Below are 124,759 nucleotides of genomic sequence, written 5' to 3' on the forward strand. Positions count from 1 at the left end.
CGAGCCTGAATCTTCAGGGGGAGTGTAACCCCATCCACCACAGGTTGAATCCCTATTCCCTGACCTGACTTTTGACTGACCAAAAGCACCTCTGTCTTGTCACTTCAAGTTCTTTGTCCTCATCCAATCCTTTACTGACATCAGGCACCAATTTAGAACCAGAACTTGGGTTTTGATGGAAAGGAGAAATAGAGTTGGGTGTCATCAGCATGCTGGTGGCACTGAACCCCAAAACTCTGGACAATCTCTCCCAGTGGTTTCATGCATATGTTATATAGCATGCGGGATAAGTTAGAACTCTGAGGGACACCACAGACCAACAGCCATGGCGACAAACAGGAATCTCCCAGCAGCTCCTTTTGAAATCACCTCTCCAAGGTGGACTGGAGCCACCATATAACAGTGCTTCTCAGTCCCATCTTGGACAAATGCCTCAGAAGGATACCATGGTCGATGGTACTGAAAGCTGCTGAAAGGTCTAGCAGAACTAGGACATGCTCCCCCTGCCCAGTTTCCAGCACAGATTGTCCACCAAGGGGACCAAAGCAGCCTCTGTACCATAACCAGGCCTGAAGCCAGATTGAAATGGATGTAGATAATCTGTCTCATCCAGAAATCTCTGGAGCTGAGAAGCCACTACATGCTTCAGCATCTTGCCCAAGAATGGAATATTGGAGACCAGCTGGAAATTCTTCAATACAGCAGGATTCAGGGAGGGCTTTTTAAACAAAGTTCTTATCACCACCTCCCTTAGGCAAGACGGAATTACACCTTGCCATAAAGAGGTATTCACCACTACCCTTACCCACTCAGCCAGTCCCCCTCCCCAGGCTGCTTTTGTAAGCCAGGAAGGGCAAGTGTCCAGCACACAAGTGGTAGGCCTCACTTCTCCTCGGATTATACAAATTGAAAAGTATCCATTATAACTGGACAAGCAGGAGCGAATATTACATCCACCAGACCTATATCAACTACAGCATCCAAGTCAACACAGATACGATCGATTTTATCTGCAAAGTATCATGCAAATTGGTTACAGTGGGCTATCGGGTGGTCCACCTCTTCTTGTGGGCCAGATCATACCAGGCCCCTGACCACCCAAGAAAGCTCCACTGGGCAGATGCAATGGTGGTGGAGAAGTACAATTCCTTCATCGCCCTCATTGCCACAGAGTAGGCTTTCAAATGAGCTCTAGCCCATGTTCGATTGGATTTGTTTCAAGTTTTCCACTATCGTCACTCTAGTCAACGTCCCCATTGTTTCATCGCCCACAGTGCCGTGGAAAACCAGGGGGCTCATTTGGTTACACTCTGTGGGAAAGATGCTTAGGAGCGATTGTGTCAACCAGCCAGGCCATATCTCCATTCCAGAGAATTGGAATAGTTTCCACTGAGGCACACACTAATGAACATGGCTCAGTATCCATTGTGTTTATAATGCGATTGCATGCCACACAAAATGGCATAGTGATTTAACTGCAGAAGAAGGAGGAGGGGATTGAAAGATCCCATGACTGTAGTTGTGTCACTTTGTAATGCAAGTTTGTGCCACATGTTGCTTTGTGGAGCTTGGATTGCATTAGAAGTGGGAGGGATGAGTTGCTGCCTCTGGTTTCTTTTTTCTTTTTTTGACTCAGCTGACAGAATGCGTACCTGTGATGGAGCAAAGCAATGGAGGTTTAAAAATAACAATTCAGAACTCTGCTCCACCGTTAGTGCGCAGTCAAAAGTAGCCACAGGGGGAAAAAATTACAGAAGAGGAGGACAGGGAGGAAAAGGGGGCAGGGCTCTTGCACAGCAGCGGCCAACAAAACTACCCCTTGCTGCTGCCCCCCTCCCCTATGTCTCTCTCCTCCTCCCCATTTCTTCCCTCGGTTCTTCCCTCGGTGACAGTAGCAACGAGGGGCCATTTTGCTAGACAGCCATGCAAGAGCAAGTGAAAAACGAAGAGGGCATTGGGTGGGTGTTCCTGCCTACAAATCCCATTCTTCGCAGATACGACAGTGCGCAGGAAGAACACAACCCCCCTCCCCAAAAGATAAAAATGGGTGGATTTGATCCACTGCCAAGGATAGCAGCAAATGGCAGACAGACTTCCTCCCCCGCAGAGCCACACAGTACCCGCCCCACCCCCCACCAAGGGATTCTGCGAGTTCTGCAAGTGAGGCTACTCCCACTGGGACAGGTAACAAAACTGCAACGACAGCACACACCGTAGCATGCAGTCGGCAAGTAAACTGCAAGATGGCCAAAAATCAGTATAAAAGCAGTCTCGTAAATTCTGGGATATATGGGCTGAAATAGCATGAGAAAAACAGATTAGGGAGCGTGTCATGTGCCCTGCCAGTGAGCCAGGCATCACAGTGGTGAAAATCCCTCTCATGAAGATCAGCCCCAGCACATGGCCTGTGCACCAGTCTGATGCTCAGGTGCCTCTGATGGGGAACAGTTTTGTGGTTCTTTACCTTCCAACTGGACAAAACAGCCCTTCAAAGAGAAGATGCCTTCAAATAGAGGATGGTCTTCTTGCAGCCCTTCAAATAAAGGACTGAGGACACATGGACACCCTAACTGGGCAATGATTAAAACAAGGCCGGATCAGTCTCCAGATTATGGTTGCTCAATGCTGGGAGCAAATGGGCAGCCAGTGCTTTTCGCTGGGGATAAAAGGAATGGTGCGGTGGTGGGAAATGTTGTTCGGAGTGCTCTGTTCTCAGCTGTTTAATATTCAGGCCCTCTTTAGCAGCAAAGAATCGTCTGCTGCTCCACACCATCTGGCAGCTGTGAAGAAAAATAGAACTGCATATACAAGCACTGTCAATTTACAATTTAAATAGGACTCTTATGTACAGTGAAAAATTGGGTAACAAGAGATCTGTTTAGACGTGTTGTATATTAGGTTAATTATGTCTACTATGTATCAGGGGAGGCCACACGGCTCTTTTGCCCCAGATAGATTCCCTGTGAGGAGCGGCTCAAATGATTTGGGCTTTTTAGTTAAGAACAGCCTTCTTCACCCTGATGTCCTCCATTGATGCTGGACTGAGTGGAGGCTGCTGGCTCCGATGTCAGTGGGGCAGTGAATCCGCTCCAGGTTTCAGCTAGAACTGTAAAGGAGCTATCCAAGATGCTGGATAGCTCCTTTAGAGTTCTGACTGGTTCTGACTGAAACCCGGAGAGGATTCACTGCCCCACTGACATCGGAGCTGCCAGCCTCCTCTGGTTGGACTGCAACTCCCATTATCCCCAGCTCACATGACCTTTGCAGATTTATAGTGAACACTTTTCTGCTCCCATCCTAGGGGAAATAAAATCTTACCCATCCTATGAAACATAGATCTTGCTGCTTATTGAGACTAATGTGGCAGATATGAGAAAGCAGAGGCCTATACATACTGCACCCCTGGCAATTTGGATATATGGGTAGTGGAGGAGGATAGAAGCTGAGAAATCTTCTTCCAGAGCTTCCGTAGAACTCCTCCACAAAACAATGTTGCGGCATGGCCTCTTGCTGGTTTAGTGCAGCTGTCACCAACCTGGTGCCCTCCAGATGTTTAGGACTACAACTCCCAACATTCCTGACCATTGGCCATGTTAGCTAGGGCTGATGGGAGTTGAAGTCCAAAAAATCTGGAGGACACTAGGTTGAAGAAGGCCACTCTGTAGGGATATAAGAGGAGAGAGAGAGAGAGAGAGTGAGTGCAGGAGGGCAAGCCATGCCCATTGAGGCTTTTGAAGGTAAGGATGAGGAGCTTGTGTAGGACCTGGGAGTAAAAAGGTGAGGGCAACCTAAAGAAAGTACTCCTTGACACAGCACAGCAGAACATGCTTAGATGGCTTTAAAAAAAAGATGAGACAAATTTATGGAGCAGAGATGATCAACAGCTGTTAGGTCATGATAGTTACATGGAATCCACAAGTACTAGATGATGGGGAGAAGCAACAGGAGATTACTTTCATGCCCTCCTTGAGCTTTTCTACACAAGGCATTTATTGTACACTTGTGATTCCTTACTCGCAGTTGTTTATGAGTTCTTTAGATGTTGTGATTCTCCACTTTCATTTTTGGTTTTTCAGAGCACTTTCCTGGATTCTTTTAGAATGGGGAAAATGGGGTATTATTTCTGAAAGCATTGTTTGTACTTGAGTATTTGCACTATTCCACTATAACATAGCTCCACCTAGAAGTTATGTAGCAGAAAAGCAAAAAAGAAAAAGTTCTTTGTGTAGAGCTCAGATCTCAATTCTGTGATGAAAACGAAAGTAGATACAGCAATTAACAGCTCCGCGTAGAAAAGCTCTTTGTGAGCTTCTAGAGCAGCATTCCCCAGTGTGGAGCCCTCTGAATATTTTGACCTACTACTCCCATCAGCCCCAGCCAGCATGGCCGATGGTCAGGGATGATAGAACTGTGGTCTCAAACATCTGGCAGGAACCACATTGGTCAAGGCTATTCCAGGAGCATCTGGTGGACCATTTTTGGAAACAGAATGCTGGGCTAGATAGATCTTGGTCTGTTCCAGCAAGGCAATTTTGAATGTTCATATCACAGCCATAATATACATAATGGTGCCTGACTGAATGTGCTTGCGTATGCACATTTTTTCACACCACAGTCATGCAAGATCATGAAATAGCACCTTTTCTTTTCATAGCCCCCTCAATATGTGCATAATTTAAAAGGTGAGCAGAAAAGGCTTTAAGGGGAAAGATAAAAGTAGCTGTGAGCTTGGAAAACAGCTCAGAAATATGGCTTTGGTACAGCAAAGCACATGTGTAGTTCTGTTCAAGTCCAAGGTTCCATCAACGGCAGCAGGCTGTAGATCAGACTGAAAATCAGACACATATATATATATATATATATATATAAAGATAAGAATGTGCTTAACTTGTTTGGCAAGATGAAAAGTAGCTAGCTTTAAATGGAAAGATATAGGTCCTGAGACAAATGTAGGTACAACCTCATTTATTCAGATACCTAAAAAGAAGAAGAAAATTAAGATGAGCAGATATTTGGATAAAAGGCAGTGTTCTCTAGATGGATGTTGTGCTGAGCATGTATTACAAGATGAAAGAGAGAGAATATGGATACCAAGAAATGTGGCATGACCAAGGTTTGGATAATAGAGTTCTGACTGGTTCTGTCTGAAACCGGGAGAGGATTCACCGCCCCACTGACATCGGAGCCACCAGCCTCCACTGGTTGGACTGCAACTCCCATTACCCCCAGCCAGCATGGTCATTGCAGATTTATACATTTTAGAAGGGGAAGGCAAAGAGAATTCTGTGTGCAGAGCTCAAAATGGGATCGGGGCAGGTGTGTAGGAAACCCCACATTCAACCTCAGGAATACGTTGGGACTCATCAGTTGGTTGCGACCCACACTTAGCACTGCAATAGACTGATTGATTAACTGAGTGGGGGTGCAATCCTATGCATGTTTAGACAGAAATAAGTCCTTCAACTCCCAGCATTCCCCAGCTACTATCACTGGCTGGGGAATGGAGTTGTAGGACTTTTTTCTGTCTAAACACGCATAGGATTGCACTATATATTCATTCATTAGAACGCATATGATTAATCAGCTACACTTCTTTAACTGGGTGGCAGCCTAGTATTAAGTTGTGGGGGGGGATCTGTGGCCCTCCAGATGTTGTTCGACTTCAGCTCCCATCACTCCTAGTCAACATAGCCAATGGTGAGACATGATGGGAGTTGCAGTACAAGAACATCTGGGAATCCACACATTCCCCATCCCTGAATTAAACTATCATCCAATTCTAATAAAGAATTCAGAAATGGTACAGCCAATGCTAAGGAATATCTGCAAAATGCACCTTCATAGGTATACACACACACGATCTATGAGTAAAAATGATCTTTCAAAGGGGAAAAAACCTATCTCCCCACTAGAGACATCTTTCCACATAACATGCATAAGTAATGGCCTCTTCAAAGCCTCAGTCAGGCATTCAGGTGAATGCTTGTGGGCTTACAGTGAGGTGTGGACACACACAAAGCCCTGCCCCAATGCCTCCTTGCGTTCCAGCTCCACTCTGGATCCTTGCGCTTTCAGTGGCATGCAAATGTTTGAAGGGAGATTCTAAGTGCATTCATCTGAGCATCCCTATAATTCTTCCCTGGGTTGGGGAACCTGATAATGCAGGGTTCCTGGTCATGGGGAGGCTAAGCGCGTTCAGCTGAATTCCTCCTTCAGACCTTCACACTCAATGGGCAATGGTTGGAAGTGGAGCCAGAATGCCTGGGAACATGGGGGGGCGGAGTCAGTATGTGTATCCCTACTCCTCCCCACTTTAGGCCCACACGTGTTCACCTGGATGCATGAATGAGGCTCAAAATATTACACATTGCCTATGGAAAGCATTTATGTGCAGGAAATAATGTCAAACCCTTGGGTTGCATCCACATTCACACTGAATCAACTGTGCTGGTAGAAGTGGACTTCCCCGCCCGCTCTTTCCCACAGCAGCCCCTCCAGCCCCCTGAAAATGCTACATGGAGAGCCAGGAGACCCTGCTGAATGGGGTGAGTCGTGGTGTGTAGGGGGCAGGGGGACCCCCCAAAATTGGTTGGAGGGACCTTCCATGAGCAGAGCTCTTCCTCTGTGGATTGTCTGTTTTATGTACATATTCTAGAGTGGCTATGTGTCCTCTTTTACAGAGGGTAGTCCTCTATTTGCCACAGGACCATCCTCTATTTGAAGGTGTCCTCTCTTTGAAGGGCTGTCCTGTGAAATTCTAGTTTAAAGATAAAGAACCATAAAAATGGTTGCCCATCAAAGTGAGCACTTGGAAAGCAAGCTGAACAGGCTTGCACACAGGTCGCCTGGTCACAGTCTTCCACATTATGCTGAGATGTACTGTATTATAGCACTTAAATTATAATAATTATTTCTAAATTTGTATGCATACATATAAGTTAGCATCAGGGGCGGTGCTAGGTACCAAAAAGATCCAGGGCTCAAGCCCATAGGACAAAAAACGCACAAATTTGCATATGCTAGTTTGCAGGTGCAGTTATATGTGCATGATTAGAAATAATTACTATAATTTAAATTTTATAGAAGGCAAGCTAATTAACCTCTTGCTTGCTTTCAGGACAGAACTGTGTAATGTCACAAATCGTGCTTGCTTAAAACCTATCCTCTATGCGCCCACACTTGGTCTTTCAGGCCCAAATCCAGACAGGGAGGATGGAGTACCTAGGACCAGCAAAGAACCGTATGGCACCTTAAACATTTACTGATTAATTGCAAACTTAATTGCAATTAGTTAAGCATGGCACACTGGCAAGGGAGAGTGTGGGAATGTACTGGAGACTATCATAACCCATGCTTTTAGGCTGCAAACTTACACAATTACTAGGGAGTAACTCCCATTAAACATAGTGGGATTTATTTCTGAATAAACCTTCACTTGCTCTTCACCCCCACCCCACCCCATCACCAACAAGCCCATCAGCACAGACCTCAGGACTGGAAGACACTGCTTTGCTGCTCCTGCTCCTTGGTCCAGGAGGAGGCAGAGAGAGCCACCACCAAAGGTGCCTCCTCATTTTATTTCAAATATTTTGTTTTGGTAGTTTCTGGGATTCTAGAACACTTTTCTTTTTTAGAGTGCTTTGGTTCTAATTTCTGAAAATCCTTAAAACTACACCAAATGTTGCAATATTGTTTCTAGCAACCTCATCATCATACAACTTTTAAAGAATCAAAATGCATAGTTGGATGCTTGTATTAGGACCAACCAAAATTCCTAATAAAGGTATTATGGATTTGGATTTTTTTTATTTCTCATGGACCAGCATAGCCACCTTTGTTTTTGTTTTGTTTTAATTACCAAAGTTATCAATCCCCAGATTTCTCTCTAGATCCAGATATTGGAACTATCTTCAGGGTAGATAAGGCAAGTTGCAGCTCTGAGCACATTTACTAAGGAGTAAGACTCCAATCCTATATACACTTACCTGGGAGTAAATCCCATGGAACACAGTACAACTTACTTCTGAGTAAACATGTTTAGGATTACACAGTAAATTTGAGGCTCTCTTCACACCCTGGCCTTTTAGCAGGATCGTTCTTCTTTAAGCACTGGTTTTCAAGGGAACTTTAAATGACACTCCTGCTCTCCTGCTGCTATCTCACAACTTTCTTTCCCTCTTCCCATGTTATCTGAGAACAGGAAAAACCTGGCATTTTCTGTGCTTGCGACTGAAATTGCCACTTCCCCCCATGTATTACCCCTTTAGCACTTTGTCCCGCTTTGTGTGGGCACGTGCTAGGGGGTGTTGCTGGGCGGTGTTGAATAACACTGTCATGACAACAAATTGGTGGGAGGGTGGAGGTTTCTGCCTCTTTCCTATTCCACTATGGATGCTTGAACTGTAAAGCAGTTAAACATCCCAAAGAGATCCTTCTGAACACAGCAATACTTACTTCTGAGTAAACTCATTAGCTGTAAGGCTTTCCTTTCCTGGGAGTAAGTGCCATTGAAATCTGTGTGGCTTGCCTCTCAGTAGGTGGTGCATAGGAGTGCATTGTAAGTCTACTTAGAGTAGCAGTCTTAAGGTCTCCCATACCCATCAATGCATTTACTTTGAACCTCCCCCTCCCATTGACTTCACTGACTGCTTCTTCTCCCTTTTGCTCACCAGATTGATGGGGGGTTTTCCTCCCAGAGTGGATGGGGGAGTCTCCCTTCTCAGCCATGCAGGAGAAAGGCTTGACAGGATTTCAATGGGTATTAAAAGTGTCTTTTCTCCTCCCCTGAATAAATTCATCATGCAGAGCTTGGAATTGTCATTTTTAATGGTTTCCTTTTGGGGTGTGGAATTGTTTTAGATAAGGCAGTAATGTGGAGGTGGTTTTCCATAGTACACTCTCCCGCCTAGCCAGCCACTATCTCTTCTCCTAGCCCACCTTGCAGAGTTGTTGGGAAGCCAGAATAAGGGGGAAAAGCAACAGCAGCATGGGGGAGAGGAAGCAAGCTGGGTCTAATGAACCCGTGAAGCGGTCACCTGGTGGGGGGGGGGGCTGCTAGGGATGGCTGGGTGCATGGACTGTATACAAGTCCATTTGTGGATTTCTTACTTCTGTAGTCGGGAATCTGGAAATCGGTATACCCTTCAAACTCAGTAGTACAAGCAATATACTGCATTTAATTCCATCACACACTGACATATTTAGTAGAGAAGGACTAGCAGTGCCAGAAACCTCAGGGTAAGCCACCAAGACGACTCTCTCTCTCCCATGGAGGAAGGAGGGGACCAGCTCCCATAGCTCACTATCCAGTGCCACTAGAAGGCTTCCAACTTCCCTCCTGCTGTGGAGGAGTGGAGGGATTGATGGAGCCATCAATCACGTTACAGGAACCAATAATCAGGGGAGGGGAGGGGGTATGGAGCCAGCAGCCCCCTTCTGTTCTGATTGTTCCATGCAGCTCTGGCCAGCCTTGACAAGGTACATGGTGGAGGGATCCACTATGAGAGTTGCGTGTATACAGGGCCAGTGTAAATCCTGGAAAGGATCTGGAATCAAAAGGACTGGTTTGTAGCGGGATAAAATGCCAGGTGTGAAGAGAGCCTGAGGTAATCCTGAATATGTTTTCCCATCCACAGATCTCTCTATACCCCAGTTTTTTTCCCTACTTCGCATAATTTCCTGTACCATCTCAGCTACCCTTTCCCACCCCACAGGTCTCTATAGCCAGGTCCAGGGCTGGCCCCAAGGCATTTCGCTGTCTGAGGCAAAGCAGCAAATGGTACCCCCCGCCCCAGTCAAGGTACATAGTAGTGGCTTATTATGGGCTGCAGAGAGAGACTGGGGGAGGGGGAATCAGGGTGGTGGTGAACGCCTCCCTTGAGGAGGGAGTGATGCCATCAGCCCTCAAGGAGGCAGTGATAAGACCGCTCTTAAAGAAGCCCTCCTTGGATCCTCAAGTTTTGAACAACTTTCGCCCAGTCTCAAATCGGCCATTTTGGGGCAAGGTGATTGAGCGGGTGGTGGCGATGCAGTTGAAGGCACACTTGGAAGAAACTGATTATCTAGACCCATTTCAGTCAGGCTTCAGGCTTGGGCATGGGACAGAAACGACCTTGGTTGCCTTGGTAGATGATATGAGGAGGGCTCTGGATAGGGGTGAATGCTCCTGTCTTGTTCTCCTCGACCTCTCAGCGGCTTTTGATACCGTTGACCACGGTATCCTCCTGGACCGCCTGGAGGGGTTGGGCATTGGAGACACCGTATTGCGGTGGTTCCGGTCCTTCCTCTCCGGCAGGTACCAGAGGGTAGTACTGGGAGAGGAGGTTTCGGACCCGTGGCCACTCACTTGTGGGGTGCCACAGGGTTCCATCCTCTCCCCGGTGCTATTTAATATCTATGTGAAGCCGCTGGGGGCACGCAGCTCTACCTCTCGTTCAAATCTTCACCAAGGTTGGCCGTAGAATCCCTGTCCAAATGTCTGGAGACGGTGAGTGGCTGGATGGGGAGGAATAAGCTGAAGCTGAACCCTGACAAGACCGAGGTACTTTTGGTGGGAGACAAGAGGAGGCTGGGGGATGTTGACCTGGTGTTGAATGGGGTACGGCTACCCTTGAAAGACCGGTCCGCAGCCTGGGGGTCATTTTGGACTCCCAGCTGTCCATGGAGGCTCAGGTGTCGGCTGTGAGCCGGACAGCGCTGTATCAACTACATCTGATACGGCGGCTGCGCCCCTTCCTTCCCAACCATCTGCTCCCATCGGTAGTACATGCCCTGGCCTCCTCTCGTTTAGACTACTGTAATGCGCTCTACGTGGGGTTACCCTTGAAGACGGTTCGGAAGCTGCAGCTGGTACAGAACGCAGCGGCTCGCCTGATTAAAGGCAGCCGCCGGCGAGATCACATCACTCCAGTGCTGAAGGAGTTGCACTGGTTACCAGTTGTTTTCCGGGCCAAATTCAAGGTGTTGGTTTTGATCTTTAAAACTCTATATGGTTCCGGCCCAGCCTATCTTAAGGAGCGCCTCCAGCAGCACCAGACAGGCCGCTTAACAAGATCAGCCTCGGATGGCCTTCTCTCTGTCCCATCAGCCAGGACAGCTAGACTGGTGGGGACGAGGGAGAGGGCCTTTTCTGTGGTGGCCCCTACTCTGTGGAACTCTCTCCCTAGGGAACTCCGCCATGCCCCCTCTTTAATGAGCTTCCGTTGTGCATTAAAAACGTGGTTGTTCAGGAAGGCATTTGGGGTGGGTTAGGGTATTTTAGAAAATGTTTTTACTGTAGAATTTTATTGTTTTGAACTGTTTTGTTGTGTGTTGTACATCGCCCAGAGTGGCTGGGTGACCAGCCAGATGGGCAATTAATAAATTTAATAATAATAATAATAATAATAATAATAATGAAGCCAGTCAAGTTGTTTTGGCCCCTAAGGCAGAAAAATCTACAAGCAGCTCTCCCCTTCCTGGGCAGTAAAGATGCAATAATAATTAATTAATTAAATAACAAATTATTTTCTGCTTTTTCATGATGTCCCAGATCAGCTGTCTGGGGCAGCTGCCTGAGGCTCTAAAATGTGTGTGTGTGTGTGTGTCTCTCTCTAAAGGACCCTGTCTCCTAAGGACACCCCTATTTGTAAAAAGGGGTATATGGGCAGGGGGGAGGAGGGCATTTGATTTCAGGAAAAAAAACTCATGCAGAAAGATTCAAGGGATACAGCAGGAGGGGAAGCACATGTGGGCAAAAAGCCAGCTTATCCAGGGAGATCAGATGCAATAAATCATTGGGGGCCCTTTAGCTTTATTTCAGCAAGTACCATTTTTCTTCAGTTACATGAAAAGCAACATCTTTCAAAATAACTTTCTGTACAGTGGATTCCTGTCCATGAATGCTTATTAAGGCGCAGTAAATTTGTTACTATTTAAAGTGGCACTGTGGCTTTTGAACACAAAAGAGCAAGAGGCCCCTATCCTCCTCCCACATCTATTCACCTTTCTGTAGCCTAATGCGAACCCCTGATGCCAAGGAGGACCATGAACCCACCAGGATCTGGCCACATGGATCATGTAAAAAGCAGATGCACTCCAGAAAGATGATTGCAGAGTTAAGGACCTCCAGACACACTTCAACAAGCCGGCAAGCCATACACTCATTTGGCCTTGGCCCAAATTCAGACATCATTGCTCATTCAAACCCTTTTTGCAAGCAAACCCACTTCTATTTTCCCCCAAGGTAAGGAGCCTGGGCCAGCTTGGAGGAAGCAGCAGATGAGAAAGACCTCTGACACTCCATTTGATATGCGAGCAGCCAATGCACTTGCTCTCCCTCTTGTCAGGGCCTTGCTGCCTGCAGTGGCCCAGGGCACAAGCGTACTTGCCCAGTAGCAATTGGCTGGGCAGGTCTCTTCCGGGTCAGGCACACTCTAAGAAAGCTGGATGACAGTGGTGCTGTTAGGCAATTTTAGACTCTGGGCTTAATGAAAATAATGAGCAGACTGTGGAAGGAAAGGTGGCAGTCTCACCTCTAGTTTAGAAACCTACTTTGAATTCCTTCTGGTGCCAGGTGAAGACCTTTTTATCCTCCTAGGCATTTTAGCTTCTTAGTCTTTTAGCTTTGGTGCTTTAAATCTGTCTTCTAAATCTCTGCACTGCTGCTAGGTTTTATTCTGGTTGTATTGTTATATTGTGATTTTAATGCTTTTATATTTTATAGTGTTTTCTCCTGTGCTTTTTGGTTTTAATTTTTGTGAACCGCACAGAGAACTTGGGCTATGGGGCGGTAGAGATATGAAAAACAAACAAACAAACAAACCTTTAGAAAGATGGCAGTTTCACCTCTACTTCTAGCATGAAGTAGCCTTCATGCTGCTACATGCTCCTGTTAGTCCGGTAAGGGAGTGAATCCTAAGGTCTCCTAGTAACTGCAAGACTACTGAATTCAGAGGGAAGAAGCAGGTTTTTTTTAAGGCAGATGATGGCAATTAGGGCAGCTCTAAAGATCTGGAGCACTGCTAAAATAAAAATAAAAAACTGGGGCCCATGCCTAGCTGGTCCTCTTCACATTGCCCATGGCTAGCATATGCAAAGTATATGTAAATCACTGCCCACATTTGTCCTCTTTTTTGGTGATTCATGAGCGGCCATGCTGAGAAACCACAGCCAATTGACAAGTGAGTGATTTGTGATATGATCTTTTAAGCATGTATCCTCATTTGATTCTGGGTACTCATGCCAGAGAAAGAGCTTCCTGAATAGTCACTGCACATTTTAACAAATGCAGTCAGGTCGCATAAGTGGTGGATTTCATATTATCTCAGAGAACCCACAGATTGCCTTAAACTGATTAATTTATTAAAATGTAAAAAGATATCTTGCGAACATCTACCGCAAAGCCATAGAAGCCAAGTGTTTACAAAAACAGAAAAGATAATTGGGCCTTTATTTTCCAGGGGGTAGATTTATGGGAACTACATTTACATAAAAAATATACATTCAGGGCATCCAAGAATAATTCAGAGTAACTTAAAACATGGAGGGGAAAATCCTTCATACTATTTGCACAGCTGGGATCAGCGTTTTAAGTTTTTAATGATGCCTTTCTGCCCCAGCGCTCATATTGCTGCTGCTTCTGACTTTAAAAACCCACTCTCCCTTTTCAATACGCTGTTTAGTTTTCCTTTGTGGTTAGTGTCATGCACAATCTCATCAAGCAGAATCTCATCAAAAGCCACTTCAAAGGCAATTTCCCTCTTTTATAATTGTAACATCATCTCTCATGCTTCGGCAGCACTCGCATGTACTGGAAAACATCTCGGGGGGGGGGGGCGGAGGAGGGAAAACAATGCATTGCAGAGGGAGTCCTTAAGCCAGGCATCAAACCCAAACCAAATATCCATGATTGCAAATGCTTTCAAGGCCTGGTGGGAGTGTTAGATAAAAAGTCCTTGCTTTCGGTTTAAAAGAAAAGAATGCCAGGCAGGCAGCAGTGGATCCAACACTATTTTATTGAACGTTTTGCAAAACGGGTGCAGAGCAGTCTGGACCCCGAGACACGTGTGCAAAAGCCCTTTATATCATATCGCTTCTATTGTTCTTACCAGTAACCAATGAAACAGTACATCGGCTCACTAAGTTAATATCCAATAAACAGTCACTATCAGCTTACCAAGCCGTTAGTCATGAGCGCGTCAGTATGATTCCCTTTTTGCTCCGCCTATATTTTCCCGCCACTCGGGCTCTTACGTAACTTGAGACGCCAATGGTTATGGAGTCTCCTTTTTCTAACAGGAGTGGTGGACAGGATTCCATGGGAGCAGCCAAATCCAAGTGTTGCTGCACCTCTCGATACTGCAGCTCATAGCTCCGTCGTTTAAAATACCTAGATGGAGGTAGTCTGCATTTCAGCAGGTTCCCAATTCCCAGTTTAAAAATGAATAAATAAATGAAATAAATCATGATTTAAGCCACAAAAATCATGTGCTTGACACAGCCAAAGTTAAATCCCATGTTTAAATCCCATAGATCTCAACTAGAGTTTGTTTGTTTGTTTGTTACCTTTCTATAGTATACCATCCAATAGCCAAAGCTTTCTGGGTGGTTCACAACAATTAAAACCACAAAATGCATAATAAAATACAATATAAAATGTAAAAGCTTAAAACCAGAGGACAAAAGTACAAACCAAAATAAAACCTAGCAGCAATGCAGAGATTTAAAATAAAATAACAGGTTTAAAACAACAGAACTAAAAGAGTAAAATGCCTGCGAAAATAAAAGTATGTTCACTTGGCACCAGAAAGAGCACGACGTAGGTGCCAGGCGAGCCTATCTGGGAAGCTCATTCCACAGCTGGGGTGCCACAGCAGAAAAGGCGCTCTTCTTGGTAGCCATCCGCCTCATTTCTTTTGCCAGGGGCTCCTGGAGAAGGACTGCTAAAGATGATCTTACTCATATGTATTACTCAAATATTACTCAAATTTATATACAGCTTTCCACAGATGTATCAAAGCAGTGAACATGAAATCTAATATCAAAACACTAAAAGGCAGCAATAAACCAACACAATAATAACATTTTTAATCAGCAGTAAAACTGCACACACCACTGTGAGCTACATAAGTGCCTAGGTCACACTTCAGGAAAAGCCTGTATGAAGAGATGGGTCTTGAGAAGATGTCTGAATGTCAGAATTGGCGGGGCCTGCTTGTCTAATGGCTTTCCAGAGGGTGGCTGCTGCAACACTCAACACTCTACTGCAAGTGCTCTGCAGGCAAACCTCAGGAGCATGTGGCACCCTCAAAACTGCTCCCTCTGATGATTGCAGAGATCGCGCAGGGTCGTAAGGGGTAAGGCGATCCCTATGGTAACCTGGTCCCTAGTTGTTTAGGGCTTTATATATTAGCAACAACATTATAAACTTGGCCCAGTAGCTTATTGGCAGTTAAGCATGGAGCTAACTCTTCCTTTGACATTAGTGGGACATATTGCCTGCTCCTACTCAGAAGTATATCCTACTGCATCAACGGGCTTACTTTCAAGTTAGTGTGGATAAGGTTGAAAAGATGGCACCCAGCTTTGTTGCTTTTGTTTCAACATGCTAACATGGCTATCCCTCTGGAAGTCTTCAAGTACTTTTGTTCAATAGTGCCTCACGGAATTCACATCCTATGAGTTACTTTGATAGCACTGTGACTTGGGTATTCCTGGGGAGCAGCGGTGGAGCAATGGACTGATTGCAGCTCCCATGTTCTCAAATTGATGGATCGACTGCACTTTTAGACCGCTCGATAACAGGAGTTCTGGCAGGTAAATTAAAATAATAACATACAGACAATGTGCAATGATAAAAAGAGGACACAATAAAACCAAGATAAATCAGCAGCAAGAGGCAAAAATAATGCATCACATAAAACCATAGTAAAACCAGCAGCAAAATAAAAAAATGCAGACAGCCCTGATGCCAGCTCTCCCACTGCCAGAGGTGAGAGAGCACATACGCTAGTGTGTCAGCCCCCCTTACTTTTACCACAGGGGTGGGCAACATGCCACTCCTGGGCCACATGCACCCCCCCAAGCTATCTCTCTCTCTCTCTCTCTCTCTCTCTATATATATATATATATATATATATATATATATATGTGTGTGTGTGTGTGTGTAATATTGGTAAACAGAATGGCTGTCGGGAGCGCCCTAGCTGCCTCTTACAGTCTACTCCAATAGCCAACTCAAGACACAGACAAAAGGATTCTTTCCAAGGCTTTATTCCTTTTACAACTTAATGACTCTTTCAGATGCTAATCACCAGTGACTAAGCAAGGAACTGCACTGGGGTAGTTAGCAGAGTAGCCTAAGCTCCAGGTAAGGCAGTTGGTCCCCGTTTGAAGGAGGAGAGCGGGAAGATCTGAACGTATGGGCTATGAGAAGTCCTCCCTCTTACCCTTGGGTCCTCGGGACGCGGCTGTCAGGAGCGCCCTAGCTGCCTCTTACAGTCCCCTCCAATAGCCAACTCAAGACACAGACGATGAGGATTCTTTCCAAGGCTTTATTCCATTATTACTTAATGACTCTTTCAGATGCTAATCACCAGCGACTAAGCAAGGAACTGCACTGGGGTAGTTAGCTGAGTAGCCTAAACTCCAGGTAAGGCAGTTGGTCCCTGTTTGAAGGGGAAGAGCAGGAAGATTCTGAACTTAAGGGCTATGGAGAGGTCCTCCCTCTTTCCCTTGGGTCCTCGGGACGCGACCGTTGTTTTAGCGCCAAGCGGGCAGAGCACCTCCTCTCAGCGCCCTCCATCTGGCGCCGCTCCCTGCGTCTGCACCGAGCGTCCAGCAAGGCCCCCTCCCCCGCTCTCTCGCTGCCAGGGCCACTATCTCTCTCAGGAATGCTGGCAGGAGGAATTTCTGCCAGCTGCTGTGCCTGTGAGCGATGAGCGAGCTCCTCTCCCACGGGTTGTTGCTCTTCCTCAGAATCAGAACTGCTCTGGGGCTCTATGGGCTCAGTTTCCACCCTGACAATGGCATCCTGATGCCAGCTCTCCCACTGCCAGAGGTGAGAGAGCACATGCACTAGCGTGTCAGCCCCCCTTACCTTTACCACAGGGGTGGGCAACATGCCATCCCTGGGCCACATGCAGCCCCCCCCCCAGCTAGTGGGATGCAAATATGTATATATATGTATGTATAATATTGGTAAACAAAATGGCATCCAGAACTACCATGGAGCAACAAAAGGGTCAGATTAGCTTGTTAAAAGCTCTGGATGCCATTTTGTTTTTATTTTTCCCATTTTTGGCACCCACAAGATGGTGCAGCCCACAGGAGGGTGCAGGAGGTGGAAATGGCCCACCCCTTCTTTATCGTGTAGCACTCCACTTCCCTTTACCGTGACATGCCCTGCACACCCTACTCCTTCCCTTTACTGTATCGCTCACCCCACCCCTTCCCTTTACCAGGACAGGTCCCCCTCTTGACCTTACCTTTACCACCGGCGCTGCATCGGCTCTTTGGAGAGATGCAGGCCAGAGGAAGCTCTGACATGGCTTTCCAGAGAGCCTGCCCAACTGGCTCATGCTCATAGTGAAACAGAGAGTAGCAGTTGTTCCGGAGAGCCCTGTTGGTCCCTCATTTGCTGTGGCATTTGCCACACCAGGAAAGTAGGACTGGCCGGGCCTTCCAGATCACCTACTACCATCACCAAGAGGGCAGCTGCTCTGGAGAACCCCGCCAGCCCGCTCTTTCTATGCAGCAAATGCCAATGCTGGAGAATGGCTGCTGGGACTCTTCAGAGCACCTGCTGGAGCCAGTGGGTCCTCCTAGCGGGGGCGGGGGAGTGGCGTAATTTACTGTTCCTCCTGCTCTGCTGCCTGAGGCAGGGGTTTCACCCTGCCTCATGGGAGGGCCAGCCCTGAGTGCAAAGAACTGAAATCATTAAAAAAAACAAAGAACAGCTCTTAAGATGCCTGAGAGAATAAAAAGTCTTATCCTGGCAAGGAAAAGGCCATAAAGTGGGTGCCAGGCAACCCTCTCTGGGAAGGGCATTTCATGAACAGGTCTTCTCTTTTTTAGCCACCCACCTCACCTCCTTTAGTGGGGACACCTCTGAAGCAGGGCCTCTGATGAGGACCTCAAGTCCAGGAAGATAGATACTAGGGGAGGAGATGCTCCTTCAAGTAATGGCCTTAAGTGATTTAGGGCTTTAAAGGTTACAACCAGCACTTTGAACTGGGCCCAGGAACAGACTGGCAGCCAGTGCAGAAGGCAAAGTACGGGCGTAATATGGCTATATTGGTTAGCCCAGTTAACAGTTTAGCTCAGACTAGGCAACCTTTTTGGACCATGGGCACATTTGACAACTTGAGAAACTGTCCTGGGAACCACCACAAAACAGCTGCCATGGGAGGCATGGCAAAGGACAAGCCCGAAAGGCTGAGTACAAGGCAGAGGCTGAGCCCCAACGTACTAAACAACTCCTTTGAACCCACAGTTTTCAGCACCAACAGAAACCTATTTCACAGCAATCCCAGCTGCTGGCAAGAAAGTGTGATAATTTTTTTTTTAAGTGGGAGGGGTAGGGTACCTTGGTGACACCAAGAAAGGTATTGGGGGTGAATTGATGACCATGGACGCTGTGTTGCCTACCCCTGATCTAGTTGCAGTGTTTTGGACTAACTGTAGAGACAGTTCTCAAGGCAGGCAAAGACATCAGGCAGAGATGCGAAAGAAGGGTGTACTCAGTGGAGGCCGGGGGCTCCGATGTCAGTGGGGTGGTGAATCCGCTCCGAGTTTCAGTCAGAACCAGTCAGAACTCTAAAAGAGCTATCCAAGGTGCAAAGCCCCTGACATAGGAGCCACCAGCTTCCACTGGGTGTACTTTCACTGTGAAAACACTGGGACACCTGCAGAAAGACTGCTTGATCTGCAAAGCTGAGCAATGAAAACAGGCATCTGGAGCAGACAAAGAAAGGGCCAAGGGAGCTAAAAACAGAGGGGGAGTGGGTTGACTTCTTCAAAGTTACTCAGGGAAGCAGATCATCAGGCTGGCCCATTGGCAATTCAGGACAAGGCTTTTATTGTGTGCTTGTCATCCCTCACTCACTATAGTTTATGGGTCCTTGAGACATCGTTGTCATCTTCCAGCTCCCAACCACTTTCCCAGCGTTTGGGGGAGTGGGGAAAATGCAATATCTTTCTGAATTACGAAAGAAAGCGCAACACTGCCCACCAGTGTCGTTACATCATTGCATCATTCCACTTTGTTCCACTATACCTCAGCGCCACATAGAGGTTATATAGCTGAAGGTACCAACAGGCAGGAAAGAAAAAAAACAACAACCCTGTGTAGAGATCCAATCTTAATCCTGCAAAGAATCTGGAAGCAAAAATAGTGTGTTAGAAAGCCTCATCTAGAAAGGCCCATTGACTCAGGGGCAACACCCCACATGACCAGTGACAAAGATTTCTTCACAAAAATAGACTGCATCACAAAAGAGCCAGCCTTCCCTGCTAACAGGAGAGCATCACCATGACGGGGCTTAGGCAGGTATTTCTAAGCTGTGCTGTGCCATCCAAAGGCAGAAACAAATTCCTTGTGAAAGATGCCTTGCACATGCGCAGCCTAGAGGTAGGGTGGCTAGGTGTCCAACTTTATAGAGCTAAGTTCTCTGTTCCAGAGAACCAGCAGAATACAGTCCTTTATTTGAAGGTATCTTCTTGAGAAGAGGTGCCCAGTCCAAGTCAAAGAACCATAAGGAGAGAGCACAGGGGCCTTGAAGTCAATAGTTAAACTCAGACAGCAGACCGAGCAGGCACACAGGTCACCTTGTCGGTCTTCTCCACTATGGTGAGATGTATTGTATTTTTTAATTGTAGTTATTATTTCATAATCTGAACCTATATGTATAGGTTTGCATATGCAAATTGGTGTCCGCCTTTTTTGATGATGCATAAGTGGCAACTATACCTAGAGGGAGGCCTTCTCTCAGTTAAATGGCTAACCAGCAGCAGCCTCTCAGTGCACCTACACAGAAAGGAGCACACCATTCAGAAGGGGGAAGACTTCCTAGCAGGGCCAGCCCAAGACATTTTGCTGCCTGAGGCAAAGGACAGGATGGTACCCTTTTCCACTCCATGCACAAAAGATGACTGGGCTTACTTCAATACTAGTAATGGGTCAACATCTTCCACTGCACCTGAAGGCAGCAGGCTACCTTAGGGGGTGCAGAGCAGGCTGCATGGCACACAGCTCTCTCCTCCAACATCTTGATGCCGCCTCCCAGCATCTGCCACCTGAAGTGTCCACCTCACTTTGCCTAATGGTAAGGCCGGCCCTGTGTCCTAGCCAAGGGAATTGTGGATGGGGTACAGGGCAGAAATGTGGACTACTGCCCCAGTCTATTTCGTTTGGCCCTCATCAGTCAAACTTTCAAACGTTCAACAAAAATTACAATACACAAGATTGTCCTCCAGCTAAATTTTGCGGAAAATTTACACTTTCCGCAAATGAATAAGGAAAAGTCCAATGCACAATTGATCTTTTAGAAGGATTCTTACATGGCAAGCTCACCTTGTGTGTCTTCTGGCAAGACTAGGATGAATAGCTGTCCCTTTTCCAGAGGGCATTGTTCACTGCTGTTACGGAAAAAAATACTGGCTTTAATAACTATACTTTATATATACTTCATACTTTAATAGTGACTTTATAACCCATGATAATCAAATAAGAAATTCTTGAGCTCACCAAGCTGCGCCTGTTTTATAGAATAGAAACTATTGCACTGCATTTATATAGATTCATCATGTATTTCTCTGTGCAGCTCGGAATTATTATTATTTTTTAAATCCAACCCAACCATTCTCAATCAACTAGAAAGTGAAGTTGCCTTCTTCCTACCCCCCAATGCATATGCAGTGGGATTACAGTCCTTCAAAAAAACAATTCTTGTAAGAGTAAATTACAAAGCAAAAGAAAGCCCCACAGGCTTGGAATTTGGGTGGATTCCATTTATTCCATATGTGTGAAAACTGGACATGGAACAAGATGATCCAGAACAATCATTCTCAAGCCTTCTCCATGTGCTACACCCATAAGCCTCTCTGATTCAAATCCCCATAAATCTTTTCCATCTATAATCAACTTCTTGTCTGGTACAGCTTGATTTCAATTTAGGATGCTCTTTCTTAAAAAAAAGAAAAGAAATATTATTCTTTCCATCATGTTTATATCCATAGTAAACGCCAATCTCTAAATACTGTATATCAAACGACCTTTAATACACACTTTAAAAAGTTATTTTCAAAGGAAAGATCAGTTCCTGATGACTAAACAAGTTGAAAAAGGGGCACAGCCATAAAGAACGGAACAAACCATTGACCTTTTAGCTTTCAAATTGCTATAATATGGCGAAAACATAATAAATATGATAAGGAATGTTCTGTAGATGCTTAACACGGAATCAAATTCATGACAAAAAAAGTTTTTACCTCCCCTGAAGGAAAGCAAATCTTGCATGGCATCTCTGCAAATCATATTTTATATACTGATTGTTTTCAAAAAGGCTTTGGCAACATTTTTAACAGAAAACGTGTGTGTCAGTGTGCTTACTGTGTGTGTGTGCAGATATGTGCATGTGTGTGTCTGAAGTAAGCAAAGTACTGAATATACCCATATTCAAATCATGTATATCTTTTCTTCTCATTGGCTGTTCAGAAAGAACTCGATGTCATAGGGGACCATATAAGATTCTGAAGGAATGTGATAAGGAAGGGTTTTCGGGGGTGGAAGTGATCAGAGGTGTTGCTAGGATCGTAAAAGATTTGGGGCCCAATCTTTCCATTGGCATCAATGGAAGGTGGGTTTTTTAAAGTTTAATTGCAAGTGGATAAGGGAGGGGGATTTGGGGGTGGGGGGCACAGAGTACCGGGAGGGGAGGGTTAACCTTCCTCTCCCCAACTGTGATTCCCCTGGAATCCTCCCCTGTGTGGCATCTAAGCTTAGGGAAAAAGTCCCTCTGGCCCCAATGGAAATATTTTTTCTAGGCTTAATATGGTTGCAGGGCTGGGGGGCACTGCAGCATACGGGGAGGGGATTAACCCTTAACTCCCCAGCTGAAATCCCCTTTGCAGATTGCTCATGGCAATTTCGCTGACAAAAGCCCTTCCATTGGCACCGATGGACACTGAGGGCTCTGGAGAAGAGATCCAGGGCTGTGGGAAATTGGGTTGGGGCCAGGCCTAGCAATGCCCCTGGTGGTGATGGTATGATAAAACCTTGGCAGTGGTTGGTTGAACTGTGACAGAGCAGGACCTCGCTGGGGGTAAAGGAAACTGAGGTCAGTGGTGCAGCTAGCGTCCAGGGCCCTGCGACCCATGGGGGCTCTGAAGTGACTACCCAGAGAACAGCAAACAGGCTCAGCATCGGCCCCTGGACTGGCATGGCAATGCTAGGGCCCACTGGGGGCCAGACTACACGTAATTGCATAGTGTGCCATGGAAAGCTAGCTTTTTTCTTTACTCTAGTGTAAGCATATATGGCCCTGATTTGGACTGGGGCCACTGCGCACCAGGAAGGGAGGATTAAACCTCCCCCCACCATTTCCCCCCCTAAAATCCCCCCCTCCATGTGTGTGGGGTTAAAAAAACTATCCACTGGTACCAATGGAGGCTTTTTTCCTCCCCCCACAACTGGGAAGGGGTTTGGGGGGAGGTTTAATACTAACCTCCCAGCGCATGGTGGTCTCAGTCTGAGTCAGGTTCCTGCGCACTTACACTAGAGTAAAAAAAAAGCTAGCTGTCCGCTACATGCTAAGCAATTAGTGTAACCTACTTTGGCCCTGGGGCTGATGCTGGTTATCTCAACATCCTTTTTTCTTTATAGTCAGGAGGCAACTGGCTTGGCAGTACATGTTTACAGGTGCTCATTTTATTATTTTTACTTAAAAAATATATTATCCTTTTCTAGCACAAGATGGTACTTATTCCAAAGTAAATTTGTTTAACACGAGGGCAGCAGAAGCAAGTTCCATTTTATTCCTGCAGTCATGATGGTGCTATGATTTAAATGAGTGCAAAATGTAACACTGCACATGCTCAGAGTCCCCCCCCCCATGTCTAGCAAAAAGGTTTGTTTGTTTTCCTCTAACATATTAGGAATGTAGAAGCAGTTGTAAAGGATAGAATGGGGTGAGGTGGTGGTGGTGGAGCGAAATGTTAGTTGTGTGCTTCACAACTGAAGTAATAGGCATCGCCAGCTAAAGCCTCCCCCCGCCCCGCAAGACCATTAAGTCCAGGGTCTAAAATTACCTAGCTAGACAACTGACTGGGTCTTAAGAAATGAACAGGTTTCAAGCAGATCAAGGAAAACAGCCTAGGAAAGAGAGAAGAAAGGATGGCCCACAGGTATAAGGGGAAGAGAAGGTAGCCAGAGAGATGGCTAAAAGGAGATGGAAAACTTGTAGAGAGGATGAATCACAGTTCCCTCAGCTGATCTCCAGCAGGCCTGGTCTAAACTTTTGATTGCAAAGTCCTCAGGGAAGTCACCTGTCTGTTCTTATGTTATATATTAGAGCAGGGATAGGAAACCTAGTGCCCTCCAGATATTTTTGACTGCAGCTCCCATAAACCCTGAGTATTGGCCATGCTGGCTGGGGATTATGGGAGTTATAATCCAAAACATCTGGAGAGCACTAGGTTGCCTGTCCTTGGTGTGGCCAGGGGACTACAGGCTGCTGGGTTTGCGTGTTATTATTATTTATTTTAAGGGGGTTTGAGGATCATTTGACTGGAAGGCAGGATATAAATATTCCAGGTAAAAAAATAAATATTAGTGCAGATGCCGGAGAGCATTTCAAAGATGGTGCAGTACAATTGAGAACACCTTCTCCCCAACTGCTACCTGCCTCACTTCAGAAGGGTTTCCACTTCCTAAGAATTTAGGTATTTACCTACATATTTAGGTGCAACCAAATTTAATAGTCGAGGGTCAACATTCTTATATAGCAATGATTTTGTGTTGTGAGAATTGTTTTGATCCTATTTTCTGGTATTTGTGCTCTACTTGCCCCTCCTAAAGCTAGTGGCTGTCTAAATAATCATTTGAATCACTGGCATAAAATGGAACTTCCCAGGGGTGGCTGGACATTTTCCTGTAAAAACTCAATGAGTTTTGCTCAGGGTTTTCTTTATTTTTACGCTAGGCAACAGCCTAGTATACCTTATCTTATTGATCTGGCTCCTTCCCCACTCTGTGTTATTATTTTCCTATTAAAGAAGGTAAAAAAAAAATACAATACAATACAAGGAAACAGGTGATTCACCACCCCCCTGTGCAGGGAATGGAAGTTGACAATTATTAAGAATGGAATGGCTTATGGTTATGGTTGTTGCTTTGAGATTGCTTGTTTGAAGTTGTTTTTGTCTGTTTGTATATTGTCTGTTCGAGTGTTTTTTTATGGAATTGGCTTTTAAAATCTGTATATTGTATTTTTAAATGTTTTTAATCTTTGCAAACCGCCCAGAAAACGTTGGCTATTGGGCAGTATAGAAACGTAATAAAATAAATAAATATTAAGGAGCAATTCATCATTAATTCCCCAACCACTCTGAAAAGCAGGCCAAAAAAAAAAAAAAAAGCCCAAAGCCTGCAAACAATATCTTTTCAATTAAAGCACAAAAGACCTGAAAAGCCTCAATATTGCTTTGCTTATTCTCACTGGCCAGGCTGGCGCTGTGATTGATTTTTTTACATTGCTCCAAATCAGGCCTGAAGAAACATGCACGAACAACATAGAAACACTGATATGCAATTATTTGACTTTCTTTGTAAAAAGTAAATGAACCGATTATGGCAATTCCAGAGAAAATAGCTAGTGTGGAAGCAACCTTGGCTATTAAAGTATGACAAAAACAAACAAACTGCAAAGCTGCAAAAGGGCTTTTATAGTAAACACACAATGGCATGGTTCTGACATATCAGCAATCCATGGTTTGGTGTTACATTAAGGAGCCTTGGGCTGGCATGCTCCCTCCTGCCTTCCTTTGCAATTTTCATGCTTCCTATTTCACGGCAAACTACAGTTTACTGTTACATGAGAACCAGGTAAACTATGGTTTGTACAAACCATCGTTTGTCTGCAAAACAGAATTAGAAACCCCAGACAGACTGTTCAGATGTAATGACAAGCTATGGCTAGCCACAAAAGAAGAAATGCAAGAATAAACTGGAGTGTGTGAGCAGAGGAGGGAGCATGTGAACTGGAACTTCATTCAAATAATGCTGAACTATGGTTTGGTGTTTGTCTAAACGGAGCTACTATCATGTCACAGGTTTACAGGAATTTTTATAAGGGTTGCCATTTTCAAATTTAGTTTTAGACTATGTTTAAATGCACTCCATCTGGCCTAACTGCTAGAGCAGCGCTATGAAGCAATGGGCAGAATGGGGCGCTTACACCTCTGCTGATTGTCTTATGCCCTGCCAAGTCTGTTGCGAAGCAACCCCATTACATGCACAATGATGATTTAATGCTGCCAGAGCAACCTGAAATGAGTGAAAATGCTTGTTTTTGGAAGGAAGCAACTTGGCAGAGCTCACCTAAGGGAATTCTTTCGACCCGCTCCTTCTAAAAATGAGCATTTCCACACATTTCAAGGCTTCCTCTAGGAAGCGCTAAATCTCCCTGGAGTAAGCAGGGGTCCTGCTTGTGCAATGGAAGGCATTTCTGCATGAGACTTTTTTTATCCTGCACCTTTAGCGAGGCTTCTGCTTCTGGATTCTTTGCAGGATTATGCTTGGCTCCTTTACACGTGCTTTTTTCTGGAGGTTTTCTTTCTCTGCCTTTCTACAGTCAGGGCCAGAAATTTCGGAACAAGGATAACTGTTTTGGCTGTTGGCCTCTGTGCACCACCACAATGAAGTTGAAAGGAAACACACCTAGATGGGAGCGAAGTCAGGACTTTCAGCTGTAATTCAAGGGGTGTGACAAAAGTGGGGCACTAACCATTCAGGAAGGACAGCCAGTGGCATACACACACACCCATCGTTGGTGGCTCATAAGTAATGGAACGAATGGCTGACAAGCAGCTGCATGGCCAGGTGTGGCCTGTTTCCTGGGTACCCCATGACTAATCAAGCAGATAAAAGGCCCGGAGGTGGTTCTGAATGTTACATTTGCATTTGGTAGCTGTTCACTGGAACTCCCAACATGAGGTCCAAAGAGGTGTCCATGCGAGTGAAGGAGGCCATCATTAGGCTGAGGAAACAAAATAAACCCATCAGAGAGATAGCAAAAACAGTGGGAGTGGCCAACACAACAGTTTGGAACATCCTGAAAAAGAAGGAATTAACTGGCAAGCTCAGCAACAGCAAAAGGCCTGGAAGACCACGGAAGACAACTAAAGTGGATGACCGCAGAATTCTGCTCAGGGTGAAGAGGAACCCTTTCACAATATCTAGCCAGGTCAAGAACGCTCTTGAGGAGGTAGGCATGTCATTGTCAACATCTACAGTCAAGAGACGGCTTTATGAATGTAAATACAGAGGCTTCACAACAAGATGCAAACCACTGGTAACACTCAAGAACAGACAGGCCAGATTAGCCTTTGCCAGCAAACACCTACAAAAGCCTGGCCAGTTCTGGAATAAGATTATTTGGACTGATGAAACCAAGATTAACTTGTACCAGAATGATGGGAAGAGAAAAGTATGGAGAAGGAAAGGAACAGCTCATGATCCAAAGCGTACCACATCATTTGTCAAACATGATGGAGGCAGTGTTATGGCATGGGCATGTATGGCTGCCAATGGAACCGGGTCACTGGTGTTTATTGATGACCTGACTGCTGATAAAAGCAGCAGGATGAATTCTGAAGTGTATAGGGTGATATTTTCTGCTCAGATTCAGCCGAATGCTGCCAGACTGATAGAACACTGCTTCATATTGCAGATGGATAACGACCCAAAACATACAGCAAAAGCTACCCAAGAGTTCCTCAAGGCAAAGAAGTGGGATGTTCTTCAATGGCCAAGCCAGTCACCTGATCTCAACCCAATAGAGCATGCTTTTCACTTACTGGAGACAAGACTGAAGGCAGAAAGACCCACAAACAAGCAGCAGCTGAAGGCAGCTGCAGTAAAGGCCTGGCAAAGCATCTCGAGGAAGGAAACTCAGCATTTGGTCATGTCCATGGGTTCCAGACTTCAGGCAGTCATTGACTGCAAAGGATTTTCATCCAGGTATTAAAGGCAATCCTTAAGTTTGAAAGGATGTTGGTTTGTTCCATTACTTATGAGCCCCCAACGATGGCTGTGTGTGTACACCACTGGCTGTCCTTCCTGAATGGTTAGTGCCCCACTTTTGTCAGCTGAAAGTCCTGACTTGGCTCCCATCTGGGTGTGTTTCCTTTCAACTTCAATGTGGTGGTGTACAGAGGCCAACTGCCAAAACAGTTATCCTTGTTCCAATATTTCTGGCCCTGACTGTATGTTTCATTATACAACCACTATACAGTGCTGTGGTATAGTGGAGTTGCACAGTTATACAAGACTCTCATTCTGCCATTTCTGAATAATTCCAGACTTTCCTCGTTAGGGGAAAAAACTGTGATAATGGTTGCAAGGCACAGGACAAGTCCTGGAGGAGGATGACATCATGGACCCGCAAACTACCGTGACTGAGCAATCATGAACACACAATAAAAGCCTCATGTAGAAAGGCTCAGAATTGGCAGGACCCACTGCTTGCAGAAGGGAATTGGCAGGGGCGTAGGTGGCCTGTTGGATTCTGCCCTATGAATTGCTGAAGAACTGTGTGCTCTTGGGACACATTAAGTATTTTGGGTTGGTTTTCACTGAGATATATGATCTAGAGTGAATAAGTAGGCGGTACTTCCTATCTCTCATAGCAGCCAAACTCTCTTGCTACCTTGGTTTTGGGGCTCCATTGCTGGGGGGTCATTCATTAGCAACTCCTTGAAAGGCAGAGTACACTTATCTACCACTACCCAATCTTCCTTTGCAATCGCACATCCATGGACGAGTGTTGGACAAGTTCAAGGGTACAGTTGTGATCTGTGCAGGTCAAGAGCTGGATGCAACATGCCTGCTCTTTGTGCAAATAAAGAGTTCCTTCTAGAACATATCAGAGAATCCCCGATGACACACAGGAATTCCCTCCAACACGCAGGAATTCAGTGGCAAATGTGCAGGGGTTCCTTAGTAGACAAATCAATGTAGAAAAGGCTCCCTGAGGGTAGGTTGTTTGAAAACTACCAGGGTAGACAATATGGCTTGCATTTGTATGCCTGCCATCTGGCTCTGCGAGTGCATTCTCAGTCCATCTGCACAGCGATGCTAATTTTATCATCCCAATATCCTACAGTGCTGGAATTCTACTTCTGAAGACATTTTTGCAGATTGCAGCTTGGTGGAAAAAGATGTGGGGATTAGGTGGAAAACCTTAGGAGAAGAGAGTATCATTTTGATATCTAAGTGATCATTTTGTGGGGACATACGCAGGCTAGGGAGTGTGTGGCACTTGAGATCTGGGACCAAGGCAAACCTTTTGTCTTGTGGGGCAGTTCAAAAGCAATGCGGAAAGGAACTGGTTGCCATCAGCCGCTTCCAATGGCTTGTCCATGAAGAGGGACCCGCTCGCATGCATAACTAAGAACCTGCCTTTATATTCAGGTCTTGTTGTCAAAAGTCTTATGTGCTGCTTGTTTTCAGTCATGTAGTGTATGCTGACATCTGGTGGCACTGGCATTGGGGAACCTGAACTTCGGTGAAGAAAAACTTCCAGGCTTTTTGAGGCTCCTGTTCTTCGACTCAGGATTTATTATTCAGCAGTTTTTAATTGATTCAAAACTTGAAATGACATGCCAGGATGTTGATCATATTGTGCTTAGACATAGCACATAATCATTTTTGTATAATTCTCAAGTCTTTTTTTGAATCTACCTCAGGGGTTTTTAAACTATGTTCCAGGATTTCTTGATGAGAAGATCACTAATAGTGAAAGTCAGAGGAACATAGGAAGTTGCCTTAATCTCGCCCTGAATGTTTCATAGATAAAATAAACCAACAAAAGACTTCAAGTAGAATACTATGATCTGTCCAGTTTATATAGAATCAGTGGCAAACACCCCCCCCCCCCCGCAACAACACATTATCAGACATGGAGCAGTGCTAGCTCAAGAGCTGTATTTATAATATTATCACAACTGACATTTTAAAGACACTGTTTGAATAAGAAGAGAGTTAGCCATTGAACAAAAGGGCTTGTTTGACAGTCGGTTGTCAAGCTTTAAGAGAGATCCATTATATAGCTCTTTCTTGCATTAAATTTTGGATTAAAATTACATTTAAATTTCACTTCCTTTACTCTTACCCTGCTTTTGATTAGCTTAAGAGTAGTTGATGGTCTCGTGACTTGGCATTTTATTATTTTAATATTTTGTGTACATGGACTGGAATTTTATATGAAATTGTGGGATTGATCTTTGACCTCTGTTTACTATAATACTGATTTCCCACTAATTTGATAGCATAGGTCCCTACTAGTATAGTGGTCTACTGTAAACAAGCTGCTCACTTTACATAGCTATGTTTGGCTCCTAAGTGAAGAAGTATGCATGGTGTATACTTTAAATACTGTAGTCTACTATAGGAATAATAAAAACCACATAATAACTGTTCAGCTTCACAGGTAACATACACATTTGAAGAAATATGTTTCATGCCTGTTAGGAAGAGAAAGAGCATTTTCTTACAGCCAGATCCTATCCACGTTTACTCAGAAGTAAGCCCCATTATACTTAATTCAGTGGGGTTTACTGTCATGCAACTGTGCATGGAATTGCAGCCTTGCAGTGAATATACTCAGAAGCAAATCCCATTGAATTAGATGGGCCTATAGAATTGCAGCTGTAATATGGAGTGTCTAAGAACTATAATCTGCTTCACATATTGGTCAGTGTTGGCATTAGCAGCAATAGGACACTAATATCAGAATGCCAATTGTGAGTTATAGCAGCTGGGTACTCTGCTCAGCACCTACTCTTCAGGATAGGCCAGAATCACACACTTTAGAGCAAGGATGAGGAACCCCCAGTCTGCAGGCCAAATTTGGCCTGCCAAGCCAGCCCATCCAACATGTGGGGTCTCAGGTGAGGCCTCTCCCTGAAACCCCTCTCCCTGAGACGAGCAAAGCTGTCTCGGTCGCTTCGATCTTCTGTTGCCTTCCCTGAGCAACTAGGAAACACCACACAGAGCAAAGTAGGCTCCCAACTGAGGGGCCAGCTGGAGGAGCGACAGTTGATACTTTGACCTGGGAGCCAAGGATGTCAGGGGCTGTGGCCCAGCCTCTGACATCATGTATTGGCCCTGCCACCTGACATAATCTGGCCCCTGGGGTGATCCCAGGTGGGAGGGAAATGCAGCCTTCCCCCCAAATGGGTTGACGATCCTGATTTAGAGGTATATAAGAAAGAGAACAGTTCTGGGAATTAAATAATGTCCCCCCCCCTTCCCTATCATCCACTTCCTGTCAGGTGTTTGACATTGATCTTGAGCATCAGGCTAATTCTCCAGCCATCTTGGTTAGATATCCTTGATATCACCAACCCTTTGTCAAACTAAACTTTTGAACCGAATTCTACCAGTATGACAATGAGGAACTGCACAGTCAGGATCATGTCTTTTCAAGTAATGACTACATTTCAAGTTAGAAAGCTGCATCCAAGAAATAGTAATTCATGGACCCTAGCAGTATGGGAGGAAGTAACATTATTTAATAGGAGCCTACCCTGTATTCATTGCTGCTCAGTACAAGTGTTAATGATTTAATAAAGCTCGCCTGATCTGTGGATGATTAGTAAAAACTGGAAGAACCTGCAAAACACTAAAGGGTACTGATTTGAAAGTCATTATAGCCCGTGAGTATATGGAAGCCTACCACTGGAATTTCCAGTTCATCTATATGAAGGGAGGCTTTCTGGACATTTCTGAGCAGATATTCTGTTTTCCTTACTGCCAGTCTCTGAAGGAGAAGAATTGTGGTCTTTTATGGTTTCAGCAAAAGGAGTGCAAAAGAGGTTTTCAGGGAAGAACCTATATAGCTCAGTGACAGAGGACTGCTTTGCATGCATGCCGCTCCAGTTTCAGATCCTGGCATCTCCAGTTAAAAAGGATCAGGTATCAAGTGATATTAAGGACCTCGGCCTGTGACCCTGGAGAGCTACCTAGAGTCAGAATATTTATTTACAACATTTATATACCACTCCACATCTAAACAATTTCCAAAGCAGTGAAGAATAAAATATAGAAAGATAAAAGAATAAAACACAATATTAAAAAATGTGGTTTTTTTTAAACCAGACCACCAGTAAAAACCATGGCTGGTCAGTCAAGGAAGCTTCCTGAAATAAACATATTTACTTATAGAAAGGGGGACACCATATTGAAGGCTCTTCTATGGGTGGACTCCAATCAGGCCATAGGTCCATGCAGAACCACCGGGAGCATGCCCTCTGATGACCTCAGTGACCGGGCAGGTTGGTAAGGGGGAAGGCGCTCTCTCAGGTATCCTGGTCCCAAGTTGTTTAGGGCTTTATACACTAGTACCCAAACCTTAAACCTGGCCCAGCAGCAAAAAAGGAGCTACATGCTGGAAAGGGGCAGCTCCTGACAACAGCTGAGCTGCTGCATTCTGCACTAGCTCCAGCTTCCGGAGCAGCCTCAAGGGCAGCCCCACATAGAGTGCATGGCAGTAATCCAGTCTTGAGGTTACTAATGCCTGTACCACTGTGGCCAGGCTATCCCTGTCCAGGAGAGACCGTAGTTGGTGAACCAGCCGAAGCTGGTAAACGGCACTCTGAGCCACCATGGGGCCTCCAGCGATAGTGATGGATCTAGGAGTACCCCCAAACTACAGACCTGATCTTTCAAAGGGAGTGCAACCCCATCCAGGACAGGCAATGAGCCTATTGCCCAGACCACTCACCCACAGGGCTTCTGGCTTGCCAGGATTCAGCTTCAGTTTATTGGCTCCCATCCAGCCCATTACTACGTCTAGGCACTGATCCAGGACGTACACATCTTCACCCGATTCAGATGTCACAGGTAGATTGAACTGTGTGTCATCAGCATACTGATGGCACTTGGCTCCAAATCCCCTAATGACTGCTCCCAACAGCTTCATATAGATGTTAAATAACACTGGGGACAAGATGGCATCCTGCAGAACCCCACAGCTCAATTGCCAAGAGGCCAAGGAATGATCAGCCAATGTTACTCACTGAAATCGGCCCTGCAGGCAAGACCAGAACACGGTGCCTCCAATGCCCAGCCCATGGAGTCGATCCAGGAGGATACCGTGGTTGATGGTATCAAAAGCCAATGAGAGATTGAGCTGAATTAATAGGGTTGCACTCCCACTGTCCCTCTTCCAATAAAGGTCATCCATCAGGGTGACTCAGGCTGATACGGTTTCATAACCAGGTCGAAACCCAGACTGGAATGGGTCTAGATAATCACCATCCTCCAAGAGTGCTTGCAGTTGCTCCACCATGACCCTTTCAAGTACCTTCCCTAACAAAGGGGTATTTGCAACTCAGTGGTAGTTGTCTAGTACCATTGGGTCCAGTATAGGTTTCTTTAGGAGCAGTCACACTACTGCCTCCTTAAGGACAGCAGGAACCACCTTTTCACACAGTGATACATTTACCACTCCCTGGACACACCCAGTCATACCCTCTCAGCTAGCTTTTATTAGCCAGGAGGGGCAGGGATCGAGAGGGCACGTGGTTGGTCGCATTGCTGCAAGCACCTCGTCCATGTCATCAGATTGCAGCAACTGAAACTGATCCCACAAAATCGGGCAGATGCCTTGACTGGAACTGCACTAACAACAGCATCAAGTTATCTGTGCAGACAAGCGATTTTGTCCTTGAAATGAGATGCAAAAAGGTCACAGCGGGTCCTTGAGAACAGACAACTCTGGGCTGGATGAAAGCTGGTATAAGGCAGCAGGGGTGTTGCTCGGCACTCACCCCCCTCCCCAGATTTCAGCTAACTTATCCGCAAGCTGGCCTGACTTGGTCTGCATTGAATCGGACCAGCTTGCGGATTTTCTGAGATTTCTTTCATCAGTAGAAAGTTGCACAAATTGCGGGTACAAATTATGTAAATTCCAGCCAGAATGTATACAAATGAGCCAACAATGTGATGTGGCTGCAAAAAAGGCAAATGCTATTTTGGGCTGCATTAATAGAAGCATAGCTTCCAAATCCCAGGAAGTACTAGTTCCCCTCTACTCGGCACTGGTTAGGCCTCATCTGGAGTACTGTCTCCAGTTCTGGGTGCCACACTTTAAGAAGGATGCAGACAAACTGGAGAGGGTTCAGAGGAGGGCAATGAAGATGATCAGGGGACTGGAAACAAAGCCCTATGAGGAGAGACTGAAAGAACTGGGCATGTTTAGCCTTGAGAAGAGAAGACTGAGGGGAGATAGGATAGTGCTCTTCAAGTACTTGAAAGGTTGTCACAGAGAGGAAGGCCAGGATCTCTTCTTGATCATCCCAGAGTGCAGGACACGGACTAATGGGCTCAAGTGACAGGAATCCAGATTCCAGCTGAATGTCAGGAAAATTTTCCTGACTGTTAGAACAATACGACAATGGAACGGATTACCTAGGGAGGTGGTGGGCTCTCCCACACTGGAGGCGTTCAAGACGAGGCTGGACAGCCATCTGTCAGGGATGCTCTGACTTGGATTCCTGCATTGAGGAGGGGGTTGGACTCGATGGTCTTATAGGCCCCTTCCAACCCTACTATTCTACGATTCTATGAAATTAAGCAAATTACAGTCGGGATTTGTACAAATTATGCAAATTGCACCTGCAATTTGCACAACTTTCTATTGACGAGAAAAAGCCCCCGCAAAACGTTCCTGGATTTTAGGAGAAGCCTGCTGGCTCGGCTCACGAACACAAGCCAAGCCAGGAGGGCAGCGGGGATCCATTGGGCCCCCAAAGCACTGGATTTTCAAAGGACAGATATCCCTACTAGGCAATCAAAGGTTTGGGCCCCAGAACCATTGGACACAAATCTGCATAGAATTTGCATATGCTAATTTATATCTGTGTATGCAAATTTAGAAATAGTTACTAGGATTTATTTCAATTTCACAGAAGGCAAACCCAGCCAATTAATTCCCCATCCAAATCACCCCAAATAAAAGCTTCCTTTGGCCCCCAGTGGAATTTTTTTCTTAATTGCCACATGGAGGGCAGCTTTGGGGTTATAGTGTACAGGAAGGGGAGGATTAACCCTTTCCTCCCAAACTGCAACTTGCCTGGAAATTCCCCTCCTGCATGGAAATTAAGTTTAGAACAAACCTTCCAATTGCACAAACTGACATATTTTTCCTAATCTTCATTGTGATGTTGTTGGGGTTGATCTGGGTTTTTTTGGCAACACATGGGGAGGAGGAGATTATCCCTTTCCTCCTCAACTGTGACCTGCCCACCCCAAAATCCCCCCTCCTGGCAATTAAGTTTAGAAAAATCCTTCTCTGCCACCAGTGGACACTCAGTGCTCATGGAAATAGATCCAGGGCCCTGGAAAATAGATTCAGTGCCATATTCACCTCCTTTGGATGCTGAAGAGCCAGGAAGGTACAACATTGGCATTTCCAGACAGAGGTTCTCAGGTAGCCAGGGTAGGAAAGGCCTGTTCTTGACACTTTTCCATTCCTACCCAGCCTTCTCTTTACTTCTGATATGGACTGCCTCCCTGTCAGTGATTTCAGCTTCCGCTTTTGTGACACAGAAAATGCCCACTTTAAAGAAGAGACCCACAAAACCAGAGCTGCAAGGCTCTGGTTCACAGATAGTTGGGACTCCTGTTAGCCAGATTCATGATGCTTGATATTTACAGATTAACCAGAGAAGAGTTGTAGTCCTCACCAGTGGAGGCTGGTGGCTCCGATGTCAGTGGGGTGGTGAATCCGCTCCAGGTTTCAGTCAGAATCAGTCAGAACTGCTTTGCACCTTAGATAGCTCCTTTAGAGTTCTGACTCTGGAAAGCAATAGGAAATGGTAAATGTTTAAAATCTCATGGCTAGGGCAGGGATTGCTCCAAGCACAAAGGCTGTTCCAAAATCTGTCAGGGATGCTTTGACTTGGATTCCTGCATTGAGCAGGGGGTTGGACTTGATGGTCTTATAAGCCCCTTCCAACCCTACTATTCTATGATTCTATTAAAATAATCATATACCGTGCTTGCATGGAATTTTGCACCTGGGAATTCAGTTGAAAACCCTTTCATCCTTTCCTTACATTTTTTATCCTTTCCTCATATTCTGCATATTTTTTACCTCAAGGGTTGGCATAACTTTGTAAAGAGAAGAGAAGAAAAAAAATGTTATATAAAATGATGTTTAGCTGCAGTGAAACAGGTTCATAGGGGACGACAGGGCTGGTCCATCCATAGGCGTCCAACTTTGAAGGCCTCCACCTGAGGTGCCAAATTTCAAGGCTTCCTCCATTAGGTATGCAAATGTCTTGGAGAAAGAGTTACTAAAGAAGACATGCACTAAGGCAAGTGTTAGGGCAGCCATGTGTCCTACTTTCCTTTCTTTAGAGGGCTGTTAGAAGACAATCCTTTATGCGAAGGGGTCTCCTAAATCAAGGGCTGTCTGGTCCAAGTTCAGTTTAAAGATAAAGAACCATGAGAAGAGAGAACAGAACAGGGGGCTTGAAGTTGCCCTTCAGCAGTGAGTGCCTGGACAACAGACTGAGCTGGTACACAGGTCACAGTCTTCCCCACTATGATGAGATGTGCTGTATTTCTATTCCAATTATAGGAATTCTTTCTAGATGTGTGTGTGTACATATAAATTAACACATGCAAACACAGTCCTCCTTTTTGATGATGCCTTTCTTTTTTTTAGCGATGCGTAAGTGGCTACTCTGTCGGCAACTTAGCAGTGTATGGGATGGTTGTAAACATTTAGGAGAAACAGCATAACTGCATGTGACATTAATCACATTGTAGGTTGCTTTTAATTAAATACCAGACACCAGGGTGTGTGAGTGTGTGTGTGTGGGGGGGGAGTCATCAAAACTACAGCAAGTAGGTAGGGAACGATTAAGTCTTCCTTTCATAGCCATGATCTAAATAAATTTGCCCTCCCTGTGGCAATTAGCATTGGGTGTGTGTTTGGGGGGGACAGGACCCTCCATTGACAACATTGGGAGGTTTCTCTCTAATGCTAAATAGTGCATATGTGTGTGAGATTTTTATTCACAGCTGGGGAAAAGCCTAAACCTGTGCGCTTTGGTGGCAATGACTACCCCTCACCCCCATGCCTAATATTTAATTAAAAAGAACGACATGATTGCTAATTATGTTGTTAGAATCATGTGTAGTTAGGCCCAGAGTGGAGTTGCATTGGCTGCCCTGGGCTTAGAAACAATCATAAAGGTAAGAAAGTAAACACTTTCAAAATGAAAATAAGAAAATAATATCACAGTCAGATCTTGATCATTTCCATGTGCTATTATTATGCTGCTCAGCATAAGATAAAACACAAGGGGGCAAAATTTTAATTTGCCTAGCCAGCAGAAGACCTTGGAGCAGCCATGACTGGATTCAAATCTCCTGTAGTTTATTAACATTAATTTGACCCTCCCATGGAGTCAGAAGCTGGTTGTATTAAGAATACAGTAACAGTTACGCCAGGTTCAGTTTAAAAGACACAGAGAACTTCAAGGCTCCAACAGTGATGAGGCTGAAATTCAAATACCTGAACCTAGATCACATTAATGGTGAATACGCAGCTAGACTTAACTGATGATATCTCACTGAAGTAAAATTATACCTCACAAATCTGGGAACTTGTAACACACTGGGCATGGTGGCATTTTAGATAGTTGTCACCACTCCGAGCCTCATCAACTTTGGCCATCGCTACCAGAATAGAAATCGCCACAGCTCACACTTTGCCATTGATAGCTTTTGGGAAATTGTACCTAGGTAGTATTCTGGTATGCACATGTCCAACTCCCTTAATGTTCACTGCACATGAAATACTCCTTGCCCATCAAGCTCCTTTACATTTGTTATATACTGCAACCATCCACACATCGAGATTAATGGACAATTCATATGTGTGACTTTTAGAAAGGGTATTCATGTCCTTTTAGAAAGGGTATCCATGTATGAATCATCAAAAAAGAGTACAAAAGAGGACAGCGATTTGTATATACTTAGCTTATCCTAATTTACATGTATAGACACAAATTTAGAAATAATTATTATAATATAAGTGGAAATACAGTACATCTATCCATAGTGTGGAAAACTGTGACCAGATTACCTGTGTGCCTGTCTCTTCAGTCTGTTGTTCAGGTGCTAGTTGTTGATGGGCGACAGTTCTTATTATGGTTCTTTTTATTTATTATTATTATTTTACTGTAAAATTTCAACAAGACAAAACAAATAGAGGAAAATAAAAAAATGTAGCTACATAGATTTGAATATATCAACTTCAATGTATGCATATGAAGTGTGTGTATGTGTGTGTGTGTGTGTGTGTGTGTGTGTAAATATGGCTTTCTAAGAATTATACATAACCTCCAACAAAAGCTGACCAAATATCCATATAAGTATCCATTCTCAAGTGGAGTCCATATACCACCTGTTCAAATGTTGAAAGTATTGTTAGGTCCTCAATCCATCACATTATAAGAGGTGAATATTTATCCATCCAATGTTGTAATATCAGACTTTTGGCTGTCAAAACAGTGCAGAGAATCCATTTGCGCTGACCATGCGTTAACTTCCAGGAAGCAGGTGAGTAATTATGGTTCTTTATCTTTAAACAGGAATTGGACAGGACAGGCCTTCAAACAGAAGACAGTCCTCTGGCAGGCCTTCAAGAGGACTGTCCTCTGTAAAAGAGGACACATAGCCACCCTGGATATAAGTGGTATAGTCATCACATGAGGATGATACCACTTCAGATTTCATGTTTAGAGTTTGTTTGAAAGTGTCCCCATTGAAACTGTCAGAGCAGAGACTACCTCGCCTTGTGTGAAAAACTACAGCAGGATTGTTGTTGTTGTTCAGTCGTTCAGTCGTGTCCGACTCTTCGTGACCCCATGGACCATAGCACGCCAGACCTTCCTGTCCTGCGCTCTCTCCCGGAGCATGCTCAAGTTCATATTCATTGCATTGGTGATGCTATCTAGCCATCTCATCCTCTGCCGTCCCCTTCTCCTTTTGCCTTCAGTCTTTCCCAGCATCAGGGTCTTTTCCAGAGAGTTTTCTCTTCGCATCAGGTGGCCAAAATATTTGAGCTTCAGCTTCAGTATCTGTCCTTCCAATGAGCACTCAGGGTTGATTTCCTTTAGGATTGAGTGATTTGACCTCCTTGCAGTCCAGGGGACTCGTAAGAGTCTTCTCCAGCACCACAGTTTGAAAGCATCAATTCTTCGGCGCTCAGCCTTCCTTATAGTCCAGCTCTCACAGCCATACATTACTACTGGGAAAACCATAGCTTTGATTAGATGGACCTTTGTCGGCAAGGTGATGTCTCTGCTTCTTACTATGCTGTCTAGGTTTGCCATAGCTTTCCTCCCAAGGAGCAAGCGTCTTTTAATTTCATGGCTACAGTCACCGTCTGCGGTGATCTTGGAGCCCAAGAAAGTAAAATCTGTCACTGCTTCCATTTCTTCCCCTTCTATATGCCAGGAAGTGATAGGGCCAGATGCCATGATCTTCGTTTTTTTAATGTTGAGTTTCAAACCAGCTTTTGCACTCTTTCACCCTCAACAAGAGGCTCTTGAGATCCTCTTCGCTTTCTGCCATTAGGGTGGTATCGTCTGCATATCGGAGGCTGTTGATAATTCTCCCAGCAATCTTAATTCCGACCTCTGATTCATCCAACCCAGCATTTCTCATGATGTACGCTGCATATAAGTTAAATAAACAGGGTGACAATAAGCAGCCTTGTCCTACTCCTTTCCCAGTTTTGAACCACTCGGTTGTTCCATGTCTGGTTCTGACTGTTGCTTCTTGACCCTCGTACAGGTTTCTCAGAAGACAGGTAAAGTGGTCTGGTACTCCCATCACTTTAAGAATTTGCCACAGTTTGTTGTGATCCACACAATCAAAGGCTTTAGCGTAGTCAATGAAGCAGAAATAGACATTTTTCTGGAATTCTCTTGCTTTCTCCATGATGCAGCGAATGTTGGCGATTTGATCTCTAGTTCCTCTGCCTCTTCAAAACCCAGCTTGTACTTCCAGTAGTTCTCGGTTCGCATACTGCTGAAGCCTAGCTTGTAGGATTTTGAGCATCACCTTGCTGGCATGTGAAATGAGCGCAATTGTGCGGTAGTTTGAACACTCTTTGGCGTTGCCCTTCTTTGGAATTGGAATGTAGACTGACCTTTTCCAGTCTTGCGGCCATTGTTGAGTGTTCCAAATTTGTTGGCATATTGAATGCAGCACTTTAACAGCATCATCTTTTAGGATTTTAAATAGCTCAGCTGGAATACTGTCATCTCCGCTAGCTTTGTTGTTACTAATGCTTCCTAAGGCCCACTTGACTTCACTCTCGAGGATGTCCGGCTCAAGTTCAGTGACCGCACTATCATGGCTATCAGGGACATTCAGATCTTTCCTGTATAGTTCTTCTGTGTATTCTTTCCACCTCTTCTTAATCTCATCAGCTTCTGTTAGGTCCCTGCCTTCTTTGTCCTTTATCATGCCCGTCTTTGCACAAAAAATTCCCTTGAGATCTCCAATTTTCTTGAAGAGATCTCTAGTCTTTCCCATTCTGTTGTTTTCCTCGATTTCTTTGCATTGTTCATTTAAGAAGGCCTTCTTGTCTCTCCTTGCTATTCTCTGGAACTCTGCATTCACTTGGATATATCTTCCCCTTTCTCCCTTGCTTTTCACTTCCCTTCTTTCCTCAGCTACTTGTAAAGCCTGATCAGACAGCCACTTGGCTTTCTTGCATTTCTTTTTCTTTGGGATGGAATTCGTTGCTGCCTCCTGAACAATGTTATGGACCTCCGTCCATAGTTCCTCAGGCACTGTCTATCAGGTCTAATCCCTGAAATCTATTCCTCACCTCCACTGTATATTCATAAGGGATATGATTTAGGTCATACCTGAATGGTTTAGTGGTTTTCCCTACGTTCTTCAGTTTAAGCCGAAATTTTGCAAGAAGAAGCTCATGATCTGAGCCACAGTCAGCTCCAGGTCTTGTTTTTACTGACTGTATAGCGCTTCTCCATCTTTGGCTGCAAAGGACATAATCAATCTGATTTCGATATTGACCATCTGGTGATGTCCATGTGTAGAGTCGTCTCTTGTGCTGTTGGAAAAGAGTGTTTGTTATGATCAGCGTGTTCTCTTGGCAAAACTCTATTAGCTTTTGTCCTGCTTCATTTTGTACACCAAGGCCATGCTTGCCTGTTATCCCAGTGATTTCTTGACTTCCTACTTTAGCATTCCAATCCCCTATGATGAAGAGGACATCTTTTTTTGGTGTTAGTTCTAGAAGGTGTTGTAGGTCTTCATAGAACCGATCAACCTCAGCTTCTTTGGCCTCAGTGGTTGGGGCATAGACCTGAATTACTGTGATGTTGAAGGTTTGCCTTGGATTCGTACTGAGATCATTCTATCGTTTTAAGATTGTACCCCAGTACTGCTTTTCCCACCCTTTTGTTGACTATGAGTGCTACTCCATTTCTTCTAAGGGATTCTTGCCCACAATAGTAGATATGACGGTCACCTGAATTAAATTCGCCCATGCCTGTCCATTTTAGTTCGCTGATTCCCAAGATGTCAATGTTCAATCTTGCCATCTCATGTTTGACTACCTCCAGCTTACCTTGATTCATTGATCTGACATTCCAGGTTCCTAAACAATATTGTTCTTTACAGCATCGGATTTTCTTTTCACCACCAGACACATCCACAGCTAGGTGTCCTTTCGGCTTTGGCCCAGCCGCTTCACTCTTTCTGGCGCTACTTGGAAATACCCTCTGCTCTTCCCCAGTAGTATATTGGACACCTTCCGACCTGAGGGGCTCATCTTCCGGTGTCATATCTTTTAGCCTTGTGATACGTTCCATGGGGTTTTCTTGGCAAGAATACTGGAGTGGGTTGCCATTTCCTTCTCCAGTGGACCACATTTTGTCAGAACTCTCTGCCATGTCCTGTCCGTCTTGGGTGGCCCTGCACGGCATAGCTTATGGCTTCACTGAGTTACGCAAGCCCCTTCGCCACAACAAGGCAGTGATCCATGAAGGGGATCACTACAGCAGGATACAAGTAGCCTTTTCTCTAGTTTCTCATATCTTAACTGCCTGATGGGAGTAAATAGTTTCCTTCAGGAAAACTAAGGTGGTCCAGAGCTCCAATGGACTGTATCACTTCAGGGAAGCCCATTTGTATCAGCTCCCAATGAAATCAGGATAATTTATTCATCAGAAGAATGTGTATCCAATCATAACTGACAAACCCAGTAATGTGAACATGGAGGCAGTTCACACGGGGTACAGTTGTTGTTTTTAGTGTCCCTTCTTATTTAGTGTTTATTACAAACAGAAATGCTTTTTTGGGGTCGGGGGTAAGATCATGCAGAAGGATGTTCAGTTTAGAAGCACAATTATTTGCTTTTGGCTGCAGGTTTACACAGCTTTACAAAATTTTAGGGTGCAATCCTTTACATGTTTAGACAGGAAAAAGTGCTACATCTCCCAGCATTCACCCAGCCAGCCATGCTGGGAGTTGTAGGATTTTTTTTCCTGTTTATACATGCATAGGATTGAGCTCTTAGACAGAAAAACAGCTGCAGCATATGTGTGTATCAGAGTGTTCGCCTTTACAACCTCTCCACTGTTTTCACAGTACGACTCACAGAAAATCCAACCTAACTGGTATTTCAAGTTGGTCAGTGTTAACATAACTGAAGTAACTCACTGTTGTTTTTGGTTTTGAATTGTCACTCACAGAAGGGTTTTTTTTTTAATCACTGATCTATTTTTTTTAATTAAACAATGCTATCTACTCCCCAGCCACCCACATTCCTTTGCATTGCTTATGTGCATTCAGGTTTTTTAGTGAAGAAATAGGATGCAATTCTATGTAGGGATGGCTTTTTCAGGGACTCGACAAATTCATGCTGGATAAGGCTATGAATAGCTACTCATGATGGCTACTTCCTCCAGTATCAGAGGCAGTATGCCTCTCAATACCAGTTACTGGGGAACATGAGAGGGAGGTTTCTATTGCACTCATGTCCTGCTTGTGGGCTTCCTATAGGCACCTGGTTTGCCACTGTGGCAACAGAATGCTGGACTAAATGGGCCTTTGATCTGATTCAGCAGGGCTCTTCTTATGTGTGCTGTAATGTATATAAGGATCTTTTACAGATGTGAACATTCCTTTGCACACCTGGAACTGCTGAAGTAGCTGGGAAATCCTTTGCAGGTATAGAAGTTCCATATGTACACTGGAATTCCCGCCCCTGCAAAACACTGTCGGATCAGGATTATATTCTTTGTCCTTCATATACAAGAGAGGCACTCACATTATAGCCAAAAAACAAAAAGACCCAAAACAAAACATGTGAGATGGCCTTTGGTGAATCCATGCAACAAGTGAGTAAAACAGAAAATATTTTGACTGTACTGCTTTATTTGTTACTAGCAAATGATTCATCAGTATGATTTATTGATTTGTACCCTGCCTTTCTACCAAGACAATGGCACTCAAGGTAGCTTGCAATCATAGATACATAAAAATAGTAAAACGATAGTAAAACAAATTCATTAAAACACACTTAAAAACGTAACAATAACAGAATAGAAACAGAACCCAACCGAATGGACCCGCTTACATGCCAAAGGCCTGCTTGAATAAAAATGTATTTGCCTGCTGGTGGAAGGACAGCAAAGAAGAAACCAACCCAGCCTCCCTCAGCAGGGAGTTCCACAGCCTGGGAGCAGCCACAGCAAATGCTCTCTCTCACATCACCACAAACGCACCTTTGAAGGTGGTGGTACCATAAGAAAGACGCCTCGAGAAGATCTGAAAACCTGGGCAGGCTCATATGGGAGGAGGTGTTGGTGTTCTTTCAGATAGCCTGGTCCCAAACTGTACGGGATTTATAAGTCATGACTGGCACTTTGAATTGTGCGCAGAAACAGATCAGTAGCCGGTGAAGCTGTTGTATCAAGGGAGTCACGTGCTCCCTGTAACCAGTGCTGGTCAACACCCTGGCTGCACCATTCTGAAGTTCCTGAACAGTTTTCAAAGGCAGCCCCATGTACGGTGTGCTAGACTAGTCTAAACAGGATGCAACAAGGCGTGCATGACCATGGCCAGCTCAGACAGATCAAGGAATGGGTGCAGTTGGCGCACTAGCCTCAGCCGCGCAAACGCACTCTTGGCTGCTGCTGAAACCTGGGCATCCAGGTTCAGGCTGAGTCCAGGAATATGCCCAAACTGCAAGCCTGAGCCTTCAGGGCGAGTATAACCCCATCCAGCACAGGCTCAGTCCCTGCCACCTGATCTGCCTTCCGACTAACCAGGATCATCTCTGTCTTGTCCGGATTAAGCTTCAGCTTGTTTGCCCTCATTTATTTATTTATTTCATTTCTATACCGCCCAATAGCCAAAGCTCTCTGGGCGGTTCACAAAAATTAAAACCAAACAACACACAATAAAACAATTTAAAATATATAGAACATTAAAACCACAATATAACAATACAACCACAATAAAACCTAGCAGCAGTACAGGAGTTTAAAATACAGATTTAAAACAGCAAAGATAAAAATTTAGAAAGCTAAAATGCTAAAATGCCTGGGAAAATAAAAAGGTCTTCACCTGGCGCCGAAAGGAGTACAATGTAGGCGCCAGGCGAACCTCACTAGGGAGCTCATTCCAGAGCCGGGGTGCCACAACAGAAAAAGCCCTCCTCCTAGTAGCCACCCGCCTCACTTCCTTTGGCAGGGGCTCATGGAGAAGGGCCGCTGATGATGATCTTAAGGTCCGGGCAGGCACATATGGGAGGAGGCGATCCTTCAGGTAACCTGGCCCCAAGCCGTTAAGGGCTTTAAATGTTAACACCAGCACTCTGAATCGGGCCCAGAAATGGACTGGCAGCCAGTGCAGCTGGAAAAGTACTGGCGTAATATGAGCTCGCAGGCCAGTCCCTGTTAACAATCTTGCTGCCCTATTTTGGACCAGCTGAAGTTTCCAGACTGTTTTCAAAGGCAGCCCCACGTATAAATCATTGCAGTAATCCAGACGAGAAGTTATCAGAGCGTGGATAACTGTAGCTAGGCTATCTTTGTCCAGATAAGGGCGTAGTTGGTATACCAGCCTAAGCTGATAAAAAGTGCTCCGTGCCACTGAGTTCACCTGTGCCTCAAGTGACAGTTCTGGATCCAAGAGCACCCCCAAACTATGAACCTGATCCTTTAGGGGGAGTGCAACCCCCTCCAGAACAGGTTGAAAATCACCTAGCCGGGCAGACGAACCACCCACTAACAGTACCTCCGTCTTGTCTGGATTGAGTTTCAGTTTATTAGCCCTCATCCAGTCCATTACCGTGCCCAGACACTGGTTCAGAACAGCCACTGCCTCACCTGGTTTTGATGAGAAAGAGAGGTAGAGCTGGGTGTCATCTGCATATTGATGGCACCTCAGCCCACACCTCCGGATAACCTCCCCCAGCGGTTTCATGTAGATGTTAAACAGCATGGGGGATAAAATAGAGCCCTGTGGAACCCCATGGCACAATTGCCATGGCACAGAGCAATAATCCCCCAGTACCACCTTCTGGAATCGGCCATCCAAGTAGGAGCGGAACCACTGTAGTGTAGTGCCTCCAACTCCCAACCCAGACAACCTATCCAGAAGGATACCATGGTCGATGGTATTGAAAGCCGCTGAGAGGTCCAGGAGAATCAACAGGGTCGCACTCACCCTGTCCCTCTCCCTTGCCATGAAGGGCAAGGGTCAAGCACACAAGTGGTCGATCGGACTTGGCCAAGCACCTTGTCCGCATCCTCAGTCCTCAGTAACTGAAACTCATCCAATAAAACTGGACCAGACGGTGCTCTGAACGCCTCTACCAATGGAACTGCATTAATGGTGGTGTCCAATTCATGACGAATCTGAGCGACTTTATCCTCAAAGTGCCGCGCAAACTTGTCACAGCGTGCTACCGAGGGTTCCACCGTCTCTCTCCCTGGCCCAGAATGTAACAGGCCACGAACCACTCGGAAAAGCTCCACTGGACGACACTGAGAAGATGCAATGCTGGTGGAAAAGAACTGCCTCTTTGCCACCCTCACTGCCACAGAGTAGGCTTGATAGTGGGCTCTTACCTGTGTTCGGTCAGACTCAGCACAAGTTTTCCTCCACCTGCGTTCTAGCCGTCTCCCCTCTTGCTTCATTGCCCTCAGCTCAGGTGTATACCAAGGAGCTGGCTGGGCTCTGCTCAGAGGGAGAGGGCGCTTGGGCGTGATCGTGTCAACCGCCCGAGTCATCTCTGCATTCCACAGAGCGACCTGGGCTTCGACAGGAGCACCAGCCATACCAGCAGGAAAATCCCCCAGAGCCCTCTGGAATCCATCGGAATCCATTAATCTCCGGGGGCGGACCATTTTAATAGGTCCCCCACCCTTGCAGAGGGGAAAGGCCACCAGGAGTCTAAACCTCAGCAGGAAGTGATCTGCCCATGACAAAGGGACAGATGTTAATTCCTCCACTTTCAGATCACCATCCACCTGCCCAGTTGAGAAAACCAGATCAAGCAAGTGTCCTTTTATATGCGTTGGGCCAATGACATGTTGGGACAGCCCCATGGTTGTCATGGCGGCCATGAAGTCCTGAGCCACCCCGGATACAGCGGCCTCGGCATGGAAGTTGAGATCCCCCAGGACCATCATCCTGGGGGTCCTCAACACCAAGTCCGAGACCACCTCCGTCAGCTCAGGCAGGGAGTCTGATGGGCAGTGGGGTGGGCGGTACACCAACAGAATCCCTAATCTGTCCCGGGTACCCAACATTCATCCGGTCCTTTACTAACATCAGACACCAATTTAGAACTAGAACACCTTCTTTGGATTTAGATGGAAAGGAGGGATAGAGTTGGGTGTCAACAGCATGCTGGTGACACTGAACCTCCAAACTCTGGACAATCTCTCCCAGCGGTTTCATGTATATGTTAAATAGCATGGGGGATAAGATGGAACCGAGAGGGACATCGCAGGCCAAGAGCCATGGCACCAAACAGGAATCCCCTGAAATTGCCCCTCCAAGAAGGGCTGGCGCCACCATATAACAGTGCCTCTCAGTCCCATCTCGGACAAAAGCCTCAGAAGGATACCATGGTTGATGGTATCAAAAGCTGCTGAGAGGTCCAGCAGAACCAAGGGGGCCACATCCCCCCTGTCCAGTTCCTGACATAGATCGTCCACTAAAGAGATCACAGCAGGGTCTCATAACCAGGTCTAAAGCCAGATTGAAATGGATCTAGGTAATCTGCCTCATCCAGAAATCCCTGGAGCTGAGAAGCTGCCACCACCTTGCTCAAGAATGGAATATTGTAGACCGGTCAGAAATTATTTAGTGCAGTGAGGTTCCGGGAGGTGTTTTTTAAGAATGGTCTTACCACTGCCTCTTTTAGGCAAGACAGAATCACACCTTGCAGTAAAGAGTTTTTCACCATTCCCTTGCCCACTCAGCCAGTGCCCCCACCCCCCCACCCCTGGCTGCTTTTATAAATCAGCACACAAGTGGTAGGCCTCACCTCTCCAAAGATCCTGTCCACATCCTTGGGCTGTACAAATTGAAAAGCATCCATTATAACTAGAGAAGTACAATTTCTTTGCTGTTCTTACTATTACAGAGTAAGCTTTGAAATGAGCTCCAGCCCGTGTTCAATCTGACTCATTCTGAGTTTTCTGCAAATTATACTCTAGTTGACGTCCCACTTGTTTCATTGCCCACATCCCTGGTTTTCCAGGGAGCTCATTCCATGAGAGAGGACACTCAGGAGCAATTGTGTCATCTGTCAGGGCCATTTCTCCATTCCAGAGATCAACCAGGGCTTCAACAAAATCATCTGCTAAGGTGACAGGAAAATCCCTAAGAGCCATCAGAAAACCATTTGGACCCATCAGTCTCCTGGGGTGGACCAACTTAATCAGCCCCTCACCCTAGCAGAGTCCCACAAGTCTAAACCCCACAAGGCAGTGATCTGTCCACAATGACAGAACTGTAGAAAGCGCCTCCACCCTCAGATCACCATCATTGGACCCTATGCAGAAAACCAGGGGGCAGTATTTACAGCCTTCCATAAAATGAATGGCTCCCATTGGTTCCTGGAGAAAGTAAAGAGACTGCAAGCTATGGCACCCTTGAGGTGGAGTCAAACCCTATTTCCTGTCCATTGGAGTCACAAGTGTTTGGTGTGAGGGCTAGCTCAATGCAAATAACAACCCAAATAGCAGGTCTCAATTAATTCCCACAGAAGTGGATGAATTCCAGGTAGAAAGTAAAGGAGATGCAATGGAGTACACTGTTGAGGGAAGAGCTGCCTGTGTAAGTCTGTTCCAGTTGATGTCCACCAGACCCCATCATAACAGGTTCTCCAGCAGGTCCTGAAGATGTATTTATTTGCCTTGATCTGTAATTGGGCTTGGACTCTTTACTGGGTGTCATTGTGTAGATGGTTATCTAATTTTAATTGTTAATTTTGATTGTTTTGTTATTTTTATTATCCTTTTGTGGTTTTAAATTTTCTACACTGCCTTGGGAGGGTTTTCCTTGGAAGGCGACTTATAAATCTTTGGAATAATGAATAAAATAAGAGTAAACCTCCTCCTTTCTGCAGACATTGGTGATTCCACAGTCAGATGTGTTTTTTCTCCCACCAGAACAGATTTCCTGACTGCTGTCCTGTAAATGTCTCTTGTAAAAATCAATAGGACCCATTAGATCTATTGGGAAAGAAATAGGGTTCCTCTTTCCATAAGATTTACCCTCCTGGATGAGACCAATTAGACTAGTGTACTGTCTCCAACAGTGGTTAGCCAGATGACTTTAGGAAGCTCGGAAAGTATACATAATGGAGGTAGCTATTCCCTATAGTTTGTCCCCTATATCTGGCCATCAGATATTGACAGATGTTTCTCCATGAATTTGTCTGTTCTGTTAATAAGCCATCTAAGATAGCTGGCGGCAAGTTAACACCTGAAGAAACACTTCCTTGTATTTGTTCTCTTCTGTTCTCCTTTCTCTGTTTCCCATCCTAATTACTCTTATAAATATTCCTCAGTACTAAGATGCGCATTCATTGCCAATGGAGCCATGAGTCTTTTCTCACAGTAAATGAACAGAGATGTATTAGAAGGGCATGCTGCTATTATTATGGCTGTATGGCTTTTTGTTTCTGGGAGTGTTGCCCAGTAGTAATAGTAAGCAAACCTGGAGGAGAGTAGGGAACGAGTGCAGGCTGCCAACCTAATTATTCAATCAAAGAGGTTTGCCTGACAATATGGTCTCCTCCTGAGCCAGTTTAAGGGAAAAGCAGCTGCATTCAGCCACAGGAGGCATACAGGTGGACAGCGCTAAGCATTAAAGGCCAAAGAAAATGGGCACTTTGAATGTTTCATATCCCTTTCAGACAAAACTCTACCCACAAAGTTTAGGGATTCTCATGTAGCATTATGACTACTTACCTATATATAAAGCTTCGCAACTGTTAAGGGCTTTCAATAACCACTTTTGCTGTCCATCTGTTAATCCCCACATCAGCACATGGACAGGTTATTATTACAACTTTTTCAAGAACAAAATTTATACAAGCCATGACTTCCAGCCAAAAAGAAGCCACTGCAGGACATGCCCACACCACACTTCATTGAGTGGACTGGAAATTTATACAAGCCATGACTTCCAACCAAAAAGAAGCCACTGCAGGACATGCCCACACCACACTTCATTCAGTGGACTGGAAATTTATACAAGCCATGACTTCCAACCAAAAAGAAGCCACTGCAGGACATGCCCACACCACACTTCATTCAGTGGACTGGAAATTTATACAAGCCATGACTTCCAACCAAAAAGAAGCCACTGCAGGACATGCCCACACCACACTTCATTCAGTGGACTGGAAATTTATACAAGCCATGACTTCCAACCAAAAAGAAGCCACTGCAGGACATGCCCACACCACACTTCATTCAGTGGACTGGAAATTTTACCGCTCTTGCTGCATCTGAATGTAACTCCTACAGATGTGAATTTCATATGGATGCTTATTTAGATATATGGTCTGCTAATATTAATGTATATATTTGAAATGGAAGTGTTAAATCCTTTCTCCCCTCTTTTTCTTTTCTCCCCTTTTTTGTTGCTGTTATTGTTGTGTTTGCATTTTTTAAAAAAATATATATACAGGCGCTAGACTGCTTTCATTAAACTAGTGACGGGGAAACTGGGGCCCTCCAGATGTTGCTGGACTACAACTCCTTCCAACTCCAGCATGGCCAATGGTCAGCAGACCATTGGCCATGCTGGTTGGAATTCAACAACTTCTGGAGAGCAACAGGTTCCTCACCCCTGCATTAAGTTGCAACTGCTCCTCCTGGTGTTTCCTCCAGAGGCTTCCATTTCTAGAACACTTTGGGCTTTGGACAAGAGTGACGTGTTGGGGGCAGGGGTACAACGAGCAAAAATGCACCATGTTTCCTAATTTCACACTTCTCTGCCACAAAGTGGAACTTTCACATCTCTCTCAGCAGAGAGATGTACAAGCTTCTGATTTAGGGACAACTTGCAAATCCAGCCCTGGAGAGTTGTGAAAATCCATTTCTGGCATGATAGAGAAGTAAAGAAACATTAAGGAAGCATGAGGTACTGGTGCTTCCTGTCCCCTTCTTGTATCTCTGCCACCTCCATTGCTACCCTTTGTGAATGTAAAAGAGTAGAAATGTATTAATATATCTTCTCCTTGAAGTTGAGGGATGTTTTCCTAGTAGGATCTGAGGCATGCAGCCAGGGCTTATTCTGCCTGGAAAGTACTGTTCCAGTTCATATGATCAGTTGGCTTCTGGTTGTGGAATTGTGTTTCTGACCACAGTAAGCAATGCCCATTAAGGAAATACGTTGTTGGAACCATTCGCCTAGAACACAAGCTGCAATTTAAATTGCTGCAGCTCTATCCACATTTGTAAGGACTGCAGTGTTGTGTAAAATCTGCCTACCAGAAGCGTGGGCTAATCTAGGCAAGGAAAACAGGCATGAGCAGAACAGCTGTACCAATCTATGGTATGATATATGAAGCTGGATGAGGTGCAACATTTCAACTGTGGCTTCCCTTTTACCAATGTCATTACAGCTTGCACTGATCCTGTGCCCATTCATACAGCACATAGTGCTATTGTGGGCTTTCTGGTGTCAACTCAGGGGTGTCTCGGAAAGAAAGTGCTACTAGTGCTTCCAGTGTGGTGTTGAAGCCTTGAATCCAGAGTATGAGGAGCTGCCTTGCACACACCCCAATAACTGCAGTGGAATCAATGAGACTAACCTTTAGTCTAGTTAAATATGTTTGGAATAGGTGTAAAAGTCGTGCTGAATGTCCTATATGTTTTCCTGCTGGTGGTCTAAGAGCCACTTCACATGTTACAGAATTCTTTATATAGATGTTACTTCCATGTAGCATGAATTCCCCACATTCTTCATCACCTAGGAAACCCTACATGTGCATAAACTGCTGCATGTGTGTGTGTGCGTGCTGGCTTAAAAGAGGCAATTTATCGGTGGGTGTTCATGAAAGAACTAAGGTGCCTGTGGGATTCTGGCACATGTGGCAACCTACATGTGGGATTTTCATGCTGACCTGCAGAGGCTGCAGCATTATGCATGGTTTTTTAGCAGTTATCACAGAATGGGCTGCATGTGCAATTCTGTTTGTCTGAAGAAATTCCATATGCAACAACTGAATGTCCACTGCATCTTAGTAATTCCTAGGATGTGAAGCACTTCTAAGCGCAACAGTGAAGTTTGCGATACTGTGCTGAATTCTGCATTTCTATCAGTTCACCTTTCCATGCCTTGCACAAACACATAGTTGCAGCTGCTTTCTGGAACTAGTCCTCATCATTTATCTTCTTTCCTGCTCCCTCCCAGCAGCATCCCCCCTCCCCCTTTAAAGAGCTTTTACTGGGGACATACAGACAACCATTCACCCCTGGCTCAGTGCATTCTGAATGGCCATTCAGAAGGAACCTGTATTTCATTGACCATTCATTTGAGTATGCCCACAACCCAATGGCCATTTGGAGATTCTTTTCAGTTCTTCTTTTATTGTATCCAGTGGTGCAGCTAGGGTTGGTCTTTGGGTCCAAAGTCCAGGGGCCGGCAGACCCCCCCCCCCCCGATCGGCCAGAGAGTGGCAGGTGATCAGAAGCAAACTCCGTTTTAATCCCTGTGGTCAGGAAGGTGCTATGATTTGAGTTTAAAATGCAAATCTGCACATGCTCAGTTGATCTGTCTATCTCCGGGTTGGCAGTTTTGTTGTTGTTCTAATATATCAGAAATGTATACGGCGTTGTAAGGGATGGAATGGCTGTTTAAGGGGGGTGGGGGTGGGGGTAGAAATGTTAGCTGTGTGCTTCACAACGGAAGTAATACACGTGGCCGTTTACGGGGGTGGTGGGAGGCATAAGATCATTAAGTCCAGGGTCTAAAATGACCTAGCTCCATCACCGATTGCACCTTCTCGTCGTATGGGGAGAATGAAATCGCAGGCTCTTGCTGCCCAAACAAATAAACAAAAGCAGCTATTTAAGCTGCTGCTGCTGCAAAATTCCTCGTGTTTCTTTGCAATTCTGTTTCCTCGCTCCCCTCGCTCATCCTTGCCGTGGCTTTCTCTCTCTTTTGCACCTGCTCCGTGAACTTCCGGCCGAAGGAAACAGCGAGTCGGGCACCAGAAAGAAAAAGCCCTCCCTTCCTTCCTCCTCCCGAGCCACCCCAGACCAGGAAGCGGGCGACCAGTTTGAGAAATCCGGTTTCCTTTGCCCCGATTGCTCATGGCCCCGAGGGTGAGCCGGGGCCCCGAGGCGCGCTGCAGCTGAAGGCAGCGGAGACAAGGCGGCGTCCAGGGGGTCTCTTGCTTGACTATGGTGAAGCCGCAGGTAGCCCAAAACGCCACCTCCGGGCCGAAGGAGATCGGCGGCGGTGGGTTTCTTTCCAGTGGGTGGTACTACGCAAATCAGGTGAGCGCATCACAGGCGAGTTTAGAAGTCTTCACCAGAGTCCTCATCGTGGACGCCTCTCCTTTTTTGGACACGGGGAGACCCTACCTCGAAGTGAATTTTGCAGTCCAGGAAAGAGGCAGCTGTGAAGTTCTGCTGTTAGGGTCCCTTTCGCCTAGTGAAATTTACCTCCGATAGCCAGTGCAGCATCAGAAACGTACACCTGTCAGGTTTGTACATAGGTAATTTATTGATTTGTTACATGTGTATCCTGCCCTCTCTTCCAAGGATCCCACGGTGGTGTATCTGATCTTCCTCCCTTCCATGCGAGGTAGGTTAGGTTGAGAATTAGTGACTGGCCCAAAGTCACCCAGTGAGTTTCATGGCTGAATGGGGACTTGAACCTAGATCTCCCCAGTTCAACACTCTAACCACTGCGCCACATTGATTCTCCTTTGGTAACACCACTGCAGGCCCAGTAAGCCTGATCTTTGAGCCTTCCTCCTGAGCACGATGAGGTGGTAAAGTAACTGCTTGTGTAGGATTGGCTTGGGGGAGCTTATATACAAGAATGCATTTGATACAGGCCACCACCACATCATCATCCCCTTGTGGAGAAAAAACAATAACTTATAGCAGCCTTCCCCAACCTGATGCCCTATGGCTGTTTTAGACTACAACTCCCAGCATGTGTAGTCCAACACATCTCGGGACACACACACACCCTGTTTGGTGGGGGGACCCAGTTGGGAAAGGCTAATCTACAGGATAATTCAGAGGCCACCTCCACAACACTGTACTCTCTACAACACTATACACTATGCTATTCTGTGGGATTTATGTGCAACTCTTGCTGGAAAATGTTTCTTATCTAATCACCTATGCATTTTTAACCAGACATAAGTCCCGCTGTCTGCAGTGGGGCTTGCTCCCTAGTAGGTGTGTTTAGGATTGCAGCTTCAGAAGCCCACATGCTTTCAGTGTGATGAAACCAATGAAAAAGAAATCTCCCTCTCTTGCTCCCCAAGGCAGAAATGGTTTTGACACTAGATATGGGGAGGAGACCCCTTCATGGATCACTGCCTTGTTGTGGCGAAGGGGCTTGCGTAACTCAGTGAAGCCATAAGCTATGCCGTGCAGGGCCACCCAAGACGGACAGGTCATGGCAGAGAGTTCTGACAAAATGTGGTCCACTGGAGAAGGAAATGGCAACCCACTCCAGTATTCTTGCCAAGAAAACCCCATGGAACGTATCACAAGGCTAAAAGATATGACACCGGAAGATGAGCCCCTCAGGTCGGAAGGTGTCCAATATACTACTGGGGAAGAGCAGAGGGTATTTCCAAGTAGCGCCAGAAAGAGTGAAGCGGCTGGGCCAAAGCCGAAAGGACACCTAGCTGTGGATGTGTCTGGTGGTGAAAAGAAAATCCGATGCTGTAAAGAACAATATTGTTTAGGAACCTGGAATGTCAGATCAATGAATCAAGGTAAGTTGGAGGTGGTCAAACATGAGATGGCAAGATTGAACATCGACATCTTGGGAATCGGCGAACTAAAATGGACAGGCATGGGCGAATTTAATTCAGGTGACCATCATATCTACTATTGTGGGCAAGAATCCCTTAGAAGAAATGGAGTAGCACTCATAGTCAACAAAAGGGTGGGAAAAGCAGTACTGGGGTACAATCTTAAAAACGATAGAATGATCTCAGTACGAATCCAAGGCAAACCATTCAACACAGTAATTCAAGTCTATGCCCCAACCACTGAGGCCCTTCCATGCTTTATAACTTGTTCTACGTTCCTGATTTTTTTGTTCAGTCATTAAGTCGTGTCCGACTCTTCGTGACCCCATGGACCATAGCACGCCAGGCCTTCCTGTCCTCCGCTCTCTCCCGGAGTGTGCTCAAGTTCATTTTCATTGCATCAGTGATGCTATCTAGCCATCTCATCCTCTGCCGCCCCCTTCTCCTTTTGCCTTCAGTCTTTCCCAGCATCAGGGTCTTTTCCAGAGAGTTTTCTCTTTGCATCAGGTGGCCAAAATATTTGAGCTTCAGCTTCAGTATCTGTCCTTCCAATGAGCACTCAGGGTTGATTTCCTTTAGGATTGCCTGATTTGACCTCCTTGCAGTCCAGGGGACTCGTAAGAGTCTTCTCCAGCACCACAGTTTGAAAGCATCAATTCTTTGGTGCTCAGCCTTCCTTATAGTCCAGCTCTCACAGCCATACATTACTACTGGGAAAACCATAGCTTTGATTATGCAGACCTTTGTCGGCAAGGTGATGTCTCTGCTTCTTACTATGCTATCTAGGTTTGCCATAGCTTTCCTCCCAAAGAGCAAGCGTCTTTTAATTTCATGGCTACAGTCACCATCTGCGGTGATCTTGGAGCCCAAGAAAATAAAATCTGTCACTGCTTCCATTTCTTCCCCTTCTATATGCCAGGAAGTGATAGGGCCAGATGCCATGAGCTTAGTTTTTTTAATGTTGAGTTTCAAACCAGCTTTTGCACTCTCCACTTTCACCCTCAACAAGAGGCTCTTGAGATCCTCTTCACTTCCTGCCATTAGGGTGGTATCGTCTGCATATCAGAGGTTGTTGATAATTCTCCCTGCAATCTTAGTTCCGACCTGTGATTCATCCAACCCAGCGTTTCTCATGATATACTCTGCATATAAGTTAAATAAGCAGGGCGACAATATGCAGCCTTGTCGTACTCCTTTCCCAATTTTGAACCACTCAGTTGTTCCATGTGTGGTTCTGACTGTTGCTTCTTGACCCTCGTACAGGTTTCTCAGGAGACAGGTAAGGTGGTCTGGTACTCCCATCTCTTGAAGAATTTGCCAGAGTTTGTTGTGATCCACACAATCAAAGGCTTTAGCGTAGTCAATGAAGCAGAAATAGACATTTTTCTGGAATTCTCTTGCTTTCTCCATGATCCAGCGAATGTTGGCGATTTGATCTCTAGTTCCTCTGCCTCTTCGAAACTCCGCTTGTACTTCCGGTAGTTCTCGGTTCACTTACTGCTGAAGCCTAGCTTGTAGGATTTTGAGCATCACCTTGCTGGCATGTGAAATGAGTGCAATTGTGCGGTAGTTTGAACACTCTTTGGCATTGCCCTTCTTTGGAATTGGAATGTAGACTGACCTTTTCCAGTCTTGTGGCCACTGTTGAGTGTTCCAAATATGTTGGCATATTGAGTGCAGCACTTTAACAGCATCATCTTTTAGGATTTTAAATAGCTCAGCTGGAATACTGTCATCTCTGCTAGCTTTGTTGTTAGTAATGCTTCCTAAGGCCCACTTGACTTCACTCTTGAGGATGTCCGGCTCCAGTTCAGTGACTGCACTATCATGGCTATCAAGGACATTCAGATCTTTCCTGTATAGTTCTTCTGTTTATTCTTTCCACCTCTTCTTAATCTCATCAGCTTCTGTTAGGTCCCTGCCTTCTTTGTCCTTTATCATGCCCGTCTTTGCACAAAACGTTCCCTTGAGATCTCCGATTTTCTTGAAAAGATCTCTAGTCTTTCCCATTCTATTGTTTTCCTCAATTTCTTTGCATTGTTCATTTAAGAAGGCCTTCTTGTCTCTCCTTGCTATTCTCTGGAACTCTGCATTCAGTTGAATATATCTTCCCCTTTCTCCCTTGCTTTTCGCTTCCCTTCTTTCCTCAGCTACTTGTAAAGCCTCATCAGACAGTCACTTTGCTTTCTTGCATTTCTTTTTCTTTGGGATGGATTTCGTTGCTGCCTCCTGAACAATGTTACGGACCTCCGTCCATAGTTCCTCAGGCACTCTGTCTATCAGGTCTAATCCCTGAAATCTATTCGTCACCTCCACTGTATATTCATAAGGGATATGATTTAGGTCATACCTGAATGGTTTAGTGGTTTTCCCTACATTCTTCAATTTAAGCCAAAATTTTGCAAGAAGAAGCTCATGATCTGAGCCACAGTCAGCTCCAGGTCTTGTTTTGACTGACTGTATGGAGCTTCTCCATCTTTGGCTGCAAAGGACATAATCGATCTGATTTCAATATTGACCATCTGGTGATGTCCATGTGTAGAGTCACCTCTTGTGCTGTTGGAAAAGAGTGTTTGCTATGATCAGCGTGTTCTCTTGGCAAAACTCTCTTAGCCTTTGTCCTGCTTCATTCTGTACACCAAGGCCATGCTTGCCTGTTATCCCGGTTATTTCTTGACTTCCTGCTTTGGCATTCCAATCCCTTATGATGAGAAGGACATCTTTTTTTGGTGTTAGTTCTAGAAGGTGTTGTAGGTCTTCATAGAACCGATCAACCTCAGCTTCTTTGGCCTCAGTGGTTGGGGCATAGACTTGAATTACTGTGATGTTGAATGGTTTGCCTTGGATTCGTACTGAGATCATTCTATCGTACTGAGATCATTCTATCGGTTTTGAGATTGTACCCCCGTACTGCTTTTCCCACCCTTTTATTGACTGTGAGTGCTACTCCATTTCTTCTAAGGGATTCTTGCCCACAGTAGTAGATATAATGGTCACCTGAATTAAATTCACCCATGCTTGTCCATTGTAGTTTGCTGATTCCCAAGATGTCGATGTTCCATCTTGCCATCTCATGTTTGACCACCTCCAGGTTGCCTTGATTCATTAATCTTACATTTCAGTTTCCTAAACAATATTGTTCTTTACAGCATCGGATTTTCTTTTCACACGTTCCTGATACGTTAGAGCAAAAAGACAACAAAACAGTTTGCCAGCCCTGATAATAAATACTTAGAGCATGTTTACTTTTGCATTTTAAACTCACTTAAACCATAGCACCATCATGACTAAAGGAATACAGTGAAGTTTGCTTCTACTGCTCTGATACTAAACATATTTAATTGGAAATAAGCATCATTTTGTTGTAAAAACAACAGTCATGTGGCATTCCAGAATAAATGTATTAGTCTTTAATGGAGCAATCCTATGTCCCCTAGACAGCATCTGGGGGACATAGGATTGTTCGGTTTCTGGGATCCAAACCGAGCTCCCCTCCCCACTGTAGCCAGCGTAGTTCTCTCCATGCCAGCTCTCTCTCCACTCTTGGAAATGGATTGCAGAGACAGGGGGAAAGGGGCAGTCCCGGGGGTGGGGGAGGAGACTGGGGAAGCTGTGTTACACAGCTTCCTATGCATGCCCCAGCCTCCTTCCCTCCCACTTGGAAACCCCACAGCTAGATGGGTGAAATTGGCCATCTAGTGAAAATGCAGGGTGGCTGGAGCATTGGATATTTAGCAGCCTCCGACTTCAGAGGCTGCCAACTATCTCGATAGGATTGCGCCCTAAGATGCCACAGGACTCTTTATTTTCGCTGCAATAGGCCAACATGGCTTCCCTCTGAAAATTGCTCCATTTTGTTGTGGAAGCAGTTAATATATATTTAATGTAAAAATAATAAAATGAGCATCTATAATCAGGCAGATGCCTGGCAGGCTACTCCTTGACTATATATATATATATTTAAATAAGAAGAAAGAAAGGAGGCTGCAGCGAATCGGGTCAGCCCTAATGGTCCCTGACATTTGGCAGCAGGCCTCTTTACCACTGCCCCCATCACCTACTGTCTTCAGGTGGTTATTTGAATTTTCCCTGGGGTGTGGGGGCCTGGATTTTTGCCCCCAAATCCATCCCTAGCAGCACCTAGCAGTTACACTGTGGAATTCGCTGCTGCAAGATGTAATGATGGCCACTGAACTGGATGGCTTAAAAAGAGGATGAGATAAATTCATGGAGGCTAAGGCTATCAATGGCTACTAGTCGTGATGGCTATACATTATCTCCAGTCTTAGGGCAGTATGCCTCTGTATGTCATTTGCTGGTGGGGCTGGGGGTGCTATCATACTTGTGTCCTGCTTGTGGGTTTCTGATAGGCATCTGATTGGCTACCAAGGCAACAGAATGTTGGATTATATAGTCTTTGGTCTGGTCCAACACAGCTCTTCTTATGGACTGAGGAGTTAAGGACATGCTTAGTCTCTCTCATTGAAATCAGTGGGATGTAAATGTACTTAGATTTGCCTGGATCATGTTGATAGTATTTTTTTTTAATTCTAATTGGGCATGTTTTATCTTCTTAGTTTTATCCTATTTTTATTGTTCTATTGTAATTATTGTGTCATGTGTTTTCATGTGTTGTTATTTCCATCCTCACTCTATTGGGATGGGGTTGTAGTATATATTGAAATAATGTTTGTGATTGTCTAGAAGCTGTTAAATGTACAGTTGGTGACTAGTGCATTACCAGAGGAATTAGGGAAGTCATGAAGGTAGTACATTATCCTGTTGGCGTGTCTGCTTTGCCTTAACAGAAATAAGAAACAATCCACCCCCTTTTTTTTAAGTTCTCAGATGATTTGTTTAAAAGTCTTGTAAGAGCTGGATTGCAACATTTATTATGCCAGTCCTTATTATACTAATTATCTTGTTCCCATGCTTCTCAAAGCTGCTGCTGTAAGCTTTTCAAGCGCCTCACTCTTTTTTGTTGACAAAAACAATGTTGTGCACTTCACCAAACTACGCCTGATGAGGTGTTCCCCTTTTTACGCATATGCAGCACTGCCATCAAGCTTCATTTGCTATTGCTGTGTACGTAGAACCTGTGGATTGGGAAGCGCGAGAACATACTATTCCAGCCTTCCCCAACCTGGCTGGAGGGTTATGGGAGTTGTAGTCCAACACATCTGGAAGGCAACAAATTGGAGAAAACTGTACTTCTCTTAACAGTTGGCTTAGCTATCTATTACTCTGGATGTTTCAAAGAGTCTAAGCATTGGTTTAATTCAAGTTAAGCTTTAAACAAAACCATTTTTTAAAACTTTTATTAACATTCTGAATGGTTCTCTCAGAAAAGTCTCACCCTTCACGTTGCTGTATATCTAATCTACAAGCTACCTTGCATTCAGCAGAAGTTGAAGGCCTTTGGCAATATAAAACTCATGTTGGACTTAATCCAGCTTTTTTTCTCTTAGGTGAAACTTGGATTTAAACTGATCTGTTGCTTCTGAAATGTAGTTAGGAACCATGACAGAACACAGGTATTTGGCACAAAATCTTGATACTGTCTCTAGAGATGCACTCATACCCAGTCCTGCTTAAGCCCATTTACATCAGTTGGAATGCATAACAGGATTAAAGTCCGCAGGTCCAACCTGGTAGCAACTCTCTTGTGCCCTGGCTATGGTGCTGTAGCGCACAGCTAGGCCTGTGGGAAGTGCCGCAGTAGAAGGTACATACCGTTTCCACTACTATGGCAAGCCAACCGCTGCTGGACTATATAGCCAGTTGCGGCCCACTGCTAGCTTTATGGTCCAGTCTGAGTTGGATGGGGCCTTGTAGGCCATCTAGTGCAACCTCCTGCTTGAAGCAGGAAATCCTGTCATCCCTAGCCAATGGCTACCCAGCCTCTGTCTGGGTTCACACAACATGCTAACCCACACTCAGTGGTTGAGTGTGGGTTGTTGTTGAAGCATGGGTTATTGTGTTGTCTGAAAGCAGCACGTTTTCTGTTGTTAACCATGCAGTATTGCTTATTTTTCTCGAACAAACCGCCTTGTAAACCCATGGTTTGTTGATGGGTTGTTCAAGGTGGTTAACAAGCCACACTGCATGGTTAATAAGCCACCCTGTGGAAAACGTGCTGCATTCAGATTTATTTATTTATTTATACATTTCATTTCTATACCGCCCAATAGCCGAAGCTCTCTCGGTAAGAGGATAAACCACGCTTCAACAACAACCCACGCTTCAGCAACAATCCACACTGAACCACTGAGTGTGGGTTAGTGTGTTGTGTGAACCCAGTCTCTATTTTAAGACTTCCAGCAAGGGAGAGTCCTTTCCCCTCCAGGTAATCGGTTCCATAGTCAAACTGCTCTTGCATGTCAGCTATGGGTTTTCTCACATCACATTTTCTACTTATATAATGATCTTAGTGGGTTCATTTTGGGAAAAGGGTATTGCCTCTGCTCTATCTGATTGATTTGTTAGGATCTGACAATAATGATGAAATTAACTTATTATATAAGGGCTAGAGAAGAGCAAATGTTTGAGGATAGGATTATTGAAAGATGGAGTGTCTGTGTCATATTTTGTAATGATAAATTTAGAAATAATGTTCGTCTGTATTCGTTGTTTTGCCTGGTCTGATTTTGTTGCTGTTGAAAGATATATATACATGTATTGGGTGATTTTTTATTTTTTTATTTTATTTTATATGATTAAGGGCGCAATCCTATGGCCGCTTGGCAGCAGCTAGATGTCCATAGGATTCTTTGGTTTTCAGGAACTGACCTTGGAGCCTGTGCTCCGAGGTTGGTTCCTGGAAAACCGCCTCCCCGTCACCTCGTAGGTGGCGCAGATCGTTCCTGGACTCCAGGCGCAGAAGAGCAATGCAGAGCGGGGCAAAAGTAGGTGTTCCTGGGGAGGGATGGGGAGCGCGGAAGTGCCTGTACGACACTTCCTATGTGCCGTATAGCCTCCCCTCTCCCGCTCCGAAGTCCTGCGGCTAGACAGCCAAAATCAGCCATCTAGCCGTGAATGCAGGGTGGCCAGAACACAGAGGAGAAGATTCCCTCCGTGCTCTGCTCGCCCTGTATTGGATAGGCAGTCATCTCTGAGTTCAGAGGCAGCTGCCTATCCCCACAGGATTGGTCCCTAAATAAGGATTTTTAAATGTTAAAAATATACTTATATAAGAGTATCCACCAGTTCTTCCTGCATGGGTGCTTCCACATTCGGAAAAATTAGTCGCGTAGCTGATTCCACCTCCACTCTATCACTGTTTGGCAGCTGCTTAGGATTCTCAGTCTTATCTTTGTTTTTTTGTTTTTTTTAAGAATCTCCATCTGGCATGGGGGGGGTGGCTTGGGGAGTTGGTATCCAAGACACAAAATATTAATGAATATTCAGCTTGCCTCAAGTACTTGTACTATTAGGCTCTGCTTTTGAGGACGGAGAATAGTTTCTGAATTGCAAGCAGTATAGGTTGGTTGAATATATTTTCAGAAGAGCAGTGAACACTGCATTATCAATTCAGAGAGCAAGTTGGAGGGCACCTAAAACCTGTAGGTTTTGTTATTTTAGAAATGAATGACCTTTTCTGAGTATTTGCCTTCTGTTCTGCAGATTCCCTAATGGTACATGGATGTTTTGTGTTGTTGTTTTGCAGAGTTTGCTGTTAGGCATCTTGTTGGCAATCGCAGGAAACTTTCTCATTAGCATCTCTTTGAATCTGCAGGTATGAAAATCTCCATTGTATTATGGGCTGCAGTGAGATCATAGATCATAGAATCATAGTGTTGGAAGGGGCCTACAAGACCCCCTGCTCAATGCTTAAAACTGCAGAAATGTGCACAAGCTTGCAGCCATTATATTTAATGTTGGTGAATAGTGCATTGACATAACACAGCATTGACCTGCTTGGTTATATTATGATATGCTTTGAGGGTTTAAAAAAAAATTGATTATTTATTTGTAAAATCAAGACCCACATTTAAAGTTCCTTTTTTGTTTTAAATAATGTTTGATATATTTCTATGACTTTATTTTTATATTTAATGCAGTTACATTTGATGACCACAAAATGTACTGCTAGCTTTTTCTGTCGATCTTATTCTACGTTGTGGCTTATTTATTTTTGGCATGCTAAGCCAGTGCTCCTAAGCATAGGAGCCGTGTACCAGAATTTCTATGTGACTAGGAGACACACGACACCCCATTTTCCCTCTGTCTCTGTGCCTCCTTAACAGTTGCCACATTTCCCTCTCTTCAATCCCTATAGCTTGCAATATTAAGACAGAACGTCTGAAAGTGAGTTGAGAATTGGCATGCCATGCAGAGCGATGATCGGATTACCGCTCTGCCATGAAAATCGATCCTCGCCACACATCCAGTAATCCTCATTCTGCAACAAGGATCTTTTGACTACACATTTGGGAGTTATGGCTCCCATGTGAAGCCTCTTGGAAATTGCTTCTGCATGGGAGTGCTTGACACAATAGCTCTACCATTTGAAAGGGGCTTTCCATTTCATTTCACCCTAATTGCATTTTGATTTTCCGTGCCAGCATGGCCCAGTCCCTGGATGCTATTGGTGCCTGCATGGAGAGATTCTCCACACAGTTAGATTGTACTCAGTGGAAATCAGCTTTCAGTTGTTACACCTACTGTGTGGAATGGCACCTTGCAGAAGTGTTTCTTGGCAGGCCCTGCATGAGGACCATGACATATGAAGTCTTGTCAGACCTTTGCACATCTTCAGACTCTCACACACACAGACTTAACAGGGTTCCGGGAACCAGACAGATAAGACTGCATAGGAGCATAAGATGCAGATAGCACCAGGTTAAGCTATTTGTTCATCTAGTCCAATATTGTCTACTTCAGGGGTTCCCAACCTTTTTGGGTTGATGGGCATATTTGGAATGTTGAGAGAATGTTGTGGGTGCTCTCACAAAATGGCTGCTATTGGGGAACTTGCTTGTTCACAAAATGGCTGCCATGGTAGGCATAGCCGGTCACGAAATGCTCATTTTTCACTAGACGAAGAAAAGTAACCTGCCCAAGAACCTAAGTATAAGACAGAGGTAGGGTCTGAGCTCCAAAACACAAAACCACTCCTTTTTAATCCCAATAAAAATGATGCTGGAGGGCAGCCCTTCACTTTGCAGTATGGCAGCCCTTCACTTTACAGTATGGCAGCCTCCCACTTAAAAACATTTTTAATAAAAAGAAATAATCTTAAGAAATAAAATAAAATTCAGGAGGGGCAGGGAGCCTGGTGGGAACCAAGAAAGATGTCTATGGGCACCACATTGGAGATCCTAGGTCTGCCCTGACTAGCAGCAGCACGTGAGGCTCTCAGGCAGATGTCTCTCCCATCACCAGCTACCTGATCCTTTTCTAAATGGAGACTGAATGGAGAACCTTCTGCAGGTAAAGCATGTGCTGTACCGCTGAGGTATCAGGGATGCTGTAGCTTCATCCTGCATTTCAGAGCCTGCATTGACCGGGGGATGGACAAGGTGCTCTCCAAGGTCTCTTTCAACTCTGTGATTCTATCATCTCTCCTCACATCCCATCTAAAATATGAGGTTGCCTGGAGAATTACTGTGGGCCACCTATGTCCTTGCTATTACCTGCTGGCCACCTATTGTTGGCAGCTTGTGCCATGTGAATGGACAGCTTCATCGTAAGTATGTGTGGACCAGAAATCTGCCCATTTAGCTTTCTAGGCCTCGGGCCAGTATGAAAGGAGGGCGAAACTGAGAACTGCATGAGATCCAATTTGTCAGTCAAAAAGCTGTGCCCCTTCTAGAGTTTTATTTTCGTACAGTAATGGCTTATTTGAAAGTACTATTTCAGTGAATCACAGAAGATTCTATTATCCTACTTACTGGCCCTGAGGGAACCAAGTCTCCTCCTCCGTCTTTCTATGGTTGGTCTGTTTAAACTGCTTTGAAGACCCGTAGATTCACCAAAACTAGCTACAGATTTTAATATAAATACATATGATCTTATTTAGAGCAGGGGGTAGATAAGCTGTGCCCCTCCAGATGTTGTGGGACTACATTTCCTATCATCCCTGACCATTGGACATGGTGGCTGGGGCTGATGGAAATTGGAGTCCAACAATATTTGGAGGGCCACAGATTCCCTACCACTGATTTAGAGTGTTCTGCCAAAAGAACTCAAATCTTTATTTTAATCTTAATTTTTCTCAAGCTGTTCCCTGCTTTCGTTGCTATATGGATAATTTAAACAAGGATATGCTAATGTCTTGCCAGCTCAAGCTAGCGCAAGGCTGTGGCTTCCTTTTTTTTGGTTTCTTAAAATGACATGGGAGAGTTTGTATTGGCATTGACATGGGGCTGCCCTAAGAATTCAAAGTTTCTGAAAAACTCACGTTTTTAAAGTAAGTCCAAACTATCCAAAGCATTACAAACCACCTACACAGAATGCTAACTTCAGCTCATGTTGACATTTTTCTTCCAGAAGCGTTTATTTAAGGATTGAAGATTTATATAATTTCTTCAGCATTGTAAAATGACATTATTTCACCCAGGGTACATAAAGCATCTGTAGTTCCATATTAATGTCAAGTGCAATATCTGTTATATGCATGTAAATCCATGTCTTTCATCCTCATATTTCTAACTTTTAGAAATGCTCTCATCTTCGGCTGATGCACCAAGCCAATTGGAAGCCCTGTTACAGAAGCAAGCTCTGGTGGTGTGGAATTATTCTTATGGGGACTGGAGAAATTGGGAACTTCGCAGCCTATGGATTTGCCTCAGTCATGGTCATTGCTCCGCTAGGAAGCATGGCAGTCATTGGTGAGACTCCCCCTCCCCCCCGTAAATATCTCACACATAATAGTATGTTTGCGATAATTACACAAATGCTGAAAGAGGGTGAAAAGTAAGAGAAAGATAAGAGGGGTCTCTGGAGGGATGAATGAGCTAGAACAGTTTGTATTCCAGTGGAGTTATAAAATTGTGGCCTTATTTAACGTTATACCGTAGGCTTAGAGACAAAGATGCTCTCACATGAACAGAAGTTACTTCTGCTAGCACAATGTAGCTCCACTGATTTCAGCTGATTCTCCCCTCTTGTGCAGCTCTCTGTGCCCCATCCCCACAGAAGTGGCTTTCGAGAGAACACGTGTGACCGCACTGGGGAAGTGGTAGCGGTAAGCCCCACTGCAGAGTTGGCCTCATGCTATAGATCCAAGTCACAGTGTCTCGTCGTCTGACAACCCTTCACCAGGCTTTTATAGTTCCGTGTTTCTAATGTAGATTAGAAGGGCCACCTCTTTGGATCAGTGGGCACATTTGGGATTTTGAGAGAGTGACGTGGGCACTCTCTCAAAAATGGCTGCCATGGTGGAGGCTTGCGTATTCATAAAATGGCTACAATGGTGGTCATGGCCAGTCACAAAACACTTGTTTCCCAGAAGGCAAACTGGTGAGACTAAAAGAAAAGTAGCTTGCTCAAGAAACTTAAGTACAAGGCAGAGGAGGTTCTGAGCTCCAAATCACAAAAACACTCTTTTGGACCCAAATAAAGATTGTGCTGGAGGGCAACACCTCGCTTTGCATCATGCCAGCCTCCCCATTTTAAAAATAATAATACTTCAAAAACATCTTAGGAAATAAAATCAGGAGGGGCAGGGAGCCTGGCACACCAAGAGAGATGTCTGTGCACACTGATGCCCACGGGTGCCATCTTAGACACCCCCTCTCCTTTCTGCATTGCATCTGGACTCAGTAGGTATTCCTGTGAGGCATTAGTGAATCTCTCTGATTTAGGTCTATTTTCATTATTTTTGTTACCATTATTGTGGCCACAAGAAAAAGCGAATAGCTAGCTACACTGCCTCCCATCTGAGTATTGTGCTGAGTATTGTGCTGCTGTAGTCAGGTGGACCATGTGCTTTGATGAATCAGAGCAGAAAGCACGAGTGCAGGGGTCCAGCGATGTTCCAGCTTAGGGGATCTTTTGGGATGTCAGTGTGTTCTGGGAGTGAGTGGCTTGAAAGATGGCCACAGTGCACCAGGATATTCCATGCCATTTCACCTCCCCGCTCACCCCCCCATTCTGTGCATACTGAGCCTGCTCAGCCTTCATTGGGCTGTGTTTGGGATTGGGGGGTGCTGATGTTCCTAGAGATTTTTTGTGCTTCTGCAAATCCTTGGGTTTCCATGAGTCTGAGGATACCTCCCTCCTTTGCATGCATGGTGCTATTCTGGCTACATAAGGATTGGCAATTGGAGAACTGAGTTCGCTTTGATGAGGACCAATTCTCAGGCGTATTTCAGACTATGACAGTCATGGAAAAACTAAATCCATGCAGATGTCTAACTGCTTCAGCCTCTGCCTGCTAAGCTGAATTCTTCTGTCGCTGTAATACAGATAAGAAGCAGAACCAGTGCATGGCAGTAAGTGTACGTAACTGGCTCTGCACAGGCTGAAGTAGGTGCAGGTCAGGATAGGGTACTTTCTGTGACTCTGTCAGGGACAGAAATGCTTGTGAAAATAAATCCAGTGTTTGTTAGGTACAGATTAGTAATACTTGTAGCAAGTGTGCTGGTGCCTTGCAGCTATTTCAAAGAACTACAGGCCTAAGTGTATGTTACTCACATGTAAGGCAGTCGTGTGTAGCTGCAGGAGCCGGGCTGTGCTCTTAGCTCTGCCCCTGATGGCATGTTATTGGGATAGTTCCAGCCCTGGGCTTCCCTGTTGAAAGTGGCGGTCTGCATCAGAAGTTTTACTCCATGCAATGCGGACACCTGTGATATCAGGTGTCTTACTTGCATGAAGCCCCAGTGCACAAGCATCTGCCTGTGAGTAGAAGTTCCTGATCAGGTGTCTGTGCTCAACATGAGAAGACAGGGAACAGAGTTAGCCCAGGAGTGCAGCATTGGGGGCAGGCCCAGGAACACGCCTCCTGCTCCTGCAGCTACACGTGAATGTCCTACACATCAGTAACATGTTCACAGAGTTACCATTTCAGAGAGATTTGGGCCTACTTCTCACTTACTGGGTTCAGACGATCAACGGAGGAAAAGGAGCCACCATGGCTTCTTTTCCTCACCCTGCACATGCCGCTGGCACCCCCGTATTTCCCTAATTATCTGTGCTGTGGCGCGGGTTGCCGTGTCATACGAACCTGGCGAGGTGCGCAACAGGGGTGGCTTCCAAACCACCCCATAACCCCTACAACAAGCCATGGGTTATGGGGTGGTTTGGAAGCCACCCTTGCCGCACACCTCACCAGGTTTGGACAACATGGCAGTCCACTCTGCAGGTAATTAGGGAAATGTCAGGCCCGTGAGCAGCCCACACAGGGTGGGAAAAAGACGCCACGGTGGCTTCTTTTCCCTGATGATCCTGCAAACCTGGCCACTAACGTGGGAAGCCTGTAATATGGAACAGACTGCAGGGGGGCTCATATAATGGAATGCTCTTCCACAAAAGAACATTCCTTCCACACAGAAAGCTAGCATTATGGAGTGGTGGTGGTGGGGAAAGCTAGATTTAGATCCTTTCTCCCTAATATCTAGTTTTCTATAGATAGGCTATTCTGTACTACGGAGCCATGTTGCTCCCCCTGATCATCATGATGAGAAGTAGGCCTTAGAATGAGCAGTAATTTATAGTTTATGTGCGTGTGTCTGTTTTTCAGTCATACAGCTGGAGTTTTATGTTGCTTGGATACCAGTACATTTTGCTCATGAAAACTGTCATCTTAATGTTTCACATGAAATGATGATCTAAGTGGATATGTTTCTTAAGTGCATCTCAAAAAAACCTTTTATTATTTTCATAATAATTTATGTAGCCCTCAGTAGTTCTTTACAGCAGCTATATTTAAACTATTTAAAGGGAGAGAAAAGTTATGTTTCCTCAGGAGGGGGACTCTTGCTGATGAAGCAAGCACGCAGGCTGATGTTTACCTCTCTTTAATCCCTTGACAGCATTTGAAACAGGACACCAAACTTAACACATGTTTTGTAATTCAAGGAACCATCTGTGTGTTTTTTGTTGCACATGCCATTTTCCCCATTGGGTGTTTCTACAGGTCATTGGCAGAATGGAAATATGGTGTTTTTTGTTTGTTTTTAAAATCTAGAATAGATTAAACTCTGGCAGTTTTCTCAAATTCATGCCCCTTCTCACTAGAAATTGTGAATAATCTTTCAAAAACTTGCACCTAGGACAGACTACGGCCTGACCTTTCTAAGCAGCAGAATGAGGTAGGAATTAGGTCAGGGGTGGGAAATGTGTGTCCCACTAGGTGTTGTTGTACTGCATCCCCCATCAGCCCTTGCTAGCATAGCCAGTGGCGAGGGCTGATGGGAGTTGGAGTCCTACAATGTTTGGAGGGCCACTGGTTCCCCATCCCTGAGTTAGGTGGTAGAGTCCAGAGTTGGCAGAATGGACAGTACCACTTGAGGCAGCAAGCAAGACTCAATTTTTTTCATGTTCCCCTATGCAGAATACTCTATGGAGTGGGCTGCACTAGGATCTTTCTCTGTGTGTGCTGTTTACATGCAGGCGGATTTTTTTTGAACACAGCATCCCCCACCTGTCGCTTGAAGTGATACAGTCCACTCTACTGCATGTGTCAACCAGGCAAGCCTCAATGACAAGACACATTGCCACAGAGATACAACAAAAAATGATTTCCCCATGACATTGCATTTGCATTCACATCTTGGTTACAATATGTACAAATACTAGCCATCAAGAGGTCTTGGCCAACATCGTCATGGTAACCACACTGTGTGGCTGAGAGTCCTAAAAAGAATCAAATTTCAGTATCTGAGCAGTTGGAACCTTGGTGCCCTTGGACCTGTCTGGCAAGCAGTGGGGGAGGAATGAAAGAGAAGCGATGGTGGAAACATCACATTTCAAAGCTATAGGGTCAGATGGGTGGTGCTGCTGAGATCCCACAATCATCCGTTGCTAGCTGGGTTGCCAAGGGTGATCTGCTTGTTGTGTATGGGAAAAACGGAGTGGGTGGTGTTTGGGGAAGTTTGAGAGGCCAAGATTTAAAGCAATAAGAAAGGTATGGGGTGTTGTTTTTAGATGTGCTGTGTGAATTACTTGCTTGGCAAGCACAGCCTGTTGGATGGTATCCAGTAGCCCAGCCATGACCCAGCTTGTCATGGAGTTGCAAAGAGTACCAGTGGGAATAAATTAAGAGGCTAGTTCCAGCTCCAATGAGCTGGGCATAACAGATGACTTTCTTTTTACTGTTGTACATTGTCAGTCATAGGTATGTTATTGGGACTAAATTGACTACTGCTTTTGTGGTTACTTGTCTCTGATCAAAAATTGGCCCTGAGTTTTATGCTGTAGAATGTGATCAGCCTTCATTTGTGTGCATTTACTAGGCCATGCAGAATGTTCTCTGTCTTTAATTTTAGCATTGTCAGGATGAATAGCTGATGAGCAAATGGTGAGCCAAACACCTGACCAAAATCCCTCTAACCACAGAGGTGTTCAGTGAACATGCGAGGAAGTAGCACCCCTCTGACCTTGTGTTGACACGCCTGCTGGTCACTGTGCGCCCCTCCCCCAGCAAGCAATTGCATATTTGGCATTAGTGAGAAAGTGGCCTTGCATATGTACAGATGTCCATGTGTAGGGCTCCTCTGCCCATTCTGGAACTGTAGGTAATGATGGTTCTCAACCGGGTAGAGGACTCCTGACTGCATACAGTTGTATACGGAGAAGGCCTTTGTCTCATAACTCTAAACATTGGGCACATCCACAGGCTGGATGGGGTGTCGCCAGTGGATGTCTCCCCATTACCTCCTGAAGGGTTTGAGCATCCCTACAATCTCAGCCCTTTCACTGGGCCAAGCAGGGGATGTTTTGGGTGTGTAAAATTACTCTTCAGGAATTGGTAGCCCTGCCCAATACAACAGTCATTTGGGCATCTTGCACTTGTCCTAAACTGACTTCATCTTCTTTAATATATTATCTTATTACGTGACATTAAACAAACAAATATTTGTTCCCCAGGTAGTGCAGTTATATCTGTCTTATTCTTGAAAGAGAGCATTAGGTCTGAAGGCATATTAGGTAAGTAAATAATTGCTTGCATGCAAACTTGGTGTACTGTTTTTATAACAAAATGATGGTGCTTTTCAGGCACCTTTCCTTCACCAAACCTCAACATCATTTAAAAATGAGCACAAATGGTCACAGGAAGGAAAATCTTTCTTTTATTTTGTTAGTGCCCTCCAACATTTGTCAGCTGACAATAAATATGCTTTGTGTAGGTTGGAGTATAGTTTAACAACAGGTAGAATCATCCAGTTCTACTCCAGAAAAAAGGCTCAGCAAGCTTGGATTTGAAATCCCCAAATCCATTGAATCTTCTGTCCCCTTTCTTCTGGAACAGCTCCTTCCTAATTGCATCAACTAAATGGCCATTTTTCTATTTATGTTCATGTTTTTGCTGCTAGTTTCTAAATTGGGAAATAATCTTTGAATATATTACACATTTTAATATTTTTATGACAACAGTGAAAGCCTTAACAAGAACTAGGCAAGATCTAATGGCTTGCTCAATTTACTCAAAGCTTTCTTTGATGTTGATATTTGCACACCAGATCGTTTTTATTAAAATAAATAAATAAGCAACGATTTGTTCCTTTTATACAAATTTGGTCATCTCCGAAAGCATTTCAGCAATGTTTTGCTGGCAAACATGATCTTCATTGTGCAAAACACTGGACTTCCTGTCTGTCTCAAAAATATTTCTGCAAATCAAAACTGCCGTGCTCTACACTTCATTTATTAGCAAGTGACTAATTCCAGCAAATATTTTGGTTGCTTTACATAACATAACAAGCCCTTTGCTATTTTCGGTATTTGAGACTCTACTCTGGCCAGTTACTCATATGTGTAAATGTTGTTGACATATTTAAGATGACTGTGATTCTCGAACGTTGTCACAATGCTCATTCCCACAGCAGCTGTCCATGCTTCTGGTTGGGCGCTCTTAGCTAGAATACTGGAGACCATTCCTGGCAAAGATATTGTTTTCCCTCCCTATCCTTTAACCAGCAAGAGGCTCCAGAACCAAATTCAGAAAGCCAGCTATGCAGACAAGTCAGGCCCATTTTGGTCCCACAGTTCTCTCCACCATGATAGGACAGGTTCCATCCCATAACTCATGTGAGGCTTGGATATGTGGAAATCTTACACACAAAATAGATAATGCATAGGTATGCTCATGGAAAACCTCCCTAAATCAGGGAAAATATATCCAAAGCCCATCAAATGTACCTCTTATAAAAGCTAGTGGGCTATAATGGCTATATGTAGCCTTCAGTTTCACAGGAACTCACTGAATATCAGTTTGTGGAAAGCAGAAGAGGGCTATTGCCTTCAAGCGCTGTGGGCATCTGCTTGGCCACTGTGGGAGATGGGATGCAAGTCTGGATGGGCCTTTGGTCTGCTTTAGTAGGGCAGCTCCTGGCTATGAGCAAACAAAGAAAGTAGTAGGTTAAAAGTGCAATCATATGTGTGTTTAAACAGAAAAAAAGTTGTACAACTCCTAGCGTTCCCCAGCCAGCATGGCTGGCTGGGTAATTCTGGAAGTTGTAGGAATTGTTTTTGTCTAAACATGCATAGGATTGCACCTTAAGTTGATGTGTCACTTCCAAGAATTCACAATTGACCACTGCTTTCTCCTCTGTCAATGTGGCAAAGCAGATGTGTTTGCTGTTGTCATATGTGACAGTTTGCACATAGCTCATACACTTTTTTTCCTATGCAAAAGTACTTTCTGTGCAGGAACCTTATCTTGTTTGTGCGAAGTGAAAAGAATGACTTTAGGTTACCTGTGGAAATATGCACACAGATGATGCAGCCTGTAGTCTAATGCTTGTAATTGCACAGCTGTTGTGGATGTTCGCAGAAAGAAATTCAGAACTGCTCACCTAACCTATAATGTTTAGTTTTTTTGATCCAAGTGATACATGGAGAATTCATCCCTCAGCTGATCATGTTCCCTTTCAGCCTTGTATGCTGCACATTGTTTTAACTAGAGTTCTGTGCTGATTTATTTTATTTCTGTGAGTTTGTCTTTGCCATGGAGGTTTTTAACAATGTTACTGCATTCCATTGGAGTTAGCTGTATAATGGCAGATATGGTGATTGTTGGGAGGTTTGTGCAAGCACATAAATATAGAACACCGCAGGGCTCTTCTTCTTCTTCTTCTAACTGAGTGTGTGCTATAATGTCCCATTAATGTTCTGTGCAGTATTTTTGTACCACAGAAACTCACGTTCCACATTGATTGTGGGAGTGGGGACCTAAAAGTCATTTTTATTGCCAATTTTAAATTGGCCAGTCTGTGGCAACAAAGAACGTAAGACATACTTATGCAGAAAAGCACATGTCTCTAGATACTTGCACATTCAAGTACAGTCTGTCACAAGCCCACGTCCTATTTTGCATGGATGCCATTGCACATGCAATTACCCCCTTCCTCCATGAGCAATGCAGAAAAATGAAGCTGTTGCTACTGAGAATGGCTGGACGGGGAGCAAAGATTCCTCGATTTCTTATGCTGCATTCATTAATGTTCACACTGCTTTCCCTTCCCCTGGGAAGTGCTCTTGGGCCATCTGACGACCTCCTAAAGCCTCCAGTCATGCTTCCTGGGGGAATGCCCAGAGTCAATAGCCATTAGACTTGATAGGCAGGAGCCAGGAGGGTGTGGAAGCATCCCAATGCATCAGAGCTGGGTTAGTGGCTACTAGATCTGCATTTGGACAACTGTCACATGAGCTGTAGATTCCTTGATTTTAAAGGTATTTACTTTTCCCGCCTTCAAAATTACTCAACCCCTCCCATTAAGAAACAATGTGCTTTTTATATTTGAGCCCTCTGTGGTTTGTCTAGAACAGGGGTGCAGAACCCCAGGGCCGGGAGCCAAATGCGGCCCTCCAGGAATTCTAGTCTGGTCCTCTGGGGTTACCCAGATGGCCACACCCCTTTCCCCTGACCACTGATCATTTGGTGATTTCCTGGCTTTTATGCAGCTTTTTCCCCGTCCTAAAAGGTTGAAATGCCTCTCCTAAGGCTGCGTTACTGGCAATTGGAGCGATAAACTAACATAGGCTGCTGTTTCTTTGATTTTTGGCCCTGCCCCTTTTGCCTTTCTCCCGGCCCACGTAATGCCGCCTCCCAAGAGCTTGGATTCGGCCCCTGATAAGTGTACAAGCATCACATTGGCTGCGGAGTTTCAGGTGGCAGATCTAGATGATCTGTGTTTGAGTTTGTCAGATCAATAGAACAGGGGTGGGGAACATGTGGCCCTTCAGATGGGGTTGGACTGCATCTCCCATCAGCCCTCACCATTTGGTATGTTTGCTAGGGCTGAAACATCTGGAGGGCCACAGATTCCTCACACCTGTAATCGCGCACCATGTTACACATTTGACTTTCAGAAAGGGTACCTGCCTGCCTGTTCCTTCATAGCCCCCTCTCAGATCTGAGTGTCTGATGCTCTCATCCTCCAAGGTGATCTATCTATTATCTGGTGTAAATTGGGTAAGTGCCATCTGGAATTCTAACCCTCTATCAGATATGAAGCATTTTTTTAAAAACCTGATTGTTTCCTTAGGGTTGCTCTGCGTATTTGATTGGAATGAGACTGGAAGCTTGAAGAGCTTCCACACAGGAAATAAATACAAACCATGATGCCCTCACATCTCTTTAAAAAAAAACACCTAGGGTTCCTTGCTTGTTACATTTGTTGAGTAAATTTGTACATAATCGTGGTATCCCAATTTCATCTTTGCACTGTTGTTTCGAAGATTGCTCAGGAGACTTCCAGTTACATATACTGTAGAAATAACCCATTTTTCTAAATGCATTTCATTTTAAAGGTGGAACTGTGACAATTGCAGGAACATTTTTGTTGGTGATGTTTGCTCCACGCATTACCCAGGAACCCACGGCAAGAAAGATACAGAATGATTTAGTAAGCTGGCAGTTCTTGATATATGTGGTGAGTGCAATATCTGTAATTCACAGTATACAAGTGGGACCTGCAAAATGTTGCAGTGTGGTGTGTTCCTGTTCGGGGTTCCAGCCAAACATGCCTCCTTCCAGTGTGTTCCATTCCATTCCTGCTCTCTCTCCAGTTTTTTTCTCTCCAAAAGTCACTCAGCATTCTGTGGCCTCTGTCCTCATTGGGGTGTTTTGGGGTCCTCCCTTAAGTTTTTTCCCTAAAACTTTTGTACTTCTGGAAACTTGGACTTCCCTTAACCCTGCTGATACCCCCACCTGTCCCCTTATGTGTGGATAGTGCCATTTGGGTACATAAAGATCAGCATTTGGAGTACTGAGTTCACTAATAATATAGGATAATTCAAGCACTCTTGTTTACATCTCAAGGCAGAGAATCAAACTTGTTTCCTGTGGGACAGCTTGTTCTTTAGAACAAGGATGTTGCTATTTGCTCGCTTCAGCTGCTATTCCTTCCACATTCCTTGGGTCAAGCGGAGTGTGAATTTAAGACTGCCTCTCCAAGCTGTGTGGAAAGCAGCTCAGAAGGCCAGGTTGTGTCTGTTGTGGCAAAGCATCTGTGGTAACCCGGTAAATTTGTCTAGCTTACCTTTTTATCCACTGCTGTGAAGGTTTTTATGTTGCATTGTGTTTTGTTGTCCTGATGTTTGTTGTATTGTTAATCTCTCTTATTTTTACATTGTAAAGTTGTACAGATAATTTTTTGTTAAGGGGCGGCATAGAAATGTTGTAAATGAGTAAATAAATACACGACGGAATGTGCAAACAGTCTTTCTGTGCTCTCTGATCCCAGGGTTTCAACTTCGACTTCTTTGTACCTCCCCGGGGAGCCAAGAGACAGTCTCTCAATTGTCTCTGGCTGATTGTTTTTAATTCTTGTAGATATATGTTGTTGTTGTTGTTGTGTTATTTGTTCTATATCATTATGTGAATGGTTTTATATTTTATATAATTTTTTAATGGTTTTTAATTTTTGTGAACCGCCCAGAGAGCTTTGGCTATGGGGCGGTATAGAAATAGAATGAATGAACTTCTTGTAACTTTAGCTTTTCTTTCCACAAAAAGCATGTCTGCTTTTATCCCTCAGTTCAATTAAAGGTTTTTACTCAGTCCCACCTGCCCCCTCCTCGGGCCCGTGCTTTTGAGCATGTTACCCATCCTTTAGGTCTTCCATCAGACTGGCTACCTCCAAAGCAGCGTGCCTCGCTCCTGATCTTCCACCCACACGGTCCCAGCTCATCCTAAGCCCCATGTTCACTTTTTCTCTTAGAGCTTTTCTACATGAGGCTGTTAATCTGCTGTATCTACTTTCGGTTTCGGCGCAGAATTGAGACCCGAGCACTCAGCGAGGAGCATTTCCTTTCCTGCTTTTCTGTTACATAACTTATAGGTGGCACCGTGGTATCATGGAATAGAGCAAATACACAAGAGGAAATTGCGATTTCTTTCACTTTCACAATTAAATGCCACATTTTCCCTGCTCTAAAAAAACTTGCTGAAAGTGCTGATTAGACACAGAAGCGAAACTGGAGGGTCACAGCGTTGCCTAAAGAACCCATAAGCAAGCATGTCTAGGGAATGACAAGCACACAACAAATGCTTCTTGTAGAAAGCCCTTAGCCAGATTAGGGAGAGGACTATAATGCAGTAGTAAAACGGTCTGTTTTTCATGCAGAAAGTCACATGTTCAGTTCCTGATGTCTCCAGTTAAAAGCTTCTCTGGTAGCATGTGACTTTCCCCTTCTCTCACAGCACTGCATTGTTTGCCAGCATTACATGGCATAGCCTTCCGCCTCACCTGTTATAACAGCAGCTCACCTAATGGTTAAGGTTTATGGGTATCTGCAGACAGGTGGCAGCCAATTCTTGGCCATAAAGCAACACAAAGTTTGATTTATATAAAATAGTGCAATAATTCCAAGAAATTCCAAGATGTTCTGTTGCTATCTAAGGATTTGCCAGTGTATGTATTCTGCCTCTTTCATTGGACTCCTTTAAAATGTCCTGCAGTTCTGGGCCTAGCGGCTGCTTTGTGATCACAATACAGGAGAGTAGATACTGTGGTTTCAGCATGAGGGAAACCGGGAACAGCCAGAATGAAGAGGAGAACACTGTTACAACTAGGGCTTGAGTCAAACAGGCTTCCAGGGTGGTTCCATGCGAAGCGCTTACTCTGGAGTAGCCACGCTTTGTTCACCCCCTTTGTGTGGGGAATCTCCATGGTATCGTGATCAAATGGTTCTTCTACCATGTTTACCTGTGCTTCTTCCATCTCTTTTGAGACCACAGAAAAACCTGTCATTTTTGTGGTAAAGAATAGAATACTAGTGCAGTCTTCACAGGTGTGGACAAGGAAAAAAATGCAACTGAGGCATCTGGTAGAAGTTGTGGTCTACCGATGACACAGTTAGTAGCGTCCTTCTGTTTCTTGCTTACAGCGTGCAGCTTGGCTATGCCCTTTCCTCCATTACTTTTCATTGTGCTGGCTCTGCTGAGGGAAGGTCCAAATGGGGACCCTCTGAGCAGCAGAAAGAAAAGACTTGATAAAGAATGGAGTTTGGGAGTGGATCCCAGAACTGGACTGTTTTTTTCCCAGGAGGGCTACTGTGAAACTAGTGCTGCCTGCCTGTGTACTTGCTTGCTACTTTCTCAGGCAGTATATTTGCAAATGAGTACGAAGGCGCCGTAAGTGCCCAGTGTCCTCTTCTCTAAAAATAAATTGACTCCATAAAAGGCTGCCCTGGGCTAGAAAGGGCGAGAGCAAATCAATACTTTCAGGAGCATGATGTGATGTGTTAGATGTCAGAGAGGGAGGCTCTGTGTGTGGGCAGCCTCTGAGTGGGAATGCTTGTTGATGGGAATCTTGGCAGAGTGGAAAAACATGATTTATGGATCAGGAAATGTGTAGGATTCAAAACAAAGTCCAGCACGGATCCTTCCTGTCTTGTAATCCAACCCCAACAAAGAGGAGTACGCATGTTTACTTCTAAGAACGTAAGGAGATAAGAACATAAGCCTGCTGGATCGGACCAAAGGCCAGCTAGTCTGGGGTTCTGTTTGCCCAGTGGCTGACCAGATGCTTTTGCGGTGCCCACATCAGGACATGAATGGTACTGGAGGTAATATGTACCCATCATGACTAGTAGCCATTGAAGTTTTAATGGGAGAGATTTTATTATAGGCAGAGGGGTGAATTTTAGTTCAAATCCATTTCTGTACTTATAGCTATATTGTTAAGATGCCACGAAAATCCAAATTGATAATGACAGTGCCAATCCCTTTAAGCTTTCAGGTACCTTTGCCTTTTAAGCGATACCAGAATAAGTTCAGCAGTCAGGCGCTTGCCATGGGCTCATGTCCACCCCTGCTGTCCCGTTTTCTCTTTCTTGAGTGCAAGTTCCTCTCTGCCTCGCTTTTCAGAGCTTACCATGGCACGGTGTTGATGAGACTAGCTGGATGTTAACACTCACTTCGTTTAGCTTCACACTAGGGTTTGCGAGCCTGCTTCGCACTCAAGTTGCATCTTCTGGCTTGAAGCTAGCCTTGATAAGCATTCACATTGGTGAAAACATAACTCTCTACCATGGCTAGCTCTCCAAAGAGAAGGGAGGGGGAATTTGTGCATGGGAGAGAAGGGAAGAAGCCTGTAATCCTACAGCACACTTCTAATTTCTTAACCATGGTCACGGGCACAGTCCTACAGGACAGATGACCAGTAGATGGAGGGCTCCAATCTTGGAGCCTTCCATCCATCCAGAGCCCTGCTGGCCAGAGTCTTGCAGGATGGGAGGAGCAGCAGAGGCTTTTTAAAGGTTTTCTGTCCTCCACTTCTGCATTTTGAACTAGGCTGGCCTCTGAGCCTGCTCCTTGTGGCTCCAGCAAATCCATGTCATCTTCTGTCCCCTCCCTGCCCCCTCATCAGCATCACACCCTTACTTCCCTTCCTGTCATCTTTTGGGGTTACAACACCAACCCTGGGAGAAGAGCCACCACAGAGCTTTCTGTGGCAGCTGGGAGGGGAAATCCCTGCTAGGATCTCTCCCCCACCCCAAGTCATAGCAGCCTGGGGTGGGTGGGAATCCCTGCAGTCCCATGGCCAGTCAGATGCCATCTAGGGACCATAGGATTTCTCTCTTAGGGCTTTTCTACATGAGGCTTTTAACCTGCCACTTCACTGAGGCTTCTGCTTTGGATTCTTTGTGGGATTAAGACTTGCATGTATTTTTTTCAGAGTTTTTTCTTTCTCTGCTTTCTATATATTCCATTAGACAACCACTAGGTGGCAATGTGGTATAGCGGAATTGCACAAATACACCAAGGTTTCATGCTGCCATTCCAACATACCAGACTTTTCCTCATTAGGAAAAAAGACGCTACAGTGGTTGCAGCCCTGGAGAGGCCCTGGAGGAGAATGACATTGTGTAAAGACCCACCAACCACCATGAGTGAGGAATCACAAGCGTACAATAAATGCCTCATGCAGAAAGGCTCGAATAGACTGGCAAGGTTATGACTGGAAGGGGCCAAAACATCCACTGTTCTGCTTTGTTTCCTCAGTATTTTAAGTGAGTGCCTTGCCTTGCCAAGACGTCCAGTGACATTTCATTCTCAATGAATTAAAACTTTCTTAAAACCGTAGGCTTGTTAGGGGGAAAAGGACCTTTCCTCACCTTCTAAGTGTTTAGGCTGCAGTCCAGGAAAGCACTTAAACATACATTTGAATATGTTTTCTGAACATTTACTGGTGACCTAATTTTTCTGTGAGAAATAAAAAGAGGAGTGCTGCATTTAATTTTTTGCTCTTTGTTGATTTGAATGTATTGGCGGGGGCATTTAGAATGATGAATTGAGAGTTTCCCGTTTTGAAGCTGGGATACCAAGGACTGCCCATACTCGACCAGTTCTTTTATTTACGTGTTTTGGTTAGGGTTTTTTTTAATCGTTCGACCATAAGCCATAACAAAACTGAATATACATATACACAGAATACAGCACAGATGTCTAAAATCATAACGGAACAGAGTAATCGTATATAACAGAACACAGATGATTAAAATCAACAAATTTGTTTTAAGCCATCTACCACATGCTTCTCAGTGTAAATTTGTCTCAGTCTATCCACAGAAATGTGGAAGAAGCAACTTTTTCAGTTACCCAGCTCTCCTTACTTGCATGGGGGAAAATACTTTTCTGAAACATGGACCAGCAATTAAACTGAGGAGCATGTAGTAGATTGCTTAAAACAATCAGGCGGGCTGGTGTCTCTCTTGTTTCCTTATACATAGGAACAAATAATGGGGAGGTGCCTTGCACATCTTCTTTACTGCCAATTGAGTGTCTCTCTTGTTTGAGTTTTGGAGGGAGCAGTCCTATGTCCCCTAGACAGTGCCTGGGGAACATAGGATTTGTTCCTGCTTGATGCCCCTCTCCTCCCCCTCATAGCCAGCTGCCCTGCGTTTTTGGCTAGATAGGTGATTTGCCTGTCTATCTGGGGAGCTTTGGAGCAGGGGAGGGGGAGGCCGCATAGTGCATAGGAGGTTGCGTAACACCGCTTCCGTGGTCTCCTCCCTTCCCTTCCCCCAGGACCCCCTCCTTTTCCCCATCTCTGCGCTCTGTTTCCGAGTTCCGAGGTGCAGTTTCTCTCCACACCAGTTACGTCTCAGCATTTGGAAATAGAGTGTGGAGCTGGGGGGGGGACAGTCCTGGGGGAGGGGAGGAGTCCGTAGACACTGCGTTATGCAGCTTCCTATGCACTGCACAGCCTCCCCACCCTCCCACTCCAAAGCTCCCTGGCAGACAGGCAGAATCACCTGTCTAGCCAAAAATGCAGGGCAGCCAGAACACGGAGGTGAGGATTGCCTCCGTACTCTGGCCCCCCTGCATTGGATAGTCATCAGCCTCTGACTTTGGAGACTGATGGCTATCTCCATAGGATTGCGCCCTTATTGAATGCTTCTATAGAACAAACAGCCCCCATTCCACTCCCACCCATTATTCCTTTACATTGTGCATACTTAGACAAAACAAAAGGGCAAGTAAGGTATGTTCCAGTAACCTCTGTCCATAATGGTGGAGAGAAGCCCTGTTCCTGACCTCACACACACACACACACGCGCGCACACACGCACACACACACACACGCGCGCACACACACACAAAATGAACAAGTGATCCTTTATTTTATAAATACTTTGTTACATTTTAAACTAAATAATGTGACTCCTCTTTTGTGTGACTCAGCAAGGAATAGTAGAGTATGGGTTGTATCCAGTGTTAGTCCTACTTAGAGTAGGCCTATTGAAATGAATGGGGCTTAAGTTAGACTAGCATAGACTATCAATTAACAAATACGCATCAATAAAAGAACTCAGAATAATGAGGAATTGTAAAAGGTATAGCAAAATGTGTGCTTGGGTACATATATAAAAGAATTCCATAAAAAAATATATCTCCTGGGCATGTGAGTAGTCTACAGGGAAGTGGCTACCTTACGTGGCTTGATCTCATCAGCCCCTTGTGAGATGCACTTTGATAATAAAAATGGTGTGGAAAATCTTCCTTCTGAGTTACAGGGATCCAGATGTCATCCTCTTCAACTCACAAGCTTCCGGTGTTTTCCCACTGATTCTTCCGTCTTTTGCCACAGATAATCCATTTTTTCTTACTTCATGGAATAGCTGCACAGTGCCTTCTCACTGGTAGCGCAAGAGCCTTCTGTCTGGAAGCATCCCATGCTAGGAATTCCTTCACTTAAAATAAGTGCACTTATTTTATATTACCTATAAAAAGTTGAAGTCTTTGCTCACTAGAGCGGACATCTGTTCCTCTTCAGCACAGCTGCTGCACCCTAGGAAGGAGTGCCTTCCTTCTCCCCCTCCATTGGCCTCTCATCCCCTTATAAGGCTTCTGTCCCTCCTAATATCCTCTTCTGTGGAGGAAGAGTAGGTTACAAATACAACAAATGAGAAATGGGTGTCGGATCTTTCTAAATCTAGGAATCATATCTGGCTTCAGATTAGAGCCAAGAGGAGTATTTTGTGTGTTGTTCAACACACAGCCTCTGCTTACATGGCTAAATCCAGCTCACTGCATTTCTGTTATCTGGCCCAGTGTTCACATAATGCACCAATCTGTGAACCATAGCACAGAGGACAGAAATGAGTCACAGAGTCACAAACGTCCTTCCTTCTCCCATCCACATTCCTCCTCCTCTTCCTTTTTCTGTATTAAGCACAGGTTAGTCTTACATCTGTATCAGTGCTAACCATGGTGAATGTTAACCAGGTAGAGCAGGAAAATTCAGACCACAGGAGAAGAGGCTAAACATCATCCACTTTGTCTCTGTTGGAGCCTTAAGAACTACACCAGAATGAGAAAATAGGAGTTCTGTCTTGGGGAAATTGAAAACACCTGGTTTCTAGAGTGGCTAGGTATATTTCTGCAGCTATCTCAGGCCCTCCAGAAACAGCAGGAACACCCAGACCACAGGGGAAGAGACTAAACATTATCCGCCTCTCTCTGTTGGAGCCTTTAAGAACTGCCTCAGAATGAGAGAGTGGGAAATGGGAGAGCTCAACAAATGCAGGTTGCAAGAAATCTGGCTGCTCTCTCCTGTACTTGTCACTTTGGGGGGTGGGGGGGATGGGTTGTGTTTGTTAATTCCTTGGAAAAAATTGGTGTATTTGATGGGTTTATACATCTTTGATAAATAATATCAATTGATATTGTATTTTAATGGTTGATATTGTCTATTCTGTAATGCAGTTAAATTGTTTCTTTGTTAGGATTAGTGAAATGAATTGTTTGGTTATTATTGTGACGATGTTTTATTGCAGTAGTTGTACTGGTATGTATTCTCATTTCTGTATTGCTGTTCTTCTCCTGTGAGCCACTTTGACCACATTGTGTGGAAAGGCAGCATACAAATTAAAGGGATGATGAGCTTTTTAACTGGAACTTGATTTGCTGGTTAAAGCGAATTCTGGCCAGTGTTAAGTATGGCTGGTGCTTGTGCCGCTACAACAGGAGTGCAGAACCTCAGGTCCACAGGCCAAATCCAGACTGTCTGGATACCTAATCTAGCCCTCCGAGGTCCCCCAAATGACCATGCCCCTTCCTCTGCCCCACTTCCCTTTCCCTAGCCACCAGTCATTTGGTGGTTTCCTGGCTTCTGCGTGTTTTTGCTCCATTCCAAAAGGTTGAATGGCCTCTCCTACGGCTTAGTGACTGGGAGCTTCAAGATACAGTGTGCTGGGGGTTTGGCCCTGCCCCATTTTGCCTTCAAGCCCCACCCGCCACTGCACTGTGACTCCAGAACTGATTTTGGTCCTTGGGCTGAAAGAAGTTCCGCATTCCAAAAGGTTGAATGGCCTCTCCTACGGCTTAGTGACTGGGAGCTTCAAGATACAGTGTGCTGGGGGTTTGGCCCTGCCCCATTTTGCCTTCAAGCCCCACCCGCCACTGCACTGTGACTCCAGAACTGATTTTGGTCCTTGGGCTGAAAGAAGTTCCGCATCCCTGCGCTGCACCGTTGTTAGTGGTGACAAGAAAAGGGAAGGAGGGATTGGCACAGGAGAGGGAGGGGATCAGCCTGTTTCTGATCTCTTAACCATGAAAGAGACAGAAAGAAATGTGCATCCCCTGTGATCGTAGGTTATTAGACCATGATTAGTTCAGAAAAAAATGATTCTAAGAAGAAATGACAATGAGATTTGATGCCGTTCATATTCAAAACAGTTAAAGATGTGCATGAGATCAGTCCTTATTTAGAGAGCGAGGAAAACAAACAATGACAACCCAAACTCCCACCCACCCATGTCTATTATCTTTATGTGGAGGAAACTGCCCACTGCATCTGAAACATGAATTGTTTGCAAGAATTATTTCTGTTTCTATTGCGCCTGGGACCATAAGATTGACATCCAGCTGAAAAATTACGCAGGGCAGCGGGGAGAATATTGGATTGCTTACTAATCCATTGCTCATACTACAAATGGATGCTTGCATTAATGTGACACTGAATTCATGTAAATGAATCCCACAGATGAATGTGCTTTTGCAATCTTTCTTCACATTAAAATGCATTTGCGAGCACTTGTAAGTTTAGTTCCGTGCGTGCGAGTATTTCATCATTGCCACAACCGTGAGTTTCTAAACTGAGCAAAAGTGAGGAATTTTTAAAAAGCCAAAATAAGGCAGGAAGGGCAAGGGAGCAGCTTCTTTATGAAAAATTGGGAGAGGGAATGATTACTGCACTTGGGTTGATACAGACTTTATTTTTTCTGACATGGAATGCGTTTAAAAGCATAAACTGTGAAGTGGATAGGGATGCTGGAGAATTTTGTTCAGTATGCTTTTTTTTTCTTTTTTGAGTGGACCAACCTAATTCCCACTTACTAGATTATAAATGTCTGAATTTTCTGATGTGGTTCTCAGCTAAACATTTATATGCATATTTTAGGAGGGAATGCATTGAAAGTAAATCTTTTCGTGAAAAATGCATACAACTTAAATTCAGTTTTTCATGCTTTAAAAAACCCAGAAAATGGGACAGAACAGACTGGTCACTGAATGCATGCAAAACTGGACCACTAATAAACTGATCCGTCCATCCCTAGAAGTGGCCCATAGGTATTGGCCATGTTCCACAGTACAGGGTTAGCTGCAGAGGGTGATGAGGCCGGGTGTTTGATGGGGCCCCAGGCTGGCAATGGGCCCATCAGCCCAACAGTGCCACCATTTTCACTTTGCATGTTGTCAAAGAAGGAAGAACCATTGCCCAATGGCAGGTCAGGTAACAGATAATGGGAATGACCTCTGCTGGAGGCCTTTGAGACTGCTGCTAGGCAGAGTAGACAAAACTGGGCTAGATGGACAAAGATTGACTGATTTGATTTATATCCTGCCTTTCCACTCCCCCAAATGGTGCTCAAATACTCTGGGCAGATATAAGGCAACTTCCTATAAGGTCAGGGGCAGCACGAGATGCTCTTGTATCTGCATGCCTCACCTCTTCTAGGTTAAGGGGTCCCCCCAAATCCCAGCACCAGTACTGCAAAGGCAGCCTCTTGAGCATGTCTACTAAGCAGCAAGCTATGGCTCAGATGGAAGCCACTTTGAAGTGGGAACGCTATGCATGTAGGGGTGTTGCTGGTGATTATGAATCAGCAACCCTAGGCCATATGCAGTGTTAAGGCAAGCCCATCTGTAAAACGTCTTGCAAAGCAGCCTCTCCTAGCATACCATTAAGCCCTGCTGGTATATTTTTCTTTTTTGCAGCCCTTTGACAGGTAGTTGGCTAGGAAGTGACTGAAAACCAGTATACAGTTACAAATGCATTGCAGGTGTTTTTGAACAGAACAGTAAGTTTAGTCCAAGTTTTATAGTTTAGGGTGGGGGAAAGAAGAAGGTAATTACTGCAAATGATAAGTAAGATGAGCTGTATATTAGGACTGCAAGTCACTTACACTGGAGTAGTCTCATTGCAGTTAGACGATGACAGGCAGTCTTTATTTACCTTTCCTGACCAGGATGCTAGGTAGAGCGATGGCTCAATATTATTAAACTCGGATGCTCTTGCATGCCAGATTATAACTGCAACACACACACACGCATGCTCTCTCTTTCTCTCTCTCCTTTGTTTTAAATCTTTTCAAGACCATAAAAGCAAAATAGGTACTTGAAAGGGTGGGAAAACTAGACAGCAAAATATGAACATAGTTTTGGGAAAGGTTTATGGGAATAATTATTTGATAAATAGCGATGAGGTTACTCATCCCTTACAGGGGGAAATAAGTATGTGACATCTTGTTAAAGATTTTGTCTAAAGCATTTATTCTGCCTTTTAGCAACTGAAGCTTTTTACCCTTTTTTTTCTTCTCAGATCGTGGAAATAATAACGTTCTGCATTCTCTTGTATTTCCATAAAAGAAGGGAAGTGAAGCACATTGTGGTTTTGTTGGTAATGGTGGCGCTGCTGGGTAAGAATCCGACATGTCTACAATGTTTGGTGGCTGTGCGCACATTGGTCCTTGGTTCCCTTTGCTCACTTATACTTCGTGGCAGCTTCCCTCAAAGCTTCTGGCAGGAGCCCGAAACTGCCCACTTCCTCACTGCCGCACTCTGTTCTCCACTCCATGCTCACTTGTGTGAGCCTTGTCTACACATAAAGCAGGATGCCATGGTGGTCAGTCCCACTTGAGGCTACAGGTGGAGAGTAAAAAGTTAGCCATAAAAGTCAAATAAAACAGACAACTGCAATGTTTAATTCCCCCCCAAATTGTATGTCCTTGTGTTTGTGCCCTTCCAGTCGTGGGTTAGAAGCAGAGCCTTCAGAGTATCGTTTGGAGCTTTGGAGCTTTTAATTGCACTTGATGAAGAGAAGTCTCTCAAAATGCGTCAGGAACAGAAATATACTGGGAATTAAACAATGCAGAGGTCTGTTTTTTTGCTACCATTTGAAATCCTATGTCATGTAAACAGCTTACTGTAAATAGAACACTAGCACAGAAGGGAAAAAGTTCTCTCCCAGCCCTTTGGCTGCTGGTTTCTACTTGCAGGGAGTTTTAGCATAGGAGAGCATTCAGAAATGCTGTTGCCCAGCGGCAGTCTGAAGCGGTGCAGTCCATTCTGCTAGCCAAGACTTCTGCCTGTCTCATTCAGCTGCATGGGCAGACCAGGCCATCTCTCCCCACTCTGGTATACTCAGAGAGAGACTACACACAGGGGCAGTTGGCAGTAGTACATTCATGCTTGGAGTCTGCTGTTTCCTTCTCTCACCTGTGAAATGCCATGCACATTTCGCCCACTGGGCACGTGCCGTTGGGACACAGTAGAGGTGTGCTCTCCCTCAGTTCTGGCAAAAAGCTTTGTGTCCATGGAAAGGCACCTGGAGCGATTTCAGTGAGTGCACACGCCCAGATCGATTCCCCATACAGCTCACTCACACTTGGTCCTGTACACTTAAGGTGGATTTTTGAATAGTGGAGGTTTGGCTTTGGGGCATCTGCTTTGTTTTTTGTTTTGTTTTATTTATTTAGGAATGTACACTCAGTCCTTCAGCACTGCTACTCCCAGGACTGTGTTTGTGTTTCCTGGCAGAATATATCTCACTGTTTTCCATGGCATGAAAACCTGGCATGCAGAGGCAGCCTTTTACAAGCAATATTTATTTATTCCGTGGGGCTCCCATCCAAAGGACTGATGAGGTCTGCACCTGTTTTGCTTCAATGCTATTGTGGCATCAGGTGCTTCCCAGTTATTCGTTGGGGTGGGCCCCTAGATGTGCAGAATAGGGCTCTGTGAGCTTGCCGATGCTTGGAGTTTTATGGGCTGACACCTCGAGAAATTCTTTGCCACTTGAACTCAGAAGGAGTGAACTAGAGGGTGTCTCTGAAATGCCGTGTTCCTTGAAAAGAGATTCTGCCTGGCATTGGCTGAAATAAACAAGCCAATAACTCAAGCATAAAAGGTCAGGCCTATCAAAATGCTCTGCCGAAGCGTATACAGGGCCACGTGGCTAAACAGGCAACACGAGACCTACCCAGTTTTTGTCTCTGCACTTTTGTTTACATATATATATTCCCCCTTGGAGTTTGAGTCAAAGCAAATAAAATATTCAGTGGTATGCATTTGTTTGCGTTCTCCGTGGTACACTCAAGCTGAAACATGATTTCATTCTTTGCCCTGTAAAATGCTGTTCTGCCTGGAAGAATAAAGACGACAGAAATATGCCACAGTCCCTAGAGAATTCTCCTGAGCAGAACCTGTTGTGTAACCCAGGTGATACACAATGAATGAGACACGAGAGTTTAGATCAGGGGTGGGGAACCTCAGGCCTAGGTGCCAAATCCAGCCTTCTTGGGGTTCCAGGCTAGTCCTCCAAGGTTCCCCAGAGAGCCACACACCCATCCCCTGGCCCCATGCCCTTTCCCCAACCACAGATTGTTTGGCGGTTTCCCAGCTTTTGTGCAGTGTCCCGTCCCATCCCCCCCCCCCCCCCCCGCAATTCTAAAAACCTGAAATGCTTAGTTAATGGCAGTCAGGGCTTTAAGCTACAATAGGCTAGATTTTTTAGTATCTTGGCTACATCCATTTTTCCTTTGGCTCCGTCCATTTTGCAAAACAACAACAACACCCCAGCATATTGCACCTTAAAGCTCTTACTGAGGGCACCATCCTATGACTTTTTAGGCAGAAAAAAGTCCTACAACTCCCAGCATGGCTGGCTGGGGAATGCTAGGAGCTGTAGGACCTTTTCTCTCTAAACATGCATAGGAAGGAGCCTTTAGCCTATCAGCCTTTTAGAAGGCGGGGGGGGGGACTGCACAAAGGCTGGGAAACCACCCAACAATCAGTAGTTGGGGGAAAGGGGGTCATGGCCATCCAGGGGCCCCAGGACGGTCGGGCTTGGGACCTAGCCCTGAGGTTTCCCACCCCCTCATCTGCTGGGTGTTAGATGTTGGTCTCAGTTCTCAGCATTTTGTTGGTGTCTCCTGGTTTGTTTGGGGTTTTTTGTTCTTATGGTGATATCCAATATCATGAGGCAGCAGATTTTGAAAGCAAGACCAAATGTGTTGGAAGACATTCAAATATCTTACTGCTCACTTTCAGTGGTGAATAATCCTCTGCTGTTGAACTCGGCTGGAGCAAGAGCGAGACATCAGTATCTCAGTGCAGCTCCAGAGTTTCCACAGCATCCATGCTTCCCACAGCTACACTGAGGTTACACTGTTGTTTCCCACAGCAGGCACACAAACAGTGAATAACAGACATATGGCCTTAAATACCCATGTCCGCATGTGTGGGAGCCCTGACTGGAATGCATCTCATCCATTTGTGTACACCAGTGTTTAAGAATGCAGATCAGTCATTCGCTCTAGGGTTTTGATGCAAGAAACACCAGTTTCCTTACAGCAAATATGATGGTGACATGAAGTACATACCAGCTCTCGAGAGGCTGCCTTCCAGAACTTTGCACAAGCAAACCTGGCTTGTTTTCAGATGTCACAGTGATCAGCAACATACTTTCCAGATTTATCTCATGTCACTATTGTTTTGCAGTGCCTTAAGGTAACAAATGGGCAGGAATCAGGGTGTCAGGAGCTGTCGGGAACTGCTGAGGCCCAAGAACAGCCACCCCCAACCTGATGCCCTCCAGATGTTTTGAACTTTAGCTCCCATCAGCCTCAGCCAGCATGGCCAGTGGTCAGGAATGCTGGGAGTTGTAGTCTAAAACATCTGGAGAGCGCCAGGTTGGGGAAGGCTGCACTAGGATAATGATAGTTCTAGGGCAAAGAGGGAGGACATAGGGTTGGACCAGTCCTGACAAGGGAACTGAGTTGGACGGCAGCTCTTAGGAGTTGACATTTCCCACTTATCTTAACAGTCAAAGATCACTTTGCTTAAGTTATCAAAGGGAGGGTGAGTTTCTTCTCCGTTGATCCAAACAGGAACAGTATAATACTAGTTTATCAGGACCAACTGAAGAGCACAAAGCAGTGAGTGGGTCCTAATAAAAGTATAATGTTGTTCCTCTTTCCATGTTTTTTAATGGGACATAAGAAGAATCCAGCTGGATCAGAGCAAACATCCATCTAGTACAGCATCCTCTAGGAAGCCCCACAGGACACAAAGGCAATAGCCCTCTTCCGCTGTTGCTACTCTGCAGCTGCTGTTCAGTGGCACATGGTCTATGAACGTGAACATTCCATGTAGCCATAGGGGGTAGTATCCAACATTAGTCCCGTGTAGAGTAGACCCATTGAAATTACAACTAACTTAAGTCCCATTCATTTCAGTGGGTCTGCTCTATGTGGAACTAACATTGGATACTACCCCAGGATTGTCATAAATATACCTCTGTGAATTCATCAAATCCCCTTTTAAAGCCATCTGAGATCAGCATACCTGCCTGCCTTCCCACACCCCTCCGTGGCATGTATGCAAACACTAAACTAGCCTTCCGCAGCCTGGCGCATTCTAGATGTGTTGGACTGCAACTCCCATCATTCCCAGCTGGAATATTGGGAGTTGCAGTCTACCACAACTGGAGGGCGCCAGGTTGGAGAAGCCTGCACTGAACCAGAAAGAGGCCATGCCACGGTGGTGGCACAGTTCTGTGGAAGCTCTTTTGGAAGGCGCTTTCGAGGTCTCTATCCATTACCCATACATACAAATTGCCTGGGGTGTGGTGTGTCTGAGTGCTGCATTCTCATAACTGCCACACTAGTCTTAATAAGCAGCAAGGCCTGTGTTTCATAGAGTAGGGTAAGGGTTTATTTTCCCTGGAATGTGAGCAGAAAAGTGTTCGGTAGAAGTCTGCAAACGCTTTGCGCGATGCAGTTCTGGAAACTGACTCATCGAGAAGCACCTTGCTTCATGCCTAATCTGAAATTTACAGTATGGTAGACTGGAGAGGTGCAGTGGGAGAGACCAAGTAGGATTTCTGCGCTTCCTGCTGTTGCAGATGATGTCACTTTTCAGCTGCTGCTGCAATGCTAGCTGGATGGGATCTGTTATCGAGTCAGCAAAACCAATTCATCCCTCTTTGGTGCTGCGTTTAACCAGAAGAGCGCTTTCTGTATTTAATATTTAAAGAGGCTCTTAGGGGCTTCCTATGCCTGATCGTTAAACTTATATAGAAGCTGGGTGGAAATGGTCCCGCCGTCTCTGATAATGCTGTCAGCTTTAATATCTTCACCTTCCTGCAATATAGCTGTCAGCAGGAAGGACGGAAATGGCAAGTTTTATTGGGAAATTTTTATTTTACACCATTTTTACTCTGTTTCCACAAAGCCACATGCCAGCACTGAACTTGCATTCGTTCTCCCATTATTTCACCTTGGCACTCACATTGCACGGGAGAGTTGTGGAACAGTGCCTAACAGCTGAAATTACCCCTGTGAATACAGAGCAACCCAAAACATAGAAGTACACACACAACTGTAGAGCTGTATTGCTGGAAGGTTCTCCATCTCATGTCCCTTTTCATACCCAAATCTTCCCATGTGCCATATATTAATGGTGTCATTTACGTACCTGTAGCTCGGTAGCAGAGCACATGCCTGGTGTGCAGAAGGTCCCAGGTTCAATCCCCAGCATCTCCAGGTAGGGCTAGGGAAGAAATCCTGCCTGAAACCCCAGAGAGCTGCTGCCAGTCAGTGTCGACAATACTGGGCTAGATGGACCTGTCCAGACCTGTCTAGTCTGACAAACCACCCAGATTGTTTGTACTCAAACAAATTTATTTATTTGTTACATTTACATCCCACCTTTCTTCCATCATAGAACTCAAGGTGGCTACATGTGGTTCCCAGGCAGTCCCCCTCCAAGCACTGACCAGACCCAAACCTGTTTAGCTTCAGCTAGGTGGCTGTCTCATGTGCCTTCAGACCATGCCCTGGGACCAAGGTGTCAATCTCTTGGTAAATAGCTTTTATTATGCAAATCAGCCAAATCAACAGTGCTTCAAGTTACAGACTTCCCCAGCCTTCGGCAAGGAGAGCTAATTAGCTTTGAACAATACAAGATAGACCACCAGAAGATCTCTTTGATGGATACAGTGTTGCTAGGAGAATTGCGAAACTGGTGCACCCGCCCATGGTTTGGCTTTTCTAGCCTTGCCTTCAGGGAGGGCCTTCCCCTAAGCACTTCTTTTGATGGGCCAACCTTTTAGAATGCCTTACTTCTTGAAGTTGCTCCTCCCTCTTGATCTGACATCTGATTCTGGCGCCTGTCACTCCCAACTCCTCCCTACCCATAAGATCTTGTATTCTCACATTGCCTAAGTATAAGGCAGTTTATTATGCTCCTATGTGTTTATGTGTTGGAGGCTTCATTAGATTGCCACCACAAGCAAAGTGTTAGGAAGAAACGTGATACTCATTTTCCTCTATGCATAGAATCATAGAATTGTAGGGTTGGAAGGGGCCTACAGGATCTATCGAGTCCAACCCCCTGCTCAATGCAAGAATCCAAGTCAGAGCATCCCCAACAGATGGCTGTCCAGCCTCATCAGTCCAGCATCCCTAACAAAGGATAAGTTCAGATTGAATAAAGGAATTCATGTGGCTTCAATAGGTGAGCTAGGCCACATAGAACAAGGAGTCATGAGAAAACTTCCCTAATTCAGAATAACGAGATGATACAGGAAACACCTGGCCATTCAAGAGATGAGAACTCCAGAGATTTGCAGATAAACATATTGGATTAGAGAACAGTGCAATCCTAATCCAGTGCAATCCTAATCTGCTACACAGATTAACTCTCAGTGAGTTCAGTAGGGCTTAGTCCCAGGAAAGCATTTAAAGGATTCCACCCTAAGTTAGTGGTAACTTTATACACGCATGCCCATTGCTTGATAGCTTGATATTGCTTGATATTTGCAACATCCAGTGATGTCCACTTCAGTCGTTAGAGATCAAGCACCATATAGATCAGCTTTCCACAAGCTGGTACCCACCAGATGCTTTGGAGTTCAACTCCCATCAGCCCCAGCTTACATGGTTAATAGGAATTCTGGGAGTTGTAGTTCAAAATGTCTGGAGAACACCAGGTTGAGGAAGGTTGATATAGATAATTCACCCACTTCAAACAAAATGCTTTTCAGCTTGAGGCTGTTCACACATTCATGCGGGAGACACTGAGTGATAAGATACTGAGCGAATATGCATGTGTGAATCAGTCTGTTTTTATTTATTTCCCCCCAGCGTCTCTGACCATCATTTCAACCAAAGCTGTGGCGGTCATGATTATGCTTTCTGTGAAGGGGAAGATGCAGCTCAGCTACCCTATTTTCTATCTCATGCTCATTGTAATGGTATTAACATGTGCATTCCAAGTTAAGTAAGTTTAAAAGTATATATCCTCATGTACTCAATTGTTTCCCCATTATCAGCCTTATTTGCTAATTTTTATTTTTCTTCTTGTTAATGCTTCATGGCATAGCTTAAAAATACAGCCAACTTTTGACAAGCCCTTGCCAAAGTCAACTCTGATTGTTTCAGGCACAGATGCATTATTATGAGTTCACTTCCAGTTTTGATTTATGACCCTGATGCTTTCTTTTGCTGTTAACTAGCCATGCAGGTTTCTCCCAAATGCGCATTTACATTTGCCATGGATTTAGGGCCAACTGAACCTTGCTGTTTTCCTGCTGTTTTCTCACTCTGACATTTCCCATAGCTTTTAACTCCACCACCACTCACTAACACCCAGATCACTAATTTCACCTCCTTCCCTGACACCCTGCCATGTCTGCTTTGTATTCACTCTGCTGCAGCAAGATAATTCCCTTCAATTGCTCTTTTATTTCTTGGCTTAATCAGCTGATGGTGGAATTCAGTTTTAAAAGATGGGATGAGTATACCAGAGCCATACTAGGGTGTACTGGAGCTGCTGCTGATCACAGTTCTCCCCCAGGCCCCTGTTACAGTCTAGTCAAACTCACAACGGTGCCGTGACATCATTGTGCTGTGAGTCTCTCCACTCCCACCAGTTGCAGGCCATGCAGGGATGAGGAAGCAGTGGGAACATCATCTGGTCATGCAAATGATTAGAGGAGAACTAGTGTAGTGTGATGCAGCCTTCCCCAAATTTGTGCCCTCCAGATGTGTTGGACTGCCATCGTTGGACCGAACGACTCCTGTCGTTCCCAGCAAGCTTGGCCAATGTGCAGAGATTATGGGAGTTGAGTCCAAAACATCTGGAGGGAACCAGTTTGCCTGCCCCTGGTGTAGAGCTTAGTGTGTTTTGCGGAGAGCCGGGTTCTAATCCCCACTCGGCCTTGAAGCTCACAGAGTGAACTCAGGTCAGCCACTATCTAATTACATAGGACTCTTATACCAGGTCAGACTTGATGTCCATCAAGTGCGGTATTGTCTACTCCCCACCGGTAGCAGTTTTCTCCAGGGTCGTGGGCTGCAGTCTTCCCCATCACCTGCAGTGTTACCTGTGTCTTTTAACTGGAGTCACCAGGAATTGAACCTGGGTCCTTCAGTAGGCAATATATGTGCTCTGCCACTGAGCTGTGGTGCCTCTCTCAGCCTGAACAACCTCACAGGGTTATTGGGAGGATTACATTTGGAAGTGGAGGAAACTATCTATGCCACTCTGAGCTCCTTTGAGGGAAGGTGGACTAAAATGTAATAAATCCCAGTATTGAGTCCCAGTATTGGGAAAAAGGTGGGATATAAATAAATATAATAATAATAATAAAACAATGTCTCATTCCGCCATTCATATACATTATCCCTGGAATCTTTACAACAGCCCTGTGCAGTAAGCCAGTACTGGTTCCCATATTAGAGACATAGGAAGCTGTTTTATACTGAGCCAGAGCATTGCTCCATCGAGCCAAGTATTGTCAACACTGATTGGCAATAGCTCTCCAAAGTTTCAGGCAAGAGATTTTCCTGCCCTACCTGAAGATGCCGGGGATCAAACCTGGGGCCTTCTGCATACAAAGCAGGGGCTCTGCCACTGAGCTATGGCCCCTCTGAGGGTGTAGGTGGCTGAATCCTTCCCTACAAAGGAAGGCAAGATTGGGGCTTTTAAAAAGGCTGCTAAAGTGGAGACATGACTGAGGTTTCTAAACTTATGCATGGCATGGAGGAAGTGGGTAAAAATATGTTTTTCTCCCTCATAATCCTAGAACCTGGGATCATCTGATGAAACTGGCTGGCAGGAGATCTAGGACAGACAAAAGGAAATACTTCTTCACACATAATTCACTGCCATAGGATGTGGCGACAGTGATGGTCACTAGCTGAGAGAGCTTGAAAATGGAATTAGACAGTCATGGAGGACAGGTCTACCAACAGCTGCTGCTCATGACAGCTTTAGGGACTTCTAGGATCAGAGGTAGCATGTTCCCAAATACTAGTCCATGGGGAACAACAGCAGGAGAGGGCTATCCTTCTCCTGTCCTGCTTGTGGGCTTCTGAGAGGCATCTAGTTGGCTACTATGGGAAACTGATTGCTGGACTAATTGTGATTTTGGTGACAATCTGAACCAGGAGAGCTGGGTCAGATAAGCTCCTCTTATGTTCTTAATTGTGGCTTACTCAGGATAGCTCAGCATAGCTGGCTGGGGCATGGTGGGAGCTGTAGGACTGTTTTCTGTCTATACATCCATAGGACTGCACCCTTAACTACTACTCTGCCCCAGCTCTCAAAGAACAACTTGCAACCAAACATAGCTTGAACCAGACTCATTTGAAAAGCTCTCCCCCCCACCCCCCGCAGCGTCTTCATTCATTTGTCTTGGATTTCTTCAGACCAATATTGGAACAAATGGCCCAGAGTAATGAGGTGTTTGCAGTGACTTTGAAATCCTGACTATCCCATGAATATGCAGGATTTTTATTTTTTATTTTTAAAGCTCCATGGAGACTGCTCAGCATTTGCTAAAATAACCATGGAGTTACTCCTAATGTCTAAAACAGATTAGAAGCTGGGCTTCTAACATTGTATCAGTAGACCAATTGGACTATTGCTCTATTTAAAGGATGCAGACCATTTTCTATAGGAAACAGAGGGTAGTGTCCAATGTTAGTCCTACTTAGAGTAGAGCCATTGAAAAGAATGAGACAGGTTAGTCATGTTATCTTAGCTTCCATTCATTTCAGTGGGTCTGCTCTAAGTAGAACTAACATTGGTTCTAACAGTGCAATCCTGTACATGTCTACTCAGAAATCCCATTGAGTCCAGTGGGGCTTACCCCCTAGGACTGCAGCTGAAGGCATCAATATCCAGGTCCTGATCTAACGTTCTTGGGATGTGGCTCTCCACCAGTTGTTGTTGTTGTTGTTTTAAAAAAAACACACGGGTGGGCAACTTGTGGCCCTCCAGATGTTTTGGCCTACAACTCCCGCCATCCCTGGAGTTGATGGGAGTTGTAGGCAAAAACACCTGGAAGGCCGCAAGTTGCCCACCCCTGTTTTAAAGACTCTTTTTATCAATCCATAGAACTGAAATGGATGGAAGCTCTGATGATCAGAAAATATTTGTCAAATATTTGTCTCACACAATAAGATACACTATGTCTGATCAGGTTTGGAAACACATTCCACATTAAGAAATAAAAATACAATATAGCGCTCTGGTGTTCAAGGTGCTTTATATACATTAATGCAAAAACTTACAAGACTCCTATAAGTTAGGTCAGACTAATTATCATGGGAACATAGGAAGCTGTCTCTTATCAGGTCCACTTTTTATCCATCCAACTTAAAGGGGTATAGCTTAGTGCTTTGCATACAGAAGGCATCTCCAGGTAGGGCAGGAAAAACTCCTGCCTCAATCCCTGGGGAGCCACTGCCAGTCAGCGTCTACAATATTGTGTTAGATGGACCAGTGGTCTGGCTCAGTATAAGGTAGCTTCCTATGTCCCTATGGTTTTGCCTACTCTTTACAGATTGCTGTGTGAGGCTAAGAGATAGTGAGTTTGTGGCACAGTTGAAATTTAGAACCAAAAATTTCCTTAGCCACTATATTTAAACTAGTTCTTCAGCAAGATGCCATAGTTGCCCAAGGATGAAGAATCTGGGTGGTTTCCTGCATAGAAGGATAAATGATTGGAAAGGTGAGTGGAAATGATTGGGTGGTTTTGCTTACCAGTTTGTCCATTAGTATTATTAAGAACATAAGAAGATAAGAAGAGCCCTGCTGGATCAGACCAAAGGTTCAACCGATCCAGCATTCTGTTCACACAGTGGCCAACCAGCTGCCCATGGGAAACCCACAAGCAAGACATGAGTGCAACAGCACCCTCCCCCGCCCCATGTTTCCCCCACCCCCCAACAACTGGTGTACATAGTCATACTGCCTCTGATACTGGAGGTAGCATATAGCCATCAGGTCTAGTAGCCTTTCTGTACTGAGTTATTATTGATTACATTTTGTAATCAATAATAATATACCTGCCAGGATCCAAAGCATCTTGTTAACTAATTCCATGCACCCAGAAGATACCTTTATCTTTTGTTTTCAAACAGTATTTATTGCAGTTAAATCCTACCTTTCCTCCAAGGCAGCGATGGGGAATGTGTGGCTTTCCAGATATTGTTGTGTAGCCCTCCAGATTATGTTGTTGGACTGCAACTCCCATAATTCCCTACCTGAATGGCCAAGGGCTGGCTGGGAATTATGGGAGTTGCAGTCCATCACACCAAGTTGGGGAAGGATGCTGTGAGGAGCTCAAGGCAGCATAAGGTTCTCCCACTCCCATTTAATCTCACAACAACCCTATGGGGTAGATACGGCTAAGAGATGTTGACTGGTATAAGCTCACTGAGTGAGTGTCTTATCTGAATGGGGATTTGAACTCGCTACACCACACTAGTTCAGTGCTTCTGCAAGGCAAATGGCTTTTGAAACTTCCAACAGTAGCTTGTGATATAGTATGGAGGTTTACTGTTCAAAGAAAGCCATTCAGAAAGCCTGGTGAAGTAGCTCTTTGGATCCTGGCCACAGTATTTAATATTTTGATTTTATCCTGGGTATGCAAAAGATGCTGGAGAGGATGCTGATGCTAGGGAAAGTGGACGGCAAAAGGAAGAGGGGCCGACCAAAGGCAAGATGGATGGATGATATTCTGGAGGTGACGGACTCGACCTTGGGGGAGCTGGGGGTGGCGACGGCCGACAGGAAGCTCTGGCGCGGGCTGGTCCATGCAGTCACGAGGAGTCGGAAGTGATTGAGCGAATAAACAACAATGCAAAAGATAATCTCTGAAATTTCAAAACCTTTTCTTATTTAAAACATGTTTCATGTCTTTCCCCCAGACTTCTAAAATCCGCTTCGAATCCTGAGACTCCCCCCTGGTTTTGTAAGGCTGCAGCCCTACACACACTTATTGGAGCTAAGCTCCATTGAGCAAAGTGGGACTGGCTTCTGAGTGAATGTGCACAGGGTTGGGCTGCCTCTGTGCGACAGGAAGGGTCTATGCGGTGCTCTATGCGGTATGAAGAGTTCTGGTTCTAGATTGGACAAAGACATTAGAACGAAATCTGCATCAAGAAATGCTGTTGAGAAGTTGCTTGTGTGTGAATGCTGGGGCCTGAGGGATTTTCTTCTCTGTTTTAACTGGCTACAGGCAGCTCAGGATGAGCTGGCTTCAGAACATGCATTGTGTCTTTTTGGAGTGGTAAAAAGGCAAACGGCCGAATTGATAATTAAACTGTAGTTCTTATAGGCTGTGCCTTCTTACTGAAAGGACTTCTTTCTCTTTCAGGTTCTTGAACAAAGCAGTGCAGCTCTACAGTGCTGCAGAAGTCATCCCAATGAACTACGTATTCTTCACCATGAGTGCTATTTTGGCAGGTGAGTGTGCCCGTCTCAACCAAATAAAGGCATCAGGGCCGTTTCTTCCTTCCCACCCCAAACCTTAATTAGCAGAGCATGCAGAATGGCTTTTTGCTCTGGCAGTTTTTTATATAGCGATACCTCTCTTTGTAAAAGCTGGTTCCTCAGTACCCTGTCTGCGTCATAATCTAGTTTAGCCTTCCCCAATGCCGTGCCCTCCAGATGTGTTAGACTACACTTCCCATCATCCCCCGCCTCCAGGAAGGTTGCACTATGTGCTTCTCCGAGCAATAGGATGTGACCAAGCCTTTGCCAATAGGAGCAGGCTTGGTTCTCAGTTTCTCCTATTAACTTTCATGAGCTAAATAAATGGGCAATAATTAAGCAAAATAAAAATAAAAAACCAGTGAGGGAAGGGAAAAACTTCCTGTTTCACAAGAAACTGGGGTGGACAGAACATGAAGGGCAGGGGGCAAGTTTAGGTCCCCAAGTGAATGGATTCCAGTCCAGTGAGAACACTGGGGACGCTGTTCTAATGTGGGCATAATCTCTCTCCACCACTCCCTGGCTCCTGACACTGGGGTGGCCTGCCCTCAACAGAGGCCCCTAGAGGGGTGTCCCTATGTGTAGAGTGCACAGAGACCCATTGCAGACCTCTCCAAGGGGTTGCAAAATATACAGGACCTCTCTCTACAGCCTGTTAGTCTGACAAGCATTTTCCTAGCATAATATATGACAAACATGATGCAGCCAATGTTAAGCGCTTTTTACGACCTATTGATTGCACTGGTAGCGAATTAGTAGAGCATTCCTATGGTCCCTGGGAGAGGGTCACAGGGACCATAGGATATGTTGGATTCCCCCTTCCGAGGCCATAGATGCTCCTATCACCTCGGGAGGGGGAAATCTGGCATCAGGCTGCTCCCCCTGCCCCCACCCACTCGCAGCCGCCACGGAAAGCACCATGGTGATCCTGGAAGACCTCGGAGAGAACAAAAAAGGGGTGGGATGGTGGGTGGGGAGGAGAGAGGAGAGGCCAGGATCCTCAGGATCCTACAGCCTCTCCATCACAGTCCCTGCCCACAACAAGTTAGGTCAGCTAGATGGGTGTAGTGGCCTGTATATGTAAATTTTTTATTTATAAAGGGGAACGGGAGGCAAAATCACCTCTGTCCTCCTCCCACCCTACCTGGCTCCTGCCGGCAGGGCATAGGATAGACAGAGGGCTCTGATCTCTAACTCTCCCATTGAAATCAGTGGGACTTTGAAGTGCTTGAGTGTGGCTGGAGCATGCTCAACGTCCAAAGATGTATTTCGAATATGACCATTGATTCAGAGGGGACAAAACCTCCATGTCATCAAGATGTCATTTTCTCAGGGTTGACATTCCCCATTGCTCCTGTTTTACTACTTTATTACAGGTACCTGCAGTGACATACAGTGAATGTTTTCCCCATGTGCATGCTGGCTTCTCGTTCTCTTATCTGCTAAAGTCATCTCAGCAATGAAGCAAGCCCCTCAGATAACAACCAGCTGTGCTCTGCAGCAGTCAGAGTGTATATTCCATTCGGCAGGCTGTACGTGCTCAGCTCAGGCAAAGGAATTAGAATGAATCTAAAGCCATTTTAAGCTATTAACATTTTATCCTGGGTGAGAACTTTTGAACTAGATATGATTGAAAAGAGATTCCAGTTCCCTAGAATTGTATGCTTTGGTAAGAACAAGTGAGCGAAGTGGGACCAATAGGCTGCATTTGCAGCGAGCCAAAAAGTTATTGTTACTATAACTTTTACGACCCCTTTAACACACACAAGGGCCTGCTCTGTCATTGGTTTTCAGGAGATCTGCGTACAGAAATTCCATTAGTTTATGTCAATTATTTATTCGGAGCTCACCAAAGCTTAAAAATATGGATTGGTTCAGCAGCTGGGTTAAAAAAGCCTGCACTATATGATTCAGAGAAAGATTGACCCAGAAACAGCTGTAATGATGTAACCAAATGGAGAGTTTGATTCTGTGTGCTTCTAGGCCAACTCCTAAATATCCTTACTCATACTGAATTTGACCTGAATAAAAGCCTATTAAAAACTATAACAAAGGAACTTACCATTGGCCCATATATGCCAGGTTTGTTAATCTGAAACAGTTATCATTATTAATTACTGGACGTGCAAATGCTGCTCTGAAAATTAATTAACATTAGGAAGTGTTCCCAGTCCACTGGCATGTGTGCTTGCCAGCTACATGCAGTAATTGGGCACTTAGTAAAATGGTCTAACAAGCCATAAGCAATAGAGATAGGCATATGTTCTCTTAGTGTATCCACAGCTATTATTCTGGACCAGGAACTTTGTCATTAAGGTTATGCTGGACCGGTCACCTGAAGTTTAGCACTCCATCATCTAGAGGATTGTGTGACAAATCAGCATGATGTTTGGCATGGCAATTAATGCTTTGGGCTTTCATTAGTTTAACTGGTGAGACAATCAACTAAAGTTTTAATTGCAGGTCAAGATCTATCCCCATTTAATCAGTGGGGCTGAGATTGACGGGCACCCTGCTGCATGGGCATATTGATTCCCTCCATCTTCTGCCTAGGTTCATGCTCTGTGGGTAAAGCACATTCTGCTCTGTATGCAGAGGTCCCAAGTTGAGCCTCTACTAGCATCTAGGGGTTAGGCTTGATGGCCTTATAGGCCTCGTCCAATCCTACTATTCTACTATTCTATAATTCTATGATCTCCCTTTGAAAGGATCTGGAAAGAAAATGCCGTCAGTCAAAATACACACTATTTTGGCTGACCACAAGACATTTTGCTGCCTGAGGTGAAGGATGAGATGGTGCTCCCCGCTATCCCCTGCATTCCACCCGCTGAAGCCAACTGGACTGGGGGTTGAACCTTACTTCAGCACGGATGACTAGACAATATCCTCCACCTCATCTGAGGGCAGCAGGCATGCCTGAAACACACAGCTCTGACCTCCCACCGAGGGGAACAGCCAGGAGGCTGCCACTGCTGCCCACTCCACCCCACCCCACATCTACTACCTGAGGCACCTGCCTCACTCTGTCTAATAGTAGGGCCGGCCCTGCCTACTGGGCTAAATGGACCAATAGTCTGACAAAGATTAAGACAGTGTCATACATTAGAGCAGAGATGGGGAGCCTGACGCCCTCCAGAAGTTGTTGGACTCCAACTTCCATCAGCCCTAGTGGTCAGGGATGAGAGTTGAGGTCCAACAACACTTGGGGGGCGGGGTGTACAAATTCCCCTACCCCTGCAGCAGAGGATGAAACCATTATGGATTTTTTTTGCAAATAAGAAGCATAACTGGAAGAGATTATAGTGCTCAATTAAAATTATCATCAAGATGTATCATAAATACAATACTGATTTTCCAAGATTCGTCCTTCATCCACTGGGGGTGGGGGGAGTCTCCATTGGAGCCCCCGTCTAAGTGCCCTTACGTGCTCAGGTGGGAGAATTTTGGAAAACAAGTGGTGGTGAGGGGGTTTAAACCTCCTGTACACATACACAGTAGTCCTGATCTGGATTGGGGCCCTGCGCACTTATTTGTGAATCTAACAGAAATAGAGGATCAGCTGCATGCTATATATTTAACGTATCATGTAATTTGACCTATTATTGTTGTCTAATAAATCATGATGATGATGGTGATGATGTAGTTTAAGCCAAAGTATGACCAAGATTCAGAAGGCCACATGCAGTGCGCTGCCCATGGCTTTTCAGGCTGCCTGTTCCCATCACAGGACCGCCTACCTCATACAGAGCCATTCTGCAGGTTGGAGAGCCATCCTGAGCAGCATTTGGTACAGCACAAGAGACAGCTGCCGCGAAAGGGAAATGAGCAAGCCGTCTGTGTGCGGGGGGAGGTGCCTTACTGCATATAAGGGCATCTTTGGATCCAAGCCTACCTCTTTTTATATGATTAAGAGCATGTTTGGTATTTTCTCTAGTTGGCTAAGAATAGAAAAAGTTTGTTTCCTGTCAAATCTAATTGCCATTTGAGATGTGTTGGTTTTGGTTTTTGTCTCACTCCAGGGGCCATATTTTATCAGGAATTCCAAGGGGCAGGTTTGCTGAGCGGTTTCATGTTTCTGTTTGGGTAAGTATATCCTTTGAAAGAATCACAGGTCGGAATTAAGATTGCCGGGAGAATTATCAACAACCTCAGATACGCAGATGATACCACCCTAATGGCAGAAAGCGAAGAGGATCTAAAGAGCCTCTTGTTGAGGATGGAAGAGGAGAGTGCAAAAGCTGGTTTGAAACTCAACATTAAAAAAACTAAGATCATGGCATCTGGCCCCATCACTTCCTGGCATATAGAAGGGGAAGAAATGGAAGCAGTGACAGATTTTATTTTCCTGGGCTCCAAGATCACCGCAGATGGTGACTGTAGCCATGAAATTAAAAGACGCTTGCTCCTTGGGAGGAAAGCTATGGCCAACCTAGACAGCATAGTAAGAAGCAGAGACATCACCTTGCTGACAAAGGTCCGTCTAATCAAAGCTATGGTTTTCCCAGTAGCAACGTATGGCCGTGAGAGCTGGACTATAAGGAAGGCTGAGCGCCGAAGAATTGATGCTTTCAAACTGTGGTGCTGGAGAAGACTCTTACAAGTCCCCTGGACTGCAAGGAGGTCAAATCAGTCAATCCTAAAGGAAATCAATCCTGAGTGCTCATTGGAAGGACAGATACTAAAGCTGAAACTCAAATATTTTGGCCACCTAATGCGAAGAGAAAACTCTCTGGAAAAGACCCTGATGCTGGGAAAGACTGAAGGCAAAAGGAGAAGGGGACGGCAGAGGATGAGATGGCTAGATAGCATCACTGATGCAATGAATATGGACTTGAGCATGCTCCGGGAGAGAGCGGAGGACAGGAAGGCCTGGCATGCTATGGTCCATGGGGTCACGAAGAGTCGGACACGACTGAACGACTGAACAACAACAACAATCCTTTGAAAGACTCTACTCATGTTTGTGCTAAGGCAGCCTTCACCAACCTGGTCACCTCCAGATGCGTTGGACTACAACTCCCATGATTCCCAGCCAGCATAGCCAGCAGGAATGGGAGTTACAGACCAACACATCTGGAGGTGACCTGGTTGGGAAAGGCTATGCTATGGAATATAAGCAAATGTGATTATAATACTTCATGTCTCTGCGGAAATGGGTGGTAGTTAGGGATGTCTGAGAAACCCGCAATGGAATCAAATGAGTTTGGATTTCTATGAATCTGACCCACAGATTCTGCAACAGACCAGCTTTTCCCAAGTTGCATAGATTCCACAGATTTGCAGACTTTTTTTTTTAAACTTTCCCGAATTTTACACAAATTTAGTCATAGAAAAATACGTAAAATAAAAAAACACCAGCAAAAAATGTGCATTATCCTCATAGGCTAAAGCATGAAAATGCACATGGGGGTGAGGGGAATTTGCACACTGTTGCAAGTGCAAGTTTGTGCAAATCCAGGAAACTGGGGAAAAATACAATTCCATCAGCGAGTGGACAACGGTACAAAAGGCACCCGACAGTTCATGAAATGCAGACGGAATGGAGCTTACAAAATATGTATATCCTTAGCTCTAGTCCAAAAAATGTATGCCATAATAAATTTGCAGCCTTTAAGGCTGCCAGAAGACTCTTCGTTAGATTAAGAAAGGCAATGGCCCAAAGAGCACTGTGTATATGCCCAAGTCAATCTATGGCAACAATGGGGCAATCTGGGTTTGCCTTTGACAGCTCCAGAGAGGGTCACACTACTTTCCAGAGCAGTGTCCGGCAAAGGGGCTGTGGTGGAAGGGGAGATCGGACCTTCAGATTAGGCCAGGAAGCTCTGCCACTAGTACTGTGGATCCCATTTGAGGAATGTATAGAAACAGAAATGTAGCCGTAACCAGTAACATTGCAGGATGACCCTAAAGATAGGCTAAAGCATAATTGAAGGTGCCGCTCCTGGGACAGACAGTGATGCCCAAAAGAAGGTGGTGCTTTTAATACCATGCACCCAGCTCAAGTCACCCAGGGGACAAATTATCAAAACACCAGTTAGCAGCTATATCAATGTACCACCCAACATTTCTCCATAAAAGTGCATCCCTGAGGATATTTCAGGCTGAGGTTAAAAAAGGCTGAGGGCCTCTTCTAATATTACCAGGGTGGCAGCTGCTACAGGTGTGCCCCTGTTTCACCACTCTGGAAATGCCAGATGATCTAGGCCAGTGCTTGAATTATAGGGTGGCCTGGCCCCCTTCGCTACTGTTTTTAGAAAGCTACCAGGCAGGGGGCAGGGAGTATGATATGGTTAAGATCGCGTGTGTGTGTCTCCTTCCTCCTCTTTATCTGAACACTGGTTTAGGCCATGTGGGAGGAGCTGGCTTATAGCTTCCTCCCATATGGCCTAAAGATCCAGACCTTTCTGAAGCAGACTGGCTTCAATGCCATTAAAACAGCCTTTCTCAAGCTGGTGTCCTCAAGATGTGTTGGATGGTGGCTGGGGGATGCTGGGAGTTGTGGTCCAGCACATCTGGAGGCCACCAGCCAAGGGAAAGCTGCATTATGGTAACATCAGAAAAGACCCTGAGATTCTGTGTTTCCTCTGGACATTCCCTTTACTTGAAAAGTCTGTTTCTTATGCAAATGATGGTCTTGCATGAATTCATGACTTTGACCATGCTTCTTGCAGGTGTTTTCTGTCATTCATTGGGGTGTTTATAATCACCCAGAACAGAGGCGAGGAACGTGTGACAAGTTTTTATATTGACTATGGACACATTCCTGGTAAGTCTGATCCTGGAAATATTTTGCCTGTCATCCCTATTCACACAGTTGAAAAACATCCACTAGTGGAATGGCTTAAGAGGAAAACCACATCAGATACCTCCTCCAATCATTTTTAATAAAAACTGCTTTTCACTTAATTTATTTTCCTATTTCCAGTTGATTTTTAAAAAAGAAAATCTTGAATTATTTCCATCCCATTGCTACAATCTATCATAGCAAAACAAAGTGAAGCCTGTGGTGAGAAACCTTTTAAGAGGAAAATAATTAAACTTGTTAGATTTGATTTATCAGTGTTGCTCCAAGCATTTTTTATTATTGTTATTTTAATCCCACAGGGAAGAAGATGAGGAGCAAAGTACAGCCAGATTCAAACAGCTTATCCTATGGCTCTTTATGTAATGAAGGTGACTCTGTGAAGACTCACAGCTAAGAGAAAAGAGCATCTTAAATTCCAGTTAACAAGAAAAACCTTCTATTTATTGGCTTTGTATTCAACACCACCCTTTTATCACACATGTTCATTATGTGTCAAGTTATTTTATCCTGACAGCTCTCATGGTTATTTAATCCTCGTTGAGGATCCCCTGACTATCACAAATGCATTGCAACGAAAGCCAGCTATTGTGCCTGAAAAAAGCGAGCAGTCATTAAGTGGACCTGGGTGTTTTCCTTACGCAATGCTCCTTTTTGTGATCCCATACTTCTCTGCAGCCAAGTAGTTCATGTGCCGAGATAAACATATGGTTGGCTCACGTGCTGCTCGCCTTATGCAAACGGTCTCATTGACTTCCATTTCAGTGGAATAATGTGAGGAGGCCAAATCAGAATTCTGTCTCATCCCACATTCTATGATGTCAAGCAAAGGGCTGGATGTGCTCGATCACGGAAGCTAAGCAGGGTTAGCCCTGGTTCGTACTTGGATGGGAGACCGCCTGGGAATCAGGCTTCCTGCATTGAGCAGGGGGTTGGACTCGATGGTCTTGTAGGCCCATTCCAACCCTATGATTCTATTCTATCTGCAAGAACACGCCCTTGCACTCTTGCCAGTTGGATCCAGGCTTAGTCATCGTTACTGTAGACCCACTGAAATCAGTGGGACAAGTTAGTCATAACTAACTAGTCTCACTTGAATTTTAGTGGCTCTCCTCTAAGCATGACTAAGATCCAACCCCATATTAATTAATCTGCAGTAATTACCCCTCCCTGATCCTGTACTCACATCACCCAAGCAATGCTTTATACCTCACAGATGATGTGAGAAAAGTGAAATTAAACCCAAAATTCTTGTTCTGCTTGGGCCAGGGTTTATGATACCTCTTGCAGAAGTAGAAGCTTGAGAACTGCTATGAGCATTTGCAGACCAGGGCTAGTGGCTATTTTCCTTCTGATCGCCGTATCTGGAGAGCAAATAAGGCCACAATCCTATCCACGTTTAGACAGAAAAAAGCCCTACAACTCCCAGCGTGCCCAAGCCAGCATGCCGTAAATACCACAGGATAGCATGGCTGGCTAGAGCATGCTGGGAGTTGTAGGACTTTTTTCTGTCTAAACATGAATAAGATTGTGCCCTAAGAAACCATAATTGGTTATCATCTCTAAACTCATTGGCTAGAGAGGCTTCCTCTGTTGTGGACAGCTGCACATAAGGATTCACCGTCGATCATGGAGAGAGAAAACAGGGTAGCTGGATTCTCACTCACCCCCCCCCCACCCCCCATGGAATAGCAGAGCCATTGACACTAATTATCTGTTTGATGGTACACGGAGAGTGTGTAAGCACCAGATGTGTAGTGCCGCCAGGTGCTGCTTGTGGGTGCTCACCCTAATCTACATAAATGAGATTGAAAGTTTTCCATGACTTTGCCTACAAGAGGCCTTAACGGGACACTATATAGAAAAGATGATGAGGCAGAAACCTGTCAATTCTGTTTTAAGTTGTTTAATATATTTTTCCCACAGAATGCAGCTCATCTGTGCTTCAGATGCTAACTAACGTTCAAAATGTTTGTGGTGCATTTACTGCCTGCCCACAGACTTCATATAGCACGTGTGTTTCTCATCCAGTATCGTTTTTAGCTTGCTATATTAGAAAGACTGAATTTAAGCATATTTCTGGACATGCTGAGCCATTCAAAGAAATGCGCTGTTCCTAGTGCCAAGTTTTTTGTTTCAATTATGTGCCTTATGGCTAACAGTTATCCTTAGAAGAAGTACCAGTAGCCACGCTGTTGCCCTGGGTGGACAAATGCTGCAGCAGCAGCTGCTACCGGATTCATCGAGGGCCACAGATGTTTGTTCTCAGAATGGAACTCTGTAACTGCTGCAAGATTGGCAAGTGAATATGCAGATGTTGGAAGCTAAAACCAGTGCATCCCGCTTTTCCCTAATGGGACTTAGTAGAACCTAGGCTTTGACTTACTCACTGAAGAAAAGGCTATGTGCCATTTCAGACAGGCCCAGTGCACATGCTCAGAGGGTGGTTAACACAGTGGCTTGCTAACCACCCTGCACATGCTGGCTGATTTGCATGATTACCCTCACTGGCCATGGCTTCTCGTGTCACCCAAACCTGGCCAGGGTGGCTTGTTGGGGTGGTTAACAAACCAGCCACAACCCATTCACTGCTGTACGGCTGGGTGGTGGTTTGTTAACCACCCCAACAAGCCACCTTGGCCAGGTTTGGACAACACAAGAAGCCATGGTGGGGGCCTTGGATCAGCAACCTGGTGCCCGTGGGTGCAGCAGGCCACAGTGGCTAATAAGCCACGGCAGGCTGCAGTGATCATACAAACCAGGCCACAGCGTATTAGAACTGTAAAATTCAAGGACAAGCCAACTCTTCAGTTGTTTTCTCAGTGGCTTCCCCATCTGAAAACCATCTGCACCTTTTAACACCCTTATGTTTTCATGTTCAAATTATGTTTGCTCCCACCCATTAAGTATAACCTGTGATTATGGTTCTTGCTTGAGGAGTTCACCCTGATGCCTACAATTTGAAGCCAGTTCTGCTCCACTAGTGCAGCTCCGAACAGTATTACCCCAGCCTCAGCAACCTAAGACTGGCTCATCGCCTTGTGCTGGCATAATGCAATAGGCTTGCCAAACGACTGGGGCAGGGCAGGCGGGGGGATGACTTGGCATGCTACTATGCCTTTAACAGTAGCTTCGTCTATGGAAAGAAATAGGTGAAGCTTTTCATGGCACGGCTAATGGGCACAGATCAAGCTGCTGTTAAAAGGATCAAGAGCAGTGGCTTGCAGAAGAGTTGGCAAAGCCATACGCAAATTTGGATAGCCAGTGCAATTGCCCTTCCTCTCACCTTTTTCTTGGCTGATCTCCTGCCACTAAGGAGGGAGATGCAGAATGGCAAAAATAAAAAGCTCTTTTCTGTGCCAACATGTGTTCCAGGATCCCATTGCCATTTACAGCAGCATAAAAGCCCCCTCTTCTATCCAGACATTGTGCTTGTCCAGATATAGCTAAAAGCAAATCTACATTTATTCATTTCAATGATAAACATTTACATTCCTACATCTGATGAATTCATATTTCAAATTGTTATGTGTGGATGTAGTTTTATTGAGTGCACTATATGCATACCGTATCTTTTTATAGATATAAAGTGTTTTAAATTACAGTAGGCCTGTGCATCGCTTTGGTGCTGAATCCGAATCCTGAAGTGAATTGGGGTGCTTTGGGGGTGCCTTGGTGCAATCCAGAGCAAATCAGACCAGCACCGAGGCACTCTGAAGTGAAGCAGGTCACTGATGAAGCGCCTCAGTCTGCCTCGTAGATTTGGAGCTCTTCTGCCGCCTTCTGAAGCCCAAACAGCAAGTTGAGAAACATCAGGGAGAGGAAGAGGAGGGGGGAGGGGGAGAGGAGGGGGAGGTGGAGGGAGGGAACTTCAGTGAATGGCAATCAGTGACAATGTTCGGGGGGGGGGGTTATACTGGATATATTGAAGAAAAAAGCCTGCATTTGTTCATTGTGTGAGAGAGAGCTGGTAGTGTTACTGGAGAGAGCTCTGAAGTTATTTGGCTAGATCTGTGGTGTGTGTGTGTGTGTTGGACTGTTTCCCACCCAGTCTTTCTCAATTCAACTATTCCCTTGCTTTCTTCTCTAGAGTATTTATTTAAAAACCAAAACCATCTTTGTAGTTTTCCCTGTCTTTCTTGCTAGATCCTTTAAAAAACTATATCTATCTATCTGTCTATCTGTCTATCATCTATCTATCTATCTATCTATCTATCTATCTATCTATCTCGAGAGAACACTTCCCTTCCTTAGCTCTCCCCCCCCCCCAATTCCTGTATTCCTTCTCTTACCATTTTTGGACTATATCTCTTTTCCCTAAAACAAAACAAATTAAAAACCCTTTGCTTGTAGATAGCTCTGTATTTGCTTTTCTTTTGCTCTTGTGTTTCTCTGTGCATGTGCTTGTCTTGTGGTCAAGTAAAGCACTACACACATCCACATTTCAAAATACAGTGGGCAAAGCACTACACACATAACATCTATTATTTAAATAATATTCCACTGTGTGGCAAAGCAAGCAAGCCCAATATATAATTGGTATCCAGGACTACTCTGTAAATGTCTGTTTTGTAAAGCTTATCAGTATGGACAATTGTAATATTACATCACAGGCTGTGGAGAGAGTTGAGAGTGTGATGGACTGGGACACACTGAGTTTTTCTCTAAAATGTATAAAAACCTCTGGTAGACTGCTACTACTATGAATGTCCATTGGGCCTCCAGATAACACCTTATGAAAGCCCTCTTATGAAAAGAACCGCAGTAGTATCTGAGGAACAAACCTCAGAGTTCGAGAGAGGGGGAGAGAGAGAGAGAAGAGGAAGTTATATGGATTTAGAAAAGACTGAGCTAGGCACATTAAGTTGACCAGACTTTAGAAATCCAGCAAATTTTCACCACAGGGCAGTTGCATGAATCAATTGTCTTAAGCCCAAGATGACAAACTGCCAGTCCACAGCCTGGATGCCAACTTTATCTGGCCCCAGATTACCAAATTTAGTAGTACTAGGGGAGAGGGGTTATTTGCATTTCAAAGAAACCTACAGCACAGACTAGGGGTAGTGACCTCCTAATCACCACTTAGGGAGCAATCCTATCTAGATAGGCGACTGCCTCCCAACTCGGAGGCAGCCGCCTATCCAAAGCAGGGCAGGAAAAGCACGGAAGGGATCATTCCCTCCGCGCTTCTCCTGCCTTGCTTTTTCGGCTAGACAACCAATTGCGGCTGTCTAGCCACGGGAGGACAGAGTGGGGAAGGAAACGGCTGTATGACACATAGGATGTCTTGTCCAGGCAGTTACGCTCTCCCTGCCCCAGAATGGCCTCAGCCACGCCCTCTTCTGGCCTCTCTGCAGTCTTATTGCGAGTGTGGAGGACAAGGCTGTTCCGCGCTGCCTCGGAGGCAGTGCGGAAGTGCAGGGAGGTCGGTTCTCTGGAAACCAACCTCAGAGCACAGGCTCTGAGGTCGGTTCCCGGAAAACAACATATCCTATGGCCATCTAGCCACTGTCTAGCAGCCATAGGATTGCTCCCTCCAACACCTAACTTCTCTGATTATCCCTTTATGACCTTTGGTTTGAGTTTCTGAGTACAGCACTTTTTATCTGTGCCTAGCACAAAAACTAGTGGGCCAAGCTGTCTGAACTTTGGCAGGTAGAATCCCCTCCATGGGGGCTGACAGTTCCCCAAATTTCATGCACATCTCTGGAAACAGTGAAAAGTTATATCTCTTTGAGAGTTTTTGTTGAATAATCAAATTTTAACTCTGCCTAGCACAAGAACTACTGGGCCAAACTGTCTGAAAATTGGTAGGTGGAATGCCTTCTATGAGGGTTGAGAGGTCCCCAAATTTCATGTATATAGCTTGAGAACTGAAAAGTTATGGCCCTTTCTATTCCTAAGTCAATGGGAAAACATCATATCAGAATGATTCAGATATCCGAATCTCACTTTGGATCCGGATCTGAAGAGAAGTGGACGGAGACCGAATTGGTCTGAACCATAGCGGGGCTGCTTTGAAAGTTCTATACACCAAATCATCATATAAATAGGGGACCTGAAACTTGGACACAGGAACATCTCCCAAGCCACCTATTGAATCTGCAGCAGATACTTGAAGCCATCACTCAATGCAGTATTGTCTCTCCCACAGTAGGATTTGAAGCTGTGCATATATTTCTAGACACCTGAATTATACTGCAGTCCCCGTAACAAAACATGCAGGAATTGTGTGTATGCTGCCACCCAATGAACTGTCTGAATATGGGTTTGGGGGGGCATGCCTGCGTGGGGGAGTTTCAGATTATCCAAGAACAGCAGGTTCCCACCTGGAAGAAATCCCACATATTGGACAAGAGCTGTGCGTAAGAACATGTTGACAGTATTGCTTCTGCACATGAGAATGCCTTCCTACATTGGAGGTGTTTTCAAGAGACACACTTGCATAAAGCACGTCACAGGAGTCCGGGACCCTTCTGTAAGACAGCTCTCGAATCTCCACTCCACCCAGGAAGCACAAGTGTACGGCAGGGGGATTCTGCACGTAGATCCATAGCTAGATGAAGAGTATCACCCAGAAAGGGCTCTGAACAAATAGCTCCTGCAGCTGATCCAGCTGCCATGGCTGCATTCACCTCATGTCAGCAGAAAATCAGAAATGGCAACAAGCAACTATTTGAGAATGAGAGCAGGAGCGTGAACTTGGTTGTACCACCAAGCAGCAGCTGATTGCAATTGCCGGTTGTTTGATAGAGCTACATACACACATATCCAGATTAGGGTCTTAAGTCCACAGTTCTAGGCACACATGAAAGTTTAGGGAAATCAGTGGGACTTTTAACGTAATATGTCCAGGGTCACGCTGCAATTCATTTGAATTGGAAGATTGGTAATACCGCCATTACAATGCTTACTTTGACTCAATTCCCAGCAGATCTTTTCTCTGCTGTGTCTAGCTTAGCATGTGTTCCAGGAGAAGCCCACAGTGGTTTGCTTTGTGATTGGGATGACTCATTTGCTAATGGCTATTTTGTGACCAAGACCTCTTCCAGTGAACCAGGGTTACTGCTCTTTTCCACACATAACATGAAAAATATCCTTCCACCAAGCAGAGTGAGCTATAGCACATCTGCTGGAACTTGGCTCTCGTTCACTTAAGCATTACACATGCCCTTTGGTAAAGCAAACCACCTGTTCGCCTGTGCACAATTTAGCCCCAAGCATTCTAAATGTTTCTCTGAGGAGGAAATCCATCCAAACCACTGATGGGGAGTGACAACCTTGGCATCCTTTCCTCCTCCATTTGCTGGTGTGCCATTTATTGTACTCTCTGCAGAGCTCAACAATCTTTAGCCTAGCTTTTGCCCCTTTTAACAAAAAAAGAAAGAAAAAAGGGAGGGTCACACAGTGCCAAAACCAAACATTCTGTATTTCCTATTTATTAAGTTCTCTCATTTCTCAAGTGGGGCTGGAATTTGCTGTTTCCCCCCTCCCAAGTTACTATGGCAGAAACTAACAAAGTACATGGGTAAATAAGAGCAGGGTGGCTGTGGTGATGGTGGAGAGGGAACATATCACACTTTGCGATATGATGCAGTTAAATAGGCTGCTATGCTAATCTATCCTGTATTTTGTTCCTGGTCTGAGCCAAAAATTTACTCCTACTTAAATATTATATTTTTAGAAACATAAGTTGATCAGTAAGAATGTGCCAGAAGTCAGTTTCAAGCCAGATCCTCTGAGGTACTTCAAGGTGGGTTTTGCTGACATTGTGAAATCACAGATGTTTCCTTTAACTGTACTCCCTCGTCATGATGAGAGATCTGAAAATGACTATGTTTAAGCAGAACTGCGAAAAAGGTGTATGTGGCAGAACTTTGTTTTCATCATAATGTGTGTGTGTGGGGGGGGGGGGGCATACTGGAGAAATGTCCAATACATGAAGTCAAAAGGGGAGACACCACTTGTGTTGAACTTATATCAAAAACCAATATTGAGAACATATCCTTAACTTACTTGAAAACCATGGATTGGATCTAGATTTACACTGGATCAGCTGCACCAGTGGAAGTGGACTTCCCCTTCTTCCTCCTTCGCACAGCAGCCCCCTGAAAATGCTACACAAAGACTTAGGAGACCCTGCTGAATGGGATGAGCTGTGGTGTGGAGGGATCCCCCAAAATCAGACAGAAAGGTGGAATTTTTTGTATGAAAAAATGGCATCCATAGCGCTACAGAACATCTAAAGCAGGTTGTTTCCAAGCTAAATCAGACTCTTATCATTTCATAGCTCTATGGACACTTTTTAAAAATCATTTTTTTAAAAAAGGTGCCAGTGAGGGAGTTGCAGCCTGCAGGGGACAGGTCTGGGGTGAAAATAGCCCCCAGACATCCCCAAGTTGTCCACTGCTGACTTACAGCCTTGGAAGCTATTAAGGGCTTGTATGGACTTTAGCAAGATACCTACCCATCCAGGCTTCAGCAGTAAGGATAACTGAAACATCGTTCATGCTTTCCAAATGAAGGCATCCATATCCCTGTGCAACTTCTTGCATGCATGTCATCGCTAATGCTAGACATGGTAAACTACAGCCAATTTCAGGGATCTATCAGATGTTCTACTAACACATTGTTTTTTATGCTAAGGAATCCCTCTGCATGCATGCCACAGAGCTCCAATGTATTGCAGATTTTCTGGGTATCTTCTAGAACAGAGATGGAGAACTGGACTGAAGTGGTGGTGGTGGTGGTGATGGAAGAAGCATGGCCAGAGAAGTGTTCTACATCCTCTTTCTGCCACGCTGAGCTTTAAATGTACCATACACCCTCTGCTTTAGAAGAAAGTAGGCAGAAACCACATTATGACACTGTATTGTCAGGTTTGGCCGTCAGAAGACTGGGGAAATATTCGGTATATTGTATACATACACAGTCTGAAGCAGGTCAGAGGGGAAGCCAGATTACCAAGTTCTCACCTTATTAGCCTCTATTGTAGAGTTGGGCAACTGGTGGTCCTCCAGATGGTTTGGCCTACAGTTCCTATCATCCCTCACCATTGGCTATGTTAGCTGGGGCTTATGAGAGGTGTAGGCCAACACATTGGGAGCCATAAGTTGCCCACCCCTGTAACATGGGGAAAGATGTCAATTACCCATGTTAAAAATAATTTACCCTGAAGCTAAATATTACAACAATATTATGTGTATGCAAACTGCATTTAACCTTTAGCAACATTGCTGTGTTGAGCAAGAATAGAGTATCGTTATGGGATCATGTGTGCAGTTGCCAAATATTTTATCATGAGTCCCATGCCTTTAGGTAACCGCTTACAATCCCAGCTGCTGAAAATGAGAAAACGGTTTTTTATATCTCTGTGAGCTAGTTACTTTCTTAAGCTTGGTGAGGAACACTCAGTTGCCCTGTGTTCTGAAGGCAAATCAAAAGCAAAATTAAAGAGTCAATTTAAAACATTGTAATGAATTGTGGTAAAACGATTAGGTTTAGTCCATCAGTTCATGGCTTCCTATTAAGATTGACACTAGCTACTTCACACCAACCAAAATGCAGGTCCAGAATGGAAGTCCAAAACCATCTACATAGAGCTAGACTGGGCAACTTGTGACCCTACAGCTGCTTTGGCCTACAGCTCCCATCAGCCCTCACTATTGACTATGCTGGCTGGGGCTGATGGGAGTTGTGGCCCTCCAGATGTTTTGGCCTACGAGTTGCAAATCCCTGACCTAGAACTACAAATGCTTTCATATTGATTGTATGTAAGACACCTGTTGTACTATTTGTGAAATGGTGGGGTATAAAATCAGTAAGTGTAATAATAAGACTTATACTGTATAAGGCAGACAGATATTGTTATGCTCAATATAGCTTTAAGGTATCATTTTTTGACTGTTAAAAATTAATAGGTTATACTGAATAAATACATTGACATGCCACAGATGACTCCTGGTTTGGGTTTTTAGCCACTTCGGTAGTTTATTTTACAATGGGCCAGAAATACAGCACTGTTTACAGCGGCAGTTACTTCAATCTATTGCCCACTTGTGCACTCAAGGAATTCCTGATGCTGCCAATTCAGGCCAGATTGCCAGACGTATTCCAGTCATTCTGGTCTCAATATTCACTCCCAACATGCCCTAGACTCTCCACCTTCTTTAGAATTGGAGAAAAGGTACAGCTGGTAGAATATGTATAACCTTAACTGGGTATTAAAAAACAAACAAACCCTTAGCTGCGTTTCATTGTCTCATTTCCAGAACAGATCTACATATGCTAAAATTGCCCTCCTCCAAAGGCACAACTGGGACAAGCAAGTATTTTAATGCTTTTGCTTTAAAATTTATGATAGAGGCTACAGCGTGGCTTTTCCCTGGCTGCGTTGAGTAATAAAAGGGGCTCTGATGTGATGTGTTTGTCTGTTTGCTCCATCTACAATATTGTTCCAACAGTGTAGCCACAGGCAGAAATGATGCATTCTGTTAATAAAAAGAGAACCAAATGGAGATATTTTTACAAGATAAAATATGGCACACAATTAAAATTCCCCTTCTAAATAAAAAACAAACAGCTGCTTTCCTAATAAAGGGCTTATATCAAATGTATCTTTTCTTTCTTTTAAAAAAGTCTATTCCTGACCTTCGGGAATTTAAAATCTGCACGTTTTAGAGCCATATGCAACAATGAATAAGTAATTTGCATATTCCCAAGCAGACTCAGACAAGCCATCTGCATTATGAAGCCACAGCTTTCTCGGCATGCGGATATCCTAATGGATGCCAGGATGTAACAATCTGCATATAGACATCCTTCAGGTATGGGTTTGCTCCAATTTAACATTAGCGACTTCTCAGTAACAAGGGTCCGTATTTTGGCAATCTTCGTTTCCCCAAAGGAATGTGCGCCTCCCTTTCTTCCTGCTTTGGATTTCACTATGCAGCTGCTTAAAAAGAAGAAAAACATGGTTATGGTCATTCATTTCGCTAACTTAACCAGCTTTTTGCTTCTACTGTGTATCCTGCTATTTAGCAACTTGCAAGCCTCTAAGGCAGAGGTAGGCAACTTGTGGCAATCCAGGTGTTTTGGCCTACAACTCCCATCATTCCTCACCATTGGCTATGCTGGGAGTAGCAGACTTCCAGATGTTTCAGTCTACAAATTGCCCACCCCTGCTCTAAGACAAAACAGGGTTGTCAACCAGACATTATCTTACTGGTTCATCTGGTAAACATGCATTGTGGCAAATAACCACTAGTGCAGACTTCCCCAACCTTGTGCCCTCCAGATGTTTTGGACTAAAACTCCAAGTATGTCTGACAATTGGTCATGCTATCTGGAGCTGATGGGAGTTGAAGTTCAGAGCATCTGGAGAGCGCCAGGTTTGGGAAGGCTGTGCTAGAAAAGCCAATATGTTTCAGAGCCATCCCAACAAAGGTTTTTCTCATATTGACACCATTCCTGGACTGACAAGGCTCCATCCAGTATTTATGAGATTCAGGCAGGTCACAGATGGGTGCCTGTCTGCCGGTTGCCTTATTTCGGCTTATTTCTAGATCAGCATGCACATTGATTTGCAGCTCTGGGCTATTCTGTCACTGCTCCATCCCACCAGGGGACCAGTAGTTTTAAAACGTTTGTTCATTCGTCCATCCGTCCTTCCTTCTCTCTCTTTCTCTGGGTTCACACAACCCATTAGCCTACACTAGTTGTAGCTAGCCCACATGCAGAGCGTTTTCTGCAGGGTGTCTTGTCAACCATGCAGTGTGGCTTGTTAACCACCCTGAACAACTCAACAACTAATCATGGGTTCTCAAGGTGGCTTGTCTGAGAAAAATAAGCCACACTGCATGGTTAACAAGCCACCTGCAGAAAACACACAGCATCCAGACAACCCAATAACCCACGGTTCAACAACAACTCACACTCAATGACTGAGTGTGGGTTAGCGTGTTGTGTGACAGTCCTGCTGGATCATACTAAGGGCCTGGCCCCCCCAATGTCCATGGCCCTTTCCCATCTCTTAATGGGAAGATCTAAGGCAGGCATGGTGCCTGCAAGCAGGATGCAGGCCATGGGGATCCTCCAGCTGACTTGCGGCTTCTTCCCCAGTCCCTCCCCTCTCCCAGCTGGGAAAAGCTCTTTTCTCTGATCAGTAGCTGACCAGAGGTAAGAGCTTTCCTCTGCTGTGTGGTGATAAAGGGAACCTTCCTCACAGTGCAGCAGGGAAAAGCTTTCCTTTCCGATTACCTGCTGATCAGAGATGATTTTCCCTGGGTACTGGGGGCAGGGCCTGGGGAGGAAGCTGCAGAGCAGCACAGTTTTACTCTGCCACCAAGATAAAAGTGGGTCAAGGTGGGAGGAGTCTGTGCTGCAGCTCCTGAAATTCCACTTTCACCTTTCCTGGAAAACGGATCCAGGATAGTGTGATTCAGAGCTAAAGCAATTTCAGGAGCCAGAGCTCTTCCCAGAAACTGTATGACCGCTGTAGGGGCTCCCTCACTGCCAGCATCATATAAGAAGGGTGCTCTCCATCTAAAATCTGGATGAGATAATAAAATGCCAGTATTACTTGCACATTGCTCTCCTCCTTCCTGGTAAGTTGGCCACATGCCCTACTTTATAGAAGACAGTTTTCTATTGGAAGGGGTCCTTTGTTTCAAGGGCTAATCAGTCCAAGTCTGGTTTGAAAAGAACCCTAAGAAGGGAGAGCAGGAGGAGTCTTGAAGTTGCCCATCAAAAGTTAGCACCTGGACAGGTCAACCTGCTCAGATTTGTCCCCACTATGGTGAGATGTCTTGTATTTCTATTTAAATTATAATCAGTATTTCTAAATTTGCATCGTACATCTAAATTATCAGTGCAGGTTTTATGCAAACCTGTGCCCTCTTTTTTAGCTATGCTTAAGTGGCCACCCTACTGGATTCAGAGGTGCTTTTCAGAGCTGGCACAAGATGTGTGTTTTTTAAACACCCAGTTGCAAGCAGCCACACTGCTTGGCCCACCTACATCTGAGAAAGAATCCTTCACAATATCAATTTGTCAGAAGAGTGAAAGCTTTTCACACCATTGCTGCCAACCAGCAGACACTGGGTCATGTCCAACGTTAGTCTGACTTAAATCCATTCATTTCAATGGGCCTATTCTAAGGAGGGCCAACATTAGAGACAACCCATGAAAATTGGAGGGAGAGGGACTGTGGCCTTGAATCACATCTGAACGTAGTACGAGTCTACTCTCTTCATGGTCCAACTTTCTTTTTAATCCTGCATGAGGCAATAAAAACACTTTCAGTCGCAACTGTGAAAGGGAGGAGTTGACACAATTAAGTTTACCTGTGTTTTTGAGATCCCATCTAGTGAGACCCCATCTCTCCCAACAAGAGACACTTGTGTATTATGATTATATTATCCTGCCTTTAAGAACACAAATCCTCCCAGGGCAGCAAGTAAAATCAAAATATATTAGTAAAATCAGAATGAAACTATATCAGAACATAACAAGTTATCAGAATCCTTCACCAGGCCACCTAGTGTCAGTTCATGGACAGGGAACTACACTGAACAGGAAGCAACAGCTCTCGTACTTCCTATCTCTTCATCCCCACTGATGTCCAAAAGACACCATGAGCAAATAAAATGTGTAACAACAGTTGAGCTATATAGGCTCCACTTTCATTTGACAATAGCTGTTGACTCTCCACTGGATGATGGGCCAACAAGACACATGGGCTTTAAAGGTTGCTTATAGCTACAATCAACATGCTTCCTGTTGGACTTTAAAAATGTGATTGCAGAGTATATTTAAGTCCTTCCTTGTACTCTTGATGTTCTTATGGCTCTCCTCATCTGCTTTCCTTTGGAAAGATCTGGTTATAGTTCTTAGCTAATTTGATACATTTTTTGTGATATAATTTGGAGACCCTTGATATATTTGCCAACTAACTTACAAGAGCTATTGCACTGTGAAAGTATTCAGAAAGCCTGGATACAATTAATATGCTGACAAAATGACTTGCAGAAAAAAGTTACAGTTTTGTTAACTCTTTAATCTTGGCAACAGACTAAACACCTCAGTTGAAGTGTCTGCATTACCACAGCAAGTCAGTCACGTCTTTGGGAATGTCACTTTACATTTGAGAATACTAAATCCAGGGATTCTCATGGTGTGGATCAGATGTGGTATTTTGCATATGACAATGTGCCGTGTGTACCTGGTCGTAGCATAACTCCAAGACAGGGCTACTGAGTACAGTAATAATTAGCCCAGATTGGATAGACTGAGTTAGTCAAGTTGAGCCCAAATCAAATAAATCTTCTATTATTGTTGTTGTTGTTGTTATCAACATTTATATCCTGCCTTTTTCCTCTTGCAAGGAACCCAAGATGTTTTATATGGCCCTCCTCCTCTACATTTTATCCTCACAGCAACCTGAACAATCCAGAACAAGGGGCTTGGCTTCGTTTTAGGATCACACTCTGGCACCATTGCTTTTTATACTGTTATAGACCATGTGTAACCCCAAATTAGCCATGGAGGTAGGGTTGCCAGTTTTGTTTTGTTTTTTAAATAACCCCTTCAACTCTCAGCCATTTACTAATTAAAACACAAGTAAGGAATCAAAGTGCTTGGGGCCACAACATAAATCAAGGATATTTATTAAGCCCTATGTAATTAGAGGACTATAAGAAGCTGGCTTATACCAGGTCAGGCTATTTGTCCATTTAGCCCAGTATTATCTACTCAGATTGGCAGCAGCTCTCCAGTCTCAGGCACAGATCCCCACCGCCCACATTACCTGCTACTTCAGGGGTGGGCAACTTGTGGCTCTCCAGATGTTTTGGCCTACAATTTCCATAAGCCCTAGCAAGCAGCCAATAGAGAGAGATAATGGGAGCTGTAGGCCAAAACATCTGGAGGGCCACAAATTGCTCACCCTTGTACTACTTGATGGGAGATACCAGGAATGTCCCTGACCAGCTTAATCAAAATTAAGGCAGCTGGAAAAACAGGTCCTCATGCCTCATGGGAAACCCCTTGTGTGCCATCTGGCTGCAATTTCTGGAGTGAAGTCATATATTTGAACACTAGTATTGTGATTTCTCTCTGTCTGCTCTCTTTTCCTCACTGTTAACCGTGCCTATTTCCTTTAGTTTTTCAAAGCCAATTCACACGTTACACAGCAACAGACCTGGGTTTTGCAATGGAATGTACACTCTGCAAGGAGCATTGCTTTTCCAAACACCTGTTTGTACATTTACACTTTATCTAAAAAATGTCAACACTGGAGAACAATTACAGATATGAAGAGATTACACACTGTGGCTGTTTGGATAGAATTGCACTAAGCTGAACTGTCTTGATATTGCCTGAAGCAGAGGGAATGCTGTGAAAAGGTCTATTGCCTCAGGCAGATCAAAATTGAGAAATCCCCAGAAGAAAGAGCAGTCAATTGTTCAAGAACTTTTATGTTTTTATACAGACAACAGGCCCTGACCCAGAAGAGCTGTGGGCCTTTTTCAAGTGTTTTCAACTCAGACATGTAATTTGGCACTTGTCAGTCGAAACAAAAAGGATTGGAAATGCTGTGTGCAGGGGAAGTGCCAGAAAAGATGGCTCACCAAATGGTGTGAATTTCTCTCCGTGTCTACCCCTGACACTTATTTGGGAGTTCCGAGGCAAGATGGCCTGCTGTTTTGTGGCTATGAAGCACTTATGGCTTTGATAATGAAGCTAAGCAGAAGGACCCTTTTGCCATTTCAAGTACTGGCCAGTAACTCCTAGTGCAGGTAATAAAATTGAGCAGTAGCTATGGCCCACAGTTAAAAAAGACAAGAAAGAAGGAATGCACTCTTCGGATCTTATGCAGTGACCAAGCTGGTTTGCACTAAGCTCAGAGGATACTCCTGTTCATCGTCCATGCTTGCTGCAACAGAAAAGAAAACCCAATCCCTTAGTGGCACTAGGCAGAGAGAAAAAACAAAACACCACCACTGTTGACAGGGGCAATTGGTTGTATCTGCTGCTTAGTGTAGATGACTTGGCTCAAACTAGTAAATGTAGCGTGTACCAATGTCACAGGTTAACACTCACAGACTTAAATTTAATCCATTTTGGCTTCAAAGAGGCACATGAGAGGGATGGTATATCAGCTGAGGAAGCCTACTATGAGGTATTTATGCTAACATGATCTTCACACTTGAGCAGCCAGAGTGATCTGTCCCCAGATTCCCAAGCCTTATAACGAATGGGAAATCCTAAAAGAACTATCAGACCCATGAGCTGTATCCGCATAGCTTGTGGTCTCAGCCACTGGAACATTTTGAAGCAGTCACTTAGGGGAGAATTAGTGCTGACAAGATTAACACACTCTATTTGCCTTGAGAAAGCTAAATTTCTCCTCCAGTCTGAAAAGATAAATAGGCCATATCGCAACTCTAAACAATGGGAAATAACAGTTTCCTAACCTGGAGATAAATCACACAGCATTTCTGCATATTCTGGCAGCCAGATGGAGAGGACCACTCAGTCGACCGATTGCTCTAGGAAAAGTGAACTGTTTCTGGTCACCCACACCCTTCCAATTTCTCAGCTTTATCCTCACATGCTGAAATCCACTGCACCGTGCCCTCCCTCATATCAAGGTTACTTGCACAGCATGTTGCCAAACAACTAAAAAAGGATTTCATCGATATTTCTAACTTAAAGTCACCAAATTTGCACCAACCCCAAGCTTCAAATAGCAGCTGGAAAACCTGAGCAGGAAAGGGAATCAAATATAGAAATGGATTTAAAAACAACTGGGATATATTAGTAACATTTGCAAAACTGACGTCTGTATTTCCCGTAGTCAAAGTGGCAATTCATGCAACTTTTACCTCCTTGCCAAACTATCCGATTGTGACCCCAAGTCCTGCACCATCTCTGTGCCACCTAATGAACTGCTTAAGGATGCTGTTCTGTCATGAGAACTTTACAGGAAGCCAGCTTGTGTACCAAGTCTAGACAGACTGCAGAAAAAGTCACACAGCATACACAATGGAAAAATATGGTTACTTATATTTGAAAGTCCACAGTTGGTTGTTGTTTAAAATTAACTCTGACCAAAGTGACAGCATTTTGCTGGACACCTAAACAGCCACGCTCAATACAGAGGAGATAGGCAGTGATTTTAGAGTGAAGTAGCAGTATTCTGCACTTATATCCATGTATGAATATTAAGGTATTTGCTAGGAATCTGGTCCATCAACCAAAGCACAGAAGAAACAGAGTTCAAGACTTCCTTCATTGCCAAATCAATGGTGAGAAGCATGCTATCTGTGGATGATGGGAGGACACCAAGGTTGGGGAAGGCTGAGCTAAAGGAACAAATACTACGTATGGAGAGAAAAGATGGACAGAAGCCAAGGAAATATGGTCCTAATTCTGAAGGGCCAAATGAGATGGCACTCTACAGTTCCTTCAACTTCCTTTCATTTTCTTCCTTTACTCTTAGAGTCACCCATTCATGGATCATGTATGTGAGATGATCCGTGGGATAAGCAATAGGCCTTAGGAAGTTATTTAATTCAGCTTTAAAGTAGTAAGTAGGAAGGTGTAATGGACCTCACTGCTGGCTTATCATATCGAATACTGTAACCAAAAGCTATTAGTAAGACAAATATTTTTTGAGTTTTAAAAAAGGAAGGAACATATATGATTAAGAGCCATCACTGAACAGGATGCGATTAAAAAGATTAGTTGAAATCCGTCACTATTGCCATGAGAAAACATGCTCTATCTAGTTACAGACCATTTAAGGCTTCTATTATATGTACATAACCTATTTATGCATTATTTATGCATATGCACCCTTTAGACCCAAAACAGGGCATTGTTTTTCCTGTGGGGACATCTTGTGGCCAGTTTCAATGTCAACACTGTTAACTATTACATGAAACTGCATTAAACATGTTGTAGCTGTTTCTAGAAAAGAAAAAGTGAAGTTTTAGCTATAGTCAGACACCACCATAAAACCATCCATGACAGCATGTTGCAAGCCCTTTGTGTTGTTATAACCTATAGGGCTGAGGTGTTTCTGTCCTACCAAACAGGTGTACTGTGTCGGGCATAGCACAGAAATGACAGATGTCCTTTAATAAGCTATGCAGAAAAACGAGTCACCCAGAAGAACACAGCAAATGCCTTTCTACAGAGCAGCTAATTAGAACATAGTGGTTGTACTAACTCTACAGAGCATTGCAGTTACAGCCTTTGGGAAAGCCTATGAGCAGGTGATCCCTCCCAGAATGCATTAGTATCTTCTGTTTTGACTATGAGACAAATAGCTTTCGCTCATATTCCTCCTCCACCCACAGTGGACACCTGTTGAATTACACAACTGAACGTAAAAGTACTTTCAAGGTTTTGAAAAAGAAAAAAGACTTCAGTTAAAGCTTTGGTCTTAAACCAGTTTAGGGAAGAAATGGCAAGTCCCAGTCTGTAGATAGTTTTAAAACTTACACCAGTGTGTATAGTGGTTAGAGCCATTAAGAAGGGTGCAACCCTATGCATGTTTAGACATAGAAAAGGCCTTACAACTCCCAGCCTGCCCCAGCCTGGCTGGGGCAGGCTGGGAGTTGTAGGCCTTTTCTATGTCTAAACATGCATAGGATTGGTCCCTAAGAGTGTTTAAATCCCCACTCAGCCATGAAACTCACTAGCTGATCCTGGGCCAATCACCCACCTCAAAGGGTTGCATTCAGAAGATGGGGAGGAGGGAGGCCCATGTAAACCCTTGGAAAAAGAGTGAGATAGACTTAGTAAATAAACATTTCAAGATTGATTAATCACATTCAGTTCAATGTTTCTAGTTTAAAAAACAAGTCACGTTACCGTATATACTTAAATATGGAAGAGGTAGTGATGCAATTCAGATTTGGCCAAAGCATGCGCCGAAGCCAGCCCCTTCAGATCATTTTTGGTGCTCAAGGCAAAGCGGTCTTCCCTCTGAAGCGAGGAGAGAGCTGAAGCTGGACCCCGCATGAGGTTTCATTCATGATTTGGCTTCAGGAAGGCACATGTCCCCAAAATAGTATCGTTTGCTTGCTTTCTCTAAAAAATGTGGGGGGGGGGGAGGGAGGGTTGAGTGACTGACAGGCCCACCTCCTAATCATAGGACATGTTTTTACCAGGGGATCTCTGATCATTGTGCTTTGCAGGAGGGCAAAGATGGGACCGCGAGACAGCCATTCTTCCAACACCACCTGGGCTTACTATGAAAAAAGCCTTACATTGGTTTTCAATTACCACAACTCCCTAGCTCCTGCACCTTATGAAACTGTGTGGGTTTCTTGCCTGGAGACACTTGCATGATTCGTTTTCATACAAATCCCCCCCACAAAAAAAACACAACAACACAGGGGGAGGAAAGGGGAAGCAAATCACCTCCACCCCCAAATTTGAAGTCTCCCCTTCCACAGAAACCACTGCACCTACCCTTCTGAAACTTTGCAGTTTTCTTACTTAGGGCCACTTCAATGCTGTCTGCCATTTTCAGAAAAATGGTCCAAAAGGAACGCTGAGGGATAAGCACATCCTTTTATGATACCCTAAAAATGTAAAGCCTTCTCTTGCACAAAAGCGCCTGCATGTATTCATCCAAAGGTTGGCAGGCTCAATTCCCTCATAAATAGAAATAATTTAATTTGCAGATCCCTTAAACAAAAAAATCAAGACATAAAGGTGCATAGCACAAAATGGCAGACATAATCCCTTCCTAAGGGGCAACTACATCTACAAATTTCATCTCTCTCTGACAAACAGAAAAAAACTTATAGCCATTAAAAAAAGTCCCATGAGCATCAATGGGAGGCACAAAGTCTTGGATTTCTAAACCTCAGTTCAGGTTCGGTACCCAAGTTGAAGTGAATGGCCTCTGAATTGGACCAAGCAGAACTGGAGCATTTTCCGAAGCACCAAATTGAGGTTCAAGTTGAATCTTGTGGTTGGTGTACTCCACTAGTTATTCCCCAACAAATATGTATACTATGTTGTCTACACTATTAGACAATTATTCTACACACTCTTAAAGTTGTCAAAGCCCAACATTCAACAAAGTGAACCTTAAGACTATTTTTTCAAATTCTTAGGTGCTCTTATCTGGTGAACTGCAAACTAGTATTACTATTTTGTTTCATTTGAATGTATCAATTTTTCAACGAAGGATGTCATTTTAATGAGGAACTCCTGCCACAGACATAGTTTCAGTAAAATCAAACCGGAAGATTAAAAAAAGGGAACAAAAGATTAAGCGGTGTTGGATACTGTCTTAACTGCAGCACAAAAATAGATATTAATCTGAATTAATAATAATTTTCTTAATTGCAATATTATATGAAAAGATAGTTCATTGATAAAACAAACACAAAACCCAGAAAAGTTCAATTCCTCAAAATAAATGAGTATTGTAAGTCAACAGTTGACCCAGGTGTGCCACTTTCCCATTCAAATATCAAAGACTCTCAGCTATTCTCAAGCATTGTTAAACATTGATTTATCTTTTCCCATCCGTTCAAATCATATACCACTGTTGTATCTTTGCCACTGTGGGTTAATTCAAGTCTTCAGGTCTTCCAACATACAGACATGATAAGAGAGTATGTGTAGTGACCAGTGGTGCATCTTAACCATGGACAAAAGACCATTCAAGATCTGAATTCAGCAATTCATTTCCTTCATGCATGAACCAATATG

General features: G+C 44.6%; 1 protein-coding gene across 4 annotated transcripts; it reads left to right on the forward strand.

The window, feature by feature from the left end:
• Positions 1–52,049: 52,049 nt before the first annotated feature.
• Positions 52,050–107,622, forward strand: NIPAL2 (NIPA like domain containing 2). Of its 4 annotated transcripts, XM_084849056.1 has the most exons (12): positions 52,050–52,302; positions 59,276–59,341; positions 61,474–61,542; positions 64,468–64,639; positions 69,840–69,899; positions 73,725–73,846; positions 84,749–84,845; positions 91,575–91,710; positions 97,100–97,188; positions 101,235–101,298; positions 103,887–103,981; positions 104,320–107,620. In XM_084849056.1, exons 4-12 carry the CDS (start codon positions 64,489–64,491, stop codon positions 104,412–104,414), a joined length of 909 nt encoding a protein of 302 aa, XP_084705182.1. In that variant the 5' UTR covers positions 52,050–52,302; positions 59,276–59,341; positions 61,474–61,542; positions 64,468–64,488; the 3' UTR covers positions 104,415–107,620. The 4 variants fall into 4 exon arrangements, with proteins under 4 accessions (XP_084705182.1, XP_084705180.1, XP_084705183.1 ...); XM_084849054.1 differs by lacking the exon at positions 59,276–59,341 and having other exon boundaries at positions 104,320–107,622; XM_084849057.1 differs by lacking the exon at positions 59,276–59,341 and having other exon boundaries at positions 52,050–52,511.
• The last annotated feature ends 17,137 nt before the right edge of the window (positions 107,623–124,759 follow it).

Source organism: Heloderma suspectum, chromosome 4, assembly GCF_057233095.1.
Source record: "Heloderma suspectum isolate Gila_16-S chromosome 4, 16-S_ref, whole genome shotgun sequence".
NCBI lineage: Eukaryota > Metazoa > Chordata > Lepidosauria > Squamata > Helodermatidae > Heloderma > Heloderma suspectum.

Excerpts from the sequence above, each read along its gene's own strand:
- NIPAL2 (XM_084849054.1), top strand. The coding sequence starts at position 52,207 with ATGGTGAAGCCGCAGGTAGCCCAAAACGCCACCTCCGGGCCGAAGGAG. Across the intron at positions 84,846-91,574 it reads GGTAATGGTGGCGCTGCTGG|CGTCTCTGACCATCATTTCA; the intron begins GTAAGAATCCGA and ends ATTTCCCCCCAG. Across the intron at positions 91,711-97,099 it reads ACATGTGCATTCCAAGTTAA|GTTCTTGAACAAAGCAGTGC; the intron begins GTAAGTTTAAAA and ends TTTCTCTTTCAG.